The following is a 111,538-nucleotide window of genomic DNA, read 5'->3' as shown; positions in this document are numbered from 1 at the left end:
GAAAGACAGTGAGAGAGAGAGGAATTCTTACAAAATTCAATCAGGGGCTGTGATGCAACTGGACTGACCACATCTACACTCACAGCTGAATGGGACGTAAGGCTGGACACCCTAACCCTAAACCCTAACCCTAACCCTAACCCTAACCCTAACCCAACCCTAACCCTACCTTAACCCTAACCCTAACCCAACACTAACCCTAACCCTAACCCTAAACCCTAACCCTAACCCCTAAACCTAACCCAACCCTAAGCCTAACCCTAACCCTAACCCTAGCCCTAACCCTGACCCTAACCCCTAACCCTTAACCCCTAACCCCTAACCCTAACCAAGTTCACAAGTAAACTTCTCGCCCACCTGGAGAGAGTGATTTAATTTGAAAGAGTAAAGACACAATCAGCTCAGTAATTGGCCACGGGGGCTGGGGGGGCCAAGGCTAACCTGAGCTGGAGGAACGTGGGTGCCTGCCTGGACGCTCAGAGGCCAAGGGCTGTCCTGAGACCTGCTTGGACACCCGTGCAGATGGAACAAAGGATCCGCCCAGTCCCAAGAGGGCCCCACCAGCCCTCAAGAACGCAACACCAGACTTCCCTGGTGGCGCAGTGGTAAAGAATCCACCTGCCAATGCAGGGGACACGGGTTTGAGCCCTGGTCCGGGAAGATCCCGCATGCTGTGGAGCAACTAGGCCCGTGCACCACAACTACTGAGCCTGCGCTCTAGAACCCGCGAGCCCCAACTGCTGAAGCCCACGCGCTTAGAGCCTGTGCTCTGCAACAAGAGAAGCCACCGCAATGAGAAGCCCCCACTCGCCGCAACTAGAGAAAGCCTCCGTGCAGCAATGCAGACCCAACACAGCCCAAAATTAATTAATTAATTAATTAAGAAAAAAAAAAAAAGGCAGCACCTGGGGGCTGGCAGACTGATGCACCAAGTCTTACATCACGTCTACGTAGTATCCTGCATGTCAGGGCCATGCTGGACCTGGGGCTGCCCAGACAGAGTGGGGCCTGCATCACCCTTCCCAGGAGGGAAACCCTGCATGACCTCTGAGGCCCTAAGAACCCTTGACTAAGGCTGAGCTCAATTTGAAACAGTGGGTGACCAGAGCAGACATTTCATTCATCTATCAATGAGAATCCAGCACTGGAGAAGCAGAAGACAATGGCCTCGCTCAACCTTGACGCTAATCCTGACATGGACCCTAACCCTGAACTCTGATCCTGACCCTAAGCCCTGACCTAACCTTAGCCTAACCCGTACCCTAAACCTGTACCTTACCCTAACCCATGCTCTACCCGCATCCTACCTGTACCCCAATTCTCACCCATACCCTAACACCCACTCTAACACAGAACCCTAACACCCTGAGACCAAAACCATAAACCTTAACCAATAAGCAAAACCATAACCATAACCAAACCATAAAATATATTCATTAACCATACCCATAAATAACTCATTAACCATAAAACTTAAACCATAACAGCAACCATAAACCATACACAGCCCCAACCCTCACACCAGCCCCAGCCCTAATGCTAACCCTCCAAACCACTTACACCAAGCCAAGTCTAATCAGATTATACAAATACACCTTGAAAAAGAAAACTGGGGAATACTCTGGTGGCCCAGCGGTTAGGACTCTGTGCTTTCACTGCCAAGGGCTCGGGTTCGATCCCTGACTGGGGAACTAAGATCCCACAAGCCATGGGACGTGGCCAAAATAAATAAATAATTAAAATGAAATAAAACCACTATTTTAAAAAAGATTTTAAAAATAAAGGAAAAAAACAAGAAAACTACCCCAGCACAACTTATAAATATGAATGTAAAAATCTATCACACAATAATAGCAACATGAAACCAACAGAACTTTAAATGGATAATGCCATAAGCAAGTATCTCTACACCAGGAATTTCAGGTTGCTCAACATATTAAAAGTAATCAATGTATTCAACCACAATAATGGTGTGAAGTAAAAACACATAATCATATCAATTAATGCAAAAAATCTACAATGAAAATCCAGTGTTATTTCATGAAAAACACTCAAGAAAGCAGGAATAAAAGGAAATTTGCTCAATATGGAAAAGAGTAGTACAAAAAGCCACAGCAAACATCATGCTCAACGTTAAAGACTGAAAGATTTACTCCTGAAATCAGGAACAGGGCCAGGAAGCTGGCCTTCATCACCGTTACTCAACAGTGTACTGGAAGTTCTACCCAGAATCTTGAGGAAAGAAATAAAAGGCATCCGTGGGTGAATGGAAAAATTAAAACCGTGTCTCTTCACAGAACATAGGTCACATCATCTTATATATAAAACTACCTATAATCAGCAAAGAAATTATTTGAGCTAATCAGCTAATTAATAAGCAAAGTTATAGAACAAAATATCAATTCATGAAAATCTATCTTATATGCATACGCTGGCAAAAAATAATCTGAAAAAGAATTTATGAGAACAATTCCATTTTTAATAATGTCAACATCAATATTTAGGAGTATATTTAATCAAGGTACAAGACTTGTTTTTATGTATGTAAAGTTGTATGTTTGAAATTACTGGAAAGTCAATTACTTTTCAAAACATCATGTATGTCAACAGCATGCCAGAAAAGCAGAGAAAACATCAAACTTCCATATAGAAGCCAAGCCTTACCCAGATCCAGTTCACCCAAAGTCCACATGTCACTTAGAGGCACTGTGGGAAGGTTATATTAGGAGCCGCGGTCCTCCGTGTTGTGGACGACCTGGATATGGTAGAAACAGTGGGATTTTTGAATTCCAATTTTCCACTTCATTCCACAAAAAAACTATTAGAACTAATAAATAAATTCAGTAAAGTTGCAAAATCAATACACAGAAATCAGTTGCATTTCTAAACACTAATAATGAACCATCAGAAAGAGAAAGAAAGCAACCCTATTTACAACTGCATCAAAAAGAACAAAATACCTGGGAATAAAGTCAACCAAGGAGGTGAAAGACCTGCACACTGAAAACTTGAAGACATTGATGAAGACATTGAAAAACACACCAATAAATGGAAAGATATCCTGTTCTCATGGAATGGAACAATTAATATTGTTAAAATATCCATGCTACCCAAAGCAGTGGACACAGTGAATGCAATCCCTCCCAAAATTCCATGGTATTTTCCCCCCAAATAGAGCAAATCCTCCTAATATCTGTGGGGAACCGCAAAGGACCCCAAATAGCCAAAGAAACCCTGAAAAAAGAGAACGGGCTGGAGGCATCTCCCTCCCTGACGTCACACTCTGCTGAGAAGCTACAGTCACCAAAACAGTGTGGAACTGGCTCAAAACGGGCACAGGGACCAGAGGAACAGGACAGGGAGACCAGAGTTCAACCCACACGGACGGGGTCGGTGAATTTATGACACAGGGACCAAGGACACACCAAGGAGCACGACACGCCCCACGATAAATGGTGCTGGGAAAACTGGACGCCCCATAACTCACGCTGGCTACCCTGCACACAAACCTGACCAAAAACCCAGCTTTCCACGCCAAGCCCTCCCTCGCTCACACGAAGACGGACCCCCTCAACGGTCAGTCGCCCACAGGAAGCTTCTCCCCACTTTTCCTCACCGTCTCTTCACCTTTTCCTCAGGCATCACCTGGGTCCTCAGGAAACCTAGTTCCCTAGTCAGCGTGGACGCAGCCCCACTTTGTCCTGAAGCCGAAACCCCAGCGAGTCCTAAGGAGACGGAGACCGAGCTCCTCTCAGCAGAGACGCTGAGCCGGCCGTCCTACCCGAAGGCCCCCGCCCCCGCCCCCGCGCCTGAGGAGGCTCAACTCCTCTCAGCTGCCCTCACAATCGAGTTCGCAGGGAACGAGCATGCGCTGTGGGTCAGAGAGGCGAACTCGGCGCCACCCTGTGGTCAGTGCAGGAAGTGCAGGCCGCGCCTCCCTCACAGGTCACTGGAGGCAGCCTGCCCTACTGACAGGACTGCTCAATCCATTAAACTGGAAATTCAAACTAAAATGGAGTCTCTATCCCAAAAGGTTTCTAAAAGTAGTTAAGGAACAATTAATTGGAAACCATTTGGAATGAAGTGAATGTAGATGCAAACTTTACAACTTATACCAAATTCACTCAAAGTTATTCAGAGGCAAATTTTATTTTAGTTTATAATTTATGTTTGGCTGCGTTGGGTCTTCGTTGCTGCATGTGGGCTTTCTCTAGTTGCGTCGAGCGGGGCTACTCTTCGTTGCGGTGCACGGGCTTCTCATTGCGGTGGCTTCTCTTGTGGGCGAGCACGGGCTCTAGGCGCGCAGGCTTCAGTAGTTGTGCCGCCCAGGCTTGGTTGCTCTGCGGCATGTGGGATCTGCCCGGACCAGGGCTCGAGCCCGTGTCCCCTGCATCGGCAGGCGGACTCTTAACCACTGCGTCACCAGGGAAGTCCCCACAGACAAAGTTTAAATACAAAACTATTCAAGGGGCTTCCCTGGTGGCGCAGTGGTTGAGAATCTGCCTGCTAATGCAGGGGACACGCGTTCGAGCCCTGGTCTGGGAAGATCCCACATGCCGCGGAGCAACTAGGCCCGTGAGCCACAACTACTGAGCCTGCGCGTCTGGAGCCTGTGCTCCGCAACAAGAGAGGCCGCGATAGTGAGAGGCCCGCGCACCGCGATGAAGAGTGGCTCCCGCTTGCCTCAACTAGAGAAAGCCTTCGCACAGAAACGAAGACCTAACACAGCCAAAAATTAATTAATTAATTAATCAATTAAAAAAACAAAAAGCTGTCTCTCAAATTTAACTTCCAGAATATATTCAGGAAAAACGCATACGCCCTTTTTGGCCAACCAAAGAAGCGGGCAATGCAAATCAACACTACAAAGAGGTATCACTTCGAATCAGAAAAAAGGACCATCCTCACAAAGGGTAAAAACCAGATATGCAGGACAAGGAGAGGAGAAAAGGGAGCCTTGTTACGCTGAAGGGGGGAATGTAAATTGCCAACGGCCACTCTGGAGAAGTGTGCTGTGTTTCCTGAAACATCTAAACAACAGAGCTACAAAGCATAGGGCGCTTCCACTCATGGGCCTATATGTTGGCAAAACCAAAAATCCACAGGATGCAGGCACCCCGTTTACTGCTGCTATGTTTACAACAGCCTCGACTTGGGTACAACTTAATAGTCCTTGGAAGGAAAAAATGGTGAAAGAAAATTTGGTACTTAAGCACAACCGAATATTACTCAGCCCTGAAATCAATGAAATGAGGCCAGTTGCAGCAACTCAGGGGGACTTATGTATGGTCATTGAGAGTGAAATAAGTTAGACAGCAAGAGAAACTTATCATAAGATATCACTTCTAAAGGGAATCTAAAAATCGCCAACCGTGAACTGAATTACAAACAGAACACCATCACACATTTACAAAACACACTTATGGCTGCTTAAGGGGAAAAGTGTGGTGCGGTGATGCATAAACCAGGAGGTTGAAATTGGCACAGATACCGTTCCATACGCCAATAATGTAATCGCCAAGACACACTCATTGTTCAAGGAACTGGACTCAGCACACTCTATTCACAGAAAAAAAAAAAAAATCTGACTACTAGAAACTAGAAAAGAATTTACTGATGTCTCTCTGTAAGTGACTCAGGTGGATGTACAGCACCAAGAAACACAACATTGCAAATCAGCTACACCCCATTATAAAAATTAATTATAAAAAAAGAAAGACAGTGAGAGAGAGAGGAATTCTTACAAAATTCAATCAGGGGCTGTGATGCAACTGGACTGACCACATCTACACTCACAGCTGAATGGGACGTAAGGCTGGACACCCTAACCCTAAACCCTAACCCTAACCCTAACCCTAACCCTAACCCAACCCTAACCCTACCTTAACCCTAACCCTAACCCAACACTAACCCTAACCCTAACCCTAAACCCTAACCCTAACCCCTAAACCTAACCCAACCCTAAGCCTAACCCTAACCCTAACCCTAGCCCTAACCCTGACCCTAACCCCTAACCCTTAACCCCTAACCCCTAACCCTAACCAAGTTCACAAGTAAACTTCTCGCCCACCTGGAGAGAGTGATTTAATTTGAAAGAGTAAAGACACAATCAGCTCAGTAATTGGCCACGGGGGCTGGGGGGGCCAAGGCTAACCTGAGCTGGAGGAACGTGGGTGCCTGCCTGGACGCTCAGAGGCCAAGGGCTGTCCTGAGACCTGCTTGGACACCCGTGCAGATGGAACAAAGGATCCGCCCAGTCCCAAGAGGGCCCCACCAGCCCTCAAGAACGCAACACCAGACTTCCCTGGTGGCGCAGTGGTAAAGAATCCACCTGCCAATGCAGGGGACACGGGTTTGAGCCCTGGTCCGGGAAGATCCCGCATGCTGTGGAGCAACTAGGCCCGTGCACCACAACTACTGAGCCTGCGCTCTAGAACCCGCGAGCCCCAACTGCTGAAGCCCACGCGCTTAGAGCCTGTGCTCTGCAACAAGAGAAGCCACCGCAATGAGAAGCCCCCACTCGCCGCAACTAGAGAAAGCCTCCGTGCAGCAATGCAGACCCAACACAGCCCAAAATTAATTAATTAATTAATTAAGAAAAAAAAAAAAAGGCAGCACCTGGGGGCTGGCAGACTGATGCACCAAGTCTTACATCACGTCTACGTAGTATCCTGCATGTCAGGGCCATGCTGGACCTGGGGCTGCCCAGACAGAGTGGGGCCTGCATCACCCTTCCCAGGAGGGAAACCCTGCATGACCTCTGAGGCCCTAAGAACCCTTGACTAAGGCTGAGCTCAATTTGAAACAGTGGGTGACCAGAGCAGACATTTCATTCGTCTATCAATGAGAATCCAGCACTGGAGGAGCAGAAAACAATGGCCTCGCTCAACCTTGACGCTAATCCTGACATGGACCCTAACCCTGAACTCTGATCCTGACCCTAAGCCCTGACCTAACCTTAGCCTAACCCGTACCCTAAACCTGTACCTTACCCTAACCCGTGCTCTACCCGCATCCTACCTGTACCCCAATTCTCACCCATACCCTAACACCCACTCTAACACAGAACCCTAACACCCTGAGACCAAAACCATAAACCTTAACCAATAAGCAAAACCATAACCATAACCAAACCATAAAATATATTCATTAACCATACCCATAAATAACTCATTAACCATAAAACTTAAACCATAACAGCAACCATAAACCATACACAGCCCCAACCCTCACACCAGCCCCAGCCCTAATGCTAACCCTCCAAACCACTTACACCAAGCCAAGTCTAATCAGATTATACAAATACATCTTGAAAAAGAAAACTGGGGAATACTCTGGTGGCCCAGCGGTTAGGACTCTGTGCTTTCACTGCCAAGGGCTCGGGTTCGATCCCTGACTGGGGAACTAAGATCCCACAAGCCATGGGATGTGGCCAAAATAAATAAATAATTAAAATGAAATAAAACCACTATTTTAAAAAAGATTTTAAAAATAAAGGAAAAAAACAAGAAAACTACCCCAGCACAACTTATAAATATGAATGTAAAAATCTATCACACAATAATAGCAACATGAAACCAACAGAACTTTAAATGGATAATGCCATAAGCAAGTATCTCTACACCAGGAATTTCAGGTTGCTCAACATATTAAAAGTAAGCAATGTATTCAACCACAATAATGGTGTGAAGTAAAAACACATAATCCTATCAATTAATGCAAAAAATCTACAATGAAAATCCAGTGTTATTTCATGAAAAACACTCAAGAAAGCAGGAATAAAAGGAAATTTGCTCAATATGGAAAAGAGTAGTACAAAAAGCCACAGCAAACATCATGCTCAACGTTAAAGACTGAAAGATTTACTCCTGAAATCAGGAACAGGGCCAGGAAGCTGGCCTTCATCACCGTTACTCAACAGTGTACTGGAAGTTCTACCCAGAATCTTGAGGAAAGAAATAAAAGGCATCCGTGGGTGAATGGAAAAATTAAAACCGTGTCTCTTCACAGAACATAGGTCACATCATCTTATATATAAAACTACCTATAATCAGCAAAGAAATTATTTGAGCTAATCAGCTAATTAATAAGCAAAGTTATAGAACAAAATATCAATTCATGAAAATCTATCTTATATGCATACGCTGGCAAAAAATAATCTGAAAAAGAATTTATGAGAACAATTCCATTTTTAATAATGTCAACATCAATATTTAGGAGTATATTTAATCAAGGTACAAGACTTGTTTTTATGTATGTAAAGTTGTATGTTTGAAATTACTGGAAAGTCAATTACTTTTCAAAACATCATGTATGTCAACAGCATGCCAGAAAAGCAGAGAAAACATCAAACTTCCATATAGAAGCCAAGCCTTACCCAGATCCAGTTCACCCAAAGTCCACATGTCATTTAGAGGCACTGTGGGAAGGTTATATTAGGAGCCGCGGTCCTCCGTGTTGTGGACGACCTGGATATGGTAGAAAGAGTGGGATTTTTGAATTCCAATTTTCCACTTCATTCCACAAAAAAACTATTAGAACTAATAAATAAATTCAGTAAAGTTGCAAAATCAATACACAGAAATCAGTTGCATTTCTAAACACTAATAATGAACCATCAGAAAGAGAAAGAAAGCAACCCTATTTACAACTGCATCAAAAAGAACAAAATACCTGGGAATAAAGTCAACCAAGGAGGTGAAAGACCTGCACACTGAAAACTTGAAGACATTGATGAAGACATTGAAAAACACACCAATAAATGGAAAGATATCCTGTTCTCATGGAATGGAACAATTAATATTGTTAAAATATCCATGCTACCCAAAGCAGTGGACACAGTGAATGCAATCCCTCCCAAAATTCCATGGTATTTTCCCCCCAAATAGAGCAAATCCTCCTAATATCTGTGGGGAACCGCAAAGGACCCCAAATAGCCAAAGAAACCCTGAAAAAAGAGAACGGGCTGGAGGCATCTCCCTCCCTGACGTCACACTCTGCTGAGAAGCTACAGTCACCAAAACAGTGTGGAACTGGCTCAAAACGGGCACAGGGACCAGAGGAACAGGACAGGGAGACCAGAGTTCAACCCACACGGACGGGGTCGGTGAATTTATGACACAGGGACCAAGGACACACCAAGGAGCACGACACGCCCCACGATAAATGGTGCTGGGAAAACTGGACGCCCCATAACTCACGCTGGCTACCCTGCACACAAACCTGACCAAAAACCCAGCTTTCCACGCCAAGCCCTCCCTCGCTCACACGAAGACGGACCCCCTCAACGGTCAGTCGCCCACAGGAAGCTTCTCCCCACTTTTCCTCACCGTCTCTTCACCTTTTCCTCAGGCATCACCTGGGTCCTCAGGAAACCTAGTTCCCTAGTCAGCGTGGACGCAGCCCCACTTTGTCCTGAAGCCGAAACCCCAGCGAGTCCTAAGGAGACGGAGACCGAGCTCCTCTCAGCAGAGACGCTGAGCCGGCCGTCCTACCCGAAGGCCCCCGCCCCCGCCCCCGCGCCTGAGGAGGCTCAACTCCTCTCAGCTGCCCTCACAATCGAGTTCGCAGGGAACGAGCATGCGCTGTGGGTCAGAGAGGCGAACTCGGCGCCACCCTGTGGTCAGTGCAGGAAGTGCAGGCCGCGCCTCCCTCACAGGTCACTGGAGGCAGCCTGCCCTACTGACAGGACTGCTCAATCCATTAAACTGGAAATTCAAACTAAAATGGAGTCTCTATCCCAAAAGGTTTCTAAAAGTAGTTAAGGAACAATTAATTGGAAACCATTTGGAATGAAGTGAATGTAGATGCAAACTTTACAACTTATACCAAATTCACTCAAAGTTATTCAGAGGCAAATTTTATTTTAGTTTATAATTTATGTTTGGCTGCGTTGGGTCTTCGTTGCTGCATGTGGGCTTTCTCTAGTTGCGTCGAGCGGGGCTACTCTTCGTTGCGGTGCACGGGCTTCTCATTGCGGTGGCTTCTCTTGTGGGCGAGCACGGGCTCTAGGCGCGCAGGCTTCAGTAGTTGTGCCGCCCAGGCTTGGTTGCTCTGCGGCATGTGGGATCTGCCCGGACCAGGGCTCGAGCCCGTGTCCCCTGCATCGGCAGGCGGACTCTTAACCACTGCGTCACCAGGGAAGTCCCCACAGACAAAGTTTAAATACAAAACTATTCAAGGGGCTTCCCTGGTGGCGCAGTGGTTGAGAATCTGCCTGCTAATGCAGGGGACACGCGTTCGAGCCCTGGTCTGGGAAGATCCCACATGCCGCGGAGCAACTAGGCCCGTGAGCCACAACTACTGAGCCTGCGCGTCTGGAGCCTGTGCTCCGCAACAAGAGAGGCCGCGATAGTGAGAGGCCCGCGCACCGCGATGAAGAGTGGCTCCCGCTTGCCTCAACTAGAGAAAGCCTTCGCACAGAAACGAAGACCTAACACAGCCAAAAATTAATTAATTAATTAATCAATTAAAAAAACAAAAAGCTGTCTCTCAAATTTAACTTCCAGAATATATTCAGGAAAAACGCATACGCCCTTTTTGGCCAACCAAAGAAGCGGGCAATGCAAATCAACACTACAAAGAGGTATCACTTCGAATCAGAAAAAAGGACCATCCTCACAAAGGGTAAAAACCAGATATGCAGGACAAGGAGAGGAGAAAAGGGAGCCTTGTTACGCTGAAGGGGGGAATGTAAATTGCCAACGGCCACTCTGGAGAAGTGTGCTGTGTTTCCTGAAACATCTAAACAACAGAGCTACAAAGCATAGGGCGCTTCCACTCATGGGCCTATATGTTGGCAAAACCAAAAATCCACAGGACGCAGGCACCCCGTTTACTGCTGCTATGTTTACAACAGCCTCGACTTGGGTACAACTTAATAGTCCTTGGAAGGAAAAAATGGTGAAAGAAAATTTGGTACTTAAGCACAACCGAATATTACTCAGCCCTGAAATCAATGAAATGAGGCCAGTTGCAGCAACTCAGGGGGACTTATGTATGGTCATTGAGAGTGAAATAAGTTAGACAGCAAGAGAAACTTATCATAAGATATCACTTCTAAAGGGAATCTAAAAATCGCCAACCGTGAACTGAATTACAAACAGAACACCATCACACATTTACAAAACACACTTATGGCTGCTTAAGGGGAAAAGTGTGGTGCGGTGATGCATAAACCAGGAGGTTGAAATTGGCACAGATACCGTTCCATACGCCAATAATGTAATCGCCAAGACACACTCATTGTTCAAGGAACTGGACTCAGCACACTCTATTCACAGAAAAAAAAAAAAAAATCTGACTACTAGAAACTAGAAAAGAATTTACTGATGTCTCTCTGTAAGTGACTCAGGTGGATGTACAGCACCAAGAAACACAACATTGCAAATCAGCTACACCCCATTATAAAAATTAATTATAAAAAAAGAAAGACAGTGAGAGAGAGAGGAATTCTTACAAAATTCAATCAGGGGCTGTGATGCAACTGGACTGACCACATCTACACTCACAGCTGAATGGGACGTAAGGCTGGACACCCTAACCCTAAACCCTAACCCTAACCCTAACCCTAACCCAACCCTAACCCTACCTTAACCCTAACCCTAACCCAACACTAACCCTAACCCTAACCCTAAACCCTAACCCTAACCCCTAAACCTAACCCAACCCTAAGCCTAACCCTAACCCTAACCCTAGCCCTAACCCTGACCCTAACCCCTAACCCTTAACCCCTAACCCCTAACCCTAACCAAGTTCACAAGTAAACTTCTCGCCCACCTGGAGAGAGTGATTTAATTTGAAAGAGTAAAGACACAATCAGCTCAGTAATTGGCCACGGGGGCTGGGGGGGCCAAGGCTAACCTGAGCTGGAGGAACGTGGGTGCCTGCCTGGACGCTCAGAGGCCAAGGGCTGTCCTGAGACCTGCTTGGACACCCGTGCAGATGGAACAAAGGATCCGCCCAGTCCCAAGAGGGCCCCACCAGCCCTCAAGAACGCAACACCAGACTTCCCTGGTGGCGCAGTGGTAAAGAATCCACCTGCCAATGCAGGGGACACGGGTTTGAGCCCTGGTCCGGGAAGATCCCGCATGCTGTGGAGCAACTAGGCCCGTGCACCACAACTACTGAGCCTGCGCTCTAGAACCCGCGAGCCCCAACTGCTGAAGCCCACGCGCTTAGAGCCTGTGCTCTGCAACAAGAGAAGCCACCGCAATGAGAAGCCCCCACTCGCCGCAACTAGAGAAAGCCTCCGTGCAGCAATGCAGACCCAACACAGCCCAAAATTAATTAATTAATTAATTAAGAAAAAAAAAAAAAGGCAGCACCTGGGGGCTGGCAGACTGATGCACCAAGTCTTACATCACGTCTACGTAGTATCCTGCATGTCAGGGCCATGCTGGACCTGGGGCTGCCCAGACAGAGTGGGGCCTGCATCACCCTTCCCAGGAGGGAAACCCTGCATGACCTCTGAGGCCCTAAGAACCCTTGACTAAGGCTGAGCTCAATTTGAAACAGTGGGTGACCAGAGCAGACATTTCATTCGTCTATCAATGAGAATCCAGCACTGGAGGAGCAGAAAACAATGGCCTCGCTCAACCTTGACGCTAATCCTGACATGGACCCTAACCCTGAACTCTGATCCTGACCCTAAGCCCTGACCTAACCTTAGCCTAACCCGTACCCTAAACCTGTACCTTACCCTAACCCGTGCTCTACCCGCATCCTACCTGTACCCCAATTCTCACCCATACCCTAACACCCACTCTAACACAGAACCCTAACACCCTGAGACCAAAACCATAAACCTTAACCAATAAGCAAAACCATAACCATAACCAAACCATAAAATATATTCATTAACCATACCCATAAATAACTCATTAACCATAAAACTTAAACCATAACAGCAACCATAAACCATACACAGCCCCAACCCTCACACCAGCCCCAGCCCTAATGCTAACCCTCCAAACCACTTACACCAAGCCAAGTCTAATCAGATTATACAAATACATCTTGAAAAAGAAAACTGGGGAATACTCTGGTGGCCCAGCGGTTAGGACTCTGTGCTTTCACTGCCAAGGGCTCGGGTTCGATCCCTGACTGGGGAACTAAGATCCCACAAGCCATGGGATGTGGCCAAAATAAATAAATAATTAAAATGAAATAAAACCACTATTTTAAAAAAGATTTTAAAAATAAAGGAAAAAAACAAGAAAACTACCCCAGCACAACTTATAAATATGAATGTAAAAATCTATCACACAATAATAGCAACATGAAACCAACAGAACTTTAAATGGATAATGCCATAAGCAAGTATCTCTACACCAGGAATTTCAGGTTGCTCAACATATTAAAAGTAAGCAATGTATTCAACCACAATAATGGTGTGAAGTAAAAACACATAATCCTATCAATTAATGCAAAAAATCTACAATGAAAATCCAGTGTTATTTCATGAAAAACACTCAAGAAAGCAGGAATAAAAGGAAATTTGCTCAATATGGAAAAGAGTAGTACAAAAAGCCACAGCAAACATCATGCTCAACGTTAAAGACTGAAAGATTTACTCCTGAAATCAGGAACAGGGCCAGGAAGCTGGCCTTCATCACCGTTACTCAACAGTGTACTGGAAGTTCTACCCAGAATCTTGAGGAAAGAAATAAAAGGCATCCGTGGGTGAATGGAAAAATTAAAACCGTGTCTCTTCACAGAACATAGGTCACATCATCTTATATATAAAACTACCTATAATCAGCAAAGAAATTATTTGAGCTAATCAGCTAATTAATAAGCAAAGTTATAGAACAAAATATCAATTCATGAAAATCTATCTTATATGCATACGCTGGCAAAAAATAATCTGAAAAAGAATTTATGAGAACAATTCCATTTTTAATAATGTCAACATCAATATTTAGGAGTATATTTAATCAAGGTACAAGACTTGTTTTTATGTATGTAAAGTTGTATGTTTGAAATTACTGGAAAGTCAATTACTTTTCAAAACATCATGTATGTCAACAGCATGCCAGAAAAGCAGAGAAAACATCAAACTTCCATATAGAAGCCAAGCCTTACCCAGATCCAGTTCACCCAAAGTCCACATGTCATTTAGAGGCACTGTGGGAAGGTTATATTAGGAGCCGCGGTCCTCCGTGTTGTGGACGACCTGGATATGGTAGAAAGAGTGGGATTTTTGAATTCCAATTTTCCACTTCATTCCACAAAAAAACTATTAGAACTAATAAATAAATTCAGTAAAGTTGCAAAATCAATACACAGAAATCAGTTGCATTTCTAAACACTAATAATGAACCATCAGAAAGAGAAAGAAAGCAACCCTATTTACAACTGCATCAAAAAGAACAAAATACCTGGGAATAAAGTCAACCAAGGAGGTGAAAGACCTGCACACTGAAAACTTGAAGACATTGATGAAGACATTGAAAAACACACCAATAAATGGAAAGATATCCTGTTCTCATGGAATGGAACAATTAATATTGTTAAAATATCCATGTTTATCTCCAAAACCTCTACCACTGATTGACCTTCATTAAGAGCTCAATCTTCTCAATGAATAAATGAATATTATTATAATGATGATATGATAATTTTTCAACTGTTTAGGACTAATGGAAATTACATTAAATATTATGTTATAAGGGTGAGGCATCTCCCTCCCTGACGTCACACTCTGCTGAGAAGCTACAGTCACCAAAACAGTGTGGAACTGGCTCAAAACGGGCACAGGGACCAGAGGAACAGGACAGGGAGACCAGAGTTCAACCCACACGGACGGGGTCGGTGAATTTATGACACAGGGACCAAGGACACACCAAGGAGCACGACACGCCCCACGATAAATGGTGCTGGGAAAACTGGACGCCCCATAACTCACGCTGGCTACCCTGCACACAAACCTGACCAAAAACCCAGCTTTCCACGCCAAGCCCTCCCTCGCTCACACGAAGACGGACCCCCTCAACGGTCAGTCGCCCACAGGAAGCTTCTCCCCACTTTTCCTCACCGTCTCTTCACCTTTTCCTCAGGCATCACCTGGGTCCTCAGGAAACCTAGTTCCCTAGTCAGCGTGGACGCAGCCCCACTTTGTCCTGAAGCCGAAACCCCAGCGAGTCCTAAGGAGACGGAGACCGAGCTCCTCTCAGCAGAGACGCTGAGCCGGCCGTCCTACCCGAAGGCCCCCGCCCCCGCCCCCGCGCCTGAGGAGGCTCAACTCCTCTCAGCTGCCCTCACAATCGAGTTCGCAGGGAACGAGCATGCGCTGTGGGTCAGAGAGGCGAACTCGGCGCCACCCTGTGGTCAGTGCAGGAAGTGCAGGCCGCGCCTCCCTCACAGGTCACTGGAGGCAGCCTGCCCTACTGACAGGACTGCTCAATCCATTAAACTGGAAATTCAAACTAAAATGGAGTCTCTATCCCAAAAGTTTTCTAAAAGTAGTTAAGGAACAATTAATTGGAAACCATTTGGAATGAAGTGAATGTAGATGCAAACTTTACAACTTATACCAAATTCACTCAAAGTTATTCAGAGGCAAATTTTATTTTAGTTTATAATTTATGTTTGGCTGCGTTGGGTCTTCGTTGCTGCATGTGGGCTTTCTCTAGTTGCGTCGAGCGGGGCTACTCTTCGTTGCGGTGCACGGGCTTCTCATTGCGGTGGCTTCTCTTGTGGGCGAGCACGGGCTCTAGGCGCGCAGGCTTCAGTAGTTGTGCCGCCCAGGCTTGGTTGCTCTGCGGCATGTGGGATCTGCCCGGACCAGGGCTCGAGCCCGTGTCCCCTGCATCGGCAGGCGGACTCTTAACCACTGCGTCACCAGGGAAGTCCCCACAGACAAAGTTTAAATACAAAACTATTCAAGGGGCTTCCCTGGTGGCGCAGTGGTTGAGAATCTGCCTGCTAATGCAGGGGACACGCGTTCGAGCCCTGGTCTGGGAAGATCCCACATGCCGCGGAGCAACTAGGCCCGTGAGCCACAACTACTGAGCCTGCGCGTCTGGAGCCTGTGCTCCGCAACAAGAGAGGCCGCGATAGTGAGAGGCCCGCGCACCGCGATGAAGAGTGGCTCCCGCTTGCCTCAACTAGAGAAAGCCTTCGCACAGAAACGAAGACCTAACACAGCCAAAAATTAATTAATTAATTAATCAATTAAAAAAACAAAAAGCTGTCTCTCAAATTTAACTTCCAGAATATATTCAGGAAAAACGCATACGCCCTTTTTGGCCAACCAAAGAAGCGGGCAATGCAAATCAACACTACAAAGAGGTATCACTTCGAATCAGAAAAAAGGACCATCCTCACAAAGGGTAAAAACCAGATATGCAGGACAAGGAGAGGAGAAAAGGGAGCCTTGTTACGCTGAAGGGGGGAATGTAAATTGCCAACGGCCACTCTGGAGAAGTGTGCTGTGTTTCCTGAAACATCTAAACAACAGAGCTACAAAGCATAGGGCGCTTCCACTCATGGGCCTATATGTTGGCAAAACCAAAAATCCACAGGACGCAGGCACCCCGTTTACTGCTGCTATGTTTACAACAGCCTCGACTTGGGTACAACTTAATAGTCCTTGGAAGGAAAAAATGGTGAAAGAAAATTTGGTACTTAAGCACAACCGAATATTACTCAGCCCTGAAATCAATGAAATGAGGCCAGTTGCAGCAACTCAGGGGGACTTATGTATGGTCATTGAGAGTGAAATAAGTTAGACAGCAAGAGAAACTTATCATAAGATATCACTTCTAAAGGGAATCTAAAAATCGCCAACCGTGAACTGAATTACAAACAGAACACCATCACACATTTACAAAACACACTTATGGCTGCTTAAGGGGAAAAGTGTGGTGCGGTGATGCATAAACCAGGAGGTTGAAATTGGCACAGATACCGTTCCATACGCCAATAATGTAATCGCCAAGACACACTCATTGTTCAAGGAACTGGACTCAGCACACTCTATTCACAGAAAAAAAAAAAAAATCTGACTACTAGAAACTAGAAAAGAATTTACTGATGTCTCTCTGTAAGTGACTCAGGTGGATGTACAGCACCAAGAAACACAACATTGCAAATCAGCTACACCCCATTATAAAAATTAATTATAAAAAAAGAAAGACAGTGAGAGAGAGAGGAATTCTTACAAAATTCAATCAGGGGCTGTGATGCAACTGGACTGACCACATCTACACTCACAGCTGAATGGGACGTAAGGCTGGACACCCTAACCCTAAACCCTAACCCTAACCCTAACCCTAACCCAACCCTAACCCTACCTTAACCCTAACCCTAACCCAACACTAACCCTAACCCTAACCCTAAACCCTAACCCTAACCCCTAAACCTAACCCAACCCTAAGCCTAACCCTAACCCTAACCCTAGCCCTAACCCTGACCCTAACCCCTAACCCTTAACCCCTAACCCCTAACCCTAACCAAGTTCACAAGTAAACTTCTCGCCCACCTGGAGAGAGTGATTTAATTTGAAAGAGTAAAGACACAATCAGCTCAGTAATTGGCCACGGGGGCTGGGGGGGCCAAGGCTAACCTGAGCTGGAGGAACGTGGGTGCCTGCCTGGACGCTCAGAGGCCAAGGGCTGTCCTGAGACCTGCTTGGACACCCGTGCAGATGGAACAAAGGATCCGCCCAGTCCCAAGAGGGCCCCACCAGCCCTCAAGAACGCAACACCAGACTTCCCTGGTGGCGCAGTGGTAAAGAATCCACCTGCCAATGCAGGGGACACGGGTTTGAGCCCTGGTCCGGGAAGATCCCGCATGCTGTGGAGCAACTAGGCCCGTGCACCACAACTACTGAGCCTGCGCTCTAGAACCCGCGAGCCCCAACTGCTGAAGCCCATGCGCTTAGAGCCTGTGCTCTGCAACAAGAGAAGCCACCGCAATGAGAAGCCCCCACTCGCCGCAACTAGAGAAAGCCTCCGTGCAGCAATGCAGACCCAACACAGCCCAAAATTAATTAATTAATTAATTAAGAAAAAAAAAAAAAGGCAGCACCTGGGGGCTGGCAGACTGATGCACCAAGTCTTACATCACGTCTACGTAGTATCCTGCATGTCAGGGCCATGCTGGACCTGGGGCTGCCCAGACAGAGTGGGGCCTGCATCACCCTTCCCAGGAGGGAAACCCTGCATGACCTCTGAGGCCCTAAGAACCCTTGACTAAGGCTGAGCTCAATTTGAAACAGTGGGTGACCAGAGCAGACATTTCATTCGTCTATCAATGAGAATCCAGCACTGGAGGAGCAGAAAACAATGGCCTCGCTCAACCTTGACGCTAATCCTGACATGGACCCTAACCCTGAACTCTGATCCTGACCCTAAGCCCTGACCTAACCTTAGCCTAACCCGTACCCTAAACCTGTACCTTACCCTAACCCGTGCTCTACCCGCATCCTACCTGTACCCCAATTCTCACCCATACCCTAACACCCACTCTAACACAGAACCCTAACACCCTGAGACCAAAACCATAAACCTTAACCAATAAGCAAAACCATAACCATAACCAAACCATAAAATATATTCATTAACCATACCCATAAATAACTCATTAACCATAAAACTTAAACCATAACAGCAACCATAAACCATACACAGCCCCAACCCTCACACCAGCCCCAGCCCTAATGCTAACCCTCCAAACCACTTACACCAAGCCAAGTCTAATCAGATTATACAAATACATCTTGAAAAAGAAAACTGGGGAATACTCTGGTGGCCCAGCGGTTAGGACTCTGTGCTTTCACTGCCAAGGGCTCGGGTTCGATCCCTGACTGGGGAACTAAGATCCCACAAGCCATGGGATGTGGCCAAAATAAATAAATAATTAAAATGAAATAAAACCACTATTTTAAAAAAGATTTTAAAAATAAAGGAAAAAAACAAGAAAACTACCCCAGCACAACTTATAAATATGAATGTAAAAATCTATCACACAATAATAGCAACATGAAACCAACAGAACTTTAAATGGATAATGCCATAAGCAAGTATCTCTACACCAGGAATTTCAGGTTGCTCAACATATTAAAAGTAAGCAATGTATTCAACCACAATAATGGTGTGAAGTAAAAACACATAATCCTATCAATTAATGCAAAAAATCTACAATGAAAATCCAGTGTTATTTCATGAAAAACACTCAAGAAAGCAGGAATAAAAGGAAATTTGCTCAATATGGAAAAGAGTAGTACAAAAAGCCACAGCAAACATCATGCTCAACGTTAAAGACTGAAAGATTTACTCCTGAAATCAGGAACAGGGCCAGGAAGCTGGCCTTCATCACCGTTACTCAACAGTGTACTGGAAGTTCTACCCAGAATCTTGAGGAAAGAAATAAAAGGCATCCGTGGGTGAATGGAAAAATTAAAACCGTGTCTCTTCACAGAACATAGGTCACATCATCTTATATATAAAACTACCTATAATCAGCAAAGAAATTATTTGAGCTAATCAGCTAATTAATAAGCAAAGTTATAGAACAAAATATCAATTCATGAAAATCTATCTTATATGCATACGCTGGCAAAAAATAATCTGAAAAAGAATTTATGAGAACAATTCCATTTTTAATAATGTCAACATCAATATTTAGGAGTATATTTAATCAAGGTACAAGACTTGTTTTTATGTATGTAAAGTTGTATGTTTGAAATTACTGGAAAGTCAATTACTTTTCAAAACATCATGTATGTCAACAGCATGCCAGAAAAGCAGAGAAAACATCAAACTTCCATATAGAAGCCAAGCCTTACCCAGATCCAGTTCACCCAAAGTCCACATGTCATTTAGAGGCACTGTGGGAAGGTTATATTAGGAGCCGCGGTCCTCCGTGTTGTGGACGACCTGGATATGGTAGAAAGAGTGGGATTTTTGAATTCCAATTTTCCACTTCATTCCACAAAAAAACTATTAGAACTAATAAATAAATTCAGTAAAGTTGCAAAATCAATACACAGAAATCAGTTGCATTTCTAAACACTAATAATGAACCATCAGAAAGAGAAAGAAAGCAACCCTATTTACAACTGCATCAAAAAGAACAAAATACCTGGGAATAAAGTCAACCAAGGAGGTGAAAGACCTGCACACTGAAAACTTGAAGACATTGATGAAGACATTGAAAAACACACCAATAAATGGAAAGATATCCTGTTCTCATGGAATGGAACAATTAATATTGTTAAAATATCCATGCTACCCAAAGCAGTGGACACAGTGAATGCAATCCCTCCCAAAATTCCATGGTATTTTCCCCCCAAATAGAGCAAATCCTCCTAATATCTGTGGGGAACCGCAAAGGACCCCAAATAGCCAAAGAAACCCTGAAAAAAGAGAACGGGCTGGAGGCATCTCCCTCCCTGACGTCACACTCTGCTGAGAAGCTACAGTCACCAAAACAGTGTGGAACTGGCTCAAAACGGGCACAGGGACCAGAGGAACAGGACAGGGAGACCAGAGTTCAACCCACACGGACGGGGTCGGTGAATTTATGACACATGGACCAAGGACACACCAAGGAGCACGACACGCCCCACGATAAATGGTGCTGGGAAAACTGGACGCCCCATAACTCACGCTGGCTACCCTGCACACAAACCTGACCAAAAACCCAGCTTTCCACGCCAAGCCCTCCCTCGCTCACACGAAGACGGACCCCCTCAACGGTCAGTCGCCCACAGGAAGCTTCTCCCCACTTTTCCTCACCGTCTCTTCACCTTTTCCTCAGGCATCACCTGGGTCCTCAGGAAACCTAGTTCCCTAGTCAGCGTGGACGCAGCCCCACTTTGTCCTGAAGCCGAAACCCCAGCGAGTCCTAAGGAGACGGAGACCGAGCTCCTCTCAGCAGAGACGCTGAGCCGGCCGTCCTACCCGAAGGCCCCCGCCCCCGCCCCCGCGCCTGAGGAGGCTCAACTCCTCTCAGCTGCCCTCACAATCGAGTTCGCAGGGAACGAGCATGCGCTGTGGGTCAGAGAGGCGAACTCGGCGCCACCCTGTGGTCAGTGCAGGAAGTGCAGGCCGCGCCTCCCTCACAGGTCACTGGAGGCAGCCTGCCCTACTGACAGGACTGCTCAATCCATTAAACTGGAAATTCAAACTAAAATGGAGTCTCTATCCCAAAAGTTTTCTAAAAGTAGTTAAGGAACAATTAATTGGAAACCATTTGGAATGAAGTGAATGTAGATGCAAACTTTACAACTTATACCAAATTCACTCAAAGTTATTCAGAGGCAAATTTTATTTTAGTTTATAATTTATGTTTGGCTGCGTTGGGTCTTCGTTGCTGCATGTGGGCTTTCTCTAGTTGCGTCGAGCGGGGCTACTCTTCGTTGCGGTGCACGGGCTTCTCATTGCGGTGGCTTCTCTTGTGGGCGAGCACGGGCTCTAGGCGCGCAGGCTTCAGTAGTTGTGCCGCCCAGGCTTGGTTGCTCTGCGGCATGTGGGATCTGCCCGGACCAGGGCTCGAGCCCGTGTCCCCTGCATCGGCAGGCGGACTCTTAACCACTGCGTCACCAGGGAAGTCCCCACAGACAAAGTTTAAATACAAAACTATTCAAGGGGCTTCCCTGGTGGCGCAGTGGTTGAGAATCTGCCTGCTAATGCAGGGGACACGCGTTCGAGCCCTGGTCTGGGAAGATCCCACATGCCGCGGAGCAACTAGGCCCGTGAGCCACAACTACTGAGCCTGCGCGTCTGGAGCCTGTGCTCCGCAACAAGAGAGGCCGCGATAGTGAGAGGCCCGCGCACCGCGATGAAGAGTGGCTCCCGCTTGCCTCAACTAGAGAAAGCCTTCGCACAGAAACGAAGACCTAACACAGCCAAAAATTAATTAATTAATTAATCAATTAAAAAAACAAAAAGCTGTCTCTCAAATTTAACTTCCAGAATATATTCAGGAAAAACGCATACGCCCTTTTTGGCCAACCAAAGAAGCGGGCAATGCAAATCAACACTACAAAGAGGTATCACTTCGAATCAGAAAAAAGGACCATCCTCACAAAGGGTAAAAACCAGATATGCAGGACAAGGAGAGGAGAAAAGGGAGCCTTGTTACGCTGAAGGGGGGAATGTAAATTGCCAACGGCCACTCTGGAGAAGTGTGCTGTGTTTCCTGAAACATCTAAACAACAGAGCTACAAAGCATAGGGCGCTTCCACTCATGGGCCTATATGTTGGCAAAACCAAAAATCCACAGGACGCAGGCACCCCGTTTACTGCTGCTATGTTTACAACAGCCTCGACTTGGGTACAACTTAATAGTCCTTGGAAGGAAAAAATGGTGAAAGAAAATTTGGTACTTAAGCACAACCGAATATTACTCAGCCCTGAAATCAATGAAATGAGGCCAGTTGCAGCAACTCAGGGGGACTTATGTATGGTCATTGAGAGTGAAATAAGTTAGACAGCAAGAGAAACTTATCATAAGATATCACTTCTAAAGGGAATCTAAAAATCGCCAACCGTGAACTGAATTACAAACAGAACACCATCACACATTTACAAAACACACTTATGGCTGCTTAAGGGGAAAAGTGTGGTGCGGTGATGCATAAACCAGGAGGTTGAAATTGGCACAGATACCGTTCCATACGCCAATAATGTAATCGCCAAGACACACTCATTGTTCAAGGAACTGGACTCAGCACACTCTATTCACAGAAAAAAAAAAAAAATCTGACTACTAGAAACTAGAAAAGAATTTACTGATGTCTCTCTGTAAGTGACTCAGGTGGATGTACAGCACCAAGAAACACAACATTGCAAATCAGCTACACCCCATTATAAAAATTAATTATAAAAAAAGAAAGACAGTGAGAGAGAGAGGAATTCTTACAAAATTCAATCAGGGGCTGTGATGCAACTGGACTGACCACATCTACACTCACAGCTGAATGGGACGTAAGGCTGGACACCCTAACCCTAAAACCCTAACCCTAACCCTAACCCTAACCCAACCCTAACCCTACCTTAACCCTAACCCTAACCCAACACTAACCCTAACCCTAACCCTAAACCCTAACCCTAACCCCTAAACCTAACCCAACCCTAAGCCTAACCCTAACCCTAGCCCTAACCCTGACCCTAACCCCTAACCCTTAACCCCTAACCCCTAACCCTAACCAAGTTCACAAGTAAACTTCTCGCCCACCTGGAGAGAGTGATTTAATTTGAAAGAGTAAAGACACAATCAGCTCAGTAATTGGCCACGGGGGCTGGGGGGGCCAAGGCTAACCTGAGCTGGAGGAACGTGGGTGCCTGCCTGGACGCTCAGAGGCCAAGGGCTGTCCTGAGACCTGCTTGGACACCCGTGCAGATGGAACAAAGGATCCGCCCAGTCCCAAGAGGGCCCCACCAGCCCTCAAGAACGCAACACCAGACTTCCCTGGTGGCGCAGTGGTAAAGAATCCACCTGCCAATGCAGGGGACACGGGTTTGAGCCCTGGTCCGGGAAGATCCCGCATGCTGTGGAGCAACTAGGCCCGTGCACCACAACTACTGAGCCTGCGCTCTAGAACCCGCGAGCCCCAACTGCTGAAGCCCACGCGCTTAGAGCCTGTGCTCTGCAACAAGAGAAGCCACCGCAATGAGAAGCCCCCACTCGCCGCAACTAGAGAAAGCCTCCGTGCAGCAATGCAGACCCAACACAGCCCAAAATTAATTAATTAATTAATTAAGAAAAAAAAAAAAAGGCAGCACCTGGGGGCTGGCAGACTGATGCACCAAGTCTTACATCACGTCTACGTAGTATCCTGCATGTCAGGGCCATGCTGGACCTGGGGCTGCCCAGACAGAGTGGGGCCTGCATCACCCTTCCCAGGAGGGAAACCCTGCATGACCTCTGAGGCCCTAAGAACCCTTGACTAAGGCTGAGCTCAATTTGAAACAGTGGGTGACCAGAGCAGACATTTCATTCGTCTATCAATGAGAATCCAGCACTGGAGGAGCAGAAAACAATGGCCTCGCTCAACCTTGACGCTAATCCTGACATGGACCCTAACCCTGAACTCTGATCCTGACCCTAAGCCCTGACCTAACCTTAGCCTAACCCGTACCCTAAACCTGTACCTTACCCTAACCCGTGCTCTACCCGCATCCTACCTGTACCCCAATTCTCACCCATACCCTAACACCCACTCTAACACAGAACCCTAACACCCTGAGACCAAAACCATAAACCTTAACCAATAAGCAAAACCATAACCATAACCAAACCATAAAATATATTCATTAACCATACCCATAAATAACTCATTAACCATAAAACTTAAACCATAACAGCAACCATAAACCATACACAGCCCCAACCCTCACACCAGCCCCAGCCCTAATGCTAACCCTCCAAACCACTTACACCAAGCCAAGTCTAATCAGATTATACAAATACATCTTGAAAAAGAAAACTGGGGAATACTCTGGTGGCCCAGCGGTTAGGACTCTGTGCTTTCACTGCCAAGGGCTCGGGTTCGATCCCTGACTGGGGAACTAAGATCCCACAAGCCATGGGACGTGGCCAAAATAAATAAATAATTAAAATGAAATAAAACCACTATTTTAAAAAAGATTTTAAAAATAAAGGAAAAAAACAAGAAAACTACCCCAGCACAACTTATAAATATGAATGTAAAAATCTATCACACAATAATAGCAACATGAAACCAACAGAACTTTAAATGGATAATGCCATAAGCAAGTATCTCTACACCAGGAATTTCAGGTTGCTCAACATATTAAAAGTAAGCAATGTATTCAACCACAATAATGGTGTGAAGTAAAAACACATAATCCTATCAATTAATGCAAAAAATCTACAATGAAAATCCAGTGTTATTTCATGAAAAACACTCAAGAAAGCAGGAATAAAAGGAAATTTGCTCAATATGGAAAAGAGTAGTACAAAAAGCCACAGCAAACATCATGCTCAACGTTAAAGACTGAAAGATTTACTCCTGAAATCAGGAACAGGGCCAGGAAGCTGGCCTTCATCACCGTTACTCAACAGTGTACTGGAAGTTCTACCCAGAATCTTGAGGAAAGAAATAAAAGGCATCCGTGGGTGAATGGAAAAATTAAAACCGTGTCTCTTCACAGAACATAGGTCACATCATCTTATATATAAAACTACCTATAATCAGCAAAGAAATTATTTGAGCTAATCAGCTAATTAATAAGCAAAGTTATAGAACAAAATATCAATTCATGAAAATCTATCTTATATGCATACGCTGGCAAAAAATAATCTGAAAAAGAATTTATGAGAACAATTCCATTTTTAATAATGTCAACATCAATATTTAGGAGTATATTTAATCAAGGTACAAGACTTGTTTTTATGTATGTAAAGTTGTATGTTTGAAATTACTGGAAAGTCAATTACTTTTCAAAACATCATGTATGTCAACAGCATGCCAGAAAAGCAGAGAAAACATCAAACTTCCATATAGAAGCCAAGCCTTACCCAGATCCAGTTCACCCAAAGTCCACATGTCATTTAGAGGCACTGTGGGAAGGTTATATTAGGAGCCGCGGTCCTCCGTGTTGTGGACGACCTGGATATGGTAGAAAGAGTGGGATTTTTGAATTCCAATTTTCCACTTCATTCCACAAAAAAACTATTAGAACTAATAAATAAATTCAGTAAAGTTGCAAAATCAATACACAGAAATCAGTTGCATTTCTAAACACTAATAATGAACCATCAGAAAGAGAAAGAAAGCAACCCTATTTACAACTGCATCAAAAAGAACAAAATACCTGGGAATAAAGTCAACCAAGGAGGTGAAAGACCTGCACACTGAAAACTTGAAGACATTGATGAAGACATTGAAAAACACACCAATAAATGGAAAGATATCCTGTTCTCATGGAATGGAACAATTAATATTGTTAAAATATCCATGCTACCCAAAGCAGTGGACACAGTGAATGCAATCCCTCCCAAAATTCCATGGTATTTTCCCCCCAAATAGAGCAAATCCTCCTAATATCTGTGGGGAACCGCAAAGGACCCCAAATAGCCAAAGAAACCCTGAAAAAAGAGAACGGGCTGGAGGCATCTCCCTCCCTGACGTCACACTCTGCTGAGAAGCTACAGTCACCAAAACAGTGTGGAACTGGCTCAAAACGGGCACAGGGACCAGAGGAACAGGACAGGGAGACCAGAGTTCAACCCACACGGACGGGGTCGGTGAATTTATGACACAGGGACCAAGGACACACCAAGGAGCACGACACGCCCCACGATAAATGGTGCTGGGAAAACTGGACGCCCCATAACTCACGCTGGCTACCCTGCACACAAACCTGACCAAAAACCCAGCTTTCCACGCCAAGCCCTCCCTCGCTCACACGAAGACGGACCCCCTCAACGGTCAGTCGCCCACAGGAAGCTTCTCCCCACTTTTCCTCACCGTCTCTTCACCTTTTCCTCAGGCATCACCTGGGTCCTCAGGAAACCTAGTTCCCTAGTCAGCGTGGACGCAGCCCCACTTTGTCCTGAAGCCGAAACCCCAGCGAGTCCTAAGGAGACGGAGACCGAGCTCCTCTCAGCAGAGACGCTGAGCCGGCCGTCCTACCCGAAGGCCCCCGCCCCCGCCCCCGCGCCTGAGGAGGCTCAACTCCTCTCAGCTGCCCTCACAATCGAGTTCGCAGGGAACGAGCATGCGCTGTGGGTCAGAGAGGCGAACTCGGCGCCACCCTGTGGTCAGTGCAGGAAGTGCAGGCCGCGCCTCCCTCACAGGTCACTGGAGGCAGCCTGCCCTACTGACAGGACTGCTCAATCCATTAAACTGGAAATTCAAACTAAAATGGAGTCTCTATCCCAAAAGTTTTCTAAAAGTAGTTAAGGAACAATTAATTGGAAACCATTTGGAATGAAGTGAATGTAGATGCAAACTTTACAACTTATACCAAATTCACTCAAAGTTATTCAGAGGCAAATTTTATTTTAGTTTATAATTTATGTTTGGCTGCGTTGGGTCTTCGTTGCTGCATGTGGGCTTTCTCTAGTTGCGTCGAGCGGGGCTACTCTTCGTTGCGGTGCACGGGCTTCTCATTGCGGTGGCTTCTCTTGTGGGCGAGCACGGGCTCTAGGCGCGCAGGCTTCAGTAGTTGTGCCGCCCAGGCTTGGTTGCTCTGCGGCATGTGGGATCTGCCCGGACCAGGGCTCGAGCCCGTGTCCCCTGCATCGGCAGGCGGACTCTTAACCACTGCGTCACCAGGGAAGTCCCCACAGACAAAGTTTAAATACAAAACTATTCAAGGGGCTTCCCTGGTGGCGCAGTGGTTGAGAATCTGCCTGCTAATGCAGGGGACACGCGTTCGAGCCCTGGTCTGGGAAGATCCCACATGCCGCGGAGCAACTAGGCCCGTGAGCCACAACTACTGAGCCTGCGCGTCTGGAGCCTGTGCTCCGCAACAAGAGAGGCCGCGATAGTGAGAGGCCCGCGCACCGCGATGAAGAGTGGCTCCCGCTTGCCTCAACTAGAGAAAGCCTTCGCACAGAAACGAAGACCTAACACAGCCAAAAATTAATTAATTAATTAATCAATTAAAAAAACAAAAAGCTGTCTCTCAAATTTAACTTCCAGAATATATTCAGGAAAAACGCATACGCCCTTTTTGGCCAACCAAAGAAGCGGGCAATGCAAATCAACACTACAAAGAGGTATCACTTCGAATCAGAAAAAAGGACCATCCTCACAAAGGGTAAAAACCAGATATGCAGGACAAGGAGAGGAGAAAAGGGAGCCTTGTTACGCTGAAGGGGGGAATGTAAATTGCCAACGGCCACTCTGGAGAAGTGTGCTGTGTTTCCTGAAACATCTAAACAACAGAGCTACAAAGCATAGGGCGCTTCCACTCATGGGCCTATATGTTGGCAAAACCAAAAATCCACAGGACGCAGGCACCCCGTTTACTGCTGCTATGTTTACAACAGCCTCGACTTGGGTACAACTTAATAGTCCTTGGAAGGAAAAAATGGTGAAAGAAAATTTGGTACTTAAGCACAACCGAATATTACTCAGCCCTGAAATCAATGAAATGAGGCCAGTTGCAGCAACTCAGGGGGACTTATGTATGGTCATTGAGAGTGAAATAAGTTAGACAGCAAGAGAAACTTATCATAAGATATCACTTCTAAAGGGAATCTAAAAATCGCCAACCGTGAACTGAATTACAAACAGAACACCATCACACATTTACAAAACACACTTATGGCTGCTTAAGGGGAAAAGTGTGGTGCGGTGATGCATAAACCAGGAGGTTGAAATTGGCACAGATACCGTTCCATACGCCAATAATGTAATCGCCAAGACACACTCATTGTTCAAGGAACTGGACTCAGCACACTCTATTCACAGAAAAAAAAAAAAAATCTGACTACTAGAAACTAGAAAAGAATTTACTGATGTCTCTCTGTAAGTGACTCAGGTGGATGTACAGCACCAAGAAACACAACATTGCAAATCAGCTACACCCCATTATAAAAATTAATTATAAAAAAAGAAAGACAGTGAGAGAGAGAGGAATTCTTACAAAATTCAATCAGGGGCTGTGATGCAACTGGACTGACCACATCTACACTCACAGCTGAATGGGACGTAAGGCTGGACACCCTAACCCTAAACCCTAACCCTAACCCTAACCCTAACCCAACCCTAACCCTACCTTAACCCTAACCCTAACCCAACACTAACCCTAACCCTAACCCTAAACCCTAACCCTAACCCCTAAACCTAACCCAACCCTAAGCCTAACCCTAACCCTAACCCTAGCCCTAACCCTGACCCTAACCCCTAACCCTTAACCCCTAACCCCTAACCCTAACCAAGTTCACAAGTAAACTTCTCGCCCACCTGGAGAGAGTGATTTAATTTGAAAGAGTAAAGACACAATCAGCTCAGTAATTGGCCACGGGGGCTGGGGGGGCCAAGGCTAACCTGAGCTGGAGGAACGTGGGTGCCTGCCTGGACGCTCAGAGGCCAAGGGCTGTCCTGAGACCTGCTTGGACACCCGTGCAGATGGAACAAAGGATCCGCCCAGTCCCAAGAGGGCCCCACCAGCCCTCAAGAACGCAACACCAGACTTCCCTGGTGGCGCAGTGGTAAAGAATCCACCTGCCAATGCAGGGGACACGGGTTTGAGCCCTGGTCCGGGAAGATCCCGCATGCTGTGGAGCAACTAGGCCCGTGCACCACAACTACTGAGCCTGCGCTCTAGAACCCGCGAGCCCCAACTGCTGAAGCCCACGCGCTTAGAGCCTGTGCTCTGCAACAAGAGAAGCCACCGCAATGAGAAGCCCCCACTCGCCGCAACTAGAGAAAGCCTCCGTGCAGCAATGCAGACCCAACACAGCCCAAAATTAATTAATTAATTAATTAAGAAAAAAAAAAAAAGGCAGCACCTGGGGGCTGGCAGACTGATGCACCAAGTCTTACATCACGTCTACGTAGTATCCTGCATGTCAGGGCCATGCTGGACCTGGGGCTGCCCAGACAGAGTGGGGCCTGCATCACCCTTCCCAGGAGGGAAACCCTGCATGACCTCTGAGGCCCTAAGAACCCTTGACTAAGGCTGAGCTCAATTTGAAACAGTGGGTGACCAGAGCAGACATTTCATTCGTCTATCAATGAGAATCCAGCACTGGAGGAGCAGAAAACAATGGCCTCGCTCAACCTTGACGCTAATCCTGACATGGACCCTAACCCTGAACTCTGATCCTGACCCTAAGCCCTGACCTAACCTTAGCCTAACCCGTACCCTAAACCTGTACCTTACCCTAACCCGTGCTCTACCCGCATCCTACCTGTACCCCAATTCTCACCCATACCCTAACACCCACTCTAACACAGAACCCTAACACCCTGAGACCAAAACCATAAACCTTAACCAATAAGCAAAACCATAACCATAACCAAACCATAAAATATATTCATTAACCATACCCATAAATAACTCATTAACCATAAAACTTAAACCATAACAGCAACCATAAACCATACACAGCCCCAACCCTCACACCAGCCCCAGCCCTAATGCTAACCCTCCAAACCACTTACACCAAGCCAAGTCTAATCAGATTATACAAATACATCTTGAAAAAGAAAACTGGGGAATACTCTGGTGGCCCAGCGGTTAGGACTCTGTGCTTTCACTGCCAAGGGCTCGGGTTCGATCCCTGACTGGGGAACTAAGATCCCACAAGCCATGGGATGTGGCCAAAATAAATAAATAATTAAAATGAAATAAAACCACTATTTTAAAAAAGATTTTAAAAATAAAGGAAAAAAACAAGAAAACTACCCCAGCACAACTTATAAATATGAATGTAAAAATCTATCACACAATAATAGCAACATGAAACCAACAGAACTTTAAATGGATAATGCCATAAGCAAGTATCTCTACACCAGGAATTTCAGGTTGCTCAACATATTAAAAGTAAGCAATGTATTCAACCACAATAATGGTGTGAAGTAAAAACACATAATCCTATCAATTAATGCAAAAAATCTACAATGAAAATCCAGTGTTATTTCATGAAAAACACTCAAGAAAGCAGGAATAAAAGGAAATTTGCTCAATATGGAAAAGAGTAGTACAAAAAGCCACAGCAAACATCATGCTCAACGTTAAAGACTGAAAGATTTACTCCTGAAATCAGGAACAGGGCCAGGAAGCTGGCCTTCATCACCGTTACTCAACAGTGTACTGGAAGTTCTACCCAGAATCTTGAGGAAAGAAATAAAAGGCATCCGTGGGTGAATGGAAAAATTAAAACCGTGTCTCTTCACAGAACATAGGTCACATCATCTTATATATAAAACTACCTATAATCAGCAAAGAAATTATTTGAGCTAATCAGCTAATTAATAAGCAAAGTTATAGAACAAAATATCAATTCATGAAAATCTATCTTATATGCATACGCTGGCAAAAAATAATCTGAAAAAGAATTTATGAGAACAATTCCATTTTTAATAATGTCAACATCAATATTTAGGAGTATATTTAATCAAGGTACAAGACTTGTTTTTATGTATGTAAAGTTGTATGTTTGAAATTACTGGAAAGTCAATTACTTTTCAAAACATCATGTATGTCAACAGCATGCCAGAAAAGCAGAGAAAACATCAAACTTCCATATAGAAGCCAAGCCTTACCCAGATCCAGTTCACCCAAAGTCCACATGTCACTTAGAGGCACTGTGGGAAGGTTATATTAGGAGCCGCGGTCCTCCGTGTTGTGGACGACCTGGATATGGTAGAAACAGTGGGATTTTTGAATTCCAATTTTCCACTTCATTCCACAAAAAAACTATTAGAACTAATAAATAAATTCAGTAAAGTTGCAAAATCAATACACAGAAATCAGTTGCATTTCTAAACACTAATAATGAACCATCAGAAAGAGAAAGAAAGCAACCCTATTTACAACTGCATCAAAAAGAACAAAATACCTGGGAATAAAGTCAACCAAGGAGGTGAAAGACCTGCACACTGAAAACTTGAAGACATTGATGAAGACATTGAAAAACACACCAATAAATGGAAAGATATCCTGTTCTCATGGAATGGAACAATTAATATTGTTAAAATATCCATGCTACCCAAAGCAGTGGACACAGTGAATGCAATCCCTCCCAAAATTCCATGGTATTTTCCCCCCAAATAGAGCAAATCCTCCTAATATCTGTGGGGAACCGCAAAGGACCCCAAATAGCCAAAGAAACCCTGAAAAAAGAGAACGGGCTGGAGGCATCTCCCTCCCTGACGTCACACTCTGCTGAGAAGCTACAGTCACCAAAACAGTGTGGAACTGGCTCAAAACGGGCACAGGGACCAGAGGAACAGGACAGGGAGACCAGAGTTCAACCCACACGGACGGGGTCGGTGAATTTATGACACAGGGACCAAGGACACACCAAGGAGCACGACACGCCCCACGATAAATGGTGCTGGGAAAACTGGACGCCCCATAACTCACGCTGGCTACCCTGCACACAAACCTGACCAAAAACCCAGCTTTCCACGCCAAGCCCTCCCTCGCTCACACGAAGACGGACCCCCTCAACGGTCAGTCGCCCACAGGAAGCTTCTCCCCACTTTTCCTCACCGTCTCTTCACCTTTTCCTCAGGCATCACCTGGGTCCTCAGGAAACCTAGTTCCCTAGTCAGCGTGGACGCAGCCCCACTTTGTCCTGAAGCCGAAACCCCAGCGAGTCCTAAGGAGACGGAGACCGAGCTCCTCTCAGCAGAGACGCTGAGCCGGCCGTCCTACCCGAAGGCCCCCGCCCCCGCCCCCGCGCCTGAGGAGGCTCAACTCCTCTCAGCTGCCCTCACAATCGAGTTCGCAGGGAACGAGCATGCGCTGTGGGTCAGAGAGGCGAACTCGGCGCCACCCTGTGGTCAGTGCAGGAAGTGCAGGCCGCGCCTCCCTCACAGGTCACTGGAGGCAGCCTGCCCTACTGACAGGACTGCTCAATCCATTAAACTGGAAATTCAAACTAAAATGGAGTCTCTATCCCAAAAGTTTTCTAAAAGTAGTTAAGGAACAATTAATTGGAAACCATTTGGAATGAAGTGAATGTAGATGCAAACTTTACAACTTATACCAAATTCACTCAAAGTTATTCAGAGGCAAATTTTATTTTAGTTTATAATTTATGTTTGGCTGCGTTGGGTCTTCGTTGCTGCATGTGGGCTTTCTCTAGTTGCGTCGAGCGGGGCTACTCTTCGTTGCGGTGCACGGGCTTCTCATTGCGGTGGCTTCTCTTGTGGGCGAGCACGGGCTCTAGGCGCGCAGGCTTCAGTAGTTGTGCCGCCCAGGCTTGGTTGCTCTGCGGCATGTGGGATCTGCCCGGACCAGGGCTCGAGCCCGTGTCCCCTGCATCGGCAGGCGGACTCTTAACCACTGCGTCACCAGGGAAGTCCCCACAGACAAAGTTTAAATACAAAACTATTCAAGGGGCTTCCCTGGTGGCGCAGTGGTTGAGAATCTGCCTGCTAATGCAGGGGACACGCGTTCGAGCCCTGGTCTGGGAAGATCCCACATGCCGCGGAGCAACTAGGCCCGTGAGCCACAACTACTGAGCCTGCGCGTCTGGAGCCTGTGCTCCGCAACAAGAGAGGCCGCGATAGTGAGAGGCCCGCGCACCGCGATGAAGAGTGGCTCCCGCTTGCCTCAACTAGAGAAAGCCTTCGCACAGAAACGAAGACCTAACACAGCCAAAAATTAATTAATTAATTAATCAATTAAAAAAACAAAAAGCTGTCTCTCAAATTTAACTTCCAGAATATATTCAGGAAAAACGCATACGCCCTTTTTGGCCAACCAAAGAAGCGGGCAATGCAAATCAACACTACAAAGAGGTATCACTTCGAATCAGAAAAAAGGACCATCCTCACAAAGGGTAAAAACCAGATATGCAGGACAAGGAGAGGAGAAAAGGGAGCCTTGTTACGCTGAAGGGGGGAATGTAAATTGCCAACGGCCACTCTGGAGAAGTGTGCTGTGTTTCCTGAAACATCTAAACAACAGAGCTACAAAGCATAGGGCGCTTCCACTCATGGGCCTATATGTTGGCAAAACCAAAAATCCACAGGACGCAGGCACCCCGTTTACTGCTGCTATGTTTACAACAGCCTCGACTTGGGTACAACTTAATAGTCCTTGGAAGGAAAAAATGGTGAAAGAAAATTTGGTACTTAAGCACAACCGAATATTACTCAGCCCTGAAATCAATGAAATGAGGCCAGTTGCAGCAACTCAGGGGGACTTATGTATGGTCATTGAGAGTGAAATAAGTTAGACAGCAAGAGAAACTTATCATAAGATATCACTTCTAAAGGGAATCTAAAAATCGCCAACCGTGAACTGAATTACAAACAGAACACCATCACACATTTACAAAACACACTTATGGCTGCTTAAGGGGAAAAGTGTGGTGCGGTGATGCATAAACCAGGAGGTTGAAATTGGCACAGATACCGTTCCATACGCCAATAATGTAATCGCCAAGACACACTCATTGTTCAAGGAACTGGACTCAGCACACTCTATTCACAGAAAAAAAAAAAAAATCTGACTACTAGAAACTAGAAAAGAATTTACTGATGTCTCTCTGTAAGTGACTCAGGTGGATGTACAGCACCAAGAAACACAACATTGCAAATCAGCTACACCCCATTATAAAAATTAATTATAAAAAAAGAAAGACAGTGAGAGAGAGAGGAATTCTTACAAAATTCAATCAGGGGCTGTGATGCAACTGGACTGACCACATCTACACTCACAGCTGAATGGGACGTAAGGCTGGACACCCTAACCCTAAACCCTAACCCTAACCCTAACCCTAACCCAACCCTAACCCTACCTTAACCCTAACCCTAACCCAACACTAACCCTAACCCTAACCCTAAACCCTAACCCTAACCCCTAAACCTAACCCAACCCTAAGCCTAACCCTAACCCTAACCCTAGCCCTAACCCTGACCCTAACCCCTAACCCTTAACCCCTAACCCCTAACCCTAACCAAGTTCACAAGTAAACTTCTCGCCCACCTGGAGAGAGTGATTTAATTTGAAAGAGTAAAGACACAATCAGCTCAGTAATTGGCCACGGGGGCTGGGGGGGCCAAGGCTAACCTGAGCTGGAGGAACGTGGGTGCCTGCCTGGACGCTCAGAGGCCAAGGGCTGTCCTGAGACCTGCTTGGACACCCGTGCAGATGGAACAAAGGATCCGCCCAGTCCCAAGAGGGCCCCACCAGCCCTCAAGAACGCAACACCAGACTTCCCTGGTGGCGCAGTGGTAAAGAATCCACCTGCCAATGCAGGGGACACGGGTTTGAGCCCTGGTCCGGGAAGATCCCGCATGCTGTGGAGCAACTAGGCCCGTGCACCACAACTACTGAGCCTGCGCTCTAGAACCCGCGAGCCCCAACTGCTGAAGCCCACGCGCTTAGAGCCTGTGCTCTGCAACAAGAGAAGCCACCGCAATGAGAAGCCCCCACTCGCCGCAACTAGAGAAAGCCTCCGTGCAGCAATGCAGACCCAACACAGCCCAAAATTAATTAATTAATTAATTAAGAAAAAAAAAAAAAGGCAGCACCTGGGGGCTGGCAGACTGATGCACCAAGTCTTACATCACGTCTACGTAGTATCCTGCATGTCAGGGCCATGCTGGACCTGGGGCTGCCCAGACAGAGTGGGGCCTGCATCACCCTTCCCAGGAGGGAAACCCTGCATGACCTCTGAGGCCCTAAGAACCCTTGACTAAGGCTGAGCTCAATTTGAAACAGTGGGTGACCAGAGCAGACATTTCATTCGTCTATCAATGAGAATCCAGCACTGGAGGAGCAGAAAACAATGGCCTCGCTCAACCTTGACGCTAATCCTGACATGGACCCTAACCCTGAACTCTGATCCTGACCCTAAGCCCTGACCTAACCTTAGCCTAACCCGTACCCTAAACCTGTACCTTACCCTAACCCGTGCTCTACCCGCATCCTACCTGTACCCCAATTCTCACCCATACCCTAACACCCACTCTAACACAGAACCCTAACACCCTGAGACCAAAACCATAAACCTTAACCAATAAGCAAAACCATAACCATAACCAAACCATAAAATATATTCATTAACCATACCCATAAATAACTCATTAACCATAAAACTTAAACCATAACAGCAACCATAAACCATACACAGCCCCAACCCTCACACCAGCCCCAGCCCTAATGCTAACCCTCCAAACCACTTACACCAAGCCAAGTCTAATCAGATTATACAAATACATCTTGAAAAAGAAAACTGGGGAATACTCTGGTGGCCCAGCGGTTAGGACTCTGTGCTTTCACTGCCAAGGGCTCGGGTTCGATCCCTGACTGGGGAACTAAGATCCCACAAGCCATGGGATGTGGCCAAAATAAATAAATAATTAAAATGAAATAAAACCACTATTTTAAAAAAGATTTTAAAAATAAAGGAAAAAAACAAGAAAACTACCCCAGCACAACTTATAAATATGAATGTAAAAATCTATCACACAATAATAGCAACATGAAACCAACAGAACTTTAAATGGATAATGCCATAAGCAAGTATCTCTACACCAGGAATTTCAGGTTGCTCAACATATTAAAAGTAAGCAATGTATTCAACCACAATAATGGTGTGAAGTAAAAACACATAATCCTATCAATTAATGCAAAAAATCTACAATGAAAATCCAGTGTTATTTCATGAAAAACACTCAAGAAAGCAGGAATAAAAGGAAATTTGTTCAATATGGAAAAGAGTAGTACAAAAAGCCACAGCAAACATCATGCTCAATGTTAAAGACTGAAAGATTTACTCCTGAAATCAGGAGCAAGGCCAGGAAGCTGGCCTTCATCACCGTTACTCAACAGTGTACTGGAAGTTCTACCCAGAATCTTGAGGAAAGAAATAAAAGGCATCCATGGGTGAATGGAAAAATTAAAACCGTGTCTCTTCACAGAACATAGGTCACATCATCTTATATATAAAACTACCTATAATCAGCAAAGAAATTATTTGAGCTAATCAGCTAATTAATAAGCAAAGTTATAGAACAAAATATCAATTCATGAAAATCTATCTTATATGCATACGCTGGCAAAAAATAATCTGAAAAAGAATTTATGAGAACAATTCCATTTTCAATAATGTCAACATCAATATTTAGGAGTATATTTAATCAAGGTACAAGACTTGTTTTTATGTATGTAAAGTTGTATGTTTGAAATTACTGGAAAGTCAATTACTTTTCAAAACATCATGTATGTCAACAGCATGCCAGAAAAGCAGAGAAAACATCAAACTTCCATATAGAAGCCAAGCCTTACCCAGATCCAGTTCACCCAAAGTCCACATGTCACTTAGAGGCACTGTGGGAAGGTTATATTAGGAGCCGCGGTCCTCCGTGTTGTGGACGACCTGGATATGGTAGAAACAGTGGGATTTTTGAATTCCAATTTTCCACTTCATTCCACAAAAAAACTATTAGAACTAATAAATAAATTCAGTAAAGTTGCAAAATCAATACACAGAAATCAGTTGCATTTCTAAACACTAATAATGAACCATCAGAAAGAGAAAGAAAGCAACCCTATTTACAACTGCATCAAAAAGAACAAAATACCTGGGAATAAAGTCAACCAAGGAGGTGAAAGACCTGCACACTGAAAACTTGAAGACATTGATGAAGACATTGAAAAACACACCAATAAATGGAAAGATATCCTGTTCTCATGGAATGGAACAATTAATATTGTTAAAATATCCATGCTACCCAAAGCAGTGGACACAGTGAATGCAATCCCTCCCAAAATTCCATGGTATTTTCCCCCCAAATAGAGCAAATCCTCCTAATATCTGTGGGGAACCGCAAAGGACCCCAAATAGCCAAAGAAACCCTGAAAAAAGAGAACGGGCTGGAGGCATCTCCCTCCCTGACGTCACACTCTGCTGAGAAGCTACAGTCACCAAAACAGTGTGGAACTGGCTCAAAACGGGCACAGGGACCAGAGGAACAGGACAGGGAGACCAGAGTTCAACCCACACGGACGGGGTCGGTGAATTTATGACACAGGGACCAAGGACACACCAAGGAGCACGACACGCCCCACGATAAATGGTGCTGGGAAAACTGGACGCCCCATAACTCACGCTGGCTACCCTGCACACAAACCTGACCAAAAACCCAGCTTTCCACGCCAAGCCCTCCCTCGCTCACACGAAGACGGACCCCCTCAACGGTCAGTCGCCCACAGGAAGCTTCTCCCCACTTTTCCTCACCGTCTCTTCACCTTTTCCTCAGGCATCACCTGGGTCCTCAGGAAACCTAGTTCCCTAGTCAGCGTGGACGCAGCCCCACTTTGTCCTGAAGCCGAAACCCCAGCGAGTCCTGAGGAGACGGAGACCGAGCTCCTCTCAGCAGAGACGCTGAGCCGGCCGTCCTACCCGAAGGCCCCGCCCCCGCGCCTGAGGCTGCTCAACTCCTCTCAGCTGCCCTCAGAATCCAGTTCGCAGGGTACGAGCATGCGCTGTGGGTCAGAGAGGCGAACTCGGCGCCACCCTGTGGTCAGTGCAGGAAGTGCAGGCCGCGCCTCCCTCACAGGTCACTGGAGGCAGCCTGCCCTACTGACAGGACCGCTCAATCCATTAAACTGGAAATTCAAACTAAAATGGAGTCTCTATCCCAAAAGTTTTCTAAAAGTAGTTAAGGAACAATTAATTGGAAACCATTTGGAATGAAGTGAATGTAGATGCAAACTTTACAACTTATACCAAATTCACTCAAAGTTATTCAGAGTCAAATTTTATTTCATTTCATAATTTATTTTTGGCTGCGTTGGGTCTTTGTTGCTGCATGTGGGCTTTCTCTAGTTGCGTCGAGCGGGGCTACTCTTTGTTGCGGTGCACGGGCTTCTCATTGCGGTGGCTTCTCTTGTTGGGGAGCACGGGCTCTAGGCGCGCAGGCTTCAGTAATTGCACCGCGCAGGCTTAGTTGCTCTGCGGCATGTGGGATCTTCCCGGACCAGGGCTCGAGCCCGTGTCCCCTGCATTGGCAGGCGGACTCTTAACCACTGCGCCACCAGGGAAGTCCCCACAGACAAATTTTAATTACAAAACTATTCAAAATTATAGAAGAAAATTAACATGAGCTTGGGTTTGCCCATGTAAATCATGAGCTTTGGAGTTTTAACACACAACACAAAAAGGCAATCTAAAAATGAAAACAAGGAATAACATGGACTTAATAAAATTAAAGATTTGTACTCTGTGAATGACCTTACTCAGAAAATCAAAAGACAAGTCACAAACCAGGAGAAAAATATTTGCAAACACATATCTAGTAAAGGTTTTGTATCATAACATACAAATAACTCTAACACAAACAACCCCATTAAAATAGGGAAAGATCTGAATGGACACCTGTCCAAAGAAGATACACAGACAGTACACAAAACTATGCCTAGGACTGCGGGGCAGAAAAACAATGGTCCAGCTCAACTCCCTGAGACATTTGTGACTGTGGACTAGTCCTGTGCTTCATGGGGGTCTCAGAGAGATGGAGAGAGAGGAAGGGGAAGAGGGCCAGTTATGCTTAAACCTAACCCTAACCCTAAACCCGAACCCGAACCTTAATATTAAAAAGAAATTAGTCAATGAAATAACTATATTCACAGGTCAAAATAAAGTATGACCATCCCAGTATTTGCCTCAAAATTCCATGATAAAATCCAAAATTCATTCAAAATTAATTTAACTTGTAGAAAAGTAAGGATAAAATGGTACATGCTTAACCTAGTAAAAGTAATTATAACCCTTGGTCCATAATCATCCTGTATAAACCTTGTGAACTCACTCTTTGTGAATGGGAAGAAAACGGGATAACTCTTTTCATCATCTTTTTACCAGAGGAGATGATCCACAAAACAGGGCAAGGAAATGACTAGCATAAGTTTGGGAAAGGAAGAAACACAATTTTCCCATTAGGTGTTATTATTTTGTGTACATAAACTCCAAATAACCTAGGGTTTAAAAAGTAGAAATAAGAGACCCTTACAAGGTAAGTGGATAAAAATATCACTATACTATAATCACTTGTATTTGTTTATATCAGAAACAAACTCTATTACAAGATAAAGTTTAAGGTTGAGATACTCTCTAAATAGCATAAAAGTATCAAATAATTTTAAATACAAAAGATATGAGAGCAGTAAGAGAAAAGTATATCAATTTCTTAAGAAATATTAAAACCCTAAATAAATGTAAAGATACACTACTTTCAAAGACTCAAATCTTTAATATGTTAATGATGACAATTTTTCAGAAATGATAATATGGATATTACAGAATCCAAATTTAATTCTGAAAAATGATTTTCCCAACTGTAGAATGTCTATGATATGCATATTGTCAAGAATAGTCAAAGCAATTTTTAACAGAAGAAAAATGTGTAAACAATTTTTCCAGGAGGTATCAAGAGAAATCATTATAAAGCTAAATCATTAAATACAATCATTTTGGTCCAGGAGGCCCCTACAAAACACATTAGAATTCCTAGAAATCACCCTACACATTTTTCTAGTCCTGATATATGATGGAGGAAGTAAAGAAGAGAAGTGGTAAGAGTCTTTCACAAACATGATGTCCTTTTCTACAAATGAACTCAGATATTTCTGATATAATGCCATCATTTTCGTATGCATTGAACATCTAATTAAAAAAACAAATCTATTAAATACTTTGGAATTAATATAGAGAATATCTTCAAGAGTTTAGGCCAGATACATTTTCCTCAAATGTTTAAAAAAACAAGTAAAGATAAAAATATTAAAAGATTTGACCACATTAAAGTTAAGACTATAAAGCGAGTGTAATAACCAGCCCTATGGAGGAGGAAGATATTTGCCACAAACATAACTGCAAATTCTGGTGTGCAGATGCATGAGGGTGTGCAGATGTATTAGGGTGTGCAGATGTGTTTAGGCTAAAAGATAGTAGAGTTAAGTATAAACCAAAGGAAAACAAGGGAAAGAAAAACAAAAGGACAACAAATACTCCTCTGAAAATAGAAGATGGTGGAAAATCATGGAAACAGCAGAAATACTGTAATTAGTAGCAGAAAGAGAAAAGGGTGATGTACATTGCAGAAGTAGATAAACGGAAGAATGAAGAAAATGACTTGAAATATTAATTCATAGGAAAAATGATTGGATGTATACTTAAAAGAAACAAAAGACTCTAAAACAATGAGTGCATGAAAGTTGAAGAGAAAACACAACCAAGAAAAGAAGCAAGGAATAGAAATACAACAGGGGTTAAGACACACTCTTAAGGTATAAAGGGCCAAGAAGAAATAATAAAAGAAAAAGGACAAAAAGGTTATGCAATCAATACATGATATATTTTGATCTATAATCAAGTATATTTGATTATCTTAATTACATGGAAGAGATTTTTGGTTTTTTTGAAAATGAAGAAATATTAAAGAAGAGAAATGGAAATGACCAGGGAAACCAAGAAAGAAATTTAAAGAGGAAAGAAGAATTTAGTTAAAGGGGAATTACTAGTAGAATAGAAAAAAAGATAAACAGAAGAAATTTTTATAGTTGCTATAGAAAAAAAGATAAACAGAAGAAATTTTTGAAGTTGCTATAGTAAAACCACAATGTAATCGTACCATAACAAATTAATACAAAGAAGAAATTGAAATAGAGCGGGGAATGCAAGAGATATGAGCATGAGCTCAGATTTAGAAAGAAGAGAATAGAGTGAGTAGGAGAGATTCTAGAAAAGGCTTAGCATCTCCTTCACAGCCCTGAGACCCCAGTCACACCAGCATCCTGACCAAAGCCGGTCTCCGCTGCCCTGTTGCAGGAGGGTAATCTCATACGCTGTGCTGAAAAGCAATGACCAGATGCCAGAGTTATGGGGAAGGGGCTGTGTGATTTCATCTCCCACTGGGCACTAACTAGTTTGTTATCCAAAATGGAAATGGCCTTGTGTACAGGGACTCAATCTGGCATGCCCAGGGAAGCCTAAACTGCCCTCCCTAGGCTCAACAGTTTCAAGTGTGCAATTACCTTCTGAGGTAATAGATTGTTCCTGAGTTGAACTACGCTTGGTAATTATTTCTCAGGGTCCCAGAACAATGCCTGGAAGGTAATCATAAGTTTAATTCTCTCAGCTGACAAACAGTATGCCAACATTCAGTGTTACACTGGCCACCAGGTAGCATCCCTGAGGCTGGGGTGGTGACTATTCAGAGCTGAATTTCAAGTTTCTATCATTTCCATACAAAACAAGCGTATTGCTCTTTCTTGCTCAATGACCAAATCCTAATTTTTATTTGAATTCCCAGTACATACTCAGTGATATAACTTATACAGCTTTAAACACATGAAAAATTTACATTTTAAAATTTAAACCTTTTATTTTGAAATAATTGTAGATTCACAGGAAGTTGTAAAAGTAGTACAGAGAAGTCCCATTAACCCTTCCCCCGGTTTCCCCAATGGCTGCATCTTTCATAATTATAGTAAAATATGAAAATTTTTGACATCGACGTAATGTTTACGTATAGTCATATCATTTATCACATGCGTAGATTCATGTAACCATCATCTCCATCAAGATACAAAGCTGTTGGGGATTCCCTGGAGGTCCAGTGGTTAAGACTTCGCTTTCACTGCCGTGGACCCAGGTTTGATCCCTGGTTGGGAAACTAAGACCCCACAAGTGGTGGTGTGGCAAAAAAAAAAAAAAAAAAGAAGAAGAAGAAGAAGATATAAAACTGTTCCATCCACACAAAGATTTCCCTCATGCTACCTCTTTATTCACTAGAATTTTGTTTTTTCAAGAACATTATCTAAATATGATCATATAATTTTACAGCATACAATCTTTTGGGATTTGCTCTAATCACTTAACATCATTCTCTGGATCCATTCAGGTTGTTGCATGTCTCAAGAGCTCAATCCTTCTGCTTCCTAGGGTTAAGTTGGCTCTTCTTTCTCTAGACCCTTAGGGTGTAAAGTTATTCACTGGACTGAGAGCTTTCTTTTTTTTAATATTCACATTTACCCTTATAAATTTCTCTCTGAGCACTGCTTCACTGTTTTGCACAAGTTTTGGTGTATTGTTCTCATTTTCATTCTTCTCTAAGTATTTTTTATTTTTCTACATTGCTAAAATATACATAATACAAAATTTACCACCTTACTCATTTTTAGGGTACAGTTCAGTGGCACTGAATACATTCATCATGCTGTGCTACTATCACTACCATCCATCTCCTGATGGATGGAACTCTTTTATCTTGTGACACAAACTCTATACCCATTACAGGCATACCTTGGAGATATTACAGGCCTGACTCCAGACCACCTCAGTAAATAGTCACACAAAACGTTTGGTTTTCTAGAGCATATAAAAGTAATGTTTATACTGTAGTCTAGTGTATTGTAGAAATATGTCTTTAAAAAAGTACATACCTTAATTACAAAATGCTTTATTGCTAACAAAATGCTAACCACCATCTGAACCTTCAGTGAGTCATAGTAGTAACGTCAAAAACCATCGACCGCAGATTACCATAACAAATATCATAACAGTAAAAAAAAGTTTGAAGTGTTGTGAGCATCACAAAATGTGACACAAGATGAGTAAATGCTGTTGGGAAAATGGCACTGATAGATTTGCTTGACACAGAGTTGTCACAAACTTTCCATTTGTAAAACAAAACAAAAAGCACAATATCTGTGTGAAGCGAAATAAAGCAAAGCACAATAAAGCCAGGTATACCTGTAAACTAGAACACCCCACTCTTCCTTCCTCTCAGCCCCTGGAAACAACCACTCTACTTTCTGTCTCCATGATTTTGAATACTTTAAGTAGCTCGTATGAATGGAAACATACAGAATTTGTCTTTTTGTGACTGGTTTAATCCATCTAGTATAATGTTGAATAGAGTACTGGAAATGAACATCCTTGTTAATATTTTCATTGAACAAAATTTTTGTTGCATTAACTTTCTCTGTTGTTTCTCCTTGTTACTGACCTTAGGGAGAAAGTATTCCTCTTCTGCCATTAAGTATGATGTTACCTGTAGGTCTTTTGTAGATGCTGTTAAACTGAAGCAATTCTCTTTTCCTAACTTCCTGAGAGGTTTTACCATGAGCAGGCATTACATTTTATAAAATTGTTTTTCCGCCTCACTTGTTTGTTACGACTTTTATTCTTTGTCTCTTTGAACTGATGGTTTACAGTGAAGATAAATTATACCAATTTATTTTCAAATGCTTACTAGCCTTGCTACATTGCATAAATTCCACTTAATCTGTGTATAATTCTTTTTTATATTGTTGGACTTTTAGTTTGCTAATATTTAGTTCAGGAGTTTTGTATCTAGATTGGTAAAAGATATTGGTCTGAGTTTTCTTTTCTTGCAAAGTCTTTGTTTGGTTTGGGTAACAGAGTTATATTAGCCTCATAAAATATGGTTTTAAGCATTCCTTCTTCTCCGTAATGGAAGAGATTGTAAAATTCATGTTCATTCTTTTTATATGTTTGGAAGACTTTCTGTGAAACCAGCTGAGCCCAGAGATTTCTTTGTTGGGAGCTACTTAATTATAACTTCAATGTCTTTAATGGACTATTCAGACCATCTAGCTCATTTGTTGAGTTTTGGTATTTGTGTTTTTTGAGGAATTCAGCATGACTGTTTCTTCTAAGTTTTAAATTTATGAGTGTAAAAGTGTTTATAGTATTTCCCTATTATCTTTTTCACAGCTGGAGTTTCTTTCTCGATATCCCCCATCTTGTCCTGGTATAGATGATTTGCATGTTCTTTATTTTTGTCATCCTTGCTGGAGGTTTATCAATCTTATTGATTTATTCAAGGAATCAGATTTTAGTTTCATTGATTTTCTCTATTGTTTTCCTATTTTCATTTACTTCTGCTCTTACAGCTATTATTTCTTTCCTTCTGCTTGCTTTAGATTTATTTTTCTTTTCTTTTTCTGGTTTCTTATGGAAGAAGTTTAGATTAAAGGTTTGAGACCCTTTTTCATTTATAGAGTACTCTGTAAATTTTCCTCTCCTTCTTATTATTGAGCTTATATTGTGAAGTTATTTCTAAAATTTGGCCATTGTGTTTTTTCAGTTCCAAATTTTCAATTTGGTTCTCCTTTATATTTTCTACTTATTTTGCTGAGACTTTCCATCATTCTATCCATTTCAAGAGTCTTTGTCATTTTGCCTTATAGAATATTTATGGTGGTTTCTTTCAAGTTTTTTATTAGATAATTCCAAAATCTGGGCTAACTAAATGTTGACTTATGTATTTTTTTCCCATGTGAATTGAAGTTTTCCTGATTCTTCTGAGTAATTACATGCTAAGTGAATATGTAACGTAACCAGGACATTTTCAATATTACGTTATGACCTCTGGATCTTGCTGAAGTACAATGGAATATGAGAAAATGCTTGTTTTAGCCAGCAACTGACCAAGTTATATCCAGGCCACAGTCTGGCCAGACTTCAGTGGGTTCTGCTTTCAATGTCAGTTATGTTTTCAAAGGCTTGACTCTTTGGATTTGTCACATGTGTGTGTCACCCAGTGGCCACTCTGACACCTAGGTACAGGTCTATCCTGTAGTTATTCTCAGAGTCTGTGGTACATTCCTAAGGTCACATTCATGCATGCACAGCTTGAGGGCAAGCCGGGGGTTCAGCAACAAGCTTATAACGTTCCTTTTCTGAGATCCTCCCTTTCTGGATGTCCTCAGTACTTTCTGGGTCCCTAGAGCTCTCTTTTTTGGCACTCCAGCCAGAATGCTAGGACTTGATTTACCCTGCCCTTCTGCACCTTTCCTGTGACTGCATGTGCATCTGGGACAAGTGGTAAGAAGATATAGAAAAAAAACAATAATATGTTACTCAGACTCTTGGGACCACATCTCCTTTAATCTGAGTGGAATGGATCCCTCAGAGTTTTAGGTGCACATGATACCTCTACTGTCCATGTGTTGACCTGGTTACTGTCCAATAATAGAATTTTCTGCAACTCAATCAATTTTTCTGATCAAGAAAAGAATATTAGGAGAGGAAGAACATACGCAGGAGAGATTGGGAAGACCTTTGTGGCCACTGTGTGTTATTCTGGAATTCAAGAGAGTGGTCTGGGTTATACATCAACTATAAGTAGTGTTTGGGTCATAGAATAATAGGAGGGTGGAGGGAAGAATGCATCACAGTAAAGTAAAAGTGAGGTTGGAGCCCTACATAATTAAATGTTAGGGCAGAAATGGAACTGTATGCATACAATGCTAGCAGAAGTCTTTGGAAATTTTTTAAAATAGCTAGGAAAATGTCATGCAATTGAAGCAGTGATAACAGAGTTTTTCCTTAAAAACAGCAATCAAACATCACAAAGATATTGTGAAACAAGCATTGAACATTGATTGAACATTGAACATTGAATATTGATTAGGACAATGTATTTATCTCCCAGCTCATCAGTGAAGGTTTGAAATTAGATGAATCTGGGTTCAAGTAATAATACCAGCAACCACACGCACAGTTAATGTAGACACAGGTGTTTGTTTCTTGAAATTCAGTTGCATTACCTGCAAAATAAAGATAACAATGCAAAGTTTATATAACCAAGTGAGGAAAATGAGATCTGTGATATCGAATGTCTTACATACTAGATCCTGCATTAATATAAGATTATATTCCTAGATGGTAAAAATTATAGTGAAGAAAATGGGAAAGGGTGTTAAAGGAAGTATTATAGCTAAAGAAGTAGGCTTGGTCCTTGTATGTTAGAAAAGCTCTTTAAGTAGCTTTGCTCTGAAAAACATTCGACTGGAATAGAAACACTTGGGTGATGCTGCAGAGCCAAATGAGAGATAAGTGCCAATAAGAGAGAACTCACTATTTTATTGAATGAGAAGAATATTGTTGATGAGAAAGACTTTAGATACACAAATTCAAAACAATCTACATAAATAAGCTCCTCAAGTAACTTTATCACAATAGCAACCATCAATTCTATCCTTAATATTCCATGAATCTACTAAATCAGATACTGAAATAAATTAAAAAACACAAAAATTGTCCTAAAAAATCAATAGGTAACGGCTCTCAGGGATATTTTACCCAGACTACTTAAAAATACAAGAGTATAGTTGAAATTAACTCTAATGTTTAGGAGAAAAATTGTCAATTGCCAATTGCAAATTTGACCTTTGGGAAAGGCCTAGAATTTCCCAAGAGAAAGCCTAAATTAATAGGGATAAAACAGGAAGCTCACCTCCTACTGAGCCCTGGATTCTTTACCGTAGAGACCTTATCAATTCCTTGCTTTCAGACTCCTGAAACACGACTCATGGTTGGAATTCTGAGTAGCTGAGAAATCTCTTCCTATGAGACAGAATTATTACATTGATATTTCCTTCCTGGGGCTCAACTATTGCCAATTTTTATTCGTATAACAGAGGTGTGGTCCTCTTTAGACTGTTGTACAAAATTTCTAAGAATTAGATATTCAACTGATACCATTTTGGAAATTTTCTTCATCTCTCAAGCTGGCATTGGGAATCTGCGAAACCTGTTCGTATTAATATTATACATGTGCATTTAAAAAATTCATCCACACCAGAAGAAGCCCACAGATAGGATTCTCATGCACCTAACCCTAGCTAATATCATGACCATTATGTTCAGAGGCATTCAAGATGCAATGTCATCTTTTGGAATTTGGCCTATAATGGGTGATATTGGCTGTAAATCATTGTTGTACATTCCTAGGGTGACTCAAGGCATTTCTCTCTGCACAATTTCTATCTTGAACACTTTTCAGGCCATCAAAATTAGCCCCGGAAACTCTAAGTGAGCATGGCTCAAACCCCAAACCTCCACATGCGTTTTGCCTTCATGCCTCTTTTTCTGGGTCATCAACATGCTTATCTACATCTGGATCATCACAAACAATGAGGCGTCACCAATGCCTCAGCTGCTCAACCGGGCTATTCTCTGGCTTACTGTAAAACAAAGCGAGGGGATTACAGGGAGTCAGCAGTATTCCAGAGTTCCATGCTCATCCGGGTTTTCGTCTACATCAACCTCACGGTCTGGACCAGTGGCTGCATGGTGATGCTCCTCTACAATCACAAGACAATTCAGAATCTTCATGGCAACAACCTTACTCCCAGGCCATCTCCTGAAACCAAAGCCACCAACACCATTCTGCTCGTAAGCTGCTTTGTCTTCTATTGTTGGACCAACAGCTGCCTTACCACTTACTTGTCCTTAAAATCTGAAAGTAACATGTTGCTAGAGAGCATCACTGGATTTCTGTCCTCTTGCTACCCAGCCGTGTGTCCTCTGGTGATGCTGAAAAATGCCAGTAGAATTTCCTGCCTCAACTCCTCCCTTGCCAAGATGAGAATGCTCTCTAATAAAAGGGAATTACTAGTGATGGCATGGTCACCACCCAGCCTTCCTCTCAACAGAAGGATACAGTGTCATAAAAGTGTTTTGAAAGAAAAGACACAGTATTGAAAAGTATTTGCTTTTTTTTATTCTGCCTCTGGGCTCTATTCAAAAAGTAACAGAAAAATATAGTTAAAGTTTAATTAACCCTATGAAAACTATGTCTGCTGCAGGATTCCTCTGAATTTTATCAGATTAAGAAATCTCTCTTCTATTCCTACTTTGCTAATAATTTTTTATTATGAATGTGTTTTGAATTTTATCATTTTTACATTTTTAAAAATTACATGATTTTTACCCCTTTCCTACTCATGTGGTCAATTTACTTCCCCACTGCATTTGAGTAGTTTATATTTAAATGTTTATTCAGTCTTTTAGTCCTGGAATTCAAATAGACCTGTTGATATTTTATTTTTACATATCACTGATTTTAACTTGCTGGTATTCACCTATAATTATTTTTTCCACAATGTCGTTGTATACTTTTGGTACATTTATGTTGGTTCAATAAAACAAGTGGAGAATGTTCTCTCATTTTTTATTCTCTGATAAAATATGAGAGAGTATCCAAGGGCGCCTCCTACTCACAGCCCCAAGAGGAGTCCCGCCCCGCTCGCTCAGGTCTGGATGTCCCCCTAGGGTGACGGCCCGTCTGGACCATCTGCTTGGCTCTCCCGGATGCTGGAGGAGGACCCACACTCCCCCATGGCCAACACCAGGGAAGGGCCCAGGAGTTCAAGATCCGACACAGTGAAAGACAGGATGGGTGAGTGAGCTGGACAGCAGGTCGGTAGAAAGTCGCCAGCTTGACTATGAGTCACGTGGGGCACGGTGAGTAGTTTCCAACAAATGTGTAAAGGAACCTAATACACAGAAGAGAGAAAGTAGGGCAGAAACAACATGTACAGCAAGAATGACCCAGAATTTTCTAAGACTGACGAACAATATCAACCCACAGATTTAAGAAGCTCCATGACAATGTAATAAAACTGCTGAAATCAAAGACAAAGAACAAATATTAAAGCAGGAGGAGCAAAACAAGGCACCGAGCATTGGGTTCGACAGCACAGAGCTGTTCAACTGCGAACACGATTATCCTTCAAGGAAAGGGAAGACTGACCCCCAGCGGCTGCCACTGCCCCCACAGGCCCAGGAGGTGAGGCTGCTTCCTCCTCACAGGGCAGGGGCGGGGGTTGCCCCTTCGGTTTCAGGGCACCAGGATGACCCAACCCAGGGCCTCAGGGGTGGGGCCCTCGCAGAGAGCTGTTTGAGTGGCCCAAGCGGAAGGGTCCCTGCTGCCCAGTGGGCTTGGAGGGAAGAGCATCAAACCAAAGAGGATTATTGTCCAGACCTAAATACTGATGGAACTTGCCTTGCTAGGTTTTGGACATGCCTGGGACCCACCACCCTTTTATTCCTTCCACGTTCCCCTTTCAGAGTGGGAATGTCTGTCCTGTGCCTGTCCTGTCACTATGTTTTAGAAGCACAAACTCATGTGGTTCCATGGGTCACCTCTGGATGAATCCTACCTTGAGTCTCACATATATCTGGTTTCGATGAGATTTAGATGAGACTTTGGACTTCGGAGCTGGTGCTGGATTGAGTCAAGACTTTAGGGCTGTTGGGATGGAAATGAATGTATTTGCAGGTAAGGACATGAATTTGGGGGACCCGGGGGCAGAATGCTATGGTCTGTGTCCCTCCAAAATTCATATGCTGAGGCCTGTCCTTGTTTGAGCTGCTGTAACAGAATATCATAGGCTGGGTGTCTTATAAACAACAGAAACATCTTTCTCAGAGTTCTGGAGGCTGAGAAGTCCAAGGTCAAACACCAGTGTCTGGTGAGGCCCCCTTCCTGGTTCAGGCTTCCTGCTGTGTCCTCACATGGAGGAAAGGGACCAGGGAGCTCTCTGGGGTCTCTTTTATAAGGACACTAATCCCATCCTTGGGGGTCCACCCTCACGACCTCATCACCTCCCAAAGGCCCCGTCTCCTACCACCACCACATTAGGGATTAGTTTTCAACACATGAATTTTGAGAGGTCACAAACATTCAGTCTACAGCAAATTCACAGTGTACAAGCCCATTCACACAATGTTTGAAACCAGGCTAAAGTCTTCTCTGGTCATAGAAGCCAGGTATCAGCCTTGGGGGTGGTTCTGAGTGGAAGGGGCACTTGGGGCCTCCAGCGTGTTGAAGGGTCTGGGCCTGAGCACTGGTTACACGTGTGCCCACTTTGTGAAACTTCATCCATCTGTATACCCATGACTTATGCAGTTTGGTGTATATAATTTATATTTCAATAAAAAGTTAACTAAAAAGCAAAACCACACAAACCAAAAACTGCAGACATGTACCTACTGGCATGAAAGTTTCTTCATAATATTAGATGAGAAAGGTTACAGAGCAATGCACACAGTATGATCCATGCTTTTGAAAAATAATGTATGTGCACAGAAACAGGATACACACCAACATTCATTTATTAAAAAATATTTATTGAGCATGTACTATGTGCCGACACATAATTTATCTGGAAGACGTCTCTACAAGTGGACTACCCCATGCAGAGCCCCATCGCATGCATCGCACCTCAGGCTCCCACGAGGCTCTGTGTGACCCCACATCCCGCGAGCTGAGTGGGTGAGCCGAGGGCGGGAAGGACACGCACACACGACGCATGAACAGCCACCTTCACAGGAGCACAGGGTTGACGAGAGTGTCCTACGAGCTTAGAACTAGACCTGGCTGAGGGACACTGGGCCATCAACTACCCACAGGTGGACACCTGGAAACACAGCCCAGTTCTAAGGACAGGCAGGGCAGTGACAATGGCGAGCGTGGGTCCCGAGGAGCACGGGCACGTCTGGGGAGGGCCCGCGGCCCCGAGCCCTCAGGTGAGGGTGTTACCACCCCATCCTGGTGCAAGTCCGCGGCTTCCACAGGACACGCGTTCCCGTCCAGGGCCGACTCCACTGAGTCACGTCTGTCCCTCCAAGACGCTGCATCCCACACAGAGCTGCACCTGTCATCTCCAGATGGGAAAGACTTTCTCTCCAACCTGAGAAAGACAAAGGAAACAAACCAATCAGATGATAAATCATTTCAGTTTGATTAACACACAGTATTTCCTAATAATAATTTAATACTGGACAAGAGTCTGGTATTCAGGTGCAGACTTTCAACAACAAACATTTAAACTTTTTTAATGTAAAATCAGCGTAAAGCAAAGCGCAAAACAGGTACTACAAAATAAAGGGAAACCATTTGATTATTTTCTTCCCTCTCCTGCATTAACCCTGAGTCTGAAGAGGAGGATTTTCCGTGGGCTCTGTGAGCCGTGAGCCCTAAGGCCCCGCCTGGCCACACGCTCACTTCAGCCCTCAAACTGCTGCCACGGCCAGACCACGACTCCACCGCACGTCCACATTGCCCACGGCAAGGCACGCAGGGTGAGCGAGGTTGCACCATGGCCCGGCCCTCGGCCCCAGCTCTGGCCACGGGGTCCGCCGGGTGGGAATAGGCATCTGCCACCGCGACCACCACAGACCCACCAGCTGCCCGGACTGGCACCACAGCCCGTGACTCCACAGCTAAATATCTTACTTTCTGCGACCCGGGGTCTTGCCTAGAAGTGACGGACCAGCTCAGAGTGACAGACATGTGCCGTCTCCACACGGGGTTTCTCTGCAACACCACTGAGCCTGTGACCACGTCTCCCGCGAGGACGGACACGGGCTCGTCCATCATGAACAGCACCTGCTTCCAGTGGGTGGTGCTGCAAGACAGGGGCGTGTTGTCACCCCTCAGGGAGCCCATCGGGACTGCCATGCCCCCACCCTGTGATCAGACGGCTTCATGGGACCCGCGTGGACCCACAACCCGGGGGGCCTCCTTGTCGCTGCACAGATTCCCTGGTGCCAAGGAGGCCGGGCCGCAGGGGCACGTGGCCAGACACAGGTCCCCAGGGGCCACCTGTCCCCAGCCCCTCGTGGGGTCAACCCAGCCTCCACGAGCTGGCACGGCAGTGCCCACCCAAAGCCACCTTCTCTGAACTGCTGACGCCCACGGTTCTAGTTTCTGCAGTTAAAACGAGATACATGCTGCTGAAATCGTGTCCAAAAAAAGTCGTAATTCCTGTGAAGGTTCAATAGAGTGTGAGCAAACAAGTGCAGCATTTGGGGGAGCAGTGACACCCCAGATTCTGTAAGTCCTGTGACTCTCACACCCAAGCACCTGAAAGGACCCAGGTCACACCCCACAGTGAGGTTCTGCTGCGTCTCCCCCTCGTGTCACATCCTCCCTGACGCTGGGCCGCCCCCTCAGCCACCGTGGGGGGGGTCTCCCTCCCTGGCCCACGCCCTGCCCCCCATCCTGTCCCCATGCCACCTGTGTGTGGATGACCCCACACAGACGCTTAGGTGGGAAACGCCAGGCACACACGGTTTGCGGGGGCCCCTGAGGCCCCTCTCTTGCGGGCCCTGGAAGGAGGCTCTGGCCAGGCAGCTCGTCCTCCAGCTCAACTTCCACAAAGGACGCTGAGGACCCCCTGGGCCCAAAGACCACGGGGGCGTCTGACTCGGGCGTCTGCATCCCTCCCTGGGCTTGTTCACTTCTGCCGACCACACGGTGCAGGGGAGCATTGAGGCCATTACTGAAAGGGGCAGTGGAAGTCCCCGAATGAAGGCGGTGCCCACCCCCCAGGGGCCACTGTGCCCAGCACCACGACAGACAAGGTGCGCTTCCCCACGCGCAGGAGCAAGTGTGCAGCCCTGAAACCTTACTGCTCAAAAAATGTGTCTCAGGAAACATCTGCCTTCCCCAGAAGTCGAAGTAAAAGCCCCTGGAACCCTGTGGACTGTTTCTGTGTCAGATGGTGAAGAGCTGCAGCAGCATTTGGGGCCACAGAGAGAAGGTGGAGCCTGACCATCCAGGGTGTTGGGGACCCCCCGACCCCGGCCCAGAGGAAGCCCGATGCCGGGGGGGCAACCCGGACTCACTGCCACACACAGCCCGGCCCCGGCGCCAGCCCACCCACCCACGTGCCCGCGACTGGAGAGGTTTGGGGCCCACGTCCGATATTCCTAGACCTTTAACCTCGCGACTCTGCCCGGCTTTCCGTGCTGCCCACAGGAGAAGGAGGGGCACACTCACGGGTGCAGCGGGCCCGTGCTCAGCACCAGCTGTGGCTCGTCCTCCTCCAGGTTCTGGAACCGGACGCTGAACCAGGCTGTGAACCCGTGGAGGGTGCCTGCCTTCTTGATGGCAAAGTGCAGCTCACCTTTCATCATCTGTGTTCAAGCAAATGAGTAAGAAAAGGGCGCTGGGGACCGGGGGGGCAGCTCCCGCCTCCGTGGGGCTCTGTCCCAGATCCCACAGCACTGCCCCAAGCAGCCACACCGTCTATTTCAGTAGTTATACCACAAATCTGTAACTTGCTAGTTTAGCTGAACACATCAAAAACCATATTTCCTCCAAGGGAAAGTAAATGTTAAAACCTGCATCCTGAACTCAAAGGCTGCAGATAATCAGAAGAGGTTTTGAGCAATTTGGGTCTCATTTGCCTAATTTTCTATCCCCAAATTCAAGTGGAATTCTTCCTCTTCTCAATTCTTTGTACAAATATAAAGCTCCAGACTGAGTCTCTACAATCCCCAAACTAACTAAAGCCTCAAAAGTTCACTTTGCACGTGGTTTTTGCCCATCTAAGTTCCAGAAGGGGGTTCCTCCACCTCAGAGCAGCCCTTAACCCGCACACGCCACCTCGTGGCCACAGAGGGTAAGTAAAAGAATTTTAAGAATTTTATCATCAATGGGAGCTAAAAAAAACTTAGAAAAAAAATTTAATTCAAACTCCACGATGAAACATATAATTTATTTGAATCTGAAGATGCTGAGAATATTACACATAAGTCTAAAAGTAACTGATGATGTTGAAGAGGTTAACTATAAAGAAAATAACCTAAAAATACAAAAATCAAAATCAGAGTAGGAAAAAAAAAAAGACTGTGGGAAAATCAATAGCAACAAGTTTAACTTGTTTATTTGAATAGGAAGGAAAGGTCACCTCTTCTCACCTCGAGGTCGGCGATCTGCACCGTTCTCATGTCCAGCTGTAATATGGTGCACGGCTCAGAGAGACAGTCTTCTGGTTTCAAAATGTGGTTATACTTGGGCTTCGAAAAAAACTCCTTAATTGCTAAAGATCTGGGGAAAAGTCACAGTAATTGCTCAATATCATTTACCCACATCTCCGGCTATCACGCCTCCCCTGCGTTAGCAGGAATTCTAACTCACCGGGCAAGAGGCAGGGCTGAGGAGGCCCGAGGAGGCCAGCCCTCCGGGGCCCCTCGGTGTCCTACTCGTGGGGTCTCAGCACACACCCAGAGAACACGGAATCCACGGGCAATTAAATGTTAACGAACGGCGTGAGAGGAGAACAGACATCTCCTCCAAGGGGCCAACCGGTGTCGCGGATAACGTGCGGCCTCAGCACCTTATCCCTCCGCCCGCCAGTTCACGGTGCGCCTTTTCCGGACACCACAGACCCTGTTCAGAGTTTCCTCCGTCTTTCCTTGTCGCTTTCATTACTGGGCGTTAATTCGGGCAGCATGAGAAACCATCCCCCCCCACCGCCTGCTCTTTTCAAACCTTCCCAGCCCTTCCCACACATTAGTCCTACATGAACCACGGAACGACTCTGTTGGAGACCCTTCCTCTCTATCCCCTTTGGGATTTGGGTTGAGAGTACATTGACTAGGGAAGATTCCATACCTTTATGTTGATACTTTTTCTTTTTTTGAGTTTTTTAACAAAAAATAAAAAGGCCCAGAGGCCCCCATCTTGCTGCCAACTCCCCAGCTGGATACCTAGCAGGTGTCCAGGCTCATTGAACAGAAGCTTCTTTCTGCCTCTGACAAAGGGGCCCTTCCCTAATTCCAGGGCTGTTGCTGGGTCTCTCCTGCCCACGTCCCACGGCACCTCAGAGGGGACGCAGCCGACACGTGTCACTATCCTTCTCAGAGGAGGCGATGTGACAACCATGAAGGCCTTGAGAGAAGACCGTTTTATGTTAAAACCTGAAGCTCTACCACAAGCCTGACGTATGTTATACACCAGGAAGTGAACTTTTGTGGAGCACTGCTTTCTTTACCAAATGCCAGCGATGCCTTCACTAACACATTTTCTGACTCTTGTTAAAAGGTTACGGCTCTTAGTGGGAACAGTCATTTGTTTTAACGGCCCACGCGTTTATAAACATGACCTTATTTTTCCCATTATATTTGGGGTCTTATAAATGGGACATTTCAATTTCCCATCACATCTGTTGTCGGTTTAAAGACCTGTAAGGCAACGTGCAAACTTCTTAGTCACGTGAGCAAACTGAGCTCAGCGCGGTGGCAGGTCTGAGACCTGCAGCCCGTCCCCCACGCTCCCACAGCCCGGGAGCGCCCGGTGACACTCACTTGAGGGCACTGAGGTCGAACTCGTAGGCGTTGTCCCAGAAGAGCACCTTGCTGCGGTAGTCCCTGTCGGCGCTGCAGGGCACCAGGTGCAGCGCGGCCGTGGTCGGCCAGATGACCCCGTCCTCCTTCAGCCACGCGTCCCGGGCATAGAGGATAGACTCGATCATGAACTCAAACTGCAGGGAGGGAGACGCACAGGAGACACCGTGTCTGTGCAGCCCCCTCGCTGCTCAGACTCGGGTCTTCACGTCTGTCACCTCCAGAGGCACAGAACGGGCTGAGCCGCCCGGCCCAGGGGAGGGCTTCTCTTGCGCCCACACGGCAGTCGTCACCGAGTCCAGTCACAGCCTGGGCTTAAGCCCCATCGAGCCGCGTGGAGTTCGGAACTGGGCGTGGCTATCGGTCAGGGAAATCAGCCTCTCGCCCACCCCACTCACTCGGCAGTCAGCTGTCCCCACGTGCCTAAAGCCCTCAAGTGTTTCGGGGTCTTAACTCTCCAACAGGATCAACCTGGTCTGGGATATCCTCAGGATTCTCACCACCCTTTAAGTTGGCTGAAGTCACTTCTTAAAAACGTGGAACATCAGGGGTGGAGTCAAGATGGCCTACTAGGAGGAGGCGGAATTTGCGTCTCCTCACAACTAGAGCACCTACCAGGCACCGATGGGGGACCATGGACACCTAAGGGGACGGGAGGAACCCTCAACGACCGGTAGAACGTGGGGGGAGTGAGGGGGGAGGAGAAGTGGAGGTGGGACAGGATTGGTGCCCCTAAGGGGTGCCTGGGGGAGGGGAAGGGATCCCACACCTGAAAGGGGAAATTGGGGGACCGTTGGGAGGGCAGAGGATCAAAAGGGAGTGTGGCCAGGTCTCCCCTGCCCACTCGGGCCCCCAGAAGCCTGTTGGGCTCCTGGGCCTGATCCTCTGCCCACCCAGGCCCCCTCCTGCCATGCGGAGCCCAAGCCCCGCCCCTACACTCGGAGACCACCTCTGAGACCCACTCCAATGCACTGGGCCTAAACCCCACCCACACACCCCCACTCAGGGCCCTACGTCCAGACTCCGGAGCTCCACACTCCAGAGGCCCTCCTTTCCACCTGCTGCCTCTCCCCTTCCGCCCTAAGCAGAGGTCCCGCCCCATGCTCAAACGTCACCCCCCCACCCGCCTAGGTCCCGCCCCACCCTAAACCCCGCCCCTGCCTGTTCCACCCTCACCTGAACTCCGCCCTCATAGCCAAGGTTTTTTTTTTCTTTTCTTTTTCTTTTTTGCTCTTTTAGATTGGGGTTCTGTTTTACCTTGTTGATTCACTGTCATTGATTCTTTTAGATTTTTGTTTTTCCTAATAAACCTTTTATTTTTCTAATTTTATTTTATTCTTTATACTTCGTTAGTGATCTCTCCTCCTGGCTTGCTGCAACCCCCTCCTTTTTTTTTTCTTTTTTCTGTTGTGGTTTTATTTTTCCTAATATATTTTTTATCTTTCTAATTTTATTTTGTTTTTCATTCTTTGATATTGTACTGCTCCTTTTTTTCTTTATTTCTTCCTTTTTTTTTTTTTTTTTAACTGTGCCATGAAGCTTGCAGGATCTTGGTTCCCAGGCTGGAGGTCAGGCCCGAGCTCCTGTGGTGGGAGCTCCGAGTCCAAACTGCTGGACTAACAGAGAACCTCAGACCCCAGGGAATATCAATCGGAGTGAGGCCTCCAGGAGGTCCTCATCTCAGCACCAAGACCCAGCTCTATCCAACTGCCTGCCAACTCCACTGCTGCACATCTCAGGCCAAACAACCAGTAAGACAGGAATACAGCACCACCCATCAAAAAATATATATATAACGACAAAAAAATATGTTACAGACAAAGGAGCAAGGTAAAAACTTACAAGACCAAATAAATGAAGACGAAATATGCAACCTACCGGAAAAAGAATTCAGAGTAATGATAGTAAAGATGATCCAAAATCTCGGAAACAGAATGGAGAAAATACAAGAAACATTTAATAAGGATCTAGAAGAACTAAAGAGCAAACAAACAGTGATGAACAACGCAATTACTGAAATTAAAAATACTCTAGAAGGAATCAATAACAGAATAACTGAGCTAGAAGAACGGCTAAGTGACCTGGAAGATAAAAGGGTGGAAATAACCACCAGGGAGCAGAATAAAGGAAAAAGAATGAAAAGAGTTGAGGACAGTCTCAGAGACCTCTGGGACAACATTAAATGCACCAACATTCGAATTATAGGGGTCCCAGAAGAAGAAGAGAAAAAGAAAGGGTCTGAGAAAATATTTTAAGAGATTATAGTCAAAAACTTCCCTAACATGGGAAAGGAAATAGTCAATCAAGTCCAGGAAGCACAGAGAGTACCATACAGGATAAACCCAAAGAGAAACATGTCAAGACACATACTAATCAAACTATCAAAAATTAAATACAAAGAAAAAAATATTAAAAGCAGCAAGGGAACAGAAACAAAGAACATACAAGGGAATCCCCATAAGGTTAACAGATGATTTTTCAGCAGAAACTCTGCAAGCCAGAAGGGAGTGGCAGGACATACTTAAAGTGATGAAAGGGAAAAACCTACAACCAAGATTACTCTACCCAGCAAGGATCTCATTCAGATTTGATGGAGAAATTAAAACGTTTACAGATAAGCAAAAGTTAAGAGAATTCAGCACCACCAAACCAGCTTTACAACAAATGCTAAAGGAACTTCTCCAGACAGGAGACACAAGACAAGGAAAAGACCTACAAAAACAAACCCAAAACAATTAAGAAAATGGTAATAGGAACATACATGTCGATAATTACCTTACATGTGAATGGATTAAATGCTCCAACCAAAAGACATAGACTGGCTGAATGGATACAAAAACAAGATCCGTACATATGCTGTCTACAGAGACCCACTTCAGACCTAGGGACACATACAGACTGAAAGTGAGGGGATGGAAAAAGATATTCCATGCAAATGGAAATCAAAAGAAAGCTGGAGTAGCAATTCTCATATCAGACAAAACAGACTTTAAAATAAAGACTATTACAAGAGACAAAGAAGGACACTACATAATGATCAAGGGATCAATCCAAGAAGAAGATATAACAATTGTAAATATAGACAGCAACACTCAGCTCTACCCACCACCAGAGCCTCCCATCAAGCCTCTTAGATAGCCTCAACCACCAGAGGGCAGACAACAGAAGCAAGAAAAACTATAATCCTGCAGCCTGTGGACCAAAAACCACAGTTACAGAAAGATAGAGAAGATGAAAAGGCAGAGGGCTATGTACCAGGTGAAGGAACAAGAAAAAACCCCAGAAAAACAACTAAATGAAGTGGAGATAGGCAACCTTCCAGAAAAAGAATTCAGAATAATGATAGTGAAGATGATCCAGGACCTTGGAATAAGAATGGAGGCAAAGATTGAGAAGATGCAAGAAATGATTAACAAAGACCTAGAAGAATTAAAGAACAAACATACAGAGATGACCAATACAATAACTGAAATGAAAACTACACTAGAAGGAATCAATAGCAGAATAACTGAGGCAGAAGAACGGATAAGTGACCTGGAAGACAGAATGATGGAATTCACTGCTGCGGAACAGACTAAAGAAAAAAGAATGAAAAGAAATGAAGACAGCCTAAGAGACCTCTGGGACAACATTAAACGCAACAACATTCGCATTATAGGGGTCCCAGAAGGAGAAGAGAGAGAGAAAGTACCAGAGAAAATATTTGAAGAGATTATAGTCGAAAACTTCCCTAACATGGGAAAGGAAATAGCCAGCCAAGTCCAGGAAGCGCAGAGAGTCCCATACAGGATAAACCCAAGGAGAAACACGCCGAGACACATAGTAATCAAAGTGGCAAAAATTAAAGACAAAGAAAAATTATTGAAAGCAGCAAGGGAAAAACGACAAATAACATACAAGGGAACTCCCATAAGGTTAACAGCTGATTTCTCAGCAGAAACTCTGCAAGCCAGAAGGGAGTGGCATGATATACTTAAAGTGATGAAAGGGAAGAACCTACAACCAAGATTACTCTACCCGGCAAGGATCTCATTTAGATTTGATGGAGAAATCAAAAGCTTTACAGACAAGCAAAAGCTAAGAGAATTCAGCACCACCAAACCAGCTCTACAACAAATGCTAAAGGAACTTCTCTAAGTGGGAAACACAAGAGAAGAAAAGGACCTACAAAAACAAACCCAAAACAATTAAGAAAATGGTCATAGGAACATACATATCGATTATTACCTTAAACGTGAATGGATTAAATGCCCCAACCAAAAGACATAGACTGGCTGAATGGATACAAAAACAAGACCCATATATATGCTGTCTACAAGAGACCCACTTTAGACCTAGGGACACATACAGACTGAAAGTGAGGGGATGGAAAAAGATATTCCATGCAAATGGAAATCAAAAGAAAGCTGGAGTCGCTATACTCATATCAGATAAAATAGACTTTAAAATAAAGAATGTTACAAGAGACAAGGAAGGACACTACATAATGATCCAGGGATCAATCCAAGAAGACGATATAACAAATATAAATATATATGCACCCAACATAGGAGCACCTCAATACATAAGGCAACTGCTAACAGCTATAAAAGAGGAAATCGACAGTAACACAATAATAGTGGGGGACTTTAACACCTCACTTACACCAATGGACAGATCATCCAAAATGAAAATAAATAAGGAAACAGAAGCTTTAAATGACACAATAGACCAGATAGATTTAATTGATATATATCGGACATTCCATCCAAAAACAGCAGATTACACGTTCTTCTCAAGTGCGCACGGAACATTCTCCAAGATAGATCACATCTTGGGTCACAAATCAAGCCTCAGTAAATTTAAGAAAATTGAAATCATATCAAGCATCTTTTCTGACCACAACGCTATGAGATTAGAAATGAATTACAGGGAAAAAAACGTAAAAAGGACAAACACATGGAGGCTAAACAATACGTTACTAAATAACCAAGAGATCACTGAAGAAATCAAAGAGGAAATCAAAAAATACCTAGAGACAAATGACAATGAAAACACGACGACCCAAAACCTATGGGATGCAGCAAAAGCAGTTCTAAGAGGGAAGTTTATAGCTATACAAGCCTACCTAAAGAAACAAGAAAAAGCTCAAGTAAACAATCTAACCTTACACTTAAAGAAACTAGAGAAAGAAGAACAAACAAAACCCAAAGTTAGCAGAAGGAAAGAAATCATAAAGATCAGAGCAGAAATAAATGAAATAGAAACAAAGACAACAATAGCAAAGATCAATAAAACTAAAACTTGGTTCTTTGAGAAGATAAACAAAATTGATAAGCCATTAGCCAGACTCATCAAGAAAAAGAGGGAGAGGACTCAAATCAATAAAATCAGAAATGAAAAAGGAGACGTTACAACAGACACTGCAGAAATACAAAGCATCCTAAGAGACTACTACAAGCAACTTTATGCCAATAAAATGGACAACCTGGAAGAAATGGACAAATTCTTAGAAAGGTATAACCTTCCAAGACTGAACCAGGAAGAAATAGAAAATATGAACAGACCAATCACAAGTAATGAAATTGAAACTGTGATTAAAAATCTTCCAACAAACAAAAGTCCAGGACCAGATGGCTTCACAGGTGAATTCTATCAAACATTTAGAGAAGAGCTAACACCCATCCTTCTCAAACTCTTCCAAAAATTGCAGAGGAAGGAACACTCCCAAACTCATTCTATGAGGCCACCATCACCCTGATACCAAAACCAGACAAAGACACTACAAAAAAAGAAAATTACAGACCAATATCACTGATGAATATAGATGCAAAAATCCTCAACAAAATACTAGCAAACAGAATCCAACAACACATTAAAAGGATCATACACCACGATCAAGTGGGATTTATCCCAGGGATGCAAGGATTCTTCAATATACGCAAATCAATCAATGTGATACACCATATTAACAAATTGAAGAATAAAAACCATATGATCATCTCAATAGATGCAGAAAAAGCTTTTGACAAAATTCAACACCCATTTCTGATAAAAACTCTCCAGAAAGTGGGCATAGAGGGAACCTACCTGAACATAATAAAGGCCATATATGACAAACCCACAGCAAACATCATTCTCAATGGTGAAAAACTGAAAGCATTTCCTCTAAGATCAGGAACGAGACAAGGATGTCCACTCTCACCACTATTATTCAACATAGTTTTGGAAGTCCTAGCCACGGCAATCAGAGAAGAAAAAGAAATAAAAGGAATACAAATTGGAAAAGAAGAAGTAAAACTGTCACTGTTTGCGGATGACATGATACTATACATAGAGAATCCTAAAACTGCCACCAGAAAACTGCTAGAGCTAATTAATGCATATGGTAAAGTTGCAGGATACAAAATTAATGCACAGAAATCTCTTGCATTCCTATACACTAATGATGAAAAATCTGAAAGAGAAATTATGGAAACACTCCCATTTACCATTGCAACAAAAAGAATAAAATACCTAGGAATAAACCTACCTAGGGAGACAAAAGACCTGTATGCAGAAAACTATAAGACACTGATGAAAGAAATTATAGATGATACCAACAGATGGAGAGATATACTATGTTCTTGGATTGGAAGAATCAACATTGTGAAAATGAGTATACTACCCAAAGCAATCTACAGATTCAATGCAATCCCTATCAAATTACCAATGGCATTTTTTACGGAGCTAGAACAAATCATCTTAAAATTTGTATGGAGACACAAAAGACCCCGAATAGGCAAAGCAGTCTTGAGGCAAAAAAATGGAGCTGGAGGAATCAGACTCCCTGACTTCAGACTATACTACAAAGCTACAGTAATCAAGACAATATGGTACTGGCACAAAAACAGAAACATAGATCAATGGAACAAGATAGAAAGCCCAGACATTAACCCACGCACCTATGGTCAACTAATCTATGACAAAGGAGGCAAAGATATACAATGGAGAAAAGAGAGTCTCTTCAATAAGTGGTGCTGGGAAAACTGGACAGCTACATGTAAAAGAATGAAATTAGAATACTCCCTAACACCATACACAAAAATAAACTCAAAATGGATTAGAGACCTAAATATAAGACTGGACACTATAAAACTCTTAGAGGAAAACATAGGAAGAACACTCTTTGACATAAATCACAGCAAGATCTTTTTTGATCCACCTCCTAGAGTAATGGAAATAAAAACAAAAATAAACAAGTGGGACCTAATGAAACTTCAAAGCTTTTGCACAGCAAAGGAAACCATAAACAAGACGAAAAGACAACCCTCAGAATGGGAGAAAATATTTGCAAACGAATCAACGGACAAAGGATTAATCTCCAAAATATATAAACAGCTCATTCAGCTCAATATCAAAGAAACAAACACCCCAATCCAAAAATGGGCAGAAGACCTAAATAGACATTTCTCCAAAGAAGACATACAGATGGCCACGAAGCACATGAAAAGATGCTCAACATCACTAATTATTAGAGAAATGCAAATCAAAACTACAATGAGGTATCACCTCACTCCTGTTAGAATGGGCATCATCAGAAAATCTACAAACAACAAATGCTGGAGAGGGTGTGGTGAAAAGGGAACCCTCTTGCACTGTTGGTGGGAATGTAAATTGATACAGCCACTATGGAGAACAATATGGAGGTTCCTTAAAAAACTAAAAATAGAATTACCATATGACCCAGCAATCCCACTACTGGGCATATACCCAGAGAAAACCGTAATTCAAAAAGACACATGCACCCGAATGTTCATTGCAGCACTATTTACAATAGCCAGGTCATGGAAGCAACCTAAATGCCCATCAACAGACGAATGGATAAAGAAAATGTGGTACATATATACAATGGAATATTACTCAGCCATAAAAAGGAACGAAATTGAGTCATTTGTTGAGACGTGGATGGATCTAAAGACTGTCATACAGAGTGAAGTAAGTCAGAAAGAGAAAAACAAATATCGTATATTAATGCATGTATGCGGAACCTAGAAAAATGGTACAGATGAGCCAGTTTGCAGGGCAGAAGTTGAGACACAGATGTAGAGAATGGACATATGGACACCAAGGGGGGAAAACTGCGGTGGGGTGGGGATGGTGGTGTGCTGAATTGGGCGATTGGGATTGACATGTATACACTGATGTGTATAAAACTGATGCCTAATAAGAACCTGCAGTATAAAAAAACAAACAAAACAACAACAACCAAAAAAAAAAAAACAATTGTAAATATATATGCACCCAACACAGGAGCACCTCAATACATAAGGCAAATGCTAACAGCCATAAAAGGGGAAATCGACAGTGACACAATAATAGTAGGGGACGTTAAAACCCCACTTTCACCAATAGACAGATCATCCAAAATGAAAATAAATAAGGAAACACAAGCTTTAAATGACACATTAAACAAGATGGACTTAATTGATATTTATAGGATATTCCATCCAAAAAAAACCAGAATACTTTCTTCTCAAGTGCTCATAGAACATTCTCCAGGATAGATCATATCCTGGATCACAAATCAAGCCTTGGTAAATTTAATAAAATTGAAATTGTATCAGGTATCTTTTCCAACCACAACGCTATGAGATTAGACATCAATTACAGGAAAAAATCTGTAAAAAATACGAACACATGGAGGCTAAACAATACACTACTGAATAACCAAGAGATCACTGAAAAGATCAAAGAGGAAATCAAAAAATACCTAGAAACAAATGACAATGAAAACACAACGACCCAAAACCTATGGGATGCAGCAAAAGCAGTTCTAAGAGGGAAGTTTATAGCAATACAATCCTACCTCAAGAAACAAGAAAAATCTCAAACAACCTAACCTTACACCTAAAGCAATTAGAGAAAGAAGAACAAAAAAAACCCAAAGTTAGCAGAAGGAAAGAAATCATAAAGATCTGATCAAAAATAAATGAAAAAGAAATGAAGGAAATGATAGCAAAGAACAATAAAACTAAAAGCTGGTTCTTTGAAAAGGTAAACAGAATTGATAAACCATTAGCCAGACTCACCAAGAAAAAAAGAGAGAAGACTCAAATCAACAGAAATAGAAATGAAAAAGGAGAAGTAACAACTGACACTGCAGAAATACAAAGGATCATGAGAGATTACTACAAGCAACTATATGCCAATAAAATGGACAACCTGGAAGAAATGGACAAATTCTTAGAAAAGCACAACCTCTCAACACTGAACCAGGAAGAAATAGAAAACATAAACAGACGAAACACAAGCACTGAAATTGAAACTGTGATTAAAAATCTTCCAACAAACAAAAGCCCAGGACCAGATGGCTTCACAGGCAAATTCTATCAAACATTTAGAGAAGAGCTAACACCCATCCTTCTCAAAATCTTCCAAAATATAGCAGAGGGAGGAACACTCCCAAACTCATTCTACGAGGCCACCATCACCCTGATACCAAAACCAGACAAAGATGTCACAAAAAAAGAAAACTACAGCCAATATCTCTGATGAACACAGATGCAAAAATCCTCAACAAAGTACTAGCAAACAGAATCCAACAGCACATTAAAAGGATCATACACCATGATCAAGTGGGGTTTATCCCAGGAATGGAAGGATTCTTCAATATAAGCAAATCAATCAATGTGATACACCATATTAGCAAATTGAAGGATAAAAACCATATGATAATCTCAATAGATGCAGAAAAAGCTCTTGACAAAATTCAACACCAATTTATGATAAAAACTCTCCAGAAAGTAGGCATACAGGGAACCTACCTTAACATAATAAAGGCCATATATGACAAACCCATAGCCAACATCATTCTCAGTGGTGAAAAACTGAAACCATTTCCTCTAAGATCAGGAACAAGACAAGGTTGCCCACTCTCACCACTATTATTCAACATAGTTTTGGAAGTTTTAACCACAGCAATCAGAGAAGAAAAAGAAATAAAAGGAATCCAAATCGGAAAAGAAGAAGTAAAACTGTCACTGTTTGCAGATGACATGATACTATACATAGAGAATCCTAAAGATGCTACCAGAAAACTACTAGAGCTAATCAATGAATTTGGTAGAGTAGCAGGATACAAAATTAATGCACAGAAATCTCCTGCATTCCTATACACTAATGATGAAAAATCTGAAAGAGACATTAAAGAAACACTCCCATTTACTATTGCAACATAAAAAATAAAATACATAGGAATAAACCTACCTACGGAGACAAAAGACCTGTATGCAGAAAACTATAAGACACTGATGAAAGAAATTAAAGATGATACAAACAGATGGAGAGATAGACCATGTTCTTGCATTGGAAGAATCAACATTGTGAAAATGACTATACCACCCAAAGCAATCTACAGATTCAATGCAATCCCTATCAAACTACCAATGGCATTTTTCACAGAACTAGAACAAAAAATTGCACAATTTGTATGGAAACACAAAAGACCCCAAATAGCCAAAACAATCTTGAGAAAGAAAAACAGAGCTGGAGGAATCAGGCTCCCGGACTTCAGACTATACTACAAAGCTACAGTAATCAAGACAGTATGGTACTGGCATGAAAAGAGAAATATAGATCAATGGAACAGGATATAGAAAGCCCAGAGATAAACCCACACACATATGGTCACCTTATCTTTGATAAAGGAGGCAAGAGTATACAATGGAGAAAAGACGGCCTCTTCAAAAGTGGTGCTGGGAAAACTGGACAGCTACATGTAAAAAGATGAAATTAGAACACTTCCTAACACCATACCCAAAAATAAACTCAAAATGGATTAAAGACCTAAATGAAAGCCTAGACAGTATAAAACTCTTAGAGGAAAACATAGGCAGAACACTCTATGACATAAATCAGAGCAAGATCCTTTTTGACCCACCTCCTAGAGAAATAGAAATAAAAACAAAAATAAACAAATGGGACCTAATGAAACTTAAAAGCTTTTGCACAGCAAAGGAAACCATAAACAAGATGAAAAACAACCCTCAGAATGGGAGAAAATATTTGGAAATGAAGCAACTGACAAAGGATTAATCTCCAAAATATACAAGCAGCTCATGCAGCTCAATATCAAAACAACAAACAACCCAATCCAAAAATGGGCAGAAGACCTAAATAGACATTTCTCTAAAGATATACAGATTGCCAACAAAGACATGAAAAGATGCTCAACATCACTAATCATTAGAGAAATGCAAATCAAAACTACAATGAGGTATCACCTCACACCGGTCAGAATGGCCATCAAAAAATCTACAAACAATAAATGCTGGAGAGGGTGTGGAGAAAAGGGAACCCGCTTGCACTGTTGGTGGGCATGTAAATTGATACAACCACTATGGAGAACAGTATGGAGGTTCCTTAGAAAACTAAAAATAGAACTACCATATGGCCCAACAATCCCACTACTGGGCATATACCCTGAGAAAACCATAATTCAAAGAGTCATGTACCACAATGTTCATTGCAGCACTATTTACTATAGCCAGGGCATGGAAGCAACCTAAGTGTCCTTCGACAGATGAATGGAGAAAGAAGATGTGGCACATGTATACAATGGAATATTACTCAGCCATAAAAAGAAACGAAACTGAGTTATTTGTAGTGAGGTGCATGGGCCTAGAGTCTGTCATACAGAGTGAAGTCAGAAAGAGAAAAACAAATACCGTATGCTAACACAAATATATGGAATCTAAGAAAAAAAAAAGGTTCTGATGAACCTAGGAGCAGGACAGGAATAAAGACACAGACGTAGAGTATGGACTTGAGGACACGGGGAGGGGGAAGGGTAAGCTGGGATGAAGTGAGAGAGTGGCATGGACAGATATACACTACCAAACATAAAATAGATAGCTAGTGGGAAGCAGCTGCATAGCACAGGGAGATCAGCTCGGTGCTTTGTGACCACCTAGAGGGGTGGGATAGGGAGGGTGGGAGGGAGACGCAAGAGGGAGGGGATATGGGGATATATGTATATGTATAGCTGATTCACTTTGTTACACAGCAGCATCCAACACACCATTGTAAAGCAATTATAGTCCAATAAAGTTGTTAAAAAAAAAAGTAACTGTTCCTAGATTATACTTGACTATGTCAATTTCCTGGCCTAATTTTGAATAAAATGTTGATGTTTATTTAACAAAGGAAAAAAAAAACGTGGAACCGCAAAGCAGGAGTGCCACAGAGGTCATGTGGCACCGAAGTCAAGAGCAGCCCAGCACACCTAGGTGCCCCTCGGGAGTGCTGAATTTTGAGAATTCTTTGTATATGCAGGATACACACTGGGTATGTGATTTGCAAATATTTTCACCTAATCTTAGCATGTCTTTTCATTCTCTTAACACTGTCATTTACAGAACAGACATTTTTACTTTTGATGAAGTCCAATTTATCAACTTTTTCTTTAATAGATTATGCTTTTAGAGTCACACCTAAAAACCCTTTGACTAACCCATGAACACTTTCTCCTGTGATTTCTTCCGAGAGTTTTATAGTTTTATGTTCTAAGCAATTAGATCTGTAATCAATTTTGAGTTCATTGTTTCGTATGAGGTATGAGGCTTAAAGTTGAAGTTCTTTTTTTTTTGCACATGGATGGCCAATTGTTCCAATATAATTAGGTGAAAAGACTATCTTTTCTTCATTAAATTGACTTTGCCCCTCTGTTAAGAATCAGTTGACCATATTTGTAGGAATATACTGTCTATTCTGTTCCATTGACTTATGTGTCTATCGTTTCACCAGTTTCACAGTCTTGACTACCAGAGCTTTATACTAAGTTTTAAAGTCAGGTACCATAATTCTTCCAATTTTGTTCTTTTAAAAATTGTATCAGCTATTCTAGTTTGTTTACATTCCACATAAATTTTACAATGAACTTATCTACAAAAACTCCTGCTTAGATTTTTACTGGAATTGTATTAAATCTACAGATTAATCTGGGGAGAAGAGACATCCTTACAAGGTTGTCTTCCAGCCCATGAACAATGCGTATCTATCAGCGTCACGTAGTTTTCAGCATAAAGATCTTGTACATGTTTTGTCAGATTTCATCATTTTGGAGCTATTGTAAATAGTATTGTACAGTGCTAGTATTTATATAAAAATATGACTGGTTTTTGTATGTTGACTTTGTATTCTGTGATCTTCTTAAACTTGCCTACTAGTCCAGGCAAGTTTTTGGAGATTCCTTGGGATTTTCTACAAAGACAATCATGCTGTCTGAGAAAGGGATGGTTTATTTCTTTGTCTTCGTTCTGTGTGCCTTTCACTTCTTCTCTCCCTTTTGCACCTGGTTAGGTTTCCCAGTACAATATGGAGTAGAAGTGGTGGAGCGGCCCTCCCTGCATCACTCCTGCTCTTAGGGGGAAGTTGTCCTAACAAGTGAAAAGCTGAACAAACTGAAACATCAAGAACTCTTCTTAGATCCGTAAGAGAAATGAGGTCACAGAGCAAACTGCTGCCCCCAAATAGGAGAAATTGAGAGACTAATACAGACGGTCCCCTACTTATGATGGTTCAACTTTACAACGGTGCAATAGGAATTCAGTAAAGACTATGCCTCGAATTTTGAATTTTGATCTTTTCCCGGCTAGCGATACACAGTGCAACACACGAGCCACACAAGCCACAGCCCTGTCAGCCATGAGATTGCTAGGGTGAACGACACTTTCAGTACAGTACTGAGTCAATTACATGAGATAGTCAACACTTTATTATCAAATGGGCTTTGGTTATGATTTTGCCCAACTGTAGGCTCATGTGAGTGCTCTGAGCACATTTAAGGCAGGCAAGGCTCAGCTGTGATGTTCGGGAACTTAGATGTGTTATGTGCATTTTGAAGTTTTTTTTTTTTTTTTAAATAAATTTATTTATTTATTTTTGACTGTGTTGGGTCTTCGTTGCTGCGCACGGGCTTTCTCTAGTTGCAGCGAGCAGGGGTTACTCTTTGTTGCGGTGCACGGGCTTCTCGTTGCGGTGGCTTCTCTTGTTGCGGAGCACGGGCTCTAGGTGTGCGGGCTTCAGTAGTTGTGGCACGTGGGCTCAGTAGTTGTGGCTCGTGGGCTCTACAGCACAGGCTCAGTAGTTGTGACTCACAGGCTTAGCTGCTCTGCAGCATGTGGGATCTTCCCAGACCAGGGCTCAAACCCGTTTCCCCTGCATTGGCAGGTGGATTCTTAACCACTGTGCCACCAGGGAAGTCCCTGCATTTTGGACTTTGATATTTTCAACTTATGATGGGTGTGTTGGGACGTAGCCCCATCATAAGTCGAGGAGGATCGTACAGAGAATCACAATTTGCCAGGGGAGGAAACATGAACTGTGGTTGACAAGTTGCTGGGGCCCACTGTGGACAAGCCTGAGAGTCAAAGCTCCAGACGGGCTCAGTCACAGAGGTCCCCACAGTAAACATCAGAGAAAAGTCCCCTCGTGTTTCTGACAAGTTCGAAAGGAAGCATTTGAAATACACCAGAGTATTCTGTTCTTCTTAACAGGATCTGCACTCAGGAGAAACTAGTTAACAGAACCTAACCAGCTGGAGAACGAGAAATATCCAACTTGAGCCCCCTCCAGCCATCGTGTCCCACCTAAAAGAGGAAAAGAAATTGAGAAGCACCTGTGAAGTTCACAGTGCAGAGGCCCAGGCTCACTAAACACTGAGACCCCAGAAGGACCACAGAACACTCCCCGACCTGCATCTCACCACCACATCACTACAGGCCTGTTTGCACTGAACCTTTATCCAGTCATCATGCCTGGCTATCAGGAGAAAACCACAAGACATACTAACAGTATAAGACACACAGCGAGGCTTAGAACCAGACTCAGACACAGCAGGGATGCTGTAATTATCAGGCTGGGAATTTAACAACTATGATTCATATGCTCAGGGCTCTAATGGATAAAGCAGACAGAGTGCAGGAACAGATGGGCAATGTAAGCAGAGAAAGGAAAATTCTTGAAAAGAACCAAAAACAAATGCTCAAGATGAAAAACAATGTAACAGAAATGAAGGATGTCTTCAATGGCTCATTAGTAAGGACACAGCTGAGTAACGAGCCTCCAAGCTTGAGGAAATGACAACAGAAACCTGCAAAGCTGAAAAGCACAGAAGACAGGCTAAAAAATACAACAACATATTCAAGGGCTGTAGGACAACAACAAAAGGTATCGTAGACACAAAACGGAAGTACCAGGAGAAGAATGAGAGGTGGGATCAGAAGAAGTAGTTGAAAAACTAATGACTGAGAATTTCCCCAAATTAATGTCAAACACCAACCCACAGATCCAGGAGTGCAGAGCACACCAAGCAAGATAAATGTGGGGGGAAAAAAAAAAGTAAAACTAGGCATGTCATTTTCAAACTACAGACACTCAAAAGATAAAGAAAAAATCCTGAAAGAAGCTGGGGGGAAAAAACACCTACCTACTGGGGAACAAAGATAAAATTTCATCTGAATTCTCAGAAACCATGCAAGCAAGAAGAGAGTGGAGTGAAATATTTAAAGTATTGAGAGAAAAAAGCCCACCAACCTAGAATTCTGCACCCTGTGAAATTATCCTTCAAAAGTGAAGGACAAATAAAGACTTTCTCAGACAAACAAAATAGAGGGAACTTGTTGCCAGTAGACCTGCTTTGCAAGAAATGTTAAAAGAAGTTCTTTAGAAAGAAGGAAAATGATATAAAGGCAGATCTCATTTTACTGTGCTTCACAGATACCGTACTTTTTACAAATTGAAGGCTTGTGGCAACCCTGCATCGAGCAACCCTATCGGTGCCATTTTCCAACAGCCTTTGATCACTTTGTGTCTGTGTGCCACATTTTGGTAATTCTCGCAACATTTCAAACTTTTTCATTATTATTGTATTTGTTACGGTAATCTGTGATCAACATCTTTGATGTTACTATTGCAAAAAGATTAGAACTCACTGAAGGCTCAGATGATGGTTAGCATTTTTTAGCGATAAAGTATATTTTAATTAAGGTATGTACATTGCTATTTTCGACATAATGCTACCGCTCACCTAACAGACTACAGCATAGTGTAAACATAACTTTTATATGCACTGGGAAACCAAAAAATTCGTGCAACTTGCTTTATTTCGGTGGTCTGGAACTGAACCTGCAATATCTCTGAGGTCTGCCTGTAGATCAGAAACACGGATCTGCATAAAGAAAGAAAATCACTGAAACAGAAATAAATGAAGATAAAACTAAAACTTTTATTTTTCCTATTCTTAATCAATCTAACAATTTGTCCAAAATAATAGCAACACAGTATTTAACCATGTATGCTTATGTACGTATGTATATCTATGCTTATGTATAATAAAATGAATGAAAATGATGATACAAGGGACAGGAGGGAGAAATCAGGATTACTCTGCTATCATAAAGTGCTCACACTAACCATGAAGCCTAAGAGTGTGAGATGAAAACAGACTCGGAACAGCTGTAAATACATATTGAAAACTGTAGGGAAACCAATTAAAAAAGCAAAAAAGAGCAAGTATAACTGCTATGCTAAGAAAGGAGAGAAAATGGAGTCATATAACATGCTCAATTAAAACCTCAAAAGACAGAGCACCTAAATATTATGGAAAATATTAAGAGATCTGAAGAGAGAAATAGACAGCAATCCAATAATTGTAGGGGACTTCAATAGTCAATTTTCAACAATGGATAAATCATCCAGGCAGAAAATCATAAGGTGACACTTGACTTAAAACTACACATTAGACCAGATGGATAACAGACCTATACAATATTCCAGGCAACAGCAGCAGAGTATATACATTTTCTCAAGAACTCAAGGAACATTCTCCAGGATAGATATCCTGTGTTCATGGATAGGAAGAATCAGTATTGTTTAAATGTCCATACTACCCAAAGAAAGCTACAGATAAAATGCAATCACTATCAAAATTTCAATGGCATTTTTCACAGAAATAGAAAAAACAATCCTAAAATTTGTATGGAACCACAAAAGACCCCCAAATAACCACAGCAATCTTGATAAAGAAGAACAAAGCTACAGGCATCACACTTCCTGATTTCAAACTAGAGTAATCAAAACTGTATGGAATTGGCATAAAAACAGACACACAGATCAATGGAACAGAATGGAGAGCCCAGAAATTAACCCATACATATGAGGTCAACTAATTTTCAACAAATAAGCCAAGAATACACAATGGGGAAATGATAATCTCTTCAAAACAGTGCTGGGAAAACTCGACAGCCACTTGCATAAGAATGAAAGCTCCTTGAGACACTGGTCTTGCCAATAATTTTATGGATTAGACACCAAAAGCAAAGGCAACAAAAGCAAAAATAAGAAGGACTACACTGAACTAAAAAGCTTCCGCACAGCAAAGGAAACCATCAACAAAATGAAAAGATATACTATAGAATTGGATAAAATGTCTGTAAACCACCTATCTAATAAGGGATTAATAACCAAAATATACAAAGAACTCATACAACTCAATAGCAAAAATAATAACAAAAACAACCCAATTTAAACTGGGCAAGACCCTGAATAGATATTTTTCCAAAGAAGACATATAAATGGCCAATAAGTACATGAAAAAGTGCTCAATATCACTAGTCATCAGGGAAATGCAAATCAAAACCACAATGAGATATCACCTCACACCTGTTGGGATATGTATTATCAAAAAGATAAGCAGTAACAAAAGCTGGCGAGGATGTGGAGAAAAGGAAAACTTCGTACACAGTTAGTGGGAATGTAAACTGGTACAGCCACTGTGGAGCTCCTCAAAAAATTAAAGATAGAACTACCATATGATCCAGCAATTCCACATCTGGGTTTACATCCAAAGGAAATGAAACCATTGTCTCAAAGAGATACCTATACTCCCATGTTCACTGCAGCATTATCACAATAACCAAGATATGGAAAGAACCTATCCATTGACAGAGGAATAGATAAGGAAAATGTGATTATATATATTCACACACACAATGGAGTATTATTCAGCCATGAAAAAGAAAGAAATCTTGCCATTTGCAACAACATGGATGGACCTAGAAGGCATTCTGCTAAGTGAAAGAAGCTGGACAAATACTGCACGGTATCACTCATATGTGGAATCTAAAAAAAAGCTGAACTCAGAGAAACAGTAGGAAAGTGGTTGCCAGGGGCTGTGGGGGTGAAGGAAATAGGGAGAGGCTGGTAATCGGGCACAAGCTTTCAGTAACGAGGTGAACAAGGTCTGAGGATCTGCTGTATACCATAGTGAACACAGTTGATAACACTGTGCTGTATAACTGAAATTTGCTAAGAGAGTAGAACTTAAGTATTCTCACTTTAAAAATAAAGGTAAATATGTGAGGTGACAGATGTATTAATTAGCTCAATGGGGGCAATTCACTGACAATGTATACAGATATCATCATTCTGTACACTTAAATACCTTACAATTTTGTCAGTTATACCTCAATAAAAGTGAAAATAGATAAAAGAAGTGAGCTTCAGGAGAGAGGAATTTAAAAACTGAGAATTTTTAAAACTTGGAAATGGGCTATTACGTGAATATCCCATCAATTTATGAAAACATATTTATTTTTTTAATTGGGGTATAGTTGCTTCACCATGTTGTGATGGTTTCTGCGAAGTGAATCAGCCATATGTACACACATATCCCCTCCTTCTGGGATTTCTTTCCCATTTAGCTCACCACAGAGCACCAAGCAGAGTTCCCTGTGCTATACAGCGGGTTCTCATTAGTTATCTATTTTATACATAGTAGTATATATATGTCAGTCCCAATCTCCCAGTTCATCCCACCCCCCCCTTCCCCCCTTGGTCTCCATATGTTTGTTCTCTATGTCTGTGTCTCTATTTCTGCTTTGCAAATAAGTTCATCTGTACCAGTTTTCTAGATTCCACATATATGCATTAATATACGATGTTTGTTTTTCTCTTTCTGACTTACTTCACTCTGTATGACAGTCTCTAGGTCCAACCACGTCTCTACAAATGACCCAATTTGGTTCCTTTCTATGGCTGAGTAATATTCCATTCTATATACGTACCACATCTTCTTTATCCATTCATCTGTCAATGGACATATAGGTCACTTCCATGTCCTGGCTATTATAAATAGTGCTGCAGTGAACAGAGAACCCTCTTGCACTGTTAGTGGGAAGGTAAATTGATACAGCCACTATGGAGAACAGTATGGAGGTTCCTTAAAAAACTAAACATAGAACTACCATACAACCCAGCCATCCCACTACTGGACATATACCCTGTGAAAATATGTACCTTAAGTTTACTTTTATCAAAGCATGTTCATGTCAGGCTCTAAACCAACATATGTGTGAGCACTGAATTAATTCACCCTTAATTCATGCTGATTAAACTCCCTACCTTTAGCTGCTTAAAACACACACACACACACACACAAACACACACAAAAACAAACAGAAACAAAAAAGCAGAAAAAGAGAAGAAGAAAACAACAAAGAACAAGGGCAACAAATAGAAAATGGTAATAAATACTGTAGATATCAATCCAACTATATCAATAATCACTTTGAATGCCACCTTGAATAATCACTTTTAATTGGTCTAAATACACCAATTAAAAGAGAGTGTCACAGTGGATCAAACAACAAGAAACAATTATATGTGGTCTATAAGAACCCACTTTAAATATACAGTTATAGATTAAAAGTAAATGGATGGGGGACGTGGTCCAGTGGTTAGGACTCTGTGCTTCCACTGCAGGGGCCACGGGTTCCATCCCTGGTTAGGGAACTAAAATCCCGTATACCGTGCAGCACAGCTCAAAAGAAACAAACAAAAAAGTAAATGGATGGAGAAAGATTTACCATGTAAACACTAATCAAAAGAAAGCAGAAGTAGCTATGTTAATTTCAGACAGAGCAGATTTCAAAGTAAGTAAAGTGATCAGCGATAGTGAGGGGCATTACACAATGATAAAGGGACAGTTCTCCAAGAAGACACAGCAATCCTTAACGTGTACGCACCTAACAACAGAGCATCAAACTGCATGAGCAGAAAAGTGATAGAACTGCAAAGACCAATAGATCAATCCACTGTCATAGCTGGAGACTTTGACAACCCTTTCCCAGAAATGGTCAGAGCCAGCAGGCAGAGAACCAGTAAGGACATAGTTGAACTGACCACCACCATCAATCATCAGGATATAATTGACATTTATAGACTACTTCATCCAACAACAGCAGGATACACATTCTTTTCAAGCTCACACGGAACATTCGCCAAGGCAGACCACATTCCGGGACAAGAACAAACCTTAACAAATTTAAAAGAATAGAAATCATACAGTGCCTTCTCTCAGACCACAGTGGAAGTAAACTAGAAATCAGTAACAGAAAGATAACTGTAAAATTCAAGATACTTGGAGATTAAACACACTTCTAAATAACAACATGGGTCAAAAAAGAAATCATAACAGAAATTGTTCAAGTATTTTGAATTTTGTCAAATTTTTGTGCATTAATTGGTAGTCATGTGATTTTTCTCCTTTAGATTATTAATACAGTCAATTACATTGAATGACTTTAATATACTGAACCAGCCTTGAATTCTGAAGATAATCTCTCCTCTGTTGCAGTGTGGTATTCAACTTATGTATTGCTCAATTCAATTTGCTATGATTTTCAAGGATTTTTACATCAATGTTCATGAGTGCTACTGGTCTGTAGTTTTCATTTTTTGTACTAGCTTTGGTTTTGGTATTAGTGTAATGCTGGTCTCATAAAATTAATCAAATATTTTATAGTTTCTCTATGTGCTTTGTTCTTAGAAAGATCTTCCCATTCCAACATCAGATATATTTTTAGTGATTGTTTCATGTTTCTTTCCTTAAAAAAAAAAAAAAAATCTTAACTCTATAACCCATCTGGAATTTATTTCAGCATATGGTATGAGGAAGAATCTAACCATTTTCTCCAAAATTGTCAATTGCTTCGGCCCCATCTTTGAATGATTATATAGCTGTACCTCATTGATTAGAAACCTCTTATTATTATAAACTAAATACACGTATATTTGGGTTTGTTTCCCAACTTTCTACATGGCAGCAGCAGAGTAGGAAGATGGGAGGGAGACTGGGGACCTGAGGTCTGAGAACAGACAGCGGACAGGAGGGGAGATGCCAGGAAGGCAAAAGAGCGCAGAAGAAGAGGGGCAGCCACAGGGGACGGAGGGTTCTGTGTGCGACACGGTATGGTCCAGCTGATGGATCTGTGATACTGCCGGACTCACAGCCCCGTCTCCACGTCTGCCACTTGGCCCACAACGGCCACCACCGCCACACGGCCCCTCCCGGTCTGCACAAAACCACCAGGCCCTCCAGCTCCACGTGGTCAGGCGCTTCGCCCTGAGCCGCTCGGTACCCCAGGCTGTCCTCACTGTCCTGTCGCCACAGTCCTCACTGCCCCTCTGACCATACATTCCGCAAGGGACAGGCGGGGACCACAGAGTGCCGCGGGCTTTCTCCACCTCTTCGTTGCACGTGCTCTGCTCCAGCTGCCTCCCGTGACCACGCCCCCTCCCGGCCCGGCCACGCCCCCTCCGCGGACCCTGCACCTGCGGGTGAACAAGCCTCCCCAACCCCGCTGGCCCACTCCTCCGCCCCCCTCCAGCCCTTTCCTCAGCCGCCCCCTCGGCCGGCGCACCCCCAGCGGCCTCTGCTGTGCCCCCAAGGCCCCGCCCCCGCACACCCCACGGGTCCCTACACCGTCCCCCCTCTGCTCTACGGGCCTCACCGTGCCCTGCAGTCCTGGGGCCTCCGCATCATGACCCCTACCCCACTCCTTCCAAGTCCTGGACGCCGTTGGCTGGCTACCTGACACACGCAAGTCCGGGGAGGCAGGGAGCCCGACTCCAGCCTCCCCCACTGGACACATGCAGTCCCGCCCCCGGCCCACACCACCGGGCTTCGGGCGCACAGGGGCAAGGACACCGAATCCCAGGTTTCTGCGCCCCGCCCCCTCTCCACCCCCTGCACCCCTCCCCTCCCCCCCCTCCCCTCCCCCCACCCCTCCTCTCTGTCTCCACATCACCTCTCCCAGGGGCAGAGCGGGGCCCTAGACAGCCAGGCTTCCCCGACCCGCACCGCGCCAAAGGACACATCACCGCAGCCAGGCTCTGTGTCCCCACCACCCCAGGGTGCTCAATAACATTTACCGAAAGAACGCTAGCGTTCTGGGGGCAAAGGCCAATGCCCACTTCATGGATTAAAGGTGTAGCAAGCACCTTTTTCCCGTGCATCATCTTGTGAATCCACAGCTGTTATTAACAACAAAATTATATCATGGACGTTGAGTCTATTTACACTCTATCTCCAGACAACACAATTTCAACAAGGCTAAAGGCCCAATGTCATTTGCTATCATTTTCCTCAATCTTTGCGATCTGTAAGAAGCTAGGGCCAGCATTCTTATTATTCATATAAGTTACTCACTTACTATTTAAATGGATTTCTTGCTGGAAACCCTGGTGGTGCTCCCTTCCCCTTCCCCCAGATGTCATTTTTCTGGGTTTTGACAGAGACTAAACTTAAGACTGCTGAGCCAGAAAGGGGGCTGGACCGAGGGTCTGAGGAGACCCACAGGCCCGGCTTCCACCCACTGCTCACTTACCCTCGGAGCACAGAGAGTTCGTGAGCAGCGTGGGTGGGCAGAACCAGAAAACTCTCCACCCCAACCCACGTGAGACTGGGGAGAGAATGTGGGAGAGCCTGGGCCTCGAGCTGGTCACAGAGGCAAACCAGGCGCTGCAGACAAGATTCTGCCGGCATTGAAAACAGCCTCACACATCAAGCACTGGATATGCGCAGCTTCCCAAAGAGAAGAGGGTTTATGTAAATCACTCACGAGAAAGTCACATTAACTTTGATTTAGGTTTCTCATAACAGCATTTTTTTAATCAGTTAAATATTCAAGACATTGTTCACACAAGAAATCAATTACACATCACCTCAGGAAAAAAGTCAGAATGAATCATGATTTATGAAGATTCCAGAGCCCAGAGCAGCCGCCCCAGCAGTGCCCGCTGCCCCTTACCAGCAGGCAGGTCCCCATCCACTCAGACACCAGCACGTCCACCTTCTCCGGCAGCACCACGTCCTCCACCTTCTGCTGGAACACGGTGATGACGTCAGCGAAGCCGTTCTGCATGACCAGCTGCCCTGTGTGCTGGGCCATCTCACTGGCCTCCACCGCGTACACCTGCACGTGACAGAAGCACCATCCGTGCGCGCCCCGGCCCCAGACCACGGCCCGCCGTCCACTCTCCCCAAGCCTGAGTCTCCTCGGCTGAGTCAGAGCCAGCAACAGGAGGCAGGCGGCGTGCTGGACGGCGGCGGTGGACGGCGGACGGCCACGCTGTGCCGCCTCCACCTGACGGAGCCCCGGGAGGACCTGCCTCTACGCGTAACTCCACTTTCTGCCTAAACGCAGACACAGGGCTGCAGGTGGACAGAAGCCTCTGCACCCACGTGGGCCGCCCACCCCAGGGCCCCAGGTTCCGACACACGCAGCGACACAGTCCGTAACCGACACAGGAGATTCTTGGCACTCGACTGAACAGTCAGACTTTTAGGGTATCAGCGGCTAATTACAAATCCAGATCCTCAGGAAGCCCTGAATGCTACGTCCTGGTTCTGGCAGGGTCTGGACTCGGGCGGTCACTGCCCTGCGGTGGCACCTGTGAGCTAGGAACCTCACCCACCTGTGCTGGGGCCGTCGAGAGGCGGCACCTCTCCGTGGCCCGGACGGGCTTTAACGGGAGGAGGAGGACAGGAGCCCAGCAGGGGTCCCAGAGAGTGGTCCACCCTGGCCCTGCCAAGGCTCACTTTCGGCGGCGGAGGACACGGGACGGTGGTCTACACAAGCAGCCCAGCCCAGACACGTGGACGCACGTGTCTCCTTGCGTGACTTAAATAAGTTTCACAAACACAGCCCACCAGCTGCAACTCACTGGGATATTTTCTATTCTGTCCTATGCACTCTGTGCTGTCTGCGACTCATTAAACCCACGTCGCAGCCTCTGGCGGGCTCCGCCTGCAAGAACACGCCGCCGGTTTCACCTACGTGGCGGGCGCTTCACCAAGACCCGGCTCGGAAGTTGTGAAAGGGCTGCTGCCTCCTACTCACTGCTCTCGGCTGAGCATAATGTGCACAGAAGAGGCTGATGATCCCAGTTCCACAGCCGACATCCAGAATCACTTTATCTTTCAGGGATTCTTTATTCTGCAGGATAACGTGGTGGTACTTAGTCGTTCGTGGCTGGTCTGCCAACATCTCCAAGTGAAGTTTCTAGGGGAAATACACATGAAGGGAGGATCACTGCCTGTAGCTGGAGCTATGCCGAGCTCTGGCTTAAGGCGGAGCGTTAGAGCCTGACCTACCCGCTCGGCCCCGCCACCCCACCCCTAAACTACGAGTGACAGCGTTTAAAAAATAAAAGGCCAAAATATGCAGCAGACACAAGCAAGAGTAGACAGTGAAGGAATGAGAGGGAAGCTTCCGGAACCCTCCCCGCTCAGCGGGCTGCACCACCCCAACAGCCAGGGGAGCGGAGAAGCAGGTGTGGACCACGGAGGTGGCGGTGGAGGAGCGGCCACATTCCCATCCAGACACAACGTGGCCACGATCCACCGAGAGCGAACGGCCAAGCCTGGGAGAGGCTGCGGGAGGCGCACGGGCCCCACTGCGTCCTCTCTGCGCGGGGCCCGCAAGGCCCCCCACGTGACTCCCCTCGCTGCCTGGGGACAGCAGGAGCCTCTGCGCCGGCGCTCGGGCCTGAGCGCAGGTCCCCAGCCACACTGCGGGCGGGACTCTCAACCTGAGGACACGCTCCACGGGCATCGGCCGGTCCCCAGGGAGGCAGAGCAAGGCTCCTCCAGACAGTTTGGGGCCACAGAGGCTGCTGGAGCCCCGGCTGCCAGCGAGGCGGCGCCCCCAGCACCTGTCCCCACGCCCCACACCATGGAGACCCAGCTCAAGTGGCACCACACACAGGGGGACAGATGGCCCGGCCACCCAGACCAGGTCAGCACCAACATGAGGCCTGCACGGGCCTCGGGAGCCCCGTGGCTCCTCGGAGACGGACAAAGGGAGGCCACCAAGGTGGACGGAGTCGAGACCCAGCTGTCCTGCCTGCGGGGCCACCCTGACGCCGAGCCAGAGCAGGATGCGGAGGCCCCAGGGGAGGAGGCTGGCATGGCTGCATTCGCCTCGGACACGATACACTTCAGAGCGAAGAGCATCAGGTCGTGACAACACAGGAATCACTTCAGCAAGAGGACATCAGAATTCTAAATATTCTCGGACCTAATAACAGCTTCAAAATACACAAAGCAAAAGCCAGTAAAAATGCAACAAGAAACAGACAAATTCCCAATTATAGTCAGAGACTTCGACACCCTTCTCTCAGTAACTGACAGAAGCAGAAAATCAGAAAAGACAGAGACGCGAACAACACTTTCAGCCAACTTAATCCAACTGATAGAACACTTCACCCAACCATTTACAATAATACACAACAATATCTAGGAACAGATTTACCTAGAAAGGTACACAACCCTGTATGATCAAAACCTTAAAACTCTGACACATAACACAAGGCTTAAGAAATGAGAAAAGTCATCACAAAGATGTCACTTCTCCCTAAATTAATGCACGTTTTCCATGTAACACATTAGAATGCCAAACACCTGGACAGGGGTGGAGGAGGAGCCAACAAAACGATAATAAAATTAGTTTTGTTGCAGCAAAAATAGAAATGAGACTTTTCTGATAAACAAGAACAATAAGCAACAATGAACAGGCTGGGGAAACAGCATAAACAGGCCTGAAAGAGTTAAGCCATCTTGGTTAATCTTTAGCTGTTACTACTAACAAACACTTGTAGCTAGACTTGTCCTTCACAAAGCTAAACAAAGCTAATTACTCTGATTCCATATGAATCGTACCCTGCACCTGGCATTTACTCTCGATGCATTCACTTGTAGCAAGTCACCCCTTGTAGCTGTTTACATTTCAGAAAGGTCGCAGGCCGATAACCCAGAGATGAACGGACCCAATTACCAGGCTGCCTGACGCCAGCAGTGACTGTTTTAAAATACTGCAAGAAGAAGAAGGACGCAAGACCTTCACCACTTTGATCCTATCACTTATCCTGGACTGTGAGTTCCACCTACAAGACCCCCTGTAATTGCCCAGGAGGAGGGGGCACAGTTCTTGAGGCGCTAGCCTGCTGGGTCTTCCCTTTGCCTGGCAAAGAAAATACAAAGCCTCTCTATTTCTTATCCTCCAAATCTCTGTCTCTGTATTTCTATTCGGCATCGGTGCACAGGGAGCCAAAATTTGCTGGCAACAGTTTCAAAAAAATAAACAGACGAGGCCATGACAATGCTAAAAATTAGGAGAACTGCTAGAGGCCTAGCTCTTCCAATCATTAAAAAGCATCTGGACCTGCAGAAGAAATAACCGGATCAATGACACAGAACAGAGATTCCCAAAACAGACCCTAACAATTTGACATATGATAAATGAGCGTTGCACATTATGCAGAAAAGGAAGATTAACCAAAAGCTGGAACAGCTGGATATTTGTGGGGAAATTAAGTCGGAATTTTACCTTATTCTTTACAAGTAAATTCCAGATTGATTTAAATATTTCATTGTTAAAAATGCGATCACAAAAGTTCTAAAAGAAAGCATGGATATTTATAATCTCGGAGTGAAGGCCTTGAAAATAGGACACAAACGCAGAAGCTACAAAGAAAAGAAGGACAAATTAGACCATATAAAGATAAAAAGTTCCATGGGGGAAAAACAGCAGCAAATGGTCAGTGTGATACATATAAACACAAGCTAAACTGCCTATTTAACATATAAATTGACAGAAATCAAACGAAAAATGGGCAAATTATATGAAAGTTTATCAAAAAATAAGAAATACAAAAGGCCAATAAAATATGAAAGAGGATCAATCTCACTTTAAAAAATGTAAATCAAAACCGAGATACATATTTCACCTTTAAGATTGGAAATCTTTTTTCATTCTGAAGACTTGTGGTGGTGAAATACCAACAGCACAATTCTATGCTGTTGGTATCTTTCTGGCAGGCAACTTGGCAAGATCCACCCAAGTAAAAAACACATATGTACACCCTTCAAATTTACCCAGTGGAAATTCCAGCAAAGGTTTAGCAGGATTTATGTAGGAGGACATCCATTACAGCATTGCTTGCTGTGATGAAAACTAAATATGATCCTTTTCAAATCAACACAATACTCCGCAGCTGTTGTAAAGAACAGACCTTCAAAACAGTACAGCTGCATGAGAAGAGCAAGGTGAAAAACAGTGTGTGTGGAACTATTCCTCTCCTATAAATTTAAAAGAATAAAACAGATGCAGCTTAGATTTGGAAGAAGCATAAACACTGTTGCTGAAAGAAATCTCAAGGAGCAGAGTGAGGAGACAGACTTCAGATTATCACTATGTCTTTCTTAGTAGATGGAAACCTCTAAATATGTACACACATCAGTGGTTTTTCATTTCCTTTAACATTTTTAATTGTCAAATATGACATATCTACAAAAAAGTACACTAAAAAGTACTTTAGAGTTTACTTAACATAGCTACATTCCAAACACTCCTGTGCCCACACCAGAACCCTGCCAGCACCCTGGACCATCTCACCCGGCCTTGCCAAACATAGAACCCCCCCTTACCAGTAACCCCCATCCAGATTCTCAGGGGAATCAGGTGCCTGATCTCTAGAGCTCCACCACTTATTTATACATTCATAGGCAACACCTTTTAACGCTGCCTTATAATTTATATAATTGAATCAAACATAAGGTATTCTTTGATGTCCTGCTTCTTTCACTCAACATTGTATTTGCAACGTTCATCATGCATTTAGTTTTATTTAGTTTAAAATATAAACAGGGTTGTCTGGACCACAGGACTCTGGGTCTTTATTCACATTGGAAAAAAAACAAACTAATAAGCTAGTTATTTATAGGTATTACTGTTGATTTATATAATTTTTTTGTGTTTTTTTTGTTTTTTTTTTACGAGCCGAATGTTTCTTTTATTTAATAATCTACACAAACTAATTCTTCTGTTAAACACCAATTGCGGGGGGGAAGCGCGCACACAGTCCCCCACTACCACAAATTATGCAGTCGAGTTTCTCCCATTTGGAGAAATCGCAGGCGTCAGCACACCCCCAGTGCAATGGGTGAGCCTCATCCTGGGAAAACCACCTTCATGATCACGGTATCTCCCCTGCCAGGTAAGTATGAACCACTCTTCCCCGCCCCCCCATACAGCCTTAGACTCCTACACTGTACACACACGCTCCCTACCCACCCTCCGCCCCCCCTCCCCTTCCACGCCTCTCAGCCCCTCCAAACGACTCTGCTAATAAAATCCAAGCAACCTCTCTGGAAAACTTCCACAGCCCGGGAAGTGGCTCACGGGGAATTGTACCCCTACGCTGCAAGATTTACATCTGTATATCATTTTTAATGTAAAATTTGTTACTTTTTTTTTTTAATACTGAGAAAGGTTCATACCTCCATTGCTCAAACAATATCTCTAAACCAGTGGTCTGCACATTACAGCCCGTGGGCCAGTCCAGCCCACCACCTACTTTTATATGGCCTACAAGCTAAGAATGGCTTTTACATTTTTAAACGGTTTTTAAAAATCAAAAGAAGAATATGACACATGAAAATCATATGGAAGTCAAATTTCAGTGTCTATGGATAAAGTTTTATTGGAACACAGCCCTGCTCACTTGAAGTTTTGTACAGCTGCTTCAGCATTTGGATGGCAGGGCTGAGCAGCTAAGGTGAAGAAAACATCTGTGGGCCCTGCTCTGAATGATGAGTAGAAGCCCAGAAATTATTTTTAAACTTAGAACCTAAAACTAGCGAGAAGCTAGCGCCAGCCGGCCGGGCGGGCAAGGGAGGCAGTACCAGGGTCCCGTAGCTGCCGAAGTACTCCTCATCCTGCCACGAGTCCTCGGGGCCCCAGTCCTCCACGTGCTTCCCCAGGTGGTTCGCCGGGATGTACCCGCAGCAGCCGGCACGCTCACCCCACCACCAGTCGGCAGTGGTTTGTCTCAGGATGAGAATTTTCTCTCCTCTCAAAAAGCTGAGCTATAAAAACATACAGAGAAATGAAAATTAAAGAAAAACCTGCAGTTCGTATTTCAGTGATAAATCCCCCATCACTGGGGCCCAAATCACAGCAATTTCGAAAAGGAGTCAATGGGTAAATGCATCAACTGACAATATATGAAAATGATACCAGGATTTTAAGATTTTTGTGGAATATCTACACGAAACAAAAGCACACCTTAATTGATTTTTTTTAAAAAAAAGATTAAACATTTTCAAACAGTGTAAATTTCTTAGAACAAAATTTCTAACAGCCCCTTCACCGTAACTCAGCTAGGTGGCAGCTGATTCGGTTACTGGAGGCTTATGCTAAGAAATTCCTATTACAAAGTAAAGAATGCTACATTCAAGTAGATATTTTTATTTTACACCCAACTTTTCATTAATTAGAAGAGGTTCTAAGTAAGGGTTTCAAAGCAGAAACTGAAGCAGGTACCTCCACCCCCGTCCCTCACCCGGGGATCCCCTTCACATCAGGCTTGGGACCCGAATTTGTCAGGCTGGGAGGGTCACCCACAGGTCTCCTGTGGCTGTGAAGTATCTGAATACTTCTTTATTTAAATCTGCTATGACTTCTGCAAATTTTACATCTAATCCTGTCCCTGAACATGCTGAATCCACAAAGCATAAGCCCACATGGCTACCTGCGTCTCATCGGTGGCAGAATAGTCTGCGATGGCCACGAACTCCTCGGGGTGCACACTACCCTGGAGGTTCCCCTCCTCACCCTGCACGGCGGGGTCCTCTCCCTCCTGTTCAAAGCAAGGGAGAAAGGGAGGTGACTGTGGGGCTGCCATTCCTCTCCGCCCTTCCCTCTGCCTGTCTCTCCATCTGTCTCGCTCCGCCTCTGTCTCTGCCTCCCTGTCTCTCTGTCTCCATCTGTTTCTGTCTATCTCTACGCCTCTGTCCTCTCCGTCTCTCTGTCGCCGTCTCTGTTTGTCTCTGTCCCTTTCCGTCTGTCTCTCTCTCTGCCTCTCTCTCTGTATCTGTCTCCGCCTCTGTTTCTCTCTCTTTCTCCACCTCTGTCCCTCTCCGTCTCTCTGTCTCTGCCTCTCTCTCTGTCTCCGTCTCCATCTCCGTCTCTGTCTCCGTCTCTCTCCACCTCTGCCTCTCTCTCTGTCTCTGTCTCTGTCTGTCTCTCTTGGCTCCAGGTTATTAGGATGGTTTCAAATCAAGATTCACGTGACCACGTTTTCATCCTACAAACACTTGGGGTCGTCTCCACCAGCAGAATGAAAGGATCTCACCCTCCCTCCACCTTGACTTTAGTCTCTAGTACAAAATGACTCGCATCCTTAAGCGAACGTCAGAGAAAGAACAAGAAAGAGGCACCGTGAGTGACCACTTAGTGACCGACCCCGTCAGCAGCAACGCTCTGAAGGTGGTGACCGGCCCAGGAGAAAGCAGCCCTGCCTGGGCGTCAGACCCGAGGGCCGACAGGGGGCAGGGCGCAGCCCTCGGGGCGCACTGCTGCTCAGGACTCGGAGGGGGCGCCCTGGGTCTCGGCTGCACGCGGCCCGCCTCCCTGTATGTCCAAACGGGTCTCCCTGGAGGCCACCCCAGAGGCGGCAGGGCCCCAGCTCGCGATCCAGTTCACTGCAGCAACCCCGCCCGGACATACGTTTAAACAGATTTTCCTAAACGTAACCATCGTTCATGTTCATTTTAGAAAATGTGTGGAAGAACAAGAGCACAAGGAGGAAAATTAAAGCTAAGTGTGAGCTTGCTCATTGGTCAGAGACCAGTGACGGTGACACGTAACCGTTGCAGCACTTCAGGCTTTCTTCACGTGTACACGCAATACCTCCTTATACGGTGTTTACCGGGATCATAAAACTCTGCCTTATGACATATTTTGCACTTATTAAATTCTGAACATTTTTCCCCATTATTAAATACACTTCTAAGCACGTTTTCAGTATCTCATTGTATTCCATTCCATGAATTATTGTAACTTATTTATCAAATCTCCTATAAACATTTAAACTGTTTTCAGTTTTGACTAGTATAAATTATGTTAAGGTGAACTTTAATATGAATCGGTCTGTCCCTGATAATTTTCTTAGGATAAATTCCTGAATATGACACTGAGGGTCAAGGTCTTTTACGGCTTTGATACCACCACCCGATGCCTTCCATGGGGCGGCCGCTCGAGCTCCTGCATGCGAGGACGGAGCCTCGTGAGTTCCCTGCGCCCGATCAACAGTGGATGTTAATCACTGCAGCCTCTGCCAGTCTGAAGGCGAGAAATTACCTCTTGGTTACCTCCATTTGCCTTCCTTTGATTATTAGTGATCAAATATGATTTTACCTATACATTAGTCGTCTTTATTTTAATAATCACCTGTTTGCATCCTTTGCACATTTCCTATCACAGTAACACGATTCGTTTCTGCTCACCCTCATCCTGTCCGGCTCCACCCGCGCTGTCTGTCACCGGCCCCCCACACCCCCGATCCTCACGGTCGCCTGGTGTACATGGACAGCATGGAGAGGGAGGAGGGTCCCCACACCTGTGCTCGTGTCACACGTGCGTGCACACACACGTGCACACACACAATTTATTTTTTCTTTTGACATCGCTTTTTGTAAAAGATACCAGTTTTAAAAAATTTTTCTTTTTTCACTCACACAATAACTTGTGGCAAACTCCCCACCTGCAGAACTCTACATAACATACATATATATGTTATGTACGTACACATGTACATACATAACATATGGCTACATAACATTCTGCAGCGGGGATTCTGCCTGAGCCTTAAGTCATCTTCGACTGATGGACTTTCTCTGGATGTCCAGTTTTCTACCACCACAAACGTCTGTGCACATTTATCCTGACATGATGACATTTTATCTCTATGGGATAGACTGACAGGGCTGAAACATAAACATAGTTTTCACTCAAACATTTGTCAGATTCTTTCCATAAAGGATGCGGCACTTCACACTTCACCAGCAGTGCATGGAGTAACCGTCTTTAATTTTTGCCAGAGGAATAGGTGTAAAGACTCCAGAAAAGGTAAACATGTGGGGAAACACTATTACTTATACTTTATAAGAAAGACTTTTGATAGTACAGAGAAACAATAATAATTTATTGTGGGGTTTATAGCATATATAGAAGTAAAATATAACAACAGCACAAAAATAGCGGCTGGTAAATGGAACTAATTTACAGGATTCTTGTGAAGTGGTCAAAAAGAAAAAGACTAGAATAGGTTCAGGATGCATATCATAATTTCTTGGGTAACCATTAGGATAATGTTGGGCTGGCCAGAAAGTTTATTCAGGTTTTTCCATAACATCTTCAGAAAAAACCAAACAAACTTTTTGGCCAGCCCAAAAAGGTACAGCTAAAAAGTCAACAGAGGAGATAACATGGAATTATAGAAAATATTTTATTAATCTAAAAGAAGGCAAGAATGGAGAAAGGTAAAAAGGAAGAATTGTGACAAGTAGAAAACAAACAGCAAGATGTTAGGCTCATGTTAGACTTATGTTACATGTTAATGGACTGAATACTCCAATTAAATGGCAAACATTATCCGACAGGAAAATAAAAGACATAACTATAAGCTCCTTACAAGAGGAACACTTTAAATATATGGAGTTAGTTTGGCTGAAAATATAGGTATATATGTGTCTGTGTGCCATGCAAACGCTAAGACAAAGTAGATGCAAGGCAAGAAGTATTAATAGGTAAAAAGAGAGACTTCATAAAAATAAAAGGGTCGACTAATCTAGAAAACAAAAACTAACCTAAACATATGCACCAAATAAAAGAGATTCAAAATGTATGAAGCAAAAAGTGATAGATCCTAAAGGAAATAACAAAAAAAATAGACAAATCCACAATCACTGTGGAGATTTTTGAAACTCATCTCTCTCAGTAATTGATAGAACAGATGGACAAAACATCAAACAGGATATAGATTTGAGCAATACTAATAACCCATTTGACAGTGAAGACATTGAACACTACACCCAACAACTGCAGAATAACTTAGTCTCCGCAAGTGCACATGGAACATCCACCAAATAACCCTTACGATGAGACCATAAAGCAGGCCTGAATAAATTTCCAAAGACTGAAATGTTATATTTTCTGACCAAACATAATCAAAACAAAATTAAATTAAAAAAATATAAAATTTCCCACGTTTGGAAATTAAGCAACACACTTCTCAATAGCCCAGAAAATTTCTAATTTCCACTGTGATATATTACAAAGTATTTTAAGTGAACAATAATGAAAATACAATGCATTTAAATGTGTGAGGTGCAGCTAAAGCAGTGAATAGAGGAAAAGTTAACAGCTTTAAAGATACACACACACACACACACACACACACACACGAAAAGAAAGGTTTAAAATCAGTGATCCAAGCTTCCATCTCAGGATGCTATGAAAAGAGAAAATTAAACCCAAATAGAATAGAATAAAGGAAATAAAAGCAGAAATCAATGAAAGAGAACACAGACGGACAAGAGGAAGTTAACAAAGGTTTCTTTGAAAACATAAAATTGATAAAATCCTAAAAAGATAAAACGCAAACTGTGACTATCAGGCATCTCTTCTGTGATGAAGAATGCTATTACCAGGATGAACACAAATATTATTGAAATACTACCATGACTCATAAATAACCAGGAAAACTAAAATCACAAGATACCATTTCTAACCCACAGACTGACCAAAATTAAAAAGCCTGATGTTCTCAAGTGTTAGCAAGCACTTTGGGCTCCTGGCAGACCTGCGAACTGGTAAACCACCTGGGAGAACAATTGCTCATTATCTAGTAAAACTGAAAATATGCAATCTCTTCCATCCTACAATGCCATTATTGGGTAAATACCCTGGAGCACAATGTGCACAAAGAGACACATTGAAGGATGTCACTGCAGCACTGTTTGAAATAGAGAAAAACTGGAAGCAATGTAAGTGTCCAACAAAAGGGAAAGAGATAAAATGTGGTATATACCTAACGTACAACAGTAAGACTGAACAGACCTACATACCTACCTGTGAATGTGATACATTTCATATAAGGAACACACTACAGGGACCATCCTTCAGGACTAAACCAGCTGTACCCATACATTAAAGACAAATCCCTCAAAAGTAACATAGGTGGAAAAGGCAGGCTGCAGAGGACACACAGACTATGACACCACTTAGGTAAATTCTAAAAAGCACACACAAACAATATCATATGTTGCTCAGATGCCTATTTAAGGTATAAAAATATAAAAGATGGTGCAGAAGCACAAATATCAATTCATAATTCATAGTAGTGTTTGCCCTTGAGACAGAGAAAGAAGAATGGGACTGGGGAACAAACTTTATTTATGTTTTTTCATTCATATATATACTTATATTCTGAAGTAAATATGACAAAATGTTAGCAAGTTTCCACTTCTGGGTAATATGTATTGATATTTGATGTCTGCAATGTTATTCTGTAAATGTTCCAGTAGTTTTTTAATTTCTCAAAAGAAAATTAAGAGATCCATGAAGTTAAAACATTTTATGATTAATTTTAATATTTTAAGAATCATATTTTCATAATTTTAAGAAACAGATTAATGAAATTATCCAACTACAAATAAAATTTCTATATATAAAAACCCAAATGAATTTAGAACGATAATTAGAATGTAAAGAGAAAAAAAAATGTTAAAATTGACATCACAGACATGAAAATGTTTTTTAAAAAACATTATTTATTAGAGTATTCTGGTTTTTAACTTTACATAATCGACATTCCTTTAAATTTAAGGTGACTTTTTTTTTTACTGTTAACTTGAATGAAATTATATGTGTGTCCCAGGCAGAAAAACAGTATGAATATATAAATCTTTTCTAATGTCCAACCTGTCTCTAACATATTATGTTTGGGATGTTTTTAAATAACTTAAAAAAAATGTGCTTTCTTCACCAGCTCAAGTGCCAAAAATGGAACCCTAGATTCCTGGGAAGTGTTTACAGTGCCCATTTCAGAACGTCATGTGTGACCTTTACACACTGTGCATTTCCTCTATTGAAGCGTCCCCTGGTTACTGGCCACCCTCCAAGGTCCAAGGAAAATGCCATCACTCTGGGCTGAGCTCCACTCTCTGTAATGGTCCTGGTCTTTAAATACAAGTTCTCACACAGCAGAACCGAAATTACCTGCAACTCACTTCTGGGGCAGTCACCTGGTGTTGCCATAATTCCTTTGGGATCTGCACATAGCTGCTGCTTTAATGTTTCATTTTCCCCTCCATTTCTATTTTAAAAGGAGATAGAATGAAAAAATGCTTGTTATGTTGCATAATAATTAATTCCACATAACTTCTAAGGTCCATGAAAAAGCTCCTCTACCAAATGGAAATAAATGTAAAGAATGAACAGAAATGAAATTTATAAACACAATTCTTACAAAATCAATTGAAAGCATTTAAAATTTATGAACTCCAAACAGTGTATATTTTCATCACTAGCCTGCAAGGTGTTAATTGTTCATTGGCCAAAGACTGTTAGTTTCTGTTAGATCACTGGGTTGAATTAAAACAATAAATTGATGTCAATTCTTTCCTTGGAACCCTGACAACTTTAACTCCAATTAGAATTTCCTATCTGAGGCTTTAAAGTGTTTCCACTAACAGGAACCAAGGTCTGCATCTCCCAGAGGCTTTTCTTCTCATTCTCAATCTTACTTTTCCAGTGACAGTGTAACCCATACTACGCTCTGAGATGGATGTGTGTTTTTTTCAATTATACAGCAATTCTTTGTTTAAAATGAGGGCTTCACTTTATCAATCAAGACCTAATACTTCTTTGGGTGACGTTTGTAATTATAAATACTAATACATATTCATCGCATTTTCGCTGGAAACACTGCATTGGGGCCAGAATGGGGTGGGGCCTGGTGGGTGGGCGGGGCCATGGCGGTGGGACCAGGATGGGGCTGGGCCGGTGGGAGGGCGGGGCCGGGATGATGGATGGGGCCAGGGTGGGATAATGGGGCGGGGCCTGGATGGGGCGGAGCTCGGCTGAGGAGCGGGGTAGGGTTGGGGGAGCGGGCCAAGGATCCTGAAGGGCAGGTGGCCAACGGGGTGGGGAGAGAATCAGGGGAAGAGAGGATGAAGGGAGGGGCAGGGCGTGATGCGAGAGCAGACTGCGTAGTGAGGGAAGGGAATGTGACCTGCTCTCTGAGAAGGTGGGACATTGGCCCGGAAGCCAAAGGCAGACGGGATGTGGGAGTGGCACTGGGGCGGGGCTCAGGGAGGGGCGGGGCACTGTGGGTGTGGTTGGGGAGGTAGCGGGGCTGCGGGGCGATGGGTGTGGCGCCGTAGGCGTGCTCGGAGGGAGGGCGTGGCCCTGGCGGGGGCGGGGCACCAAGCTTGAGGTTAGCACAGAGGCGGGAAGGCGCGGAGAAATCTCGATAAGGGGCGACGGCCTCGGACCGCCCGCTGACGCGACATCGGGCGAGGACCCCTCACCTGGCATGTCCTGCCCCACGCGCGGTCCAGCCGCCGGAGCTGCCCACGGGAAACCTACCTCAGCCGCGTTTCTCCGCTGAGGCTGGCGTCCACACCTCCGGCACGGAGGGGCAGCCAGCACCCACCAAGACCCCGAGCCACCGCCCTCGGCTCGCGCAGGCGCAATGTGCGCAGGCTGCCCGCGTAGAAAGCCCCGCCCTGGAACCGGCTTCGCGCGCATGCGCTGCCGTACACGCCCCGCTGTCCGGAGAGGGGAGCCAACGCCCTGGACCGCGCAGGCGCAGTGCGGTCGGGGGAGGGGCATCCCAGAGAAGACCCGGTCATGGGCGGAGCGCCCCGCGCAGGCGCGCCTCGCGGATCCCGCCTTCGGCCGTCGCGCGAGCCTGGGCGCTGTGCTCCAAGCGTGCGGCCTCGGGCTCGCGTACCCGGGCGCTGGGGGCAGCCCGGGGAGGGGGCGCGGCGGCGGCGCAGGTGGCGGGGAGCGGGAGCCATCCTGGTCTGGGGGGTCAGAAACCCGCTATGAGTGACAGAAGCGGCTGATTTCCGGAGCAGGACCCGCTTTCTCGTGCTTTTTTTGTAATAATTCAGTTAACCTTCCCAACCACACGGTGAAGTGTAAACCCTGTGTCGTTCTTTCCAGTTGACAAGTGGAAGCAGAGTGATTTTTTATTTTACCGAGAGGAAGTTTGGGATTTAAAGAAAAACAACAACGTTATTGGCCACTGCTATGTGGTGGTCTAATGGGGGTGGGCAGGTGATGGCTGGAGCCGGAAAGGTAGGAGAAGGTGGTCAAAATCCTAGAGAAAGTAGGGTGGCGGGTGCCAGGGCCTGGGAGAGCGGAAAATAGGGAGATGATGTGAATGGGTGTAGGGTTTCAGTTTCACAGGATGATGAGAATTACGGGGATGGATGCTGGCGATTGGCGATCGTTGGACAGCAATGTGAGCTATTTAATACTACTGAACTGTACACTTATAAATGGTTAAGATAAGTTTTATGTGTATCTTACCGTAATAAAAAAAAGAGCAGGAACAAATTACCAATATAAGAAATGAAAAGGGAATTCAGTACAGATGCTGTAGATTTTTTTTAAGATAATATACTAATATTATGAAAATTTGTCCAAAAAATTTAACAAATTAGATAAATTAGACAAATTCCTTGAAGAACAACTTACCAAAACTAAACGAGAATATTTAGAAAATCTGCATAGTTCTAGATCTTCGAAAGGAATTAATTTCATAATTTAAAATTTTCTTACAAGGAATACTCCAGGAACAGATGGCTTCACTAGTAAATGCTTCCAAACATATAGGGAGAAAATAGTGCTAATGTTACACAAATTCTTCCAGAAAATAAAGAAAACTGAAACACTTCTTAACTGGTTCTATGAGGCCAGCATAACCCTGCTATAAAATACTAGTAGACACAGAAAAAAGTTAAAATGGCTAAGACAGAGAGCGTTGCTCACCACGCAGTTCTACAAGGGTTAAGTCGTAACCCACTGCAGTTGGACGACAGTGCACCCTGAGAGGAATTCAGGATTTGGCACTCTGTGCTTTGGATACACAGACCCCTAGATGCATCGCTCAGGAAGAATTTCAATGACCTGGATTCTTGTATCTTCCCATACATAGAAAAGTACTAAAATCATTAACTTGGGATATCTGTTCTTTGTGATTAACAGCAATCTTTTACCAAAACGCATGCTTGACTGCATGTATTCATGCAGTCATGAATCATACATAAACTGGCCTCTCCCCTACCTCTTCCGAGCAGTTCCCTCAGAGCCACTGAGAGGCTGTCTCCCAAGCTATAATGCTCAGCAAGACCCTACATAAAACTTAAACTTGCAACTCTTATGTTGTGCATCTTTCTCTAACTGGACATCAGCAAAAACAATCCGGTGATATATAAAGTGATTACATATCATGACTGAGTGTGGTTTATTCTAGGAATGAAAGAATGTTTAATATTTAAAAATCAATGTTATTTCCACATTACAGATTAGAGGAAAAAAACATGAGCATCTACATAGGTGCAGAAAAAAACATTTCATAAAATTCAACACCCAATAAACTCTTACAAAACTAGAAATAGAAATACCTTAGTTTGTGAAAGGACACACAGATAATATTTAATAACAAAACAGTGAATGCTTTCCTCCTGGATTCAGGCACAAGACAAGAATGTCTTCTATCACCGTTTCTATTCAACAGTGTACAGGCAGCCTTATCCAATTCAAGAAAGATAGAGAAAGACAAAGAATGTAAAGATTGAAAGGAAAAAGTAAAACTGTCATTGTTCACAGACGGCATGATTGTGTTTGCAGATAAGCCAAGATAATCTACAAATAAAGTATTACAATTAATGAGTGAATGAGTGAATTTCTAAGGTCTCTAGATGAAGGCCCAATATGGAAACAATCAACAGTTGGAAATTCCAATCTAAAAATGTCATGTACAATAACACCAAGTAACATCAAATGTCATCTACCCTTTAGTAACTGACAGAACAACTGGACAAACAAAAACACACACACAGTAAGGATGTAGAAGATCTAAACAACACTATCACACCCATGATTTAATTAACAATCAAAGTATCAATAGTACACCAAACAACTGCAGAATACACCTTATTATTAAGGTCATATGGAATGTTAACCAAGATAGACCATAGACTGGCCCATAAAATAAGTCACAATGAGTGGCAAAGATTGAAATCTTAGAGTATGTTCTCTGACCATAGTGAAATAAAATTAGAAATCAATACAGTAAGAAATCTAGAAAAGTCCCAATATTTGGAAATTAAGCAGCATACATCTAAATAACCCATGAGTGAAAGAAAGAAACCAAAGAGATATTATTTTCAATTTCAAATTGAATGTTAATGAAAATATACTCCTATGGACTGAATGTCTGCATCACCCCAAAACTCATGTTGAAAGCCTAACCCCAAGGTGATGGTATTAAGTAGCAGAGCATTTCAGAGGAGATAAGATCATGAGAGTAGAGCCCTCATGAATGGGATCAATGCTCTTATAAAAGGGACCCGAGAGAGCTCCCTGCCCCTTCTACACATGAGGACACAGCAAGAAGATGGCCGTCTGTGAACCAGGAAGCCCTCACCAGACACAGGAAGTGGGCGCCATGATCTTGGACTTCCAGCCTCCACGACTGTAAGAAATAAATGTTTAGTTGTTTATAAGCCACATGGTTTATGGTATTTTTGTTGTAACAGCCCATTCAGACTAAGATACATATATTAAAATTTGGGTGATGCAGATAAAGCAGAGCTTAGAGAGAAATTGATGCTTTCAGTGCTTATGTTAGAAATGAAGAAAAATTAAATCCATGATCTAAACTTCCAACTTAAGAAGCTAAAATTAAAAAATAAAGGAAAAACAAATTAAAACCAAAGTTTGAGCAAACAAAGTTTAGCAAGGTAGGTCAAAGAAGGAAATATTAAAGATATAAACATAAATTACTGAATGAGGAAACAACAGAAAAAGTTAACAAAGACACAAGTTGGTTCTCTGAAAAAATTAATAGAATTGATAAATTCCTAGCAAGATTTATCAGGAGAAAAAAAAAGAGCTATCAATATTAGAAATGAAAAAGGGACCTCACCCCAGATGACACCAACGTTAAAAAGATAAACGGTAAACTGTGACCAACTTTGTGCCAATACATCTGATAACTTGTATGAAATGGACAACTCCTTTAAAGGCATAACCTACCAATCCCGACCCAAGAGAAAATTAAAGAATATATAGAGAGATTTTAAATTTTGTACAAAAACCTTCCCACCAAGAAAATTCCAGTCCCAAATGGTTTAATGGGTGAATTCTATCAAATGTGTAAAGAAGAAATAACACCAATGTCAACAAAAAATTAATCAATAGTGAATCTACGAAAGAAGGGGGAAATTTTTTTGGAGCCAACCTGAGGATTATAAGCCAGGAGACAGTCTTTCAGAAAGCTCTGAGAATTGTTCCACCCATCAGAGGTCACACACAGTTATAGATAAGTTCTTGAGACAAAAGGTTTTATGTCAAGTGACATATTGACCATTTACATAATCCATATGTACATGTATCAATGCAAAGTGAGTAGCGGGTCAACGTGACCCTTTACAAGATTAAGAAGGAATGTTGTCTCCCAAGGAGGTTTGGTCAGTGCAGATGCACAACACACACTCAAGGGGAGGGAAGAGGCCCAAACGGGCAGAGAACCATTTTATGTTTAAATTTTTCTTGTATTGCCATAAAATATGAATTTCATTTCATCACCAATATTAAACAAAATCTTAAGAAAATAGGGCATGGACACTTCCCAATTTGTTGTATGAGGCAAACATAACTCTATACAAGCACCTCACAAATACAAGGAAGGAAAATTACAGACAAATATACTTCGTAAAAATAGATGCAAAAATCCTTAACAAAATATTAGCAAATCAAACCCAACAATATATACAGAGGGCAATACATTATGGCCAAGTGGAATTTATCCCAGTAATGCAAAATTGGACTAACACTTGAAAACCAACGTAATTCACCATTTTAACAGAAGAAAAAAGAAAAATCATATTGATTATTTCAATAAATAAATAATTTTACAAAATTCAACAATCATCATTTTTTTAATCTCAACAAAAATAGAACATCTTCTATCTGTAAAAAGCCATCTTTCAAAAACCCATCACTAAAATCATACTTAAGGACATTATATTAAAAGTTTTCATTAGAAACAAGGTAAATATATCCACTTTCACCACTTCTATTTAATATTTTATAGGAAATCCTGGCCAGTACAGTAAGGCAAGTGTGAAACAAAATTCATATTTTATGGCAAGATGTGAAAAATTTATAAGCATGAAAAATTTTCTGTGCCCTTTGGCCCCTGTCTCCCCTCACTGTGCATCATGTATCTGCATTAGGCATTGGCCTAACCCTAAGCCATCAGCAGGAATACCTGCTCGATCATAAACAGCAGCATTCTCCCAGCATCAAGACAACTCCTTAAAGATAACATTCCTGGGAATTCCCTGGCTGTCCAGTGGTTAGGATTCCACACTTCCATTGCAGGGGGCAGTGGTTCCATCCCTGGTCAAGGAACTAAGATCCCACAAGCCCCACGAAGTGGCCAAAAAAAAAGAAGAAGAAGAAGATAACATTCCTTCTTTTTTTTTTTTTTTTTAATTTTTATTTATTTATTTATTTATTTATTTATTTATTTTTAATTTATGGCTATGTTGGGTCTTCGTTTCTGTGCGAGGGCTTTCTCTAGTTGTGGCAAGTGGGGGCCACTCTTCATCGCTGTGCGCGGGCCTCTCACTATCACGGCTTCTCTTGTTGCGGAGCACAGGCTCCAGACACGCAGGCTCAGTAATTGTGGCTCACAGGCCCAGCTGCTCCGCGGCATGTGGGATCTTCCCAGACCAGGGCTCGAACCCGTGTCCCCTGCATTAGCAGGCAGATTCTCAACCACTGCGCCACCAGGGAAGCTCTAACATTCCTTCTTGATCTTATAAAAGGCCACAATGACCCACCACTTTGTACTTACAGATCTGGATTTTGTAAACTATCTACGTCATTTAATGTACAGCCCTCCATCTCAAAAACCTATATAACTGTGCTTTGACGTCTAGCAGGTGAAACAGTTCTCGGAGCTTTCTGAGAGGCTGTTCCCAGGTTAGAGTCCTCAATTTGGCTCGAATAAAATTTTCCATTTCTTTCTTAGATCGACTGATTAATTTTTCATCAACGCAAGTAAAGCAATAAAAAAATACAAGGAATAAATATTAAAAAGGAAGAAATAAAATTATTTATATTCACAGATGATTAGAATGTTTGCATAGAATAGCCTAAGGAATCTACAGAACAATTATTAGCACGAATAAGTGAATTTAGCAAAATTGTGGGATACAAGATCAACCCAGAAAAATAAATGTTTTGATTTATTAGGAACAAAACATCAAAAATGAACTTTTTAAAAAAATCATTTACTGTAGTGTAAGCACCTGACAATTAGCTTTTCGAATATAATGTAACATATATATAATGCCGGACATTAAGCTTTCCATGGTTGAGGCATCTACTTCGAAGACATCCATCTCAGAAAAGCACATCGCCAGCAACACAGCTAGATAAAGAGCCAGGCCACCCGACCCATGAATTTCCCTTTTTCAGGAAACACCAGTTGACCTAGATAACTGACCCTTTGATGGCTTGCTTTCCCTTCCTGACCCTTAATTCCCACACTTGCATTTTAAATTCACCAATAAAGAGTGAGCCAAAAAAACTGTAGACCCTACCCTCGACCCCAATAAAGGCAGAACCCCAGAGAGAGAGCTTTCTCTCTCCACCTCCCCCCGCCCCAGAGTGCAGCCTGACTGTGTGCCCCAGACAAGCCATGTACCTTCCAGGACCTGTGAGTAACAAAACTTGTCTTTTCAAAGCCCTCTGACGTTGGTAGCTGAGGTGCATCTTGCAGCCCCAAGGAGAACCACAAGGGCTGGTCCAACCGCAACCTTGGCACAACCTCGGAAGATGTCTGAGGGGGCTGCCACAGACAGTAAGGGCCCAGGTGAGGGCCCCCAGGCACTTCCAGCTGATAACATCTCTATGGACAGGCTGAGACTGACCGAAATAAGCCTTAACATAAAATGCGTAAGAATAAATTTCACAGAAATATGTGCAAGACTGTACACTAGAACTAATTTTTAAATGATGAAAAAAATTTTGAAAGATCTAAATAAGTAGAGAGAGACACCATGGTCACATATTGGAAATTCAATATATTTAAGAAGTCAATTCTCCACAATTCTTCAAGAATTTTTATAAAGATACAGCAGTCAAGACAGTGTGGAACGGGCAAAATGATAGATAAAGAGATCAATGGAACAGAAGAGAAAGTCCAGAAGTAGAGCCACACTTTTACAGTCATTGATTTCCAACCAAGGTGCCCAAGCAGTTTGATGGGCTGAAGATAGTCTTTCCAAAAGGTGGGCTGCGAGAACAGGATGTTTGTTTAGAGACAATGAACCTGTCTGCCTGCCTCACACAAGACATAAAAGCTTATTTAGAATGGATCACAAACCTAAATATAAAACTTTAAAGCTAGAAGCAGCAAAGATTCCTTAGACATAAAAAGCACTAAATAAAATTAGAAGTTGGTAAATTAGACCAGTGGTCAGCAAACATTTTCTGCAAAGGGCGGGCCAGAGAGTAAACATTTTAAGCTTTGCGGGCAGTCTCAGCCAGAATCACTTAACCTTGCTGTTGTAGCATGAAAACAGCTATAGACAATATGTAAATGAATGGGTGCGGCTGTGTTTCAATAAAACTTTTATTTACAAATCCAGGCAAAAAGCTAACTGTCCATAGATTGCTGGCAGCTGTACTAGACCATCAAAATTTAAAACTCTGCTCATCAGAAAACACAGTTAAGACTAGGCAAGCTATAACAGCAAAGGAAACCATCGATGAAAGGAAACAACAACATACTGAATGGAAGAAAATATTTGCAAATGATATGACAAATAAGGCATTAATATCCAACATATATAAACAGCTCATACAACTCAACATCAAACAAACAAACAACCCAATTAAATAATGGGCAGAAAAACTGAATAGGCATTTTTCCAAAGAGGAAATGCAGATGACAAACAGGCACATGAAAAGATGCTCAACATTTCTAATCATCAGCGAAATGCAAATCAAAACCACAATGAGATATCACTTCACACCTGTCAGAATGGCTATCATCAAAAAGTCTACAAGTAGCAAATGTTGGTGAGGATGCGGAGAAAAGTGAACCCTTGTGCACTGTTGGTGGGCGTGTAAATTGGTGCAGCCACCATGGAAAACAGTAGGGAGGTTTCTCAGAAAACTAAAAGTAGAGCTACCATACGATCCAGCAATCCCATTCCTGGGTGTATATCCAAAACAAAAACAATAATTTGAAAAGATACATGCACCTCAATATTCATAGCAGCATTACTTACAATTGTCAAGACATGGAAACAACCTAAATGTCCATCAACAGATCAATGGATAAAGAGGCTGTGGTATATATGTATATATACACAATGGAATACTACTCAGTCGTAAAAAAGAATGAAATATTGCCATTTGCAGCAACATGGATGGACTTGGAGGGCATTATGCTAAGTGAAATAAGTCAGACAGAGAAAGATAAATACTATATGATATCACTTATATGTAGGATCTAAAAAAATACAACAAACTAGTGAATATAAAATAAGAGAAGCCAACTTATAGCTATAGAGAACAAACTTGCAGTTATCAGTCGGGGAGGGGCCGTATAGGTGTGGGGAGTGGGAGGTACAAACTATTGGGTGTAAGACAGGCTACAAGGATGTATGTACTAAACGGGGAATAGAGCCAATATTTTGTAATAACTGTAAATGGAAAGTAACCTTTAAAATTGTATAAAAATGAAAAAAAATTTTTTTAAAGAATAGGCAAACCATAGACTGGGAGAAAGTATTTGCAAAACATTTACCTATCAAAAGGTTCGTATATGAAATATATGACTCCTAAAACCGAAAAACTAAATTAATAAACAAATAAATAAATAGAAATGGGCAAATTACTTAACAGACACTTCATGAAAGAAGATATACAAACAGTCAATAAGTACATGAAAAAAATTCCTCAATATTGTTAGTTGTTGGGAAAATGAAAATCAAAACTCCAATGAGGGACTTCCCTGGTGGCGCAGTGGTTGAGAGTCTGCCTGCCCATGCAGGGGACACGGGTTCGAGCCCTGGTCTGGGAAGATCCCACATGCCGCGGAGCAGCTGGGAGCGTGAGCCACAGTTACTGAGCCTGCGCGTCTGGAGCCTGTGGTCCCCAACAAGTGGGGCCGCGGTGGTGAGAGGCTCGCGCACCACGATGAAGAGTGGCTCCCGCTTGCCTCAACTAGAGAAAGCCCTCACACAGAAAAGAGGACCCAACACAGCCATAAATAAATAAATAAAAATTTAAAAAAATAAAAAATCTACCCCTAAAAAAAAAAAAAAAAAAAAAACTCCAATGAGATACTTTTACACAGACTGGCTAAAATTCAAAAGACTGACACCCAAATGTCGGGACCGATGTGGAGCAACCATAATTATCACACACTGTTGTGGGAGTATAAAATACAACAGGCGCTACGGGAAAATGTTTGGCCTTTTCCTGTAAAGTTTTACATATTGTATAAGTTGGCTCTGGCTGCCACAATAAAGTACCACAGACCGGGCGACTTAAACATCAGACATTTATTTTGTCTCAGTCTGGACGTCCATGATCAAGGTGCCAGCAAATCCGCTCCCTTGGCTTGTGGACGGCCACCTTCGCGTTCTGTCCTCACAGAGCTCAGAGAGACAGGCTCTGTGTCTCCCCCTCTTCTCATAAGGACACCAGCCCTATCGAATTAGGGCCACGCCCTTCTATCTTCATTTAACCTAAATTGCCCCCTAAAGGCCACCTCCAAGTGCAATCACACTGGGGGTTGGAACTTCAACATATGAGTATTGAGGGGTCATACTGATCTACCCTACAGCCCAGAAAAAGAACTCCAAGGCATTCTCCAAAAGAAATGAAAGTGCCTTGCCCAAGAATGTTTATAACAACTTTATAACAAAAAAGTTGGTACCATTCTAAATGTTAGTGAACAGGAGAATGGATACACAAACTGTGGTATATTCACACAATGAACACCGCTCACGAGATTTACTTTTACGTTGGTGAAATCACGACCAGCTTGAACTAAAAGGGACCGAGATCATTCAAAATGAAACAAGGCTGTCGTGGACCCTGACATTCTCAGCTGAGGAGTCAGAAAAGGAAGGACAGGAGGCTGTGTGCCCTCCCAGGGGGCAGCGGGGGACTCGGACTGGGGAACCGCCTGTAAGGAGCTGAGCAAGGCTCTAATCCAAACACACCTGCTCGCGGACCAGGGACCCTGGGAACTTTGCCCTGTGGATTTCGGGGCTGCAGCGAGCGGGCAAGGACACGTGCCCTGTGCTCTGCCCCTGTGCGAATGGGAGTGTCTCTCATGTCTACCCTCCTGTCTCACCAGCATGTGCTGGGTGTGTGTGCAGGAAATCCAGACTTGTCTTCCTAGCTCACAAGTCTCTGGAACAAGAAGACATGCTGCTCAGGAGCCCCAGTGGCTACTAGACCTGACTGAAATCATGAGGTCCTGAGCTTCAAGCCTGATGCCACAGTTGGATAAGATTTGGTTGGGGGGGGGGGGGTTCCTGGTACAGGGTGAGCAAACGCTTTATGTTTAAGGATTGTAAATATTTTGTGGCTAGAATATTAAGTGTGGGAGATTGCAGATGCTGTCCTGAAAAATACGACAGCCAGTTATTTTACCAGCAAAATGGATGTATTTGTTAATAGCAGAGGAATCGCAATTCGGGACATGCAGGCTATGGCAAACTGTAGTCAAGTCTAGAGAACACAGGAGAGGAAGGCCACTTCACAGAGAAAAGGGGGAATTGGGAGGGGCTTCTCTGCAGGCAAGTCCACTGGAGGGAATGGAGGCTTCAGGCTGAGGGCTTCTCATTGGCTGGGCTACTGCTGGGCAGGAATAAAACCCTCCTTCTCCTGCTGGGTGTAAAGTTGGCTGCCTCCTGCCCAGGAATGTGAACCGAGATGGGAGGGAAGGTACGGGCGTGGGATCTCACCATTCAGGGCTTCCTGACTCCATTTTAGATGAGGTTTCTCTTTAATTTTGACCCCCAAATGGCCACAGTACTTTGCAGTTTTTCCCAGCAAGAAGTGGACCCCTTGAATCCTGGCTGGCCTTGCAATGTACCCACAGAAGTCGCAGAAGTGACCACGTGCAATTTCCGAGTTTAGGATTCAAGAGGCCACTCAGTGTCCAATCTCACTCTTGAAACCCATACCACCAGGTAAAAAGGCATAGGTGAGCCTGCTGGATGAGCAGAGATCGAGGGCTAAATCACACAGGCACATAAACACACACACACACACACACGCATATACATGCACATGCACACAAACACACACACAAAAACACACAGGCACATGCACACCGCACACACATACACACTTGACAACCAGTCACCTCCAGAACCAAAGCCACCTGGCTGACCAGCCGTAACTACAGACAGGGGTTAGTCCAGATGACACCGGCATAAGAACTGCCCAGCTGACCAAATCCCAAATAGCCAATGCACAGAATCGCGAGCTAAAGAAATGATGGTTGTTTGAAAACACTAAATTTTGGGACAGTTTGGTATGCAGCAAAAGCTAATTGATACATCAAGGAATGCTAATTAAAACCACAATGAGATGTCACTACACGCCCATCAGAATGGTTGAAAGACTAAAAGTACTGAAGTGTTGGTAAGTACCTTGACCGATTAGAGTTATACATTGCTGGGGGTGGGGGGATGTAAGCCGGTATAATTATGTTAGAAACTATTTGGCAGTTTCTGGTAAAGTTAGACATATGCCTGTCCTGTGATTCAACAATTCCACTCATAGGTATGTGCCCCCCCCCCCCCGCAAAATTGCATACACGCCTCAACAGATAAGTGCAAGGAAGGTTCACGGTGGAGGGACGGCGTGAAGGAGTCTTCTGGGGTCCTGGAGTGTTCCGTATCTTTAAAAGGATACAAATGGGTGTTGTATACTATGTAAGCCACACAATGTAAAGTACACCTCAATTGAAATTAATCTTTCAATGTGTTTAAAAAGATGTGTGCCCTCCACTGTGTGTAGGTAATTTGTGGCTGGAGGGTGAACTGTGGGGTTTTTAAGGGCTGTAAATTCTTTGACACTCTTCCCATCACATTCCTCTCCCTGAATCTGGGTGGGCTTTAATCAAGAGAACAGGAGAACAGCAGTGACCTCTGAGGCCAGCTCACAAGAGGCCATGTAGCATCCTCTAGTTCTGCTGGAATGCTTGCTCTCAGGACCCAAGCCGCTCGGGGACCCACACAGATGCCAGACGTGCAACTGTGGAGGGGGCCAGGGGACCCACCGCCATCATTTGAGCCATTCCACTGTTCCAGGCTTCCCAGCTGTGGCCCTGGACATTGTGGAGCTGAAGCAAGCTGTTCCCCCACACTCTGACCATCGTGCACAGTGAGAAGGAGGAAGAGGTTGAGGGTTTTATGCTGTTTGCTGGTGTTTCTTGTGTGACAGTGGGAACTGGGGTGGAGTTTGGTGCTTCGACGTGGGTGCTGCCAAAGCAGGAGCCTAAAGCCTGCAGCACCAGCTTGAAATTAGGCAGAAGCTGGGGGGCCTGTGCACCGGGGGTGGGGGGCACGGTCGGCCAAGGCAATGGCAGCAAGATGATGTTCCTGGAAGCAAGAGGAAAGACCCCTGTTATTCAGCCCAGGAAGCCGGGCACCAGGGTGGCCTGCGTGGAAGTGGAGTTGACGCCAGGACTGATGAAGCGTCTTCCAGACAGCGTCAGGGTGTCAGTGGGGGTCTTGCAGCTACACATCTAAGTAATGGTCAGGGAGAGAGGAGCTAAAGAAGGATTATCCAATTTTCAAACAGAACTTAAAGGAGCTATAAAGGAGCCACGATTGGCTCAAAAATGAAACTATTTTTCACCCCTACCCTCTCCTCACCGCCCCCCCACCCTCAGTCTCTCCCAGCAGAAGATTCTCAAACAAAGAGAGAGCTCAGGGCAAAGACTGAATCCGTGACACTGTTGGGGGAGTGTGGTCTCAGAATAAAAGCAAGACGAGGTGGAATTGTAAAACCCTCTAAGACTCGGAAACAATTTAATTGCTGCCTCATAGACCCGTTCAGGTGGGCAAAAGCCTTCTGTGGACCTTGCACTTGGGCCCCTCGGATGCTTCTGTGTCAATCAGCCCCAAACCTGAGGTCACTGGACGCAGAAGTCTCATGGGGGCCAATTAGAAAAGGGCCTGTTTCAAAGAGATTCGGGTGTAGGTTTTGTCAAATGGCATGAACACTGATGAACTTTGTAGAAAACCCACAGTTATTTAGAGAATGGTACCAGCAGAATCCACAGCAGCTTGCACTAAAAGAAGCAGAGACAGCACAAGATGGAAAGAGGCATTTGGACCCTGAACTTCTCCAGGTAGGTGGAGGCTACAAACAGGGGCTACTGTTCATGGAAAAGGAAGAATGACTCAGAGCGTGGAAAGGGGTAAAGCCAAGTCAGGGGAATCATTCTTGGGCACTGTGGGCTGATGAAGGCTGGTGCTGTGTGCTGGGCTGGACGGTGCTACACTGTGCCTCCCATTTCCCCTTCAGAATGGACTGTCCAGCAAAAGCAGTTCTAAGATGGAAGTTTATAGAAATTCAATCTCACCTCAAGAAACAAGAAAAATCTCAAGCAAGCAATCTAACCCTACACCTAAAGCAACTAGAGAAAGAAGAACAAAGAAAACCCAAAGTCAGTAAAAGGAAGGAAATCATAAAGGTCAGAGCAGAAATAAATGAAATAGAAACGAAGAAAACAATAGCAAAGATCAATAAAACTAAAAGCTGGTTCTTTGAGAAGATAAACAAAATTGATGAACCATTAGCCAGACTCGCCAAGAAAAAAGGGAGAAGACTCAAATCAACAGAAATAGAAATGAAAAAGGAGAAGTAACAACTGACACTGCAGAAATACAAAGGATCATGAGAGATTACTACAAGCAACTATATGCCAATAAAATGGACAACCTGGAAGAAATGGACAAATTCTTAGAAAAGCACAACCTTCCAAGACTGAACCAGGAAAAAATAGAAAATATAAACAGACAAAACACAAGCACTGAAATTGAAACTGTGATTAAAAATCTTTCAACAAACAAAAGCCCAGGACCAGATGGCTTCACAGGCAATTGCTATCAAACATTTAGAGAGGAGCAAACACTGATCCTTCTCAAACTCTTCCAAAAACTGCAGAGGGAGGAACACTCCCAAACTCATTCTATGAAGCCACCATCACCCTGATACCAAAACCAGAAAAAGATATCACAAAAAAAGAAAATTATAGACCAATATCCCTGATGAACATAGATGCAAAAATCCTCAACAAAATACTAGCAAACAGAATCCAACAGCACATTAAAAGGATCATACACCTTAATCAAGTGGGATTTATCCCAGGGATGCAAGGATTCTTCAATATACGTAAGTCAATCAATGTGATACACCATATTAACAAATTGAAGGATAAAAACCATATGATCATCTCAGTAGATGCAGAAAAAGCTTTTGACAAAAGTCAACACCCATTTATGATAAAAACTCTCCAGAAAATGAGCATAGAGGGAAACTACCTCAATATAATAAAGACCATATATGACAAACCCACAGTAAGCATCATACTTAATGGTGAAAAACTGAAAGCATTTCCACTAAGATCAGGAACAAGACAAGGATGTCCACTCTCACCACTCTTATTCAACATAGTTTTGGAAGTCCTAGCCATAGCAATCAGAGAAGAAAAAGAAATAAAAGGAATAAAAATTTGAAAAGATGAAGTAAAACTGTCACTGTTTGCAGATGACATGATACTATACACAGAAAATCCTAAAGATGCCATCAGAAAACTACTAGAACTAATCAATGAATTTGGTAAGGTTGCAGGATACAAAATTAATGCACAGAAATCCCTTGCATTCTTATACACTAACAATGAAAAATCAGAAAGAGCAATTAAGGAAAGAATCTTATTTACCATTGCAACAAAAAGAATAAAATAACTAGGAATAAACCTGCCTAAGGAGGTGAAAGACTTGTACTCAGAAAACTATAAAATACTGGTGAAAGAAATCAAAGATGATATAAACAGATGGAGAAATATACCATGTTCTTGGATTGGAAGAGTCAATATTGTGAAAATGACTATACTACCCAAAGCAATCTACAGATTCAATGCAATCCCCATCAAACTACCAATGTCATTCTTCACAGAATTAGAACAAAAAATTTACAATTCGTATGGAAACACAAAAGACCCCGAATAGCCAAAGCAATCTTGAGAAGGAAAAACAGAGCTGGAGGAATCAGGCTCCCTGATTTCAAACTATACTGCAAAGCTACAGTAATCAAGACAGTATGGTACTGGCACAAGAACAGAAATATATCAATGGTACAGGATAGAAAGCCCAGAGATAAACCCATGCACATATCATCACCTAATTTACAACAAAGAAGGCAAGAACATACAATGGAGAAAAGACAGCCTCTTCAATAAGTGGTGCTGGGAAAACTGGACAGCTACATGTAAAAGAGTGATATTAGAACACTATGTAACACCATACACAAAAATAAACTCCAAACGGATTAAAGACCTAAATGTAAGACTAGACACTATAAAGCTCTTACAGGAAAACCTAAGAAAAACACTCTTTGACATAACCACAGCAAGATCTTTTTTGACCCACCTCCTAGAGTAATGGACATAAAAACAAAAATAAACAAATGGGACTAATTAAACTTAAAAGCTTTTGCACAGCAAAGGAAACCGTAAACAAGACAAAAAGACTACCCTCAGAATGGGAGAAAATATTTGCAAATGAAAGAATGGACAAAGGATTAATTGCCAAAATATACAAACAGCTCATGGAGCTCATTATCAAAAAAAACAAACAATTCAATTAAAAAATGGGCAGAAGACCTAAATAGACATTTCACCAAAGAAGACATACAGATGGCCAAGAGGCACATGAAAAGATGCTCAACATCACTAATTATTAGAGAAACGCAAATCAAAACTACAATGAGGTATCACCTCACACCGGTCAGAATGGCCATTATCAAAAAATCTAGAAACAATAAATGCTGGAAAGGGTGTGGTGAAAAAGGAACCCTCTGCATGGTTGGTGGGAATTTAAATTGATACAACCACTATGGAGAACAGTATGGAGGGTCCTTAAAAACTAAAAATAGAACTACCATATGACCCAGCAATCCCACTACTGGGCATATACCCAGAGAAAACCATAATTCAAAAAGAGACATGTACTACAGTGCGCATTGCAGCACTATTTACAAGAGCCAGGACGTGGAAGCAACCTAAGTGTCCATCAACAGACGAATGGATAAAGAAGATGTGGCACATATATACAATGGAATATTACTCAGCCATAAAAAGAAACGAAATTGAGTTATTTGTAGTGAGGTGGATGGACCTAGAGTCTGTCATGCAGAGTGAAGTAAGTCAGAAAGAGAAAAACAAATACCGTATGCTAACACATATATATGGAATCTAAAAAAAAAAAAAAAAATGGTACTGATGAACCTAGGGGCAGGACAGGAATAAAGACATAGATGTAGAGAGTGGACTTGAGGACCCAGAGGGGAAGGGGGAAGCTGGGGCGAAGTGAGAGAGTAGCATCGACATATATACAGTACCGGACATAAAATAGTTAGCTAGTGGGAAGCAGCCGCATAGCACAGGGAGATCAACTGTGTGCTTTGTGATGACCTAGAGGGGTGGGATAGGGAGGGTGGGAGGGAGGCTCGCGGGGAGGGGATGTGGGGATGTATGTGTGCATGTGGCTGATTCACTTTGTTGTACAACAGAGACTAACACAGTATTGTGAAGCAATTATACTGCAATAAAGATCTATTTAAAAAGAAAAAGAATGGCCTGTCTCAGTCAGGCGCTCTTGCCCCTGTCCTCACGCTGGACGTGGGGTTAGAGGATGGAGTCAGGTAACTTGCTTCTTTAGGTCACAGTTTTGAAGGAAACATCCTCAAGCAGCTGTTCCCGAGGAGTCGTGCCCAAGGAGGCTCCGCGCACGTGGACCAGCTCCTGGGGCTCTGGCCGCCATGGTGGACGCGGCCTGGCAGGCCTGGTTGGCAGGTCTGGGGGGTGGGGTTGCTGTGCACGTACATGCGGCTTGGCAGAGCCTTCTGTCTCCCTTCCCACGTGCTCTTCTCCAGTGTGACAGGGCCACCTCTCCATCCCCTCCCTGGGGTTCCGGGCAGGCCTTCCACCTGTCTGTAACCAACAGGAAAGGACAAAGGGGCCCCCATGACTTCTGAGGTCACAACGGTGGACGCCACCTCCGCCGGTTCTGGCGGGAGCTCCTCTGGGGAAAGGCGGCCCCGTGTGAGAGGCTGACCATCCAGGGATCACCTTGCTGGTGAGTAATACACACATCATGAGAACTGTATCAACTTATTCAGTTCTATTATGGAGGCTATGTTGTTTTAATTTCCAAAAATAGTTTATCCTTCCTATGATTTTATCTACGTATTCTTTACATTTTTATTTATATTGGCACTCAATTGTACCATTAGATAATAAATGTACCTGTGGATATATTTCAGTTATACTAAAATTTTAAATATCAAGCCAACTCTTTACAGTGTCTTTAACTTAGTTTGTTTTTAACAGGCAAAAAATATTATTGTCCTGCAGTAGGAAAACTGCTAGGAATTAGGCTGCCAGATTTACACGTTCTTATGTTTAATATTCTCTATTTTGTTTGATAAATTGTTCATGTAAATCTCTAAATAAGTTAACTCATTCCCACCTCCTAGATCATTCTTCTTGGAGATGGTTCAATTCCACAGAGTTATTTTTAAAGCAAGGTGTAGGAATCCTCATTATTGACTAATTTTAACACTCAATTGAGCAGATTTTTGTTGTGGTTCACTTGGCTTCATGTGGTTGAATACCGTGTGCCGTGCTGCGCCCAAGTGGGAGAAGGCAATAAAACGTGCAGTGCTTATCAAGCAGTTAAACAAAAAATGTTCCCATTGAGTAAAAAAACCAAGTAGGCTAATCTAGTGATTTTTTTAACCTTAAACTTGACATGTTTTTATGGTGTCAACGAAAAATTAATCAGTCGATCTAAGAAAGAATTGGAAAATTCTATCTGAGCCAAATTTGAGGATTGTGACCCAGGAAGAGCATCTCAGAAAGCCCTGAGAACTGTCCCGGCCATGAGAAAACACAGTTTATATAAGTTTTTTGAGACAGAGGCTGTACATTAAATAACATATTATTGACAGTTTACATAATCCAGATTTAAGTGCCATCGTGGTGTGTCATGTGACCCTTTATAAGATCAAGAAGGAAAGTTACCTTTGAGGAGTTGCCTCCCAGCAGCTGGGAGAATGCTGCTGTTTCAGGCTGAGCCGGTGTCCCTGCTGACGGGGAGGTCTGGTGGATGCCTAACGCGGACACGTGCCGCACAGTAGCAGGGGGGCGGGGTGCAAAGGGCGGAGAAGAATTTTTATGTTTAAATTTTTCTTGTCTTGCCATAGATATGAATTTTATTTCACCATGGCAAATTTCTGAGTCCTTAAAAGTATAACCAGATAAATATTTGCACTGAGTTCTACCGGGGAAGCACTGGCCAGTCTCCTCTGGGTGCCTTTCCCAGCATCAATCACTTTCTCTCACATCCCCGGACACAGTTCCAGGGCAACAAACTACACTCACAAAGCAAGGCTGAGGAAGCAGCTTCGTGTGGGGCGTGCTGCGCTGTTCCAACCTCCAGCGCCCTCTCAAAATTAAAAAAAAAAAGCACAGAAACAAAAACAAAAACAAAAGCTCTCTTGTCTTGAGCTGGACCCTGACGTCGCCATGGACCCAAAGCAAACCCAGCATCGTGGCGGCTGCCAGCTCCGCTCACGCTGCGCTTGCTCTGCTCGCAGGGAGCTCTGACTTTGGAATGACTGGCTAGAAACTAAATGGATTCATGGAATTTGATGTGGTATAAATATAATAAAACGTGATACCCATGAAATACAGATGCTCTATCACAATTGGCCAAACTGGGGCCTCCTGGACTCAAAGTTTTCTAAATTAGCCAGTGAGCTCTTCCTGCACTTTTGGACCCTAATGTATCTGGCTCAGAAAGAAATCCCTGCCCTTTTCTTCTTTGCTGTTCTTTGCTTTGCTTTGTCTGCCTTCTGTACCAGGAGTTCACCTGACAGTTGCAGGTTCCTTTGATAGACGAGAATAGTAACTTTTATGATGATAATGACCATTAATTGGGTGCATTAGGCACAGCACACTATATATACACATGTGTGTGTGTGCACGCTCACGTGTGCATGCACAAATTCCCCTCATTTACTGAGGCTGAGAAAGCTTAAGTCATTTGCCAAAGTTCTGTCCACAGAGACAGGATTTGAACCCAGCTCCAGGCTCCAGCCCCAGTGCTGATGGTTGGGCCGCACTCTCTAGAGCAGGAAAGGCAATTGATTCTCGTCTCCTGACACTT

At 43.5% G+C, this 111,538-nt stretch overlaps 1 protein-coding gene, 1 long non-coding RNA gene and 1 other non-coding gene across 3 annotated transcripts; all 3 read right to left on the bottom strand.

Moving 5' to 3' along the window:
* Positions 1 to 2,699: 2,699 nt before the first annotated feature.
* Positions 2,700 to 31,276, bottom strand: LOC132365595 (uncharacterized). Its single transcript, XR_009503128.1, has 6 exons — positions 31,202 to 31,276; positions 25,495 to 25,585; positions 19,793 to 19,883; positions 14,086 to 14,176; positions 8,378 to 8,468; positions 2,700 to 2,755 (listed from the first exon to the last, which is right to left on the bottom strand). It is a non-coding gene; the product is annotated as an uncharacterized LOC132365595 (long non-coding RNA).
* Positions 31,277 to 50,550: 19,274 nt separating this feature from the next.
* Positions 50,551 to 92,551, bottom strand: PRMT2 (protein arginine methyltransferase 2). The gene is given in 12 exon segments (XM_059921786.1): positions 50,551 to 51,134; positions 51,680 to 51,851; positions 53,228 to 53,364; positions 54,151 to 54,280; positions 55,540 to 55,715; positions 78,690 to 78,854; positions 79,782 to 79,943; positions 84,626 to 84,808; positions 85,474 to 85,581; positions 91,005 to 91,101; positions 92,376 to 92,425; positions 92,427 to 92,551. Coding segments are annotated over 12 exon segments (1,524 nt in total). The 5' UTR covers positions 92,538 to 92,551; the 3' UTR covers positions 50,551 to 51,101.
* On the bottom strand, positions 83,782 to 83,945 carry LOC132365668 (U1 spliceosomal RNA). The gene has a single exon (XR_009503190.1). It is a non-coding gene; the product is annotated as a U1 spliceosomal RNA (small nuclear RNA).
* Positions 92,552 to 111,538: the final 18,987 nt, after the last annotated feature.

The sequence above is a fragment of the Balaenoptera ricei genome, chromosome 4, assembly GCF_028023285.1.
Source record: "Balaenoptera ricei isolate mBalRic1 chromosome 4, mBalRic1.hap2, whole genome shotgun sequence".
NCBI classification, from domain to species: domain Eukaryota; kingdom Metazoa; phylum Chordata; class Mammalia; order Artiodactyla; family Balaenopteridae; genus Balaenoptera; species Balaenoptera ricei.
The sequence above is the reverse complement of the archived record's forward strand: the minus strand, read 5'-3'. Positions and strand labels throughout refer to the sequence as shown.